At 35.0% G+C, this 128,739-nt stretch overlaps 16 protein-coding genes, 1 long non-coding RNA gene and 4 pseudogenes across 26 annotated transcripts; 8 read left to right on the top strand and 13 right to left on the bottom strand.

Moving 5' to 3' along the window:
• The first annotated feature begins 8,384 nt into the window (after positions 1 to 8,384).
• On the top strand, positions 8,385 to 13,832 carry GATA26 (GATA transcription factor 26). The gene is made up of 8 exons (XM_007039636.3): positions 8,385 to 8,962; positions 10,148 to 10,510; positions 11,077 to 11,506; positions 11,857 to 11,929; positions 12,181 to 12,284; positions 12,540 to 12,726; positions 12,833 to 12,947; positions 13,281 to 13,832. The coding sequence occupies exons 1-8, from the start codon at positions 8,923 to 8,925 to the stop codon at positions 13,583 to 13,585; spliced, it is 1,617 nt and encodes a 538-aa protein (XP_007039698.1). The 5' UTR covers positions 8,385 to 8,922; the 3' UTR covers positions 13,586 to 13,832.
• A 1,801-nt stretch (positions 13,833 to 15,633) lies between these two features.
• LOC18606172 (uncharacterized) lies at positions 15,634 to 17,251 on the bottom strand. The gene has a single exon (XM_007039634.3). It carries the CDS (start codon positions 17,215 to 17,217, stop codon positions 15,919 to 15,921), a length of 1,299 nt encoding a protein of 432 aa, XP_007039696.3. The 5' UTR covers positions 17,218 to 17,251; the 3' UTR covers positions 15,634 to 15,918.
• An 8,521-nt stretch (positions 17,252 to 25,772) lies between these two features.
• Positions 25,773 to 30,580, top strand: LOC18606171 (histone-lysine N-methyltransferase, H3 lysine-9 specific SUVH6-like). Its single transcript, XM_007039633.3, has 3 exons — positions 25,773 to 25,997; positions 26,681 to 29,558; positions 30,328 to 30,580. Exon 2 carries the CDS (start codon positions 26,717 to 26,719, stop codon positions 29,501 to 29,503), a length of 2,787 nt encoding a protein of 928 aa, XP_007039695.3. The 5' UTR covers positions 25,773 to 25,997; positions 26,681 to 26,716; the 3' UTR covers positions 29,504 to 29,558; positions 30,328 to 30,580.
• A 2,013-nt stretch (positions 30,581 to 32,593) lies between these two features.
• LOC18606170 (expansin-like B1) lies at positions 32,594 to 34,221 on the bottom strand. The gene is made up of 4 exons (XM_007039632.3): positions 33,970 to 34,221; positions 33,665 to 33,771; positions 33,066 to 33,377; positions 32,594 to 32,969 (listed from the first exon to the last, which is right to left on the bottom strand). The coding sequence occupies exons 1-4, from the start codon at positions 34,109 to 34,111 to the stop codon at positions 32,772 to 32,774; spliced, it is 759 nt and encodes a 252-aa protein (XP_007039694.3). The 5' UTR covers positions 34,112 to 34,221; the 3' UTR covers positions 32,594 to 32,771.
• Positions 34,222 to 37,413: 3,192 nt separating this feature from the next.
• Positions 37,414 to 39,508, top strand: COP9 (COP9 signalosome, subunit CSN8). 2 transcript variants are annotated; one of them, XM_007039631.3, is made up of 6 exons: positions 37,414 to 37,565; positions 37,727 to 37,806; positions 37,954 to 38,135; positions 38,463 to 38,570; positions 38,890 to 38,961; positions 39,256 to 39,508. In XM_007039631.3, the coding sequence occupies exons 1-6, from the start codon at positions 37,482 to 37,484 to the stop codon at positions 39,393 to 39,395; spliced, it is 666 nt and encodes a 221-aa protein (XP_007039693.3). In that variant the 5' UTR covers positions 37,414 to 37,481; the 3' UTR covers positions 39,396 to 39,508. The 2 variants fall into 2 exon arrangements, with proteins under 2 accessions (XP_007039693.3, XP_007039692.3); XM_007039630.3 differs by lacking the exon at positions 38,890 to 38,961.
• An 836-nt stretch (positions 39,509 to 40,344) lies between these two features.
• Positions 40,345 to 41,963, bottom strand: EXLB1 (expansin-like B1). Its single transcript, XM_007039629.3, has 4 exons — positions 41,709 to 41,963; positions 41,453 to 41,559; positions 40,820 to 41,131; positions 40,345 to 40,726 (listed from the first exon to the last, which is right to left on the bottom strand). Exons 1-4 carry the CDS (start codon positions 41,842 to 41,844, stop codon positions 40,529 to 40,531), a joined length of 753 nt encoding a protein of 250 aa, XP_007039691.2. The 5' UTR covers positions 41,845 to 41,963; the 3' UTR covers positions 40,345 to 40,528.
• A 1,661-nt stretch (positions 41,964 to 43,624) lies between these two features.
• On the bottom strand, positions 43,625 to 47,617 carry CLPR4 (CLP protease R subunit 4). 2 transcript variants are annotated; one of them, XM_007039627.3, is made up of 8 exons: positions 47,258 to 47,615; positions 46,797 to 47,000; positions 46,413 to 46,468; positions 45,902 to 46,028; positions 45,711 to 45,788; positions 45,347 to 45,460; positions 45,153 to 45,265; positions 43,625 to 43,847 (listed from the first exon to the last, which is right to left on the bottom strand). In XM_007039627.3, the coding sequence occupies exons 1-7, from the start codon at positions 47,525 to 47,527 to the stop codon at positions 45,194 to 45,196; spliced, it is 921 nt and encodes a 306-aa protein (XP_007039689.2). In that variant the 5' UTR covers positions 47,528 to 47,615; the 3' UTR covers positions 43,625 to 43,847; positions 45,153 to 45,193. The 2 variants fall into 2 exon arrangements, with proteins under 2 accessions (XP_007039689.2, XP_088660566.1); XM_088804440.1 differs by lacking the exon at positions 43,625 to 43,847 and adding an exon at positions 44,648 to 44,930 and having other exon boundaries at positions 47,258 to 47,617.
• A 496-nt stretch (positions 47,618 to 48,113) lies between these two features.
• Positions 48,114 to 49,674, top strand: LOC18606166 (ankyrin repeat-containing protein BDA1-like; annotated as a pseudogene).
• A 640-nt stretch (positions 49,675 to 50,314) lies between these two features.
• LOC18606165 (ankyrin repeat-containing protein BDA1-like) lies at positions 50,315 to 52,312 on the bottom strand. Its single transcript, XM_018117131.2, has 2 exons — positions 51,716 to 52,312; positions 50,315 to 51,139 (listed from the first exon to the last, which is right to left on the bottom strand). Exons 1-2 carry the CDS (start codon positions 52,310 to 52,312, stop codon positions 50,315 to 50,317), a joined length of 1,422 nt encoding a protein of 473 aa, XP_017972620.2.
• A 1,766-nt stretch (positions 52,313 to 54,078) lies between these two features.
• LOC18606164 (ankyrin repeat-containing protein BDA1-like) lies at positions 54,079 to 55,957 on the bottom strand (annotated as a pseudogene). Its single transcript, XR_016025423.1, has 2 exons — positions 55,256 to 55,957; positions 54,079 to 55,167 (listed from the first exon to the last, which is right to left on the bottom strand). The product of XR_016025423.1 is annotated as an ankyrin repeat-containing protein BDA1-like (transcript).
• A 2,302-nt stretch (positions 55,958 to 58,259) lies between these two features.
• On the bottom strand, positions 58,260 to 59,837 carry LOC18606163 (ankyrin repeat-containing protein BDA1-like). Its single transcript, XM_018117219.2, has 2 exons — positions 59,235 to 59,837; positions 58,260 to 59,033 (listed from the first exon to the last, which is right to left on the bottom strand). The coding sequence occupies exons 1-2, from the start codon at positions 59,835 to 59,837 to the stop codon at positions 58,260 to 58,262; spliced, it is 1,377 nt and encodes a 458-aa protein (XP_017972708.2).
• Positions 59,838 to 61,297: 1,460 nt separating this feature from the next.
• On the bottom strand, positions 61,298 to 63,347 carry LOC18606162 (ankyrin repeat-containing protein BDA1-like; annotated as a pseudogene).
• Positions 63,348 to 63,687: 340 nt separating this feature from the next.
• LOC148763844 (ankyrin repeat-containing protein BDA1-like) lies at positions 63,688 to 65,622 on the bottom strand. The gene is made up of 2 exons (XM_088804279.1): positions 64,808 to 65,622; positions 63,688 to 64,584 (listed from the first exon to the last, which is right to left on the bottom strand). Exons 1-2 carry the CDS (start codon positions 65,381 to 65,383, stop codon positions 63,799 to 63,801), a joined length of 1,362 nt encoding a protein of 453 aa, XP_088660405.1. The 5' UTR covers positions 65,384 to 65,622; the 3' UTR covers positions 63,688 to 63,798.
• Positions 65,623 to 67,485: 1,863 nt separating this feature from the next.
• Positions 67,486 to 69,743, bottom strand: LOC18606161 (ankyrin repeat-containing protein BDA1-like). The gene is made up of 2 exons (XM_007039621.3): positions 68,932 to 69,743; positions 67,486 to 68,699 (listed from the first exon to the last, which is right to left on the bottom strand). Exons 1-2 carry the CDS (start codon positions 69,505 to 69,507, stop codon positions 67,914 to 67,916), a joined length of 1,362 nt encoding a protein of 453 aa, XP_007039683.2. The 5' UTR covers positions 69,508 to 69,743; the 3' UTR covers positions 67,486 to 67,913.
• A 1,909-nt stretch (positions 69,744 to 71,652) lies between these two features.
• On the top strand, positions 71,653 to 74,097 carry LOC18606158 (light-harvesting complex-like protein 3 isotype 2, chloroplastic). The gene is made up of 3 exons (XM_007039618.3): positions 71,653 to 72,174; positions 73,403 to 73,540; positions 73,658 to 74,097. The coding sequence occupies exons 1-3, from the start codon at positions 71,802 to 71,804 to the stop codon at positions 73,900 to 73,902; spliced, it is 756 nt and encodes a 251-aa protein (XP_007039680.3). The 5' UTR covers positions 71,653 to 71,801; the 3' UTR covers positions 73,903 to 74,097.
• Positions 74,098 to 74,154: 57 nt separating this feature from the next.
• LOC18606157 (uncharacterized) lies at positions 74,155 to 77,382 on the bottom strand. 2 transcript variants are annotated; one of them, XR_016025297.1, is made up of 4 exons: positions 77,063 to 77,382; positions 76,847 to 76,963; positions 74,867 to 75,591; positions 74,155 to 74,770 (listed from the first exon to the last, which is right to left on the bottom strand). It is a non-coding gene; the product is annotated as an uncharacterized LOC18606157 (long non-coding RNA). The 2 variants fall into 2 exon arrangements; XR_016025296.1 differs by lacking the exon at positions 74,155 to 74,770 and having other exon boundaries at positions 75,079 to 75,591; positions 77,037 to 77,382.
• Positions 77,383 to 77,750: 368 nt separating this feature from the next.
• Positions 77,751 to 79,292, top strand: LOC18606156 (uncharacterized). Its single transcript, XM_007039616.3, has 4 exons — positions 77,751 to 78,084; positions 78,181 to 78,459; positions 78,783 to 78,974; positions 79,089 to 79,292. The coding sequence occupies exons 1-4, from the start codon at positions 78,019 to 78,021 to the stop codon at positions 79,146 to 79,148; spliced, it is 597 nt and encodes a 198-aa protein (XP_007039678.3). The 5' UTR covers positions 77,751 to 78,018; the 3' UTR covers positions 79,149 to 79,292.
• Positions 79,293 to 79,496: 204 nt separating this feature from the next.
• LOC108661189 (subtilisin-like protease SBT2.5) lies at positions 79,497 to 84,427 on the bottom strand (annotated as a pseudogene). The gene is made up of 11 exons (XR_016025312.1): positions 84,417 to 84,427; positions 84,146 to 84,311; positions 83,870 to 84,017; positions 83,275 to 83,672; positions 82,975 to 83,069; positions 82,771 to 82,862; positions 82,374 to 82,656; positions 81,886 to 82,210; positions 81,461 to 81,726; positions 80,918 to 81,285; positions 79,497 to 79,836 (listed from the first exon to the last, which is right to left on the bottom strand). The product of XR_016025312.1 is annotated as a subtilisin-like protease SBT2.5 (transcript).
• A 435-nt stretch (positions 84,428 to 84,862) lies between these two features.
• Positions 84,863 to 104,909, bottom strand: LOC18606155 (tRNA/rRNA methyltransferase (SpoU) family protein). 4 transcript variants are annotated; one of them, XM_018117851.2, is made up of 35 exons: positions 104,638 to 104,909; positions 104,393 to 104,483; positions 104,072 to 104,166; positions 103,449 to 103,969; positions 103,122 to 103,332; positions 102,689 to 103,000; positions 101,647 to 101,800; positions 101,400 to 101,537; positions 100,685 to 100,766; positions 99,530 to 99,816; positions 99,300 to 99,413; positions 98,245 to 98,489; positions 97,415 to 97,663; positions 97,163 to 97,318; positions 96,683 to 96,820; positions 96,324 to 96,566; positions 95,329 to 95,456; positions 94,998 to 95,121; positions 93,814 to 93,975; positions 93,505 to 93,652; positions 93,303 to 93,403; positions 92,727 to 92,888; positions 92,270 to 92,317; positions 91,824 to 91,931; positions 90,858 to 90,932; positions 90,480 to 90,530; positions 89,894 to 90,037; positions 89,671 to 89,801; positions 88,985 to 89,072; positions 88,435 to 88,494; positions 88,117 to 88,369; positions 87,355 to 87,506; positions 87,175 to 87,245; positions 85,743 to 85,899; positions 84,863 to 85,437 (listed from the first exon to the last, which is right to left on the bottom strand). In XM_018117851.2, the coding sequence occupies exons 1-35, from the start codon at positions 104,818 to 104,820 to the stop codon at positions 85,276 to 85,278; spliced, it is 5,544 nt and encodes a 1,847-aa protein (XP_017973340.2). In that variant the 5' UTR covers positions 104,821 to 104,909; the 3' UTR covers positions 84,863 to 85,275. The 4 variants fall into 4 exon arrangements, with proteins under 4 accessions (XP_017973340.2, XP_088660591.1, XP_088660590.1 ...); XM_088804465.1 differs by having other exon boundaries at positions 84,863 to 85,254; XM_088804464.1 differs by having other exon boundaries at positions 101,647 to 101,782.
• Positions 104,910 to 107,241: 2,332 nt separating this feature from the next.
• Positions 107,242 to 113,325, top strand: UGLYAH (ureidoglycine aminohydrolase). Of its 2 annotated transcripts, XR_016025076.1 has the most exons (14): positions 107,242 to 107,403; positions 107,494 to 107,625; positions 107,727 to 107,814; positions 107,897 to 107,973; positions 108,054 to 108,093; positions 108,229 to 108,295; positions 108,667 to 108,752; positions 109,030 to 109,111; positions 109,399 to 109,455; positions 110,062 to 110,100; positions 110,478 to 110,548; positions 111,157 to 111,326; positions 112,063 to 112,218; positions 112,974 to 113,325. XR_016025076.1 is itself a non-coding variant. In XM_007039611.3 (13 exons), the coding sequence occupies exons 1-13, from the start codon at positions 107,340 to 107,342 to the stop codon at positions 111,394 to 111,396; spliced, it is 927 nt and encodes a 308-aa protein (XP_007039673.3). In that variant the 5' UTR covers positions 107,248 to 107,339; the 3' UTR covers positions 111,397 to 111,555. The 2 variants fall into 2 exon arrangements, 1 of the variants encoding a protein (XP_007039673.3); XM_007039611.3 differs by lacking the exons at positions 112,063 to 112,218; positions 112,974 to 113,325 and adding an exon at positions 111,327 to 111,555 and having other exon boundaries at positions 107,248 to 107,403; positions 111,157 to 111,210.
• A 10,883-nt stretch (positions 113,326 to 124,208) lies between these two features.
• LOC18606152 (cationic amino acid transporter 6, chloroplastic-like) lies at positions 124,209 to 127,579 on the top strand. The gene is made up of 5 exons (XM_007039609.3): positions 124,209 to 124,643; positions 124,770 to 124,992; positions 125,406 to 125,736; positions 125,856 to 126,084; positions 126,989 to 127,579. Exons 1-5 carry the CDS (start codon positions 124,256 to 124,258, stop codon positions 127,540 to 127,542), a joined length of 1,725 nt encoding a protein of 574 aa, XP_007039671.3. The 5' UTR covers positions 124,209 to 124,255; the 3' UTR covers positions 127,543 to 127,579.
• The last annotated feature ends 1,160 nt before the right edge of the window (positions 127,580 to 128,739 follow it).

The raw sequence follows: 128,739 nt of genomic DNA, 5'->3' as shown, positions 1-128,739 counted from the left end.
AGCCCGACGGAAAAATTCAATGGTGGAATTGCTCATTCTACTTTCACATTTCGAGGGATTTTTAGGTAAAAAAGATTAAAAAAAAAAAAAGAGAAAAGAATAAACGTTTGGTTGGATGGACCGTCACCCAAATGAAACATCAGTCAACCATAAACCATATTTTATATGTATGTAAAAACATCATAATCGAAATTTTAGAACCCATTAAACCATATTGATTATATGGTTCAAAAAAGGATTTAAAAATGGTAAAAGATCCTTTCATGAAAACCAAAGTAACATTGACCCATGCATACCGCAATGATACATGACTCGTTTTCTAATTGATTCAAAGATTTTTATCTTTTGTCCATTTACCCATCATAGTTTTAGGTTACAAAAGATGAGTGGGTAAATGGCACACAATATTACTAAAGAGAAGTAGTCTAGCGAGAATGAATAAATTTACTACCAAGTGAAAGGGGAGCGAATAACGCTTAGATAAATTTGGGAGCAATGGGCATGAGAGTTTGATTAAAAGGGCAAACAATTATTAGAAAGAAAAAGCTGAGAGTTATTTATACATCCAATGCAAAGTGGCTTTGAAGAAAGCAAAGCTTAAAATGCGAGGTCTAGGCTGTCCCGAGGCAGCATACGGGTACATATATTACTTTCCAATTTCTGGTCCCTGAAAAGCTCATAGATACCATGATTTCCTGCCCTACGCTTTTTAATGGTTTTTTTCGTTGTACTATGGTAGCATTGTTTACAACTTTTACCTGTCTTCCATTGCACTTGAAAGGAAAAAATGAATTTTGTAATGAAAGCTTTTGGTGGGCATTGGTGATGGCCTCTAGGGTAGGTGTGGGAATGCCGTGAACCATGAACCATGATGCAACGACAAAGCCGCTGTCAAATGGGTGGTGGCTCTTTCGGTCAGCTGGGAGCTGGTGGGGTGCCATATGCTGCCTGGCCCAACACTAGCCACCCACAATGCTCAATATTGGGTGGTTTTTCTTTTCTTTTTTTAAACTTTTTGTACTGGTTTTTCATCAAAGATTTAATGACTTTGAAAAACTGTCAAGTACACGTAGATTGAATCCTGTTTTCCAGACCTGAGAGTGTGATTGAGGGATTTGTGAATCGTGGGTCTCCGGGCCTACCTGATTTTTCAACAGTAATTGGCAATGAAAGTTCATTGGATAATTTCAAATTTCGCATAAAGAATTCTTAAATTTTAGATGAGTATCTCACCTACACCTACGGTCTGTTGATAATAAGTAAAGTCAACAAAGGAGTCAAGATTTTATGTTTGAGAGGTGAAAAGTCGAAAATAATATAAAACACTTTAGATGAAAAAAATTTATATAAAAATTATTCAAAATATTCATTTTAATAATTTACTTAAAAAATTAACTAGTATAATCATAAATAATTAATGATAACAATAATGTCAATTTTTAGATAAACTTAACAACAAACAAAAACTAACAAATATAATAACAAATATATCAATAGAGAGTAATCTCTTAACTATCAGTAAATAATGCAATGGAAAGTAATTCTTTAAAATTAATCAAAAAATTAAAAATAATATCAATAAATAATTTAATAATAAAGCGATTCCGAATAAAAAACTTAATTGTTCACAATAATCTAAGCAAATAAAAAAACACAAATAATTTTTTAAGAAAATAATAAAAAAATCTCCAAATAAATAAGTAATAACTAATCCTGGTGCTTAATCAAATTCTTGTTTTGTTGCTTTCAATAAAAAATGACTGAGTGCTTGTTTGGCTTAATTTTTTTTCAACTTATTTACTTCTTAAAAGTAAAAGCCAGACCAAACATAAATTTTGAGAAGCTCTTAAAAAAATAACTTTTTTTTAAAAAATAAAATATTAAAAAAAAAAGCTTATAGAAAAGAGTCATGGCTACTCACAGCAATATATGGCAATCCATTAGAGAGGGAGCGAAAATTTTTGTGGGATTCTTTAAAAATGGCAAGCAATGAACAGAATCCACCTTAGATGGTTATAGGGGATTTTAATTAAGTAGTTTCTTTAGGATAAAAATAAGGGCGTAATGACGTTAATTTGGCTCAGTGTAAGCTGTTGCTAAATTGCATGAGTCATTGCAATTTATATGACCTAGAAGCTTCTGAATTCAAATACACATGGTGGAATAAAAAGAGGATTAGTTAGGGATGATAAAGGAAATTGGTTAATTGGATTTGCCTTTAAATTTGGGATTTCTTTTGCCCTTGAAATAGAACTTTGAGCAATCTTAAATGGTCAAAAGACTTATCAAATCCCTATACTCTTTAATTTTATTCAATTTAGTCCCTATACTTAAAACTGAAGCAATTTAGTCCATTGATTTTGAAAATTACGTCAATTTAGTCCATTTCTCTAATAGTATTTAATTTTATTGTTAAAATATGACATCATCGCTAACATCAGTGATGATGTCAGCACTAATGTGTCACTTTTGATGACGTGTCATTGAGATGACAACGTGGCATGCCATGTGACACCAAGTGATAATGTGGTGATGTTGCTTGGTAATATACGATGATGTGGTAGTGCTGACGTGGTATTGACATGTCAGCATGTCAGTGCCACGTGGCAAATAAAAAAATTTCAAAATAAATTCTGTCATATCATAGGATTAAAGTGAAAAAAAAATATATAGTACATGAACTAAATTAAATAAAACTGAGATGTTGAGGAATTAAATTGTAAAAAAATATTTAAAAAATACAAATATTTTAGTAGATTATTAATATACTTATTAACAAATTAAATATTTAAGTGTAAAAGATTTATGGTGTTAAAAAATATATAAATATTTTCTTACTTGATTATTTGATTCTAAAATATGTAAATTAAATTATATTTTTTCAAAAATTAAGTTTAAATTCTCCTTCTATAAAAAAATTTTAAAAAAATTTCATACAAAAAGTTAAATTTAAATGAATAACTTCTATTACGTTAAAATAAAATAATATAATATGACTAAATAAATTATGTTTTCTTCTATTTATAATAGTATAAAAATTTGAAATATATTTAACTTAGTTTTTAACTTGAGCTAAAGTCAAATAAGTAAAATACGTTAATTAAGTTTTTTCTTAAAAAAAAAATAAAGAACGAAGATATAAAGTTAGCGATGATTATAAAAGTAATTCTTCATTTTGACATACTTAATTTGAACATAAAAAACTTCTTATTACAATCATAAAATCTGAGCTCCACTCTTTCAATTATTTATTTATTTTTATTTTGTTTAATATTTTAAGTTATATTTTTTAAGTTCAAATTTTTTAAATTAAAGACTACATTTACGGTTAATAAAGTTAAATATAATTGTAAATATTTGTATCATTTTATTTTATTAATAATTTTTTTATAGATCCAAATTAATAATTTAAAATTAAATTTAGTAGAATTTGATTGTGGTATTTGAATTTAAATAAAATCATTTTATAAGAAATTTTGAGTAAATTTAAACAAAAGGTAAATTAGGTAAGAGTTGAATAATTTTAAAAGAATGTGTATTTGTAAATTGTGAAAATTGTAACTAAATTAACATATTTTGCTAATTTGAGTAAATTTAAATAAAAGGTAAATTGGATAAGAGTTGAATAATTTCAAAAGAATGTATATTTGTAAATTGTAAAAGTTGAAGCTAAGTCAACATATGTAGTCATTTTTATATTATTTTATTTTAACGTAATGCAAATTATTCATCTAAATTTGACTTGAGGTATGAAATTTTTTCAAACTTTTTTATAGAAGAAAAATTCAAACTTAATTTTGTTAAAAAAAGTAATTTACAGATTCTAGAACCAAATAATTAAGTAAGAAAATATTTATATATATTTTTTAACATCATAAATTTTTTACACTTAAATATTTGACTTATTAATAAGCATATCAATAATTTACTTAAAGATTTATATTTTTCAAATATTTTCAATTTAGTCCCTCAACATCTCAATTTTGTTCAATTTAATCCTTGTATTATATATTTTTATTCACTTTAATCCCTATAACGTAATAAAAAAAATTTTTAAAAAAACTTTTATTCTACCACATGGCATTGCTACGTCATTGTTGACGTAATCCTTTAACGTCAAAATTGAATGACGTTAGGAGAAATGACTAAATTGACGTAATTTTTAAAATTAAAGATTAAATTATTTCGATTTTAAATATATGAATTAAATTCAACAAAATTGAAGAATACAGAAACTAGACAAGTCTTTTGACCAATCGTAAATGGTCTTGAACCTTGCTGGGAAAGAGGCTTTCAAAAGGTATTGGTAGAAACTGACTCTAAACTTGCTATTAAGAGGATAACTCAGACAGGATCACTGTTGGAGCCAAATGCAAACATTGTGAAGAAAATACAAAATCTTCTTCAGTGAGATTGGTCTTGCTGACTCACTCACGTGTTACGTAAAGCCAATAGTTACGCAGATTGGATGGCAACCACCATCACAATCTCTCTTTGAGCCTACGTGTTTTTGAAGCCCCTCCACCAAATATTTTCTCTTTATTATTAGCTGATGTATTAGGAACATTATGACCTAGACTTATGTAATTTGCTTTAATTAAATAGATTTCCCCCTTTACCAAAAAAGGAGTTAGAAATTTTGACGGCATTTTTGTTAATTGTGAGATAAACCACTTTAATATTTAAATCTCTTCTCCTAGTAGACTTCTTCATATGTGCAAAAAAATAATAAGTTAGACTAAGATAAGTATTTAATTATGCTAATTACTTTTGCAAGAAAAATAAATTAAAAGTATGTTTGAAAGATGATAAGGTGAATTAAAAAATTACACCAATCCTCATGAGTCAACTTGAATTGCTCTATAACCTAATAAACTACATTTAATTTAATTTTTTATTTTAAATAAACTGAGACCGAGCTACCTAAGTGGACAATTATAGTAAACTCTTTAACAGTTTAGTATATAGATTTCCTTGTATCCCCACATAATAATATACCAGGTTAGGGATCCTGGGTATTCGCAAATTTTTCTTGGGGGCAATTAATGGCTAGTGATAGAGGCAGAGGAATTGTTGAATTGGAATTCAATGCTTTTCAGTCTATTGCTCCTGATAAAGTTTGTGCATGAATTCCACATAAAACCTATCAAGAGTTTGAAAAGATGGATTCATTACTATGATTAAAATTAAATAAATGTGAATTATTATTTATTTTATTTAGTGAAATTGGAGAATTATTTCGCATTTTTCCTGATTTAATTTCCTAATTTTACATGGAAAATGAAACTAAAGACTTTAATGAAATTGGTCCATCCCTAAAATATGGTATAGCATGAGCCTGGCATTAGCAGCTAGGTGGCTGCAACTTTCAACATTTAGAGCGATAGATACAGCAAAAACAAGCATTGTACATATATTTTACAAAGTGGAAATGTTTAAAACTTTAATTAAAAACAAGCAATTGGTCAAAAATAACATTATGTTTTGTTAGCAATTTATATCCAAATGTACTTATTTATCTGTAAAAAAAAAAACAAATAGTGGTTATCATATTGCAGAATTCTTGCCCCGTCACTATATATATATATATATTAATTATTAGGAATATAATAGTTCGAACATTGGGACAATCCCCATGTTCCATTGCCCACAAATCTAGGCCATTTTTTTACATTTAGTATAAAGACACCAAGATCTTATTGGGAAAAAACATAAAACAAAGATGAGGAAAGTGAGGGATATGATGTGAGGCCAAAACCCATATAGTATATTGCTAGGTACATCAAACCACCTAATGTATTAGACTTGTTTCTCACAATAATTTAGCTAAAAAAATCAGCACATTTAGAGATCCCATCAACTGGCCTCTCTCTACCCATGTCTCCTTTTTTGGTCTTATTATTCAAACATTTATTTTCTCCCAATGACTTTCTCACATAATAATTAATGTTGTTTAAATATATGAATCATCGACGTAACTCGAGTTTAATTGATGTAAGATTGTTTTTTTTATTACAAAAGCTCAACCCCAACATGATAAGAACAATTTTATGGTAAAAAATACATAACATGATTCGCTTTCAAACGAATCAATTAATAATCATAACGAGTAATAAATAAACCATAAAATTAACTATACATGGCTTGTGAATTTTTGTTTATACATGGAAGTTTAGAAAGGTACAAGAATTCGAAACTTAAACTTTAATTAGTTTAAAGATGGATAAAAATGTTAACTCGAATTTAAATTGTTAGTGACAAAAAGCTCTTAATCAACATACTTGGAAATTAAATCTCGTATCTTCAATTCGGATTAAGGGATCATGTGAACACAAAATTCCATTAAGGATAGCCTTAGAAAGGGATTTAGGTGATTAAACTGACTTTTCTAGTGCTAATGACAACATCATAAACACCACATTTTAGCACTTTTTTGATGTTCCACCATAATATTAGCACTGAAAACAGTGGAGTAGTTGGTGAAGGGATTATATGGGAATTTCAGTAAAAATAAATAAATAAATAAATTCATAAGAAAAATCCCAATAAGGTGGCCAATCTGTAAATTTAAGCATGCTTTTGCTTTGGGATATCTATTTCCATTAAAAACCAAAAAGAGAAATTAGTTCATTGGTTACACCGGAGATTAGGTCTTCCTGCCCTCTCAAAGACGGCTTCTGTTTTTCCTTTTCTTTTTCTTTTTCTTTCTTTTAAAATTAAGGATTGGTAACTTCCTGTGTTCCAGCGCATGGCTTCAATCATGCACCTTAGTACTACATTTTTACACGTGGCAGTTCATTTTATATCAAGTATTTGGACCCACAAAATGCATTAATTGGCCATACTATTAATAATCGAAGTTGATTTTATGCAATATATATACATATATATAAATTAAAATAAAGAAGATTTAACTATTACTTAAAAACAGAAAAATTCTGTTCTAAAATTTTATAAATAAATTAAATACTACCAGAAATAAATGTTATGGTATGAGCGGTTCACACATTATATTTGCCTAAAAAGGAGTCTATGAAGTAAGCTAGTATAATAAAAGGAGCGAAGGAGAAGAACCGGTCGATCAAGGACCAGCAGTTATGAGTTCTTCTTGGGACCCACCAATGAAAACATATTTTTCCAATTATTTTATTTTCTCCTTTTTTTTTTTAATTTTTATGCAAGGAAATATTTAACCTTCCTTTACCCATTTTATTCTCCTAGTTTAACCTTTCCGCATTGGTGGGCTGCTGAATGTCAAAATATGGCATAATTACGAGAAATTTTGCAAGTAAATATATTTTTATTGAAAAATTAATTGCAAATATTGAATTGAAAAAGAATTCTGTGATTGGACCCATCTGATAGATTAGGTGACTGAATCAAAGGTAGAGATTTGTCATGTACACTTAGAACATGATTATGACGCGTACTATACGGCATGTATAAATAAACAAAAATACAAGAATAAAATGAATAAAATATGAAGTAAATGAAAGTCATGGTACCTGGACATTAGGCATGACTTTTTTGGGCAAAATGGACCCACCCGATGAGTTAGTGCAGAAGGATTGATGATCTTCGGCCGTCGGATTTGGAACATGATTTCGTAATCTGTTGGTTGTGTCATAATCCTTTTGATCTAGTGGCTAGATTTCCCCTTGCTGCCTTTGTTTTCAATTTTATTTTATTTTTTCACGGAGTTTGTATTTGGACTTTTGCTTTATACAAAAGAGTCACAGCCTCTCCGCCCCCTTTGAATCATCCCTTAGATCTAAGTAAATCACAAAGCGAAAGCAAAAAAAATAGTAATAATAATAATAATAATAATAATTTCATCGAGTGGGACCCAATTTGACGATGCTTTTAATTAAATCTGACGGAGTATAAATGGGTTGTGACAGTGATCATCACGCGGGACGGTGGAGATTAGGTTCATTCTCTTTTAAGAAAAGACCCACTAAAAAAAATTATATTATCGACATCATGTATCACATACACAAACAGGAATATAAATAAGTAAATTTAAATTACCACATAAAAATATATTAAAAAAAAGAAAAAAAGGAAAGAAGCCAAACGAACTCTCTTTGTTTCTTTCTCCTTTATTTTTTTATTTAACAATCATTTAGTTTGCAAAATTCTATTTTTCTGGGAATTTTATAGACATAAAACAAAGCTGAAAAGTCTGTAGTCAACAGAACAAATGCAATAATATTCCCGTAACCTTCTTTGAATATTTTTTAAAAATTTTTTTACTAATTTTTTTAATGTTTTGAGATGAAATTGTAGGAAGAAATTAATTAAAGAGGAATAGAAAAGGAAAATATAAAGAAAGCTGAACTATTTTTACTTGATATAAAATACAAAGGGAAGGGGTCATATATACACAAAACACAAAACACACTACTATCTCTCTCTCTCTCTCTTTCTTTTCTTTCTCTTTCTTCCCATTTCACCTTCCTCTTTTCACAGCCATTTATTAGATTCCTCTCAAATAGTCTTCACCTTTTGTTCTCTCCATTGGATTGTACAGATTCCAAGCTGAAATACCCATCTCTAAAATCTTCCATTTCTTCCTGATTTTTTTGGGTGGGCTTAATTTTTATTGCTTTTTTTTAATTTATGTTTCTTGTACTGATAAACAAGACATAGAACTCTTCTGGGTTGTATTTTGCTTTGTTCTGCAAACTAAAACTAGCTTTCTGGGTTGTTGCAGAAAAAGCCTTTAATACCCAGTTGAATATGTCGTATAAAGCTTGAAGAAACCAATCAAATTTATACACAAGAAAACTTTTCAGTTTTTAGTCAAAGTTTTTGTCAATAATAAATTTTTCTTGTTTTTCTTAATTTTTTCCTCTTTGTTATTTTAAAAAATTTTCCTTTTTAATTTTATTTCTCTTCACTCGAGCAAAAGAGAAAGACATGGGCAAGCAAGGGCCTTGCTATCACTGTGGAGTTACAAGTGAGTTCTTGTTTCTCCAGTTAACTTTTTGAATATGAAGCTAAAGAAAAAGAAAAAAGGAATTTTGAGTTCTTGGATATGAGTAAACGTTCAACCTTTCTCTATAAATCAGTATTTTTGTTGTATGATCTCATATGCTTGGATAAATAATTTTATCATTGGAATTTGGAAGGGGAATAACTGTATGTTGAAAAGGAACAGATTACATGGACAAAGATAATAAATTTTAGAATATGTGCTGTTCTTTGTGTTATTCTGTTTGTATATGGATTTAGAACAACAGGTGTCCTTTTTCTCAATCCATGTAAAGCTTTGAACTTGAAGTTTGTTTTTGAATTCAATTGTTTCTTTCAACCTCATTCATTTTCTCAGTCTTATATCTCATGGGTTGGTCTTTGACTCTTGTTCAAAGTTCTAGCATATCTCACAAAAGGGAAGTCAGGTTGAATTCTATTGGATAATGGGGAATTGCAGAGTCTATGTTGTTGAATTCTGGGCAGTTTCAGATTCAACATTAAATTGGTATTGCTTTCCCATTCCCATAGATGTTTATAACCTCGGTATCAAGTCAAACCTCAGTCCTCTTTGATTCAATTGAAAGGGCTTTATTTTCTTGCAACGCCATTGTTTTTGAATCCTTCATTTGTACACTTGCCACTGAGTTTCTGCTCATTTTTCTCCTTTTGAATAAGCTCTTGTTTAAAATTCAATGCCAATGAACAAATACTCTCATGTTTGTTTGAAACGTTTTTTTGGTCTTTGTTGATAAGACTTGTCGATCTCCACTGGATTGGAATTCTATTGTGAACCACTTTTCAGGAACTGCACTTGAATTCGTTTTAAACCAATGTTTTGTTCTTTTTCAGTTCTGGAGAACATTCTATTTTATTTTGAAGTTCATTGTTTTGCCTCTTAAGCCTTGAAACAGTTCAACCTCATCAGTGTCATTTGCTTTCAAACTCTCTGAAAGACTCCTGAGTGTTAAACTCATTGCAACATTTTTCAAACATTTGAAGTGTTTATAATCTTAAAACTTAGTGTGTTTGTACCAATTACTGCAACTCAACTTATGTCAGCTTGTTTGATAAAAAAAACTTATTTTAGTGTACCATAAGTATATCAGAATTATGATATCTCTTTGTCCAAAATCAATCTATACTTACTAACAACAATGTATTGTGATAGGTACTCCTCTTTGGCGCAATGGACCTCCTGAGAAGCCAGTATTGTGCAATGCATGCGGTTCACGGTGGAGGACTAAAGGGACACTTGCGAACTATACTCCACTTCATGCTCGGGTTGAACCTGATGATTATGAGGATCATAGGGCGTCCAGAGTGAAGAGCATATCTATAAATAAGAATAAAGAAATAAAACTGCTGAAAAGAAAGCCAAATCATGATACAGCAGTAGTTGCCCCTGATTACAACCAGGGCTTCCGTAAGTTTGTGGATGAAGATACAAGTAATAGATCAAGTTCCGGATCAGCCATATCTAATTCTGAAAGCTGTGCTCAATTTGGCAGTGGAGATGCTAGTGACTTGACAGGTTGGACACAATGCCATCAGTGTTCCTCATTGCTGTTTTGACCGTACAAGAGTAAATTGCATTTTTTTTTGTCACGAAAGAAAAGAGTCCTAGTGGACCATATATTAAATTCAATGGAACATCTCAGTCCATCTTGCAAATTCATTGGAGATTCATGAGTTCCATCCTTGGTGTAATCCAAAATGATTCAGGGAAATGGTTGTATATCTGCCCAAAAATGTGATCATTATTCTCTGATGCACATGGTTTCCTAATGTTTTTCCCAATGAACAACTGAAGTGAAAAGGTTTTCATATCTTTGAGATCACTATACTGAAACTGTGGTTATAAGTGGAGAGTGGAGACAATGTTTTTGACAATGTTTTTCAGATTATACCTCTTGCTATTATATTGAATCTTCTCCTTCAGTGGTTCATCATGGCGTTTTAATCGGCATACTCAGATTTTATCTCCTTTGTCTACTTGATCTTGACTAATGCCAATGGCTTCATTCTAGCTTCATGTTTATACTTTTAAATGGTCTGAAATACTGATTTTAACTTGTCTTCTTTTTTACATTTCTGTAGGGCCTGCTCAATCAAACGTGTGGGACTCCATGGTACCTTCTAAGAAAAGAACCTGTGTAAATCGTCCAAAGCCATCTCCTGTTGAGAAGCTTACAAAAGATTTATATACTATTTTACATGAACAGTCTTCATACTTCTCTGGATCTTCAGAGGAGGATTTGCTTCTTGAGAGTGAAACACCCATGGTTTCTGTTGAGATTGGACATGGAAGCGTTCTAATTAGACATCCAAGCTCAATAGCTCGAGAAGAGGAATCGGAAGCTAGCTCACTCTCAGTTGAAAACAAACAATATTCAATGAACGAGGCTTATTCACATTCTTCAAGCTTCCCTACACATAATGATAGTGAGGGCATCAAATTTTCAGGACATGGATTTGAGAAGGCTAAGAACCCTGCTGGACAAGGGATGCAGCACGAGCAACTTAAGAGGTAAATCTTTTCACTACAATATGAAACAAGCATAGGTGTAGACCATGTGGTTCATTAACTCTGATATTTTGAAATTTTACCATGCCCACTCAAAAAGGTTAAGATAAATATATTTGTGGGAGTAGAGAAGTTACATTTCCTGCAATGATATGAGGCATGGAATTTATCTCAAAAGCTCCAAGTAGGAATGTCTTTGGCACTGCAGGATTTCAGAAAGATGTTTGAGTATCAAGTGTCATTCTGAGTGATGGGCCATAAGATAAGCTTATAGCTGCTGCGGAATGTGAGGAGAAATTGGAGATGGTGCTTTCATGTTGTTTAATAAATTTTTTCCTTTATAAATTTGGCAGGGACAAAGTTCAACATGAAAAATCATTAATCCTGGAAAGTCATAAGTCACCACTGTGTAACATAGATTTAAATGTAAGTCCTCTTCTTTCTTTTTTCTTTATTTGTTTTTCATAGGGGAAAATCTTTAGAACTAAATGTGCTATATTGTAAAAAAAATCTCAATCAAGCACTAGGAACCTGTAATTTTGTAGGGACTTGGATGTTTAACGAATCTTTCACATAGTTGCTCTGTCTTAAGTGAAGTGTTGAGTTCTCATGAACAATTCACATCATTACATGTATGTTCATTCTCCATTATGTGGTTATATTTTTGTGTGGTGCAGGATATTCTCAACTTTGAGGAGTTTGTGAAACACATAACAAATGAGGACCAGCAGCTGTTACTGAAGTATCTACCTCCACTTGACATTGTCAAACTCCCTGACAGGTATTTTTTTTACTCTTTTATCAAGGAGGGAAAATAACATCTTTCCTCTTCATGTTTTGTGCGAATGCATAGGCTGATAATAATCCTGCTTTTATTCAATATTATCTGATGCATGTATTCTGGAAATTAGATAACTGAGGAAAAGAAAAAGGGAAAAGGTTTTGAAAACCAGTAATGGTCTTTATATAACTAAAGAGATGACCTATAGTTGGAAACATGACCTGGAATCACTTATTGTTGTCCTTGCACCTGCAGCCTCAAGAGCATGTTTGATAGCCCTCAATTCAAGGAGAACTTATGTTACTTTCAGCAACTGCTTGAGGAAGGGGTCTTTAATATCTCCGTCCCAGGGGTGAAAGCTGAAGACTGTAAGACTTTGAAAAGACTTGCATTATTCAATTTGACAAAATCCCACTGGGTGGAACGCCATAATGTACTTAAGGTTTGAATTGGTTTCTTAAACCGGGATATCTTAGCATGAACTTATTGACAATTAACTTACTTTGCCTAGTAGATATCTTAGTTTATTAGCATTTCTTTGGCTGCAGAAATATAGAAGTGGTACTGGAGGGTCTGCCATTGCTAGAGGACCAAATGCCATTACATCAAATAATATGATAATTATGAAGAGATCACGTGACAGCCAAAGTCAAAATTTTCCAGGTTTGAAAATTTTCTCTGCTGATATTACTTTGTACGAAATAAATCATGTTAGACTATATTAAAGATTAGACGGCTTCATTGAATTTTAAATTGAAAATAACCCAACTCAGGTTCTATGACAAGAAAAAGTAATAAAACCAGAGTCAGAAAAATTATACAGATCAATCAATAAATAATGAAATTGGGTGGAAGCTAATAACATGAAGCCATATGAAGTAAGTTTCTCCGAAACTGAATAAATTTGACCTTTAAGTCGAGTGTTAATCATGCTATTGCTATTGTTACTAGTTACTCTGCCATTTAGCTCAAGAAAATATGTTTTTCATTTTTCAGAAGCGAGGACTTTAAAGAGCCCCAAAAGGGTGATCATGAAGACAACTTATGAAAACAAAGAGCTCATAGACAATGATGGTTCTTGCTTTAGTCCAAGAAGCCTATTCGCTTTGCCTCCTGATGGTAGCTCTCTCATGCTGGATTCTCTCCATTTTGTTGACGAAAGTTCTGACCATGATTTGCTGCTGGATGTGCCATCCAACGGCTCATTCCCACAGGCAGAACTGCTTCATCCTACTTTAAGTTTTGGCCAACAGGCAAGCACTAGCAGTAGCTCAGCACACCCACATCTTGTCCATCCTTAGCAATGGTTGTTAATTACTAGAACTATAAAGGTCTGCTCCTTCTGCAAGATCCCATGAGTGGGGTCGACATATTTTGCATGCCAAACACCGAAGTCTGTGAATGAGGTTTGATGGTTGCTGTTTTTTCCCCTTGACCTTTTAAAACTTGGAATGCTAAGGGATGAATTTAGGGTGGGTTTTTTTGTATAGGTTGACAACAGATTGTATAATATAGCTCAAAAAATGCAGAAGAGGTGGTATTTCCAGAGTTTTGTATGCAAATGTAGTTTTTGCATAGAAACATAATTTTATATACCCCTTGGTTAATTCCCCTTTGGTTTTGCTGAGTGGGGAAAGAAAAATAGAATAAAAGGGATATGAAAATAGCTTTACTGCATGCTAAGGAATCACCATCTAGCCTTTATTGGTGCCTTTTGAAGTATACTGGATACCTGCATATATCATTTGATTGTAGGGACCTTGTTGATAAGATCTTTGTCCTTTCAAGCAATCACCCTAGGATAAGAAAGGTGGGGGGAAGGGTCCGAAGGGATAAAGGATTGTGTCTTTGAGGTGGTCGCTTTCGAATGTGAATATGTGATGGAAAGCAGAATTTAAGTAGGCAAACCTCCGACTAGTTTTGCGTTAAGACTATTCCATTTGATGAGTAGTGTGCATGACTGGTCGTTCAAGGAAATCGATAGAAACCCACACTAACGGTTGTTTGAACTGCCCCAACGAGTGTGCTTGAAGTTGACAACCCGGGTCATCCTGTCTTGAAGTTAACTCATGCTTCTTTAGGTTGGGGAAAAATCCCTGCATTCAAAAGCAATGGAGGCCTTTTAAAGTATTGCACTGTTGCTCATAGGTGATTGCATTGTTTACGCTGAAATGAGTCGAGGAAAGAAGAGACGTCCATGAAGTAACTGAAAATACATGACATGAAACTGAATAGCTGAATCCAAGTGGTGTACGCAAGCTTGTTGAATCATACGTTAGCAATCTTTGATATTTCTAGCTAGGCAGAAAAATTACGTAAATAAGTTATGATGAGGAGAATTAAGAACGATGTCTAATCAATGATATTGACATCACCGTTAGTGCCTGATAATGGCCATAGACTCTCAAAGTCATGTCACATTGCCAACAAGCCATCGCTACTAAGGTCCAAATCTGAGACCAGGACCGTTTCCATCCGGCAGCACAGGATGTCAACTTCCTGTTTGTTTGGTTATAAAGACACTAAAGGCCTGAATTTAAAACCCTACTCAATCTCGTTTCCTATCCTTGGAAAACAAGCTCAATTGTTCTTTGTTTATGGCTTCAAAAACAAGTTAAACAATGCACCCAAATCAGATCAAACCTGCGATCAGACCACCATTCCTTTCTTTGTGGAAGGAGGGAAGGGCATTCGACTAAAAGTATGGTTTGGAAATTTTTAAATCCTTTGACGGTAGACATGAAATCAATAAAAGAAGAATGTGCAAGGCAAAAATCAGAAAGGGTAAATTATCCATCTCTGCACATACACCAGAAACTTTACTACTACTACATGTGCCATGGCCGACCATAGGGCTATTTTGTTGGCTAAGGGCAGGTGACATTTTGCTTTGCATATCCGGAATTACCTACTAAAGTGGGTATCTATTCTTTTAAAATGACATATGAGCTATAATGAAAAATGAGCAATAGAGTGCAACACACTATGCTTTGATGCAAATGTAAGTCCTTTAGTACTACACATCCCTTAATTGATGGGATAAAAGGAGAAAAAGAAGTACCTTTCACCTGTTTCCTTATTTGACAAATTTTAGCGCAAATCACTTTTCATCTCGGGTACTGAATTTTGATCCACAAGGCTTGACTTTAAACAACAAATAATTTCTAGATATTGCGTTAATGGTCCATTTCCATAGACCAACCAATTAAGGCATCAACAGGTGTGGAGAAGCTCACCCACAGAGAGACAGGGGATGCACACATGCGCACACACGAGCTACACAAAGAAAACAATCATAATCGAAGTTTTGCATAAAAGACTAAAATATCTTTTTACACAAACAAAAGTATTTTCATGGTGTAACATTCATTTGTATTTGTATACAAGCAAAGCCTCCATATAGTGCATGGACTTGAACTACAAAATCTAGCCTACAGTTTTAAAACTGCACATATTCCAATTTACCTGCGTTTGTAGCAGAAAAACAGCTTCATACAATCTCCTTATGGACCTTTTCCGTCCATCCATACCCAAAGGCCAAAACGCGCCCAAAAGAAGACCCGATACTCTTTCAGTTTCAGCTATCTCTTCCCTTTAGATCTCCTCTCCTGCGGCCTACCACTTGGTCAAAAAACTATATCCCTTTTCTCTCTGCAACCTCCAAAAGACTAAGACATTCGAGACTCCTATCCTCCTCACAAGCCTTTGCCAGTTCCATGAAAACATTCAAAAGCGTCATTTCCTCAAAATCCTCACTCAAACTCTCTGAATCCTCAACATCCTCACTCAGTGTCTCCGAATCCGTATCAGCCTGGACCGGCTCCCTTTCATTATCTTCGACTCTCTCATCAGCCCCCATTCTCCCATTAGCCCATGAGGGCAATGCCCTTTTTTTATCGGTTTTCCCCTTCATTTCACGCGAATTCGAACCATTCCCACCAGTGAATCTAAACTGATCGATATCCTCCACACTCTTATTATTTCTCCCCGAATTTCCTTCACCATTCTCATTTTCGCTCTCCGCATTTCCTTTTTCAGGATGAAAGTCGATATCCTCAGTCGAAAAGTCAAGCCTTGTCTCCCCATCGTTTCCTTCACTATCGTTTTTTTTACTATCCATAATTCTTTCTTCACTCTCAGTAACATCAGTCGGCATATCAAGCCTTCTTTCCCTAACACTTCCTTCACCAACTTCATTAGCTTCATAATTTTGCTGATTTTCACGCTCTAATTCTGAACTAGCTCTTGGAGACAGACTAACTGTCTTGAAGTTCCATTTCTCCAACGATTTCAAAATTTCGTCTGTGTTTCCCCCTTTTGAAGTCCCCAAACGTACACTTGGCGATTCAAAATCCAAACTTTTCAACTTTTTCGATGGAGATTCAGTTGATAATTGCCCGTTTGGGGAAAATCCTCTTCTTGAAACCCTAATTTCTTCCGATTTCCTTCCAAACGCGCCGTCTGGTTTCGAATTAGCTTCAATTCGCTGCGTCGAATCCACTTCCACTTCCGAAAACCCTAGATCCGTATCACTCCCCAAATCAACGGCCCTCCTGCTGGCCGCACTATCAGCATCAACGACCACGGTTTCTCCGTCGTGATCAAGATCATCGCCGATCATTCGAACATCGTTGCAGTTACCGACAGAGGTGGAGATGGAGGTGGCCCTGGACTCGGGAGGCGTGTGGAAGATTTCCTGGTCTTCGGGAAGGGTATTTGTGTCATTTTCCGGTTCGTCTTGCTGTGATTCCGGAGGAGTCACTATTGTGATGCCGACGGCAGCGACCAGGATGTCGAGCGGATTTTGCTGCTCCGAGTCGGAATCATCAGAATCCGACTGTCCAAAATAAGAACAGCGTCGTAAGCGGGACTCCTCAGAGGATGACACCTGGCAGAGCTCCGTTATCCAACCAAAAGGATCGTCTGGTTCCATCCGAGGTTCTTTTTTCTTTTTTCACAAACCGACCTAAATATAACTTGAACAGAAGCTTGTATTTTAGATTCCTTTTATATTACCTTTTTTTTTTCATTTTCCTCTTTTTTTTTTTTTAAGAATTTCTTCAAATTTTTATTTGTTGAAGATATTTCCCGCCTTTTTTTTGGTGAAGTGGGAAACTAACGGTCGGATGACGCACCTCATATATTTTTGCTTCGGGAAATCAGGACCGTTGATGTAGACGACTTCCTTTTCTTTTCCAAGTATTTTTAAATATTTAAAGTGGATTAAAATTTTAAAAATAATACTTAAGCTTATAGTAATTCCTAATTTTCCTCTAAAAATTTTGTTTTCTATTTGATTTCATTACAAATCTAATTACTAATTTGTCTATGAGTTGTCCTTCTAATTAAAAAAAATTGAATCAAGTTATACACATCATTTACCTTTTGAATTTAGATTTTGATCCATTTACTGTATGATTGGAAAAAAATGAAATTCTGTATTAAAAAAAAAAGAAATTATGTGATAAGAGTAAGTAGTATTTTTTTTAGATAAAAGACATGTTTTATTAAAAATTAAGTTATAATACTTTAGAATAATTTTAAATTATCCAAGAAAATTTAAATAAAATTTTATTTTTATTATATTCAATCAAATACATGTATTTTTTATTAAATAAATATTTATAATTAATAACTGTCTAACTATCATTAATCAAAACGTTACTTGTCATTTTACAACATAAAATGTTATTGTGCTATATGAGCATATCACACTATTAACATATTATGTTAATATTACGTTAATAAATGATATTTTGATTAACAATAGTTAGTAAATGGTTTGTTATAAAAACCTATTTAGTTCAAAATAAATATATAAATTTTTGATTGAACGTAATAATAAATAAATATTTAAATAATTCATAAATTTTTGTAAATATTATATCAAAATAAAAAGATATAAACACCTCCAACTTATTATTATTACTATTTTATTTTAGTTTTTAAATAATTTCTTTAACTACGTTTAATGTTACTTAACTCATGATGCCAAATTCAGTCAAATCAATTATATACAAGATATATGCCTTTTTTATTTTTTGAATCTAGAGACTTTGTTTGATATTAGTAATTTAAGAAAAAATTATATATCTAATATAAGAGACTGTTATATATAATAATATTTTTAAAGGTAAACACATATCTATTTTCCAAAGTATCATATCACCTTCTAATACCTAAATTATCTAAGCCTTTGTCCAAACGGACCAAGCCTGACTAAACCTCGAAGAGTATGAGGTTTTGGGCTGGGCTTGCAACTATACTCGGCCTCAATAGCTTGAAAATTAAGTACTACTACTTTTTGTACAAATTTATTTAATAAAATAACATGTATAAATAAAATAAAATAAACAATGTATAATTTGAAAATAACTGAGCTGATTTATGCTTAAAATCTTAACTTAAAATTTTCATAAAAATAATACAATTTAACATATAATATCAGCAAATGATGTCTACTAAATGTATTTTGTCCATATATATTTTAACATCTATTAAATATGTATAAAGATAAATATTATGATAAAAATAAGAATATAAAGCATACCTTAAGAAAAATAAAAATAAAGCATCATATTTAATTAGTTTATGGTAAGTAACAAAATTAGATTAAGGAATCCCTTAAATGATGGGTAAATTAAGTATAAACAGAGTCCGGATTTCAAATTTGATGAGATAAAAATAAAAAATTCAATATTTGACAATGCAAAATTATAAAATTTTTAAAAATAAAGAATGAAATTATAATTATTTAAAACAAATTAAGAAAAAATTTATAGATTTTTGAAACTTTTGAAAGGAGGGATGAGGGCCTTTACTAGCCCCCCTCCCTCCGCTTTTGATTGACACCATTATTTGTATAAAAATAGTGAGAGAGTAATTGCAAATGAGACATTTGTTATATGGGTAAAATACAAAAATCTCTCAATGCACTTTTAAAGTATGTTTTAGCTTATCTTGTTTTAAAAAGCACTTTGGTCCTTTTGATTTTTCATTATCATTAGTTAACAGTTATTTACAAATATAAAAAGTCATAATTATTCTAAAATAATTAAAAATAATAACAAGGAATATTGTAGACACTCATTTTATTTGGGTGTTTATTGAATTTTAAAAATATAAAAAAAATTAAAATTAAAAAAAGGAGATAAAGATGAAAAAGTGAAGAATAAGTTCACATCAATCTTAATCCTAGATGAATTGAAAAAAATCTAGAAGAGATTAAGTTAGATTGAATCAAAACTCATTAAATCGATTCAAGAAAAAATAAAACATATTGAGTATAAATATACCCAGCACCAGTGCCACAAATGAGAAAAAAAAAATCTAGCAAAAGTATTTAGCAGAAGAGATAAAATAGTTTTTGAGTTATTGAGTTTTGATTTTTTATTTTTTTCCTAAATCTAAGAGAATCGATTTAGTTTTTAAAAAAACTATTCCAATTAAAGGAAGAAATAAGATAAAAAAATATTATAATGAGATATATAATAATTTCAATATGACATCATTTTGCATAAGCTAAAAAGTAGATTTATGGGCTGGATCTAATCAATTTGACCCGTGCTTGGTATCTGGCTTTGCAGAATCCACGTGGGTAGTCTTAGCCCTTTAGTTTGGTTTTTTTTTTGGATTTTCAGCTCAATTAGGTGAGTTTTTTTTTATTTTCTTATATTGAAATTAGTTTAATTTGTATTTTTCAACATTTTGATTAAAGTGCTTTCTTAATTTAATGACTTTTGAATTTTTTTTAGGATTTTGATTTTTGTTTTTATTCTTATTTTTTCAGGCCATTTAAAAATTAAGAGTATTCATAAATTTATAGAGATTATTCAATGATGAAATTTTAAGAATGTTGTGGCTTTTAAAGAATTTTTAAGTGAGAAAATCTTTGAAAATTATAAAAATAGAAAATGGATAAAGGAAATAAAATTAAATATTAAACTAGATTTTATTCAATAAAGTTTAAAAGACACCTAATTAATTAGGTATTACTTAAATGGATGTTATGAGTGTGCTAATACATTTTCATACGTAAATAAACTCTTGAACCTAAATTGCTTGGTCTACTAAAGTCTATTTGTGAAGAACCTAATTCAAAGTCTAAGATCTTATTAGGTAAAATAAATTTTGTCAAACCCTATTCTATAAAATAATTACAACGTCATTTACATGCTCAATAGAATGTTTGCATATTTAGGAAGTTCAAGAAATTGTTAAAAGACGATATTGCCCCTAATGGTACCATTAAGTCAATTAAGCATCGAACTAGTTCAAATAAGAATTTTAAGTTGAAATTAAGAGTTTCACAGTCCAAGAATGATTTAAAATGGTGATTTGGAGTTTGATGATCAATTTGAAGTCAAACCAAAATTTTCACTATCTAGGGGTAAAATGGTCATTTGCCACTTGGAGACAAAATGAGAATTTAAGAAAAGATTTTTGGCCCCCATTTTACTAATTGGAGTATGATTTGAGGTTTAGAAGTGAAAAAAAATTTAATTTCAATATAAATTGGAGTACATGGGTAAAATGGTAATTTTGCCATTCAAGGGGCAAATCGGTAATTTTGCACCCCCATAGCATTTTTTCAGCATAAGGTCTTCACCTATCATCATTTTTGACCCTTGAATAATGTGTGGTGGAGAGAGAAAGCTTAATAGTTAAGAAATGACACATGGACCAATAATAAGGTGACATGTGTCAAGTTTATTTCCATTGTTTATTTAGCTTTAAAATAAACATAAAATCAGCCAATTTTGTTTCATATGGCCGGCCAAACGAAGAAAAAAAAAAAGAACAAAGGGAGAAAAGAAAAACAAAAACCCTAGGTGAAGAATTTCAAGAGAAAAGTGTGGGAAATTCAAGGAAACAAGTGACAAAAGGTAAATTTTTTTTATTTTGACTTGTGATCTACCTTTCCCATGCATTTCTCCTTATTTTTCATGCTTAAATTACATGTTTTCATGATAAATTCATGGCTGATCAAAATGGGTAAGGAGAGAGAAAGATGTTGGATTGAATTGATTTTAAGATATGTTAGTGTTTTTAGTTAGTTTAGCATATTTATAAGCAAAACAACAAGAGAAGAATCCATTTTCCTTATGAATCTTCATGGCCAAATCTTTCTTGATGTGTGTGGGTGATGGATTGTTATTATTTTAAGAGAAATGGCTTAGAAAATGATGAATAATGGTGAGAAAATTTAATAGGAAAAATCATGGTGTTAGTGCACTATGATGGTCGAATTTTTTCATGAAGAAATGGGAGGGTTTTGATGCTAAAATTGGTGTTATTTGAATAATGTTTGGTAAATTGAGGTATTAGAAATGAAATGGAACAATTTGGAGCCAAATCAGACACAATTGTCATTTAATCGGGTAATAGGCCAAATTAGATCAGCACCGCATTTAAGTGGTAGTCGGATAAGTTGCATATCATATCATGCATATACACCGAGCCTGAATTGATTTATAATGGTCAAACATTAATGTGGTGAATTATGTATTGTATATTGTGGATATGTGGTGAGCATATTAAACTGGTAAAAGTACAAAGATTGTGCTCGAAGATTGGGATTAGGAGTACATTGACTTCTAGAACTGTGAGTAAATTTATTATCGTCTTAATTATCTAGAGTAGTTTTATTCAATTGTGTAATTTTATAAAAAATGGATTTAAATGGTAAATAGTTATGTTTCAAGAAAAATTGTGATTTTATAAAATGATTTTATAAATTTTCTGAAAAATTGAATACTGATTTTGAAAGTAGAGTAATTAGAGACTGCCCGCTTGTGTTATAAATTGTGTTTTAAATTATATGGCTTATAGCAATATGTGAGCATGAATGACAAAGTCTGTGTTTGTATCAAAATTATATATACTATGTATTTAGCCTTGAGAGGCTAGATTTCGATAAATTGCCATGTCATGTAGAAAATGATTTTATAAATCATGTGGTAGATAAAATAATTCATAATCCCTGCAGTGGAGGTTTTGTGGATCAGCCTAAAAGAAGGGGCACAGAATCAGATATACCTTACCTCGATTAGAGAGTCGTGTGTAGGGTTTCTCTAGAGGTAAAGATTTGAGTGCACTTCACGTGGATCATCGCGTGAGAGTGAGACTTAGCCAACGCAAAGGCATGGCTAGAATTTTGGATGTAAAGACATTCAACAGCCTTGGTGGTCTCAGTCAGATGCCTAGGCCAAGGCATCCCTGGGAATGATTTTGGCAGGAGCCAAGTTTTGTGAATTACATAAGCCAAGTTGATTATTTGAGTAAATTGATTATTGATGTTATGAAAAATATACTGAAATAGAATATCTTACTTGTCTTTATTTACTTGATTTTAGATGGTTTATATGGTATTTGTTTACTCACTGGGATTTTATAATCTCACGACTCTCAATTTCTCACATTTCAAGCTCGGGATAGCCTGTAGATAGCCGATCGCATCAAGGACTTTAGTTAGCCTTGCATCGACAAAATTGTAGGTTCACAGACTCGCACCTTATTGGTTAGTTAGGGGCCCACGTGTCACTGTAAAAATAATTTTATATTTCAGTTATCTGCTTTAAAGTACGTATGAATATATTTAGCTTTTACACTACAGAAATTAAATTACGAATTTCTCTATAAATATTGTTTTGTATTTAGAAAATAGAATATTTCATTGAATATTATTATTTTATTCAAATAATTATAATTTCATTTCAAATAATTATTTTAGACATCTAAATTTACTTTTAATTATGAAACATGTGTTTTTCACCCACACACAATGTTTTTGACGGGTTTCGGTATTTTCAAAGAAAAATGACAAAAATGCCCCTATGAGCAAAAAAATAATATTTTATTATCTTGATTTGGAAATGACTTATGATTTTTTTTGAAATGCGGGATTTAATAATTGTCGCTCACTAGGGATATGCGAAAGCTGATGCTAAGCCTTGTGGGGTTCCAATTGATATTTGGGGTAATGAGTGCCTATCGGGACGTCGCGACGGTTGTCAATGGTTCGATGAGAGTTCCGGATTGTGACAAATTTACTTTGGTGATCAATCGTATCTAAAAAAAAAAGATTGATGGCCACTCGTCTTAAGTTGAATTGTTGAGTTATAGGGCTTAGACAAATATCATAATCTAATTTAATTAAATGATAATAAAAATATTTTTTATTCAACATTTATCAACTTAAAAATTTAAAAGTCTATGAAAATGGGTTTTATATTTGGGTAAAACACTTTTATTTTTTTAAGTTTTGCTCATAATTTCACGCATCTCTATTAGTATTCGAAATAGACATTTTACTCCAAAAGAATTTTTTTTGTTAGACGCATAAGTTTTGTTGTAGGGGCAGCTCAATAAGTTCAAAAGCCTAAAGCGAAATATTTAATGAGGTATTTTTTTATTGAAATTAAAAAAAATTATTAAAATTTTATTATTCTAACTTTTTGAGTTGCAAACTTTGTATATATTTTAAATGGCTAATACAAAATAAAAAATCAAAATTTTTAATTCAAATAAATCAACTATTACATAAAGTAAAGATAATATAACAATATAATATAAATTCTAAGTTAAAGTAAAAAAAAAATTGTAAATATTAAAATAATAGTGCCTAATTGTTGAATGCTTATTGCAAACCACAAACGAGGCTGATAGTTTTATGAAGATAATAACATAGTAGATTTCTTGTGTATTCTTTGGAAGAAAACTAAAGTTAAAGGAAGAAGGAAAAAAGAGCAAATGAGACAAGAAAAATTCAAAAGTAGGTATTATACATTGAAAAAATAATAATTGGTTTTATATATAAGAAAAAATTTGTTAAAAATCATTAAATATGTTGATTGGAAATAACAGAAAAAAGTGAGAAAAAAATAGTTGTTAGAGATGATTAAATATATATGACCGTTAGTTGATTGGAAATAATATAGTATTATAAAAATTAGAAAGTAATAGAAAATTGAGATTTATTAAACACATAATTAAGAAAATGAGAAAATAGGTAATTTTATTATTTATTATTTTTATATATTTTTAATATAATTAATTATATTATAAATTTATAAGACCTCTTCAAATTGGAACCCTAAAGCCCTTGCTTGGGTGGCTTAACTCAAGGGGTGACCCTATTTTGTCGTTAGTTAACTGTTAGTGTTTCCATTAAGGGTAAAATACCTTAATTCTTAAGTTGTGACCATAATTTCACATGAGTCAATTAGTATCCAAAATAAACAGTTCGTCTCAAATGCGTAAACGGCATTAACAGGCAAATGTGAAATGTCTCATATACTTTTATTCTTTCTCCACTATTTTCACTCTTTTCTTTTCTTGCAAAGCGGTAAACAGTGCCTCTTTACGCTAATCGCTAGAGCACCAAGTTGCGCCCTTCTAATGCGATCTTGTGCTCATTGATGTTGTGGGAATGCTAAATCTAGTGGTCTCGCGATCAAATCTAGTAAGGAAGTGACAGATCTGATGTTCCCGCAGGTTTGATTTGGTTGGGTAGCATCTAATCTGATGTTCTCGTGGTCAGATTTGGTTGGGAAACGTTCACTCAAAGCTTGTCATGTTGTTTGTCGTTGTTGTTTACAGTGGAGAAATTTTAGTGAGAGAAGGAAAGAGGATGCTTGGACACAGAGGCAAATAAATTGTAAAAATTAAGAAATTGTATTTTATGTAATGGTAATTTGAAAAATTAATAAAAGATAAAATTATCTAAAAAATATTACCACGTCATCAAACTAATGAAAATATTAACAATTGACAAATGATAGGACTTATGTATCTAGTAAAAATATTCTTTTAAGATAGACCGTCCATTTCAAATTCTAATAGACTCGTATAAAGTTATAATCAAAACTTAAAAGGTTATGGTAATGATGTGGCAAAGGATAATTTTACCCTTTTTTTCATCCTTAAACCTATTAGAAGCTAAAACTCTTTCAAAATCCTGATTTTATTGTTGAAATGCACTAGATTTATTGTTGATTTTTGGCACTTCAACTCATAAATCACTTGTGAAGAGAAACTATGAACCCATGTTTGATTTTTGCTAGGTGATTCAAAGTGAAGTCGAAAGGTGGAAGAGAAAATGAAAGTTGAGTCGTTGAGTTGATTTATTTATTTATTTATATATGGGTTTAGAAACCATAAATCTATGTTTGATCTAAGTTTTGAATTTCAAAGTTTGTTATGAGAACTTGACATTTTTTCTGTTGGATAAAATTTTTCAAATAGGTATTGACACACTATTGTATTTATTTTTTTGTGCAATAGACAATTTAGATATTTCATATTTACCATTGATGCTATTCAAATTGTCAATTTTGAATACTAATGAGTTTACGTGTAATTATTAATAAAAATTAGAAAAAATGTATTTTACCCTTATATTTTACCACCTGTCATTTGGCATAACGACGCCGTTTCTACTGCGGCACTCGAAGCGTCGGGTTTTTCTTCACTCCGGCAATCATCTCGTAAAGGAGACAAATCGAAACGGTAAAGTGCACACATTTCCTTCTCCACTACGAGCTAAAAATTATCAATTTTTACGATCCAGCTTCCTATCGAAAACTTTAGACGATCTTCACCGTTGATTTCAGTCTAATGCCGCTCATTCTTCATTAGTAACCGTCGTTTTCTTTCCTCATTTCGATGCTCTTCCGCCTTCTCGTGCATGTTCTACTCCTCGAAGATTTTCGGGTGAATTTTTATTCTTGTTGAAATCTCGTCTGTTTAATTAGCTTTTGATCACTTCAAATCCATAATAGATGGTCAACATTTCTTCGATCACTTATTTTTCCGCCTTTATTTTAGCAATTTTCTGTGCATGGTAACGCAACCATTTTTCTCTTTCCCCTCTTAATTTTGAATTATTCTTCCCGTTTTGGTGGATATCGAGTTTGTGTTTCTAGTCCTGTTTGGTTTCGAAGAAAAGTTCAGCAGAAAATTCGATATATTTTAAAGAAAACTTGATTATTGTCATTAGGTGCTTTAGAGTTTACGGGAAACTACATATATGAATCGCATTATTTTTTTAATCCACTGATTCATTTTTCCTTCTTTTTTTGTTGCTATTTGATTGAAAAGGGAGTTTGATTTTTTCATCCATTTGAGATATACTATTTGCTTATCTTTTAATCCCCTCGTTTTCAACTGGCTTGTTCTTCAATATTGGGGCATAGTTTTAGGTTATTTCATGGCTTGATTTGATTGTTGATACAGTCTTTTGCTGTTGTTAGAAACTAAAGTCTCATGACCACGGGATTCGTTTTAATTGTTTTCTGTTTTTACTTTTATTCATGGTTAGAGATAGAGAATGAGGTTAATTATTGTTTAATCTTTGAGCTAATTGCAGTCTAATAATATTTTATGTTGGTTTTTAGGTTGCTTTTCGTGCAACTTGTAATATATGAGTTGAAATGGGCGTTTCCGATAATATGCTGCATAAAGAGACATTAAAAGTGGCAAGTTGTAGTCATTCTGAGGGAAGGCTGGGAAGAGTGTCAACTGAAAATGGTCACTTTGCCCCTGCACCCAAGTATAAGCAGCGTAAAGTTTCTGTTGTTCGGAATTTTCCACCAGGGTGTGGAAGGTTGGCTGCACCAATCGATAGACCAAGTGAGCAAGCGGTGAAATCCCACCCTGGTGAGAGCAGTTTGGAGAAGACTTCGGCAAGAAATTATCGTCCTCGTAGAGGAGTCACTGTTGTGAGAAACTTCCCTCCATTTTGTGGAAGAAATGCTCCACCTCTTAGCGAGGAGGAGCGCATGAAATGGCTTACCTCTCTAAAGGACAAAGGTTTCAATCTAGAGAAGTTTGTAAATGAGGAAAAGCCCTCAGAGAAGACTATATGTACTGATGTGAAACAAGTGATAGAGGATGTTCAGGATGTCAATGCTTTAGAAGGTAAAATAGAAGGTAGTGCTCCTACACTCTCTGCAGAAGAAATTCGATCTAAACCTGAAGAGCTGGCTTCTGAAAAAATGAGGAAGCTATGTGCTTATGAAGCTTCATCCAGGAATGATATGGATGAGGACAAGGAAGATATGAGAGAAAAGAGCATCAAGTCTCCTTGCGAAACTTATCCAAATGAATTTGATAGCAAGTCCAAGCAAGTTAGTGAGACAAGTGATGGATATGTTAGAGGTTTGGAGGAAAATCCAATACATGATATTGTAATCTATGCTGAGGACAAGAGTTTTGAGACAAAGCTTTCTGATTCACCTGCCTTTGAGGATCAATTGCTGGAGGAGGACTGTGGGAGTCAAGAAGTTTTATTGGATGGGTCAATTGTGCAAGGCCTCATGGCTTCATCAACTTGTCCTCTGCCACAAGGGAAAGTGACCTGCAAACGTGACCTGGGGGGTGTTTCATTTAAAAGAAAAAGAAAGAACAATTTCATATTGCTACCAAGGGCAAACCATGCTTTAGTAGCAAATAAGAATGAAGCAGAGAGCCCTGAAGAAACATGTATTAAGAAGAATTCTTCTCCCACAAGGCCTTATAAAGGTCTTGGTCAAGTGGTTATCAGGGACAAGGAAGAATCATTCCAACAGGATGGACTATACACAGATGATAATTTTGCTCTGAGATCATACAGTTATGATGTGAGTCTTCCTCCTTCTTGTCCAAGTAGTGTGTGTCATGATAATGATGCAATTACTACTCGGAACAAAGTGAGAGAGACATTACGCCTATTCCAAGCCATTTGTCGGAAGCTTTTACAGGAAGAAGAATCAAAGTTGAATGGAGAAGGAAAGACCTTTAAGAGGGTGGATATCCAAGCTGCAAAGATTCTCAAAGAGAAAGGGAAATACATTAACACAGGCAAACAGATCATTGGACCTGTACCAGGTGTTGAAGTTGGTGATGAGTTTCATTATTTTGTGGAGCTCAATATTGTTGGCCTTCATCGCCAAAGTCAGGGTGGTATAGATTACGTAAAGCAAGGTGATAGGATCATTGCTACTAGTGTTATAGCATCAGGGGGCTATGACAATGACTTGGATAACTCAGATATCTTGACTTACATGGGTCAGGGAGGGAATGTTATGCAGAAAGGTAAGCAACCGGAAGACCAGAAACTTGAAAGAGGAAACCTTGCTTTGGCAAATAGCATATTTGTTAAGAATCCAGTGAGGGTTATTCGCGGTGAGACAAGGTCTTCTGATTTGTTAGAAGGTAGGGGTAAAACATATGTTTATGATGGCCTCTATTTGGTGGAGGAGTGTAAGCAAGAATCAGGACCACATGGTAAGCTTGTCTACAAATTTAAGCTGGTCAGAATTCCTGGTCAACCAGAGCTTGCTTGGAAAGTTGTAAAAAAATCTAATAAATCTAAAGTGTGGGAAGGGCTGTGTGCACATGATATCTCACAAGGGAAGGAGGTAATCCCCATTTGTGCTATAAACACCATAGATAGTGAAAAACCTCCACCATTTGTGTATGTACCTCACATGATCTATCCTGACTGGTGCCACCCTATTCCTCCCAAAGGTTGTGATTGTATTGATGGATGTTCAGAATCTGGGAAATGTTCCTGTGCAATGAAGAATGGAGGAGAGATCCCATATAACCATAATGGGGCCATTGTTGAAGCAAAGCGCCTTGTCTATGAATGTGGTCCTACTTGCAAGTGTCCTGCTTCTTGCTATAATAGAGTGAGCCAGCGTGGCATAAAATTTCAGCTTGAAATCTTTAAAACAGAATCGAGAGGCTGGGGTGTTAGATCCCTAAATTCTATCCCTTCCGGAAGTTTCATCTGTGAGTATGCTGGAGAGCTCCTCGAAGATAGAGAAGCTGAAGAAAGAACAGGGAATGATGAGTATCTGTTTGATATTGGAAACAACTACAGTGAAAGTTCTCTGTGGGATGGTCTTTCAACCCTAATGCCTGATGTGCATTCAAGTGTTTGCCAAGTTGTGCAAGACAGTGGTTTTACCATCGATGCAGCACAGCATGGCAATGTAGGGAGATTCATAAACCATAGTTGTTCACCTAATTTGTATGCACAAAATGTCCTTTATGATCACGATGACAGGAGAATCCCACATATAATGCTCTTTGCTGCTGAAAATATTCCTCCCTTGCAGGAGTTGACATACCATTACAATTATATGATAGATCAGGTTCGTGATGAGAATGGTAACATAAAGAAGAAATTTTGCTATTGTGGTTCTTCAGAGTGCACTGGTAGGCTGTATTGAAGCATGACACCAAAAACTCTTTTGGATTCCTGAAGAAGCACTGACTTTTTGCACTGTAAGTGTTTTTCCCCTCACATATCCTTAACCTTTATTAGGTATTAATGCACATAGACATAGTTATGCATATATAAATATGCAAAGGCTATGTATTTGTGTATATGAATTTAATTTTGTTTTTGGTTTTCATTTATTACTCCTGATCTTTTTCTCTAAACATATATGTGCTTATGGATGCTCACATTGTATGTTTACAAACTGATCAATATACAAATCACAGATGTTCAAATCCATGGCAAATCCTAGTTGCTTGTGGGAATTACACTCATATGACTTGTGTGGATTCAAAACTTTAATATGCACAGACTATTTTTGCCTGTGTCATTTGTGGATTTGGTTTGCGACAATTTAGTGCACATTTCTACTCACTTTTGATCCCACATGTAAAGGTCATAATCTGGCAGTCATTTCTGCATATGATGCTGCTATAATATCTGTGCTCATTTTAGCAGCTGCTAATGCGATGGGGAAAATTTCTTGTTCTGGGTTGTGCTATGGAAAGGGAAAGAGCACCAACTTTAGAGATTTTACCCCTCTAAAGTATCAAGTCTAACATTATATTTGTCTCGTCTATGATGCGAAGTTTCTTCCCAATTCTAAATCATACACAAATATGTACATAGTGTATAAATATAAAAAATCATAATACTATAAATAGATGCCGTTGAAATTTCCTATGGTTAATGCAGAAAGAAACAATATCCGCCATGCAAAAAATGGTGGTTTGTAATGAAGTTCTGCTAAGGTTGCTGCTTAAATTTTTGCAGGCATTACAATATCCAGATGCTGCACTATCGTATGCTTCATTCATGTAACTGTTCAAATTTCATGCTTGCCAAGACTAGCTGCCCGCCGCAGAATGTTTATGATGCCCTCCTTGTTTGCTTGTATCAATGTTTTGGAGACCTCTGTATGGTTATATTCTTCACAGCTGTTCCTAGAATATAATTTTTGGGCAAAAATGTACTTCTAAGACGCATGTGAGGAAGCTAATTGCAGAGTTAATATTACAGACTTGCATGTGCAGTGTAATCATTTTGACAAACTACTCTACTTTACAGGGAAAATCTAGAAAAATAGTCAAATATAGAAATTTCCCCACCAACTGGAATGTTATCTTTTTTTGTATATATGCTAGGGAATTTTGACCTTCGCATTGGAGGGCTAGTAACTATTAAGTTAAGTTTGGAGTAAAATTTGTAATCAATCAAAATTCAAAATGTTATTTGTAGAGGGTTTTTTTGGTAAGGGGAGAGTACGTTTTGAATAAGTAAAATGAAATTCACTAGAAGTGGCAGAAAAGAAGATTGGAGTAGTTTTTGAAATTTAAGTGTTTTGGGCGACGGAACGCAGTAGATAAAAAGAATTGAGTAAAGGGGATATTGGAAAGAGTAATCATTGATATTTTTCTGATCTTTTATTTAATTGTTAAAATCTCATATTTATATTAAATAGTAGTGTTTTCTTAGGAGAAAATAGAGTAATTTTAGAAGAACATGTTTTGTACGGAAGAATGTTCTTGTTATGGAAAAAGCATGTCCACTATGTGAAGGATGACCTATGGGAAGAGCACTTTAAATAACGGTTTATCGATCATTAACATTATAAAAAGAGCACGTAATTGGATAATATTTTTAAGAAAACAAGTTTTGCATGGAAAAACGAATTTATTATGGGAAGAGTATATTCACTATGAGAAGAATAGTTTATAAGAAGAGCACGTTAAAGGACAACTTATTAGATGATATGGAAAGAATACGTAATTGGATAATGGACATAAGTTTTGAGTAGTAAAGTAGTGATACTAAACAATGTGACACTTATACATTAAGAAAGAAGGAAAAGATAAAGCATGGTTAAGAAAACGTCTTCTTAATAACTTCCATTTCTAAGCCACTAGATCAAACTTTTTAAAACATTTAAGTATGAAAATAACTCGTGAACTTATCACTCGTTTTGAATTATTTTTATTTTTTCATGTGACACAATTATTTTATATTTGTTCTCGTTATGTAAAATAATACTTAAAAAAATAGTTAATTAAAATTAGACATCTATAGTATGCTTTTTTTTATTGTTAATTTTAATTATCCAAACAAATTATGGATTGTTATTTTTAATTATCAAAACAAATTAAGGGTATTTGTAATAATTTCTAAACTTGGGCACGGGAAAGTTTGGGCAACAGACTACAATAGAAATTTGGGTCGTGTCAATTAGAAGTAGGAAATTCCTCATATAGTTTTAAAATAGAAATTTGGATCGGTTCGAATTAGGCAAAACGTGAATTTTATGTCACAATTGGACATTCAATTCAGATTGTTTCGAACTAAGTTTGAAATTAGACAAAAACATGGATGTCATGTCTCGAGTGCACAAAGAATGGGCTTATAAAGAATTAAGGTTGGATCCTTATGTTAAATGAAAACTTAAAATCGTAGAAGTTGTTTTTTAAGACGCCGCCCATTTAAATGGGCTTTAATTTTTCGGTCCATGAAATTGGGCTAGACAAGGGAAAAAAAGCAAAAAAAAAAAAAAAACGGTCTCCCAAAGAAAACGATTTAACAGAGTAATAGTAGGAGAGAGGAAAATCGAAAGAGTAAAAGCAGAAGAGAAGAAGAGATGGATCTTAGTGTTCTGAATGAAGCATTGGCTTCCAAGTCCTTCGATAAGATTGCTGATATATGCGACAATCTCATGCTTCGGGTACCTTTTGATGTTCTGTATCAGGTCTGATGGTCATAGTGTGATGGGTAGACTGGTATGAATGGATTTTGTGAACAGCAAGAATAGGGAACAGTGTCTTTGGTCCTGTTTCCTGATCTTACTGATGCCTTTTGCTAGTTCTTTCTTGGTTAGGATGAAAATTGATTGGGGCTGGGTGCAATTCTTTGTTGCTTGTATAGTGTAACTTGGTTCTCTTTTAACTCTTGACCGTTCTGTTCCTTTTTTTACTAGGTTCATCCCAGTTTGAATGAAAGTCTATGATGATTAATGTTAAAAAAAAGAAAAAAAAAAAATACATGAAGCAAAGGTACACATAACCAACTCTTTATTTTATCGAGCGCAAGGCGAAGTTTTAAGCACTTTGCTGTCTTACTAGTGACATCATAAAGCAACCATGTAATTAAGGACTTAATACAAGTAGTCTGATTTTTGCGTTTTAAAATTTCTTACTTATTTGTTTCTAGTAGTGCAAGCCTGACGCAATTTACTCAAGCTGAATATCTGATTCATACGCAACTCCAGCTTTCCAATCGCTGGGGATAACGTTTGGTGCCTGCACCCATGTCAAGCCCGCGCTGCCACTCACTTGCAACCTCAAGCTGACAGCCCCCTGTGGCGGACTAGCCATGTCGAAAACTGCCCCATACGCCCTCCTCATTCCTATCCATTGCTTAGAATCCTCCTGCTCACACACCAAACGCATAATAATGTAACAATATGTACGATTCGGTACTTCAAGAAGGAGTAAAAAGTTTGTGATAAATAAGTAAAAATTTACCCGCCAAATATCAACGGCTTGGATATCGTTTTTGCCAGTTTGGTACAAGATTACAATGGCCAAGTAGCTTGGGTATCTGCTTTGTTCTTGAACCTTGAACTGGAGCTTGTGACCACCGTAGCGGCAGGGGATTCTCTGGAATTCCACGTCAACTACGCCATAAGCAAACAGCTGCGCGGCGGTGTTTGATCGTGCCATCCTTGTGTAGGCACGGGGACTCAGGATGAAATCTGTGTGGTCTCCTTCGCCATAGTCAGTCACCACAACGTTCACCCCATTACCATCACACAGTTGAGGGTTCGTGCACCTAACCTGAGTTTGTTTAATTAAGCAAAAGCAAGCGTCAAGGATTAGCTAGCAACATAAAATAAGAAGCAACTTGTGTTTATAGATCAGTGCCAAAGCAACTAATGATAATGAAAACTTTTAATTAGTTTTAAGCGGTAGGGGCACATGTTTAACGCTAGAAACACTATACTATTCTAAAGGTTGAGTGGAAAGTAGTTTGATTTTGCGGAAGTTTCTGCCGAACCCATAACTCCTTGCTTTACCTGTGATCGCTTTCAGAGTTGAAATAATTAAGGGGCTTGAAGTTCTACCTGATAGCAAGCACCGCAGCCAGCTCCATTCTTGTAGAGCCTGGAAACCCCAGCCACGTTCGCATCATTGACAGTCCTGCCGTATTCTCCAAACCCGCAAGCTCCACCTAAATTCACATGATTGTTAGCTCATGTATGACATATGAGCATTGCATAGGCAGTAAGATTTAAAATCACAGTCACGGACCTCAAGAATAAGTATATCCACTTGCTAATTTTAAAAATCGTGACGATGACACTTAATATTACTACTAAATACTACTAAATAAATAAACATGCACGTATCATAGGAGAAATGTACATACTTGGAGTCCCTAAGCAGTCAGGACTGCCATAGTAAGTTGCTCTGGACCGGACGAAATAGTCCTGAGAGTAACACAGACACAGTGCAGGCAAGAGCACCATGACAGACACAAGGCAACAACGAAATCTTACTGAGAACCCCATGTTTCTGCTACCAAGCTTTTAGCAGTACCAAAGAGAATAATGTAACCAAGAAAAGAGAAAGATAACCTAGCAAATGGAGAGGGGAGAAGTTGGATGAGCTTGTGAGAGATGGGAAGCTAAGAAATCAGTATCCCATATTTATAGCAGAAGGCAAGAGGCTGCTGTTGAGCAAATTGCTACACCTTTTTTTTCTTATCTTCCACTAATTAGGAGTAGACAGTCCGAAAAAGGGTGCCAAGGCGGTAGGATTAAGATGAATGGTGTGTATACGTATGCGTAGACCCCGTTCTTGACCCCCTTAAGACCCTTCTTTGAATCTGGATACGTATTCTATTGACAAATGTTCTGCCTAACTTTTGTCAACATTCCCTTCACTTTTTGGTAGCTTCGTGTATCTCCAGGGTCGATTCTGAAAGTTTACGCGTGAATTATTACTCTACTTTTGGTACTAACTTGATTTTGTTTATGCTATTGTGTTTGAAGCATTAAAGAATTGAGACTAGAGAAGCAGATTTTTTGTATTCTCTTTTCTAGATATCTCCTCATCCTTCACCTATCAAGACAAAGCAGTTTTCATTTTCTATTCCTCTTGAGAGCTTGAGGCGTCAGAGTCTTAGATATTGCATCAAATGAAGAAGATCTCAGCATGAAGAATTTGCTATAAAGAATCAGCTGGATGGAGAACAGATGACAAACAAAGTTAAACTGAACTTAAAACAATAAAAAGCAGGCACCAAATTGAACAGAAATCGAGCACTTGTTAAAAAGTAGGCTTCTTATTTCTTCCGTCATAAAAAAGTAGGCTTTTGAGAGTTTTTGATTGATAAAGTTCTGTTTTTCTTGCCTTATATTTCCTCTGTTCTTGCTATACAAAAATTCATCATAACATAAACATGGTTAAGTTGTTTCAAGCTATAGGAACTATTAGTCATATACACCTTCAAAACCTATAGTTCCAATGCACTGAATATCTTTTTTCTTTCCTTATTAATTATTAAAAAACAGTTTGCCATTTTTGAAAAACAAAAGTTATGGTTTTTTCATGTTTAAGTTTATATGTTTCCGGATGTTTGGCTGGATTTAAAATTCAAACCTTCAAGTCCCAGAATAAATTCGTTTGACAAACTTGAAACTTCCTCTTAATATGATTATTCATGTAACAGGTACTTGTGAAAGAATTGCTTGTTTTTAGTCAAAAACCAAAAGCTATTTGGAAAAATCCCATCAACACGACTAAATAGTACGAGCTGCATTAATCCACAAAATGCCATCACTTTGGTGGGTTGTAACGCACTATCACGACTGTCAAACCAGTAAGAACAAAACTAAGCTCTTCAGAACTGTCACTGGTGGTGGAAAATTTTAAGACTTGAGAGCACTCTTAAGTTTTCTGTTTTGCAGGTTTTATATAGCAAATTGGTCTTGAATTTCCCATTTTTTTCATTTGAAGTCTTGGCACGTTTGTATTGATGTCGACATATGTGGCAAACAAGAGTGCAAGTGTGATTTTTCTGTAGGATACGTGTGCATAAATTCCAGTAGTATTTTATTTCTGAAGTGGGTAGTGGCTTTTCTTCTTGGTCTTCCATTTGGTGATTGTACGGCACATTGGGTTGTAAATACCATGGAAAAAAGAATGGGGGAGAAACATAGTAGGTTAGTAGTAGCTGCTAATTATGGCTTTATAACTCTGGTCATCAATTAACTATTGAATCATGGCTTCAATGTGAAAAGACTTAAGTACTAAAGTAACTAGTAGGAAGCAAGCATAGGGAAAGAAGACAAGAAGAAAGGAAGAAAATGAAAAATAAAAAAAAAAAACAAAATTTTAATTGGAGTTTAAACAAATAAAACACTGGAATTTATTGATCCCAAGATACACTTTGTGCGCCAAATGAGACTGATACACGTGCTAAGAAAGCATATCCTTCAACTCATTCCCATGCCTTTGCTCCCCGAACAAAGTACACACTGTTCTCAGCTTCTCTAGTCATCCTTCAACTCGAGCTAATACTGTTACAGCAAACAACAAATCACAGAAGCTATAAAATAATTTTATAAATTAAAATAAAATTTGGACAAAAAATTGGATCTCTCTAAACACGTATCACTGCTGGGTTCAAATTAGATTGATACTTTCACATTTCAGAAAGACAGGCATAAAAAAATTGAGAGAAAGAGAGAGAGTGAGCACCAGCTTTATTGGCTTAAATAAGGAGATCACTCTCCATTAACCAGCCTTGCCACTTGGAACAAATAATGGAATGGAATAGACACTGTTGAGAATTGGGACCAAAATACATCAATGATCTATATCCAAAATACAGTTTCGACTTAGAATCTCCTTCTAACATTTGTTTTTTTTTTTTGAAAGGTGATTTCATTAATAGAAAGGGAAGCATAGCTCCCAAAACAATACATGGTTTGAGACTTCAATGCGTTAGCAAGAAACGCACATTAGTCTCAAACCACATAACCAATCAAAAAATACAAAAAAACTCCATCCATCTCCCAACGTTTACAGAAGAAAATCCCAATCCCTGTTTTTGTGATTAGCACTATTTACATTACCAAAAATCCCCTCAAGAAACCCCTGACTACCCCTACTCCTTCATAATGCTAATGAGATCTCTCTGGTGAATAGCTCCCTCCTTCGCGAGGTTATCAGCCATTTGATTGTTTTCCCTGAAGCCATAGATAACATCCCATTTTCCTAAATCTCCAAGGAGCTTCCGCTGGATTGTTCACCCATTTGACAGCATTCATTGAATGGCTCTCAATAACCAGCCTATGGCCCCATTTGGAAGCAATAAACCCAATAAAAACTTCTCTAATGGCCCTTATTTCCGCTGGGTTAGAGTCCTCCACCTTACACCTTTAGGTAGCATTTTGTAGCATATTTTTACAATGTGTTCAATTAAATTATATTTCAATATTTATTTTGTAATAGATCATTATAACGTAAGATTGTAATATAATCACATTATATTGTATTTTATAATATTTTTAAAAACATTTTTACTTTTTAATTTTATTACTTTATTAAAAATATTTTTTAATATTTTAATTAAAATAAAAAATATTAAAATAAAATGAGCAAGAAAAAGATTTTGACGTCCCTGTATCATCCCTCAAGAGTCATGGCGCTCTCAATACCGGCACTACCGGGACACTTTGGGCAGGCTCATCCAAGTTGAATTTCGTGTTGACAAAGAATGGGCTTTTCAATGTTGGATCTTTAGACGCCACGCATTTAAATGGGCTTTAATTTTTTGGCCCATGAAATAGAGCTCAGATCCCACAGAAAACGATCTGACAGAGTAATAGCAGAAAAGAAGAAAATCGAAAGAGTAAAAGCAGAAGAGAAGAGATGGATTTTAGTGTTCTGAATGGAGCATTGGCTTCCAAATCCTTCGGCAGGATCGCTGATATATGCGACAACCTCATGCTTCAGGTACTTTCTCTCTTTTCTCTCCTTTTGATATTTTATTTTCCTTTTTTTTTTTAATTTTTGTGTGTGATGTTTCATCTAATTTTTAGATAGTTCAAGTGTTTTCCTTTAGAATTCCCAAAACCCTATCGAAACCCTAATTCGAATTTATAAAAAAAAATCAGGTAGCAGCGGAAGGCGTTGCTTTTCAAGACGAGTGGCCTTTCGCAATTCATCTTCTCGGCCACATCTACGTCGATGATATGTAAGTCCCATTTATTCTTTTTAATTAATAAGTTATATATACGGGATTATATGTGATTATGGGAAATGCTTTTTTTGGGAGTAAATGTTGTTTTCGTTTACATTTGTTTAGTTTGGGATTTGATGTTTGAAGGGAATGGTTTTGCAGTAATAGTGCAAGGTTTCTTTGGAAATCAATACCTGCAGCAATCAAGGAGAGCCAACCGGAGTTGGTTGCAGCCTGGAAAATAGGTCAGAAGCTGTGGATAAGGGACTATGCTGGTGTCTATGACGCAATTCGTGGCTTTGATTGGAGTCAAGAAACACAAGTTCTTGTTGCTTCTTTCTCAGGCATGCTTTCTCTACCATAGCTTTTTACAATATTTTAAGTGTTATTAGATAGATAATAAAAAATATGTTAAAAAATGAAACCTGAATTAAATCAATAAAAGGAAAAAAAGGAGCTAATTATAAAAAGTAATATCTAATTGAAACATTATGGTTCAGTACAGAAACAATGATAGTTGAATTGCTTATTTTGACTGAGATGCATTGAAATTGAAGGAGTGAAAACATGTAAAAATTAAGTAACACTCAATATTATAGAATGTCCGTAAAAGATTTAGGCAATATACCAGTTGTGGTCATTATTTCATTTATTTGCTGTCCTTTTTGTAGAGCTTTACACTAAGAGGATGTTTGGACTGCTGCTATCTGCTTATTCAACGATAAGCATCCAAGATGCAGCTCAATTTCTTGGAATGAGTGAGGATGATGCCACAAATTGTAAGTACACACATTCCTTGTTATGTTTATACTGTGAATATTCTATTATTTTATTTGCTTTTAGATGTTTGTGATAAGCTTCTTTTGAGACCATATGAGTCTTTATAGTGTAAACATAAATATATGAAATCAGAAGGATATATCATATTCTGAATCAATGAAGTCTCCTTTATAGATGTTTAACTCCCTGATTGCAAGCTGGAGACATGTCTGGTTTATATCTATAATCAGTGAATCAATGTTGAAGCTTTTGCTTCTTATGGTTTGAGTAGAGTCTACATTTCTTGACTTTGAAACCTCTGGTCCTCTGCCTTTCCAGATATTCGAACATTTGTGCTCCCTGTACATGCAAAATGTATAAATCTCGAGACTCTCAACAAGTTTGGCAAAGGAAAGCTACTTTTTCAATTTCTTATATAGCTCTTGGTTTTATGGAACAAGATCGATGGCCATACAAAGCTAAATTCCCATTGAAAAACATGGAATTTTGCTGTTTATAGGCTTGCCAAACTGGCTTTTACTGTTAACCCTTTTTTGAGCTGAATGTTCCACTTTTTGTATTGTTAATAGAATTGTCTACTTAAATTAGTGTGTGCTATACTATTCACAATTTCTTTTGGGTTGTTGATACAACAATATTGGTTGTATTTATTAATGTTGTTGATTTTGGATGTTTCACATGCAGATGCACTACGGCAAGGTTGGACAGTCGATCCTGTTTCTCAAATGCTAACTGTGAAGAAGCAGGCTATTGTGAGAGAGCAAAAATTAGATCCTGGCAAATTGCAGTGCCTGACGGAATATGTTTTCCACCTTGAACATTAAATCATATTTGTAACTTCTGAGCTTTCGATTGCCTTGTTATATTGAATTCTTTAAGAAGTTGAAACAAGTTAATGCTTCTCATATTTTTCTAAATTTTGGGGAGCTTCTTCAAACCTTCACTTAGTTTATCTTCTATCATCTTACATGCCCATTTTATGTTTTGAAACAGTTTCAGTGAACATCCTGATCCGGTAAAGCATGTTTCATCCTATAAGTAGCTGATGAGAAGTAGGAATAATTACGCAGCTGGAAACACGTAATTTAATGACATAAACAATCAGTTTTATTACCAAAGAAAGTCATATATACTTGTAATTTTTTTTTAAAAAATTATTCAAGAGAATTTAAGTAAATGTTCATTTTTTATTGCTTTCAATAAAGTTTTATATTTTTATTTTAAATTAAATAAGTCGTTATGATTGATAATTGATTAATTGTCGTTAGTTACAATGTTATTTATTATTTTATGCTTATGTGGTGTGGACATGAAAAATAAAAAATGTTACATGTTTATATATCACATCATATCATATTAATATATTACGTCATCATCTATTATAATATGTCAATATATCATTAATATCATGTAAAATGTAACGATAACTGATATTTTGATTAATAACAATAAATTAATCATTAGGCATAGAATTTTGTTTGATTTAAAATAAAAAATAAGTAAAAATTTATTTGATTTAAAAATAAATATATAAAAATTCAATAGAATGAAATAAATAAATAATAATTTATTTAAGAAATTTTAAATAACTTAGAGATTAGTTGAAGTGATAAAGGTGAATGAGATTGAGACTTAGTTAAACACATGGAAGTAAAGATTTGGATTTGAAATGTAGTATTTTTTATTAATGATTACGAAAAGTAGTGAAAACAAAACACTATCAATTACTATAAGACGTCGTCATCATGATAACAAACTCAGTGGAAGGAAAAATACTCTTAAAGGTGTAACTTCATTGACTCATGAAGCAAAAGTACATATAACAACTTTTTATTTTATCGAGCACAGGGCAAAGTTCCGAGCACTTTGCTGTCTTACTAGTGACATCATAAAGCAACTACATACTTAAGGAATTAATACAAGTAGTCTGATTTTTTTCCTTCTAAAATTTGCTACTTTACTCAAGCTGAATATCTGATTCATATGCAACTCCAGCTTCCCAATTGCTGGGGATAGCGTTTGGTGCCTGCACCCATGTCAAACCGGCGCTGCCGCTCACTTGGAACCTCAAGCTGATAGACCCCTGTGGCGGATTAGCCATGTCGTAAACTGCCCCATACGCCCTCCTCATTCCTATCCATTGCTTACAATCCTCCTGCTCACACACCAAATGCATAATTATTGAACAATATGTACGATTTCCGTACTTCAAGGGGTCAGAAGTTTGTGATAAATAAGTAAAATTTACCCGATAAATTTCAATGGCTTGGATTTCGTTTTTGCCAGCTGGGTACAAGATTACGATGGCCAAGTAGCTTGGGTATCTGCTGTGTTCATGAACCTTGAACTGGAGCTTTTTACCACCGTAGCCGCAGGGGATTCTCTGGTATTCCACGTCAACTACGCCATAAGCAAACAGCTGCGCGGCAGTGTTTGATCGCGCCATCCTTGTGTAGGCACGGGGGCTCAGGATGAAATCGGTGTGGTCTCCTTCGCCATAGTCAGTCACCACAATGTTCACCCCATTATCATCACACAGTTGAGGGTTCGTGCACCTAACCTGAGTTTGTTTAATTAAGCAAAAAAGGAATTGTCATGGATTAGCTAGCAACATAAAATAAGAAGCCACTTGTGGTTTATAGATTAGTGCCAAATTAGCAATTAATAATAATTAAACTTTAATTAGTTTTAAGCAGTAGGGTCACATGTTGAACACTAGAAATGCTTTTAGCAAGTGAGAAATATATACTATTCTAAAGGTTATTGCGGAAATTAGTTTATTTTTGCGGAAATTTCTGCCGAGCTCATCACTTTGGTAGCTTCGTCCTTGCTTTACCTGTCGCTTTCAGAGCTGAAATGATTAGGGGGCCTGAAGTTTTACCTGATAGCAAGCACCGCAGCCAGTTCCATTCTTGTAGAGCCTGGAAACCCCAGCCACGTTCGCATCATTGACAGTCCTTCCGTATTCTCCGAACCCGCAAGCTCCACCTAAATTCACATAACTGTTAGCTCATGTATGACATGATGAACATCCTTAAGTGAATTTGAAGGTTTAAAATCACGGTCAATATCCACTTGTGAACTTTAATTGTAATAAATAAATAAACATGCATGTATCATAGGAGAAATGTACATACTAGGAGTCCCTAAGCAGTCAGGACTGCCATAGTATGTTGCTCTGGACCGGACGAAATAGTCCTGAGAGTAACACAATGCAGGCAAGAGCACCATGACAGACACAAGGCAGTAACGAAATTTTAATGAGAACCCCATCTTTCTGCTACAAAGTTTATAGCAGTACCAAAGAGAATAACGTAACCAAGAAAAGAGAAAGATAACTTAGAAGATAGAGAGGAGAGAAGTTAGATGAGCTTGTGAGAGATGGGAAGCTAAGAAATCAGAATCCGATATTTATAGCCGAAGGCAAGAGGCTGCGGTTGAGCAAATTGCTACACCTTTCGCTTCTTTTCTTCCACTAATTCGTAGTAGGCAGTCCGAAAAAGGGTCTTAAGGCGGTAGGATTGAGATGAATGATGTGTATACATGTGTAGACCCCGTTCTTGACCCCCGTAAGACCCTTCTTTGAATCTGGATATGTATTCTATTGACAAATGTTCTGCCTAACTTTTGTCAACATTCCCTTCACTTTTTGGTAGCTTCGTGTATCTTCAGGGTCGATTCTGAAAGTTTACGCGTGAATTATTACTCTACTTTTGGTACTAACTTTGATTTTTTTATGCTATTGGGTTTGAAGCATTAAAGAATTAAGACTGGAGAAGCAGATTTTTTGTATTCCTTTTTCTCAGTATCTCCTCATCCCTCACCTATCAAGTTTTCATTTTCTATTCCTATTAAGAGCTTGAGGCGTCAGAGTCTTAGATATTGCATCAAATGAAGAAGATCTCAGCTTGAAGAATTTGAGAAAAAGAATCATCTGGATGGAAAACAGATAACAAACAAAGTTAAACTGAACTTAAAACAATAAAAAGTATGAACAAAATTGAACAGGAATCGAGCCCTTGTTAAAAAAGTAGGCTTTTAATTTCTTTTCTCTCCAATCTTTCATCATAAAATAAACATGGTTAAGTTGTTTCAAACCATAGGAAGTATTACTCCTTTACACCTTCAAAACCTGAAGTTCCAATGCACTGGAGATCTTTTACTTACCTCATTAATTATTGAAAAACAGTTTGCCATTCTTGAAAAAACAAAAGTTTTGATTTTCCCATGTTTAAGTTCATATGTTTTCGGATATTTAGCTGGATTTAGAATTCAACTCTTTAAATTCTAAAATATATTCCTTTGACAAACTTGAAACTTCCTCTCATGATGATTATTCACGTAACAGTTACTTGTGAAAGAATTACTTGTTTTTTGTCAAATATCAAAAGCTTATTGGAAAAATCCCACCAACACGAACTCCGGTTTATCAAATTTAAACCAGCACGCATCATCTTTGATAAGCTGATAGGTTTTGTTGACTCGGAAGAAGGGAAAAGCCATGTACTAAATTTAGTAACAGCTGCGTTAACCAACAAAAAGCCATCACTTTAGTGGGTTGTAACGCACTATCACGACTGTCAAACCAGTACGAACAAAGCAAAGCTCTCCAGAACTGTCATTGGTGGTGGACAATTTTAAGATAATACTTCAAAAATTAGGGGTGAGAGCACTATTATTTTTTCTGTTTTGCCGGTTTTGTATAGCAAATTGGTCTTGAATTTCCCCTTTTTTTAAGTCTTGGCACGTTTGTATTGATGTCGGCATGTGTGGGAAACAAGAGTAGAAGTGTGATTTCTCTATAGGATAAGTGCGCATAAATTCCAGATGTATTTTATTTGTGAAGTGGGTAGGTGGCTCTTCTTCCTGGTCTTCCATTTGGTGATTGTAGGGCACGTTGGGTTGTCAATACCATGGAAAAAAGATTGAGGAAGAAACATAGTAGGTTAGCAGCAGCCGCTAATCATGGCTTCAATGTGAATACTCTTAGGTACTAAAGTAACAAGAACAAGAAGCAAACATGGGGAAAGAAGAGAAGAAGAAAGGATGAAAATGACAAAAAAAGAAAAAAAAAATTTAATTGCAATTAATTGGTGTTTAAACAAATAAAATACTCAAATTTATTGATCCCAAGATACACTTTGTGCTACAAATGACTGATACACGTGCTGAGACAGCATATCCTTGACTATGATTCTCAGTCCCATGCCTTTGCTCCCCGAACAAAGTACACACTGTTCTCAGCTTCTCTGGTCATCCTTCAACTCAAGCTAATACTGTAGCAGCTAACAACATATAAGAGAAGCTAGAAAATATTTTATAAATTAAAATAAAATTTGGACAAAAAATTGGATCTCTCTAAACACGTATTACTACTAGGTTCAAATTAGATTCATACTTTCACATTTCAGAAAGATAGGCGAGAGAGAGAGAGAGAGAGAGAGAGATAGTGACCACCACTTTTATTGGCTTCAATAATGAGATCACTCTCCATTAACAAGCCTTGCCACTTGGAGCAAATAATGGAATAGATATTGTTGAGAATTGGGACCAAAATACATCAATGATCTATATCCAAAATCCATTTTCGACTTAGAATCTCCTTCCCACATTTGTGATGATTAGGATGAAGGGAGTTGCAAAAGGTAATGTAATAAGGGAGCTAAACTGATAATTTTTTGCAACAACGAACACCACTATCTAAGATTCCTCTTTGGTCATTCTCAAACCCCAGAAAACTTAACAGAAGAACCAAAAGCAAATGCAAGGTGTAAAGCAAATGACCACAGAGTCAAACAAACAACAATAGCTTCCAAGTGTCTCGTTGCAGATTTTAGGGTGGACAGAAAGAGCAATGATGGCAAAGGTGGTGAGATCATAATACAAACAAGCAAATACTTTTCTATTCCAGAACACACTTGTAGAGAAATGTACTAGTTACAGGCAGAACCTAGAACCATTGTTGGTGTGGAAGTGGAAAGAGGGGCATATGATAGAGATTGAAGAGCTAATGTTCAATAAAGGCATAACACATCTATAAAGGTTTATTCCTCTTTCATCCTGCACAGTAGATCAATTACCAATAAAAGCCTTTATACGTCAAGAATCAGGATATTACTTTAATCATTTCATTCAATAGGCAGAGATTTCACACAAAATAACGAACACCCAGCTACATCATGGTACACTGCTTGATAACATATATAAAACACTAGTAAATCACGGTACATTGCTTGGTAACATAAATAAAACACTAGAAGCCACGTGAAGAGTCACAATGCATCAAAGTATCAATACTTTCTAAATAATCCACGCTTCAACAGATGAGATTAATTGGATCCTGCGGTAGCAAGTATACCCTACATCTAAGTTCCATCAAAATTGTGGAACAAAAAAACTATAGAGAAAATAATTATGAGTGACACAAAGGACTCAAAATGAAATACAGCTATCTTTTAAGCATACTGCCTTCTAAAAAAAAACATTTATTGTTACTGAAGAACTATTTAAAAAAAAATATCTACAATATATAAAATGCAATGTAATCAATCATACAATTCAAGAGAAAACACATGGTTTACATGAACAGTTTTAATAGTCACATAGTACAAGTCTCTTATGGTCAGATAAGTTGTGCCTTCTTCAGGTCAGAAACAACACCACGGTCTTCAGCGCCCCTTTCATTGTATAATACCTGCAGAATATATTGGAAAAATACAGTATAGTAATGCATGAAAGCTAGTAGAAAATATAAAACTCCTTCAAGTAAAAGAACCTTATCTATGATGCCATATTCAACTGCCTCACTGGGGCTAAAATATTTTGGGCGCCTGATATCCGCTTCAATCTGCTCAGTTGACTTTCCAATGTGTTTTGCATAGAGTTTAACCTTGAGCATAATTCATATGCAGTTACATTAGCCCAAATTTGGATGCACATCCAACAGAAAAGTTTGCAAAGTCAGCTTTAATGCTAATAAGTCAATTTATGAACAAATGCATACAGTCTGCAGTATGCAGTTTAGTCATAGAAGACCAAGCAAATACAAAGCCGTGTAAGTAGGATCATGGTGTTTTCAAATGTAAGCTTGGTGTATAATCAGAAATCAGAATCCTTAACTAAGCAGATCATTTTCTTACCAACTCTGTTTTCACATTCTTTACTTCCTTTCTTGCAAGGTCAACATCTGTTGCTTGACCTTGAAATCTTGCAATAGGCTGCAGATTGGTAGAGATAAAAATAATAAATATTAAACATGTCAAAGTTCAAGCAACATCGTAGAAGAATTTCATAGTTTAGAGCATCAGAGATCCACTGTCCAAGAACCAACCTGCCTCATCATTATTGTAGATGAAGGAAGAGCAGAACGATTTCCTGTTGCACCGGCAGCTAAAAGTAATGCAGCTTCTCCCCAAGCATTACCAACACAGAGAGTAAAAATAGGAGGCTTCACATACCTGCAGTGAAAGATAGTATTCAAAACAGAAAATAAAGCTTGGAAGCTCTTCTGGAAGGATAAGGATGTGCAGAGGCTCATAGAACATTATACATTCAGAAAATTTTCCAGGCAAGTAGTATCTAAGTGTCTAGGAAGTAGAAAAACTTCATGTAACTAGGCCTCATCATGACTCAAAGAACATATCATTCACAAAGAATGATGCATTCAACATTTAAGAGTAGTTGATACTGCTGGGTTTTGACATCTAGAGTGAAACTACCACCCTGAAGCCAGGAAGAGAATTCCGATATTTCAACGTTTAATAAATGCAAATTAAGTGCAGCTCATAAGACAAGTAAATTGTGAAATACAGCATGAGTTAAAAAGTGGAAAGAGTAATGACCCCATAACGTCATAGATTGCAAAAGCCTCAGTCTCGTAACCCAACTTCTCGCCACCCTGAAAAAAGTGAACAATCCTATTAACAGTATTGAAAAGGGAGCAAACTAACACAACATCTGATTTCCTCTTTTAAGTATCCTAATAATGCAAAAGAAAAGGTAAAAGAGAATAAATATTTTTACTTACTAAGCACACCTGCAATACATTTTAACTCTATCAAAAAGAAACTAAAATAAGACTGGTTCAAAATACTTTCTAATAAAAGTTTGCATTTTTATCTTTCATTTAGCATCCAATTCTAATTATGATGACAATAATCACAGCAAAAATCTACATTTATACTTCCAGAACATGGTTATCAACTTCTGTGATAAGAAAATCATACCTTGGTTGTTCCAGTGGAGTTTATGTATAAGTAAATAGGCTTCTCCGCATCTTCATACTGAAGGTAAAGAAACTCAGCCAGTATCAACTCTGTGACAGAAGGAACAAGCGACATTCCCAAGTAAACTATGCGGTTCTTGTACAAATACGATGCTAAGTCCGGTGGAGGTTGCTCCCATGCACTTCCCCTCGAAAACGGAATAACCTATCCACAAAATTCCGGGAAAACGCCGGCATAATGTATTTACTTTGCAATAAACTTGACCTAGATAGGGCAATTCAACTTTGTGATATGATACTCAAATTTGAATTAAGAATTAAGATTAGTATTAACGTTACTTGTTCAGCATTCTTATAAAATAAAATTGCCTACTTTCTAACCGTTAGCACTATTAATAAACATTTGAAAGTCCTAGAGAAGTAAAGAAATTTAGATTAAAAGTCAAATAATTTAACGTGTACCATGGTTACGACACCTCGTTTAGGCTTGGATCGGGAGAGGGAAGCCGGGTTGAGAGATTCAGGTCGTAGCTTGAGACCGGAGAAATCTCCGGCGACGCTTCCGGTGGCGGGGAAGGGAGAAAGGAAGTTGGTTGAGAGAGAAGCTCTGAGAGAAGTTGGCGGAGGAGAGGTTAGGGTTCGATAAGGGTTTACGGTTCGTGCAGAGGTTGGTGGTGATAACATGTGAGCATGGAGCGCGAGGCTTGATGCTGCTGCGGTTGCGACCTCCATTGATGGCTATGGTGCCTTCGAAGAAAAGCTGCGTTTCGGAAGGCAGTTAGCGAATAGTCGTAACAAAGAAGAAGAGGGAGAAGTGATATCCGGATCAAATCCGATTCGAAAATCTGGAAATGGTTCGGGTTAGCCCCGAAGTGAGGCGGTTTGGTTTGGTTGGCCTGGTGTTCAGGCCATATTTGGGCTCCTTTCCTGTAATGCTTATGACTTTCAGCCCATCTTGGTCTCCCGGCCTTTTCGTTAGCGTGGGCGCGGGCTTATAATTGTCTAGCCCAAAACATTGTCTCTTCGCTCTTTGGTCACCTTTTGGGTTTATGATTGTTTGCTCATCTTCTTCTAGGACCCTTCGTATCTGATTTGTCGGTCCTTTTTGTCAACTCCTTTCCGTAATTTTTTAAAATAATTTTTCCTGGAAAAAATTTTCGTCAGTATCCTAGGATGACGCTAACAAATTATTAGCGTTCTGTCATTTGTGCTCACCTCCTTCAACTTCACCCCAGTCAGCAGTCGCTTGCTTGGGGATATTTATTTGTTCATCGCTTGATCAAACTCTGCTGACATTTTATGCATTAGCCAACAAACAATGCATGAGATATCGCCACCGGCGCTGCCAATTCTCGTTATAAGAAGGTAATGATCCTCCTAGTTATATATCACCATTGCCCATATAGTCGCCTGCTCATTCTTGTGAACGTTCGCCTTATCACGCACTGCAGAATGGATGAGCAGTTACAGATTGCAGCAGAGAATGGAGATGTTGATGCATTGTATACTAGACTTGCCCAGGATCCATATCTTCCGGACCGTATCGATCGGATACCGATAGTTGATATTCCTTTGCCATTTTGCCATGGAAGTTGCGAACTTGAAGCCATCACTTGCTTGGAAGCTAAAACACATGGGACTTAGTCCCATTCATCTTGCTTTGCAGCATAAGTGCACTCCGATGGTGAGAGGATTAATCACTACCGACAGTCGACTTACCCGAGTCAAAGCAAAGGGGATGATTACACCTTTACACTATTAGCCCAAATAGACGATGCTGATCTATTAGCTGGACTTTTATCCGCTTGCCCATCATCTGTTGAAGACATCACAATTCACTGTGAGACTGCAGTGCATATTGCTGTGAAAAACTGCTCAATTAGAGATTTCGAAGTAATTCTGGGATGGCTGCGACGAGTCAACAAAGAAGACATTCTGAGCTGGAATAATGAGGATGGTAACACTGCCCTGCATATATATTGCCACATCTACTAATCTGACAGAGGTAAGCTTTATACATGCTCATTGTTTGCTGCAAATGATTTCAAAATATAATTATAGTTAACTGATCAAACTTTATTTGATTGTGAAGGTCGTGAAGTTGTTGATTAAGAATGACAGTGTCAATGTCAAGAACTTCAATGGTTTGACTGCTATGGACATATTTCACCTTCAAGGAACAATGCAGAACGTAGAGATTGGTACGATTCTACGTCGTTCTAAAGCAAAACAAGCATCTGATCTTCCCTCGAATGTGACTCTTGGAGATTACTTGAGCAGGGAATTAACTCTGATTGAAAAACGGGACAAATATTTTGGAATCAATTTCTAAAAAAAACGTAGTGATGTCCGTACTGTAGTTCTTGTGGTGGCTATACTGATTGCAACAGCCACCTACCAGGCTAGACTTAGCCTCCTGGCGGGTACTGGCAAGATGACTACAATCCACCAGCAAACAATGGAACCAACAACAGCAACACGAGCCTTGGGCAAGGGCGAAGACATCACCGTGCAGGGCAGATGATCATGGGGCCTCAGTGTCTGTTCAGTTGTGCTTTTTATTTGTCTGCGTGGACAAGTCTGATTGTTATAATTGGGCTCCCATATTCCATAACTATGTATACATCAACATGTCTTCTACATCTACATGTCTTCTTCCTTATGCTTTTACTTATTATTCTTCCCTGGATAGGACCTTTCCATCCCGGAATAGCTCTACGGCTTTCATCGTTGCGAGGGCCTTTTATATAGCTTCAATTTACATATCTGGAGTAGTGGCATATTCAATTCCTTCGGCAGCGTACTCTAAACATGAAAAGCTTAAACACCGGGTGGATACGATAAGAGGAAGAAGGGTACTTGCCTGTCCTGGAAAATGAAGAAGAGGAAATTATATTAACTGTCGTGTCACCTGAAATATGTATTCGTTTTTTTAATTATTTACTTTAGAGTTGACTTGAGTTTGGTATCAATTTAGGATTTTATCCACAAATAACATAGATACACTACGTATTTGGTTTTTAGTTGTCTATTTCGCAACAGTTCGGATCTCCTTCCAACTTTCATTGCTACTTGCTCTCTCTCTCCGTCTCTCATGATGGTTTATCAATCATTGCAACCAGTCTGATCTCTGAAGTTTGTTCATTGGGTGAAAGCATGTAGGACATGCCACTCCACAAGTATGCGAAAACCATAATTTAATACCACCGTGTTGGATATGTACGAAAATTGGGACGAATTGGATGCTGTTGTTTGACTATCTCAATGATTGCAACATCAAACACTGTACACACGCTTTAGTTCTCTGGAGTCCTGCCATAAATTCCTAATTTGAAAAAAAAATTGAATTATTCAGGCACAAAGTTATATTTTATCAAATTGACCTTGCAACAGGTAAATACAATTGGAAAGCGAGAAATAATTACTGTTTTTTCTGATTAAAATGGGATGATATCTGATGAAAATAAAAAGATAATTTTGAAAGCCACTGAAACCGGATTCTCCTTAAAGCATCCAATATCATGCGGATGTAATATTTTGCGCACTTGACTCGTCACTAGCAGTCCTAGCACCGCTCTCCTGAACTTCATCTGCCAGAGCTTCTTTAGGGCACTTGTTTGCATTGTAGTTAAGTTGCTGAAGCTTCCGCTTTCCTCGTGAATAAATTAGGAGAACGGTGTACAGAAGCACGATGAACAAGGACAACAATACCAGATCAGTAACTGCAATATTCATCTTTGGTGATATGACAAATATCGAAACAGCATAGCAGACTAACAAGTAAATTAGCATCAACATCATATTCACCCCGATCAAGCCGTCTGAGAGGAGAAGGCCAAGAATACCGATTACAGTGCAAAGGATAAAGGTGTTGAAAGTAGAGAAGACAATGAATTCTCCGTTATCCATGACACTCTTTCCTGCATCATTTGATGGTGATTCTCCACTGGCACTGGCGTCTGTAACAGGGCTGTAAGTTCCATCGATCATAATAGTTGGGTTGCCATTTTCCTGCCGAAAACTTCCAGGGGGACTAAATACAGCATGGAAAGTGGCTGCAACGATCACCCCAGCAACCACCAGCAATGCATTGCGCAGGTCCTCTGCAATTTTCATTCTCTGACGTGTGATGTATACCGCTACCCTTTCATCAAATGTTGTCTTTGACCTTAAGTAGTTCGCAAGAGTTTTAGTATTTTTAGGCGATGAAGGTTTTGAAACCCAAGTCTTGCGCAGCATTTGACGTACTACTCTTGTATCCATTTTGGTTTGGTGTTGCAGGGTGCCCAAAGCTGTTTTCCCTTTAGAATTCCTGGCATTTATTTCATATAATAACTGGATTGCCTGCATATTTGCATAAACCATGGCCAAAACTACGCCAATTCATCAAAGTAGAAGTTGTTGGAGATGAAAAAGAAAACGCAATTTCTTTGTTCTGCTATGATATCAAGTTAATGTTCAAAGCATTAAGAGTTAAAGAATAGTAATGCAAAGAACAAAACAAAGTTAAGAAGCAGATAAGCTTTGTAAATATCGAGCTTCTTCATTAACTGAAGAGAGAATACAACATTTATATCTTACATGTTTGACTACCACATGTACTTAAACTGACAAGTGTTAAACATATATTAAGTTCAACATGCACTACATGAACAAAGCAGCACTACATGAGCAGACTACCTTCTAGTTTATATAACCAGTACAACAAAGCAAAAGATGATAAATTTCCATTACTTAATTCAAAAAACAAACATGACTCAAGCGAGTTTTATCTCAACAGTCTTCCCACTATTTGATCAGAGTGCCAAATTATCATACTAACATACAAGTCTTCATGACAGTGGTATGTCTTCTTCTTATTAATTGATGTTTTAACGTTAGTTTGAAAATTAACATCTTGATAGAAGCATACGAACTTGCCTCAATTTGCATATTAGATACTGCAATGTCCAATACAGTGTCGCCTTGCTTGTCCCTCCAATTCAGAATGTCTGTCCTCCAACTGAAGGCATCTTCATGGCAGACTCTCTTAAGCCATCCCACCAAAACTTCAAGGGCCTCTAACATGTTGTTTTTCACAGCAATATGCAATACAGTCTCGCCCTGAACAGTTAGATCTTCAATAGACTTTGGACAAGCCGCAAGAAAATCAGCCAAGAGATCGATGCTTCCATTTTGAGTCGCATAATGCAAAGGGGTCATGCCTCCTCTTCCTTTGACACGAACAAGATCACGATCAGCACGTAGTAGTAACAGCACCAACTCAGAATGCCCCTTCAACAAAGCAAGATGCATAGGGCTAAGCCCATCTTTGTTTAGTTTCCGGGCAAATGATGGCATCAAATTCATCACCTCCACTGCGAAACAGGTTTCGCCATCTGAAGCTGCTAAGTGCAGTGGAGTAGCTTCAAACATTGTTTCATCAATTCGCTTTAAGAAACCTGCATCATTCTTGAATAACTGATACAAGGTATTAATTTTTTCTTCTTCAGAGGCCTCAATCAAGACATTATCCATTTTATTGTTAATTGAATTTTCTTAAGCATCAGATATATATAAACCTTTTGACATAAGAAATTTTGTTGTCTTTCCCGCTAGGCTACCCTTTCATTATTAGTTAATTGCTAATGATCATAATGGGACAGATGAGGAAACTACTTGGTAGTTTAACACAAAGAAACCTCAATAAAAAACTGGGATAATAGTCAAATTAAAGATTCTTCCATCTTGTCTTTCTAGCTGGCAAGAAGAACCTTGGAGAATACTAACCTGGTACGGTCAATGCCTCTTGTTGGCAAGGTTCAAGACCAATACTACAGATCACAGAGCAAAGGACTAAGCCGTTGTAAGTAGAGAAGACCGTGAATGCTCGGGCATCCATGACGCTCTTCCGTGTATCCTCTAATGGCGATCCTTCATTGGCACTGGTGTTTGTAATAGTGGTATTGATGTGTGTTCCATTGATCATAAATATTCATAATAGATGGGTTGCCATTTTCCTGGCGGCTCTCAAGAAACCAAGCTCTTATCCTACAAGAATAGTGAATAATTACTTTATTTTATTTTTCACTTAACATGCATTTTTTAATCTACATAGGCCTCACTTCAACGTCAATTATATACTAATTCAATGGTAACAAACAACATTATTGGATTCAATTAAAAATTTTGAAAGTCAACCCTACAACATTTAAAAAAAATGTAATACTATGAAACTGGTCTAATATCTTATTATAGGTTAAAATAATAGTTTTAAAAGTGATTTAATAATTGCTGACTAATTGATTAATTAAGAGAGAGAATATGAAATGAAATTAAAAATAAAAGGGTGAAAAAGAAATTTGAAAAGAGGGATAATTAATGGTAACCAACAAAGTAGAAAATATGTCAAGGGCACATAGGTTGGTGGAATCTTCTTGATGCTTGCCAACATCAGGCGTTGACCATACCAGGTTAGTATTCATATTTGTTTGCTCGGAGGTTCTTCCTGCCAACTATAAAGAGTACATGGAAGAATCTTGTTTTATGTACTACTAATTAGTTTCCTCATCTGCCCCGTTAGCAATAAACTAAAAATAAAAGGCTAGCCTAGCGGGAAAGACGACAAAATTTCTTATGTCCAAATGCTTATATACAAATGATACCTAAGAAAATTCAGTTTTCAATACGATGGATACCAACCTTTTCTGTGAGATATTATTTGTTTTGGTTCATTAGATTCACGGTTTTACTCTACTTGGTATTGTTCATTTTAACTAGTTGACCTCATAATTTAATCCTACAAAATATGCGTCATAAGTTAAAAGTAGTGTGAAACTTATATGTTCAGTATCACTTTAATATATAATTGATGTGAAATTCATGATTTCCTCTTTAAAATTATGACATCTTTCCTATAATGCAAACAAATAGTGCTAGAACTACTAACAACAAGACAGGTGCACAAAATATTACATCTGCGTTATATTGGATACTTTAAAAAAAATCCAGCTTAATTGACATTCAAAATTATCATTTTCTTTTAATTTTTTCAGCATATTAATACGCACAACGATGTGGAGAAATTATTATTATATTTCATGTAATTTTAATTAGAAATAACAGTAGTTCTCGCTTTCCAATTGTTTTGCCTGTTGCAAAGTTAATTTAATAACATATAATTTTGTGCTTGAGTAATTCAATTGTTTGCAAATTAGGAATTAATGACAGAACTCTACAGAACTAAGGCGCGTGTTGAGTATTTGATATTGAGATGGTTAAAATAGCATCCAATATATTCCAATTTTCTTACATATCGAACACGGTGGTGTTAAATTTTGGGTCTCACATACTTGTGGAGCGGTATCTCCTATATGCTCCCACCCAATGAACAAACTTCAGAGTTCAGACTAGTTGCGATGATTGATTAACCATCATGAGAGAGAGCAACTAGCAATGAAAGCTGAACGAGACTCAGCATCTGCCATCCGAACTCGTCATTTGTACAACTCCAAGCCAAATAAGTAGTGTATCTATGTTATTTTTTTGGACAAAATCCTAAATTGATACCAAACTCAAATCAACTCTAAGAAAACAACAAATACATGTAGTTTCCTCTTCTTCATGTTCCAGGACCGGCAAGTATCCTGCTTCCTCTTATTGCATCCAACCCGGCGTTTAAGCTTTTCATATTTACGATACGCTGCCAAAGGAATTGAATATACCAGTGCTGCAGATATGTAAATTAAAGATACGTATAAAGCCCTCGCAACGATGAAAGCCGTGGAGCTTTGCTGGGTTGGAAAGGTACTATCCAGCGCAGAATAATAAGCACAAAGGAGAAGAGATGTAGATGTAGAAAGAGTTATGGAATATGGGAGCCCAATTATAACAACGAGAATTGTCCACACAGAGAAATAAAAAGCACAGCTGTTGAGGGTGAAAAAATAGAACAGATTCCGAGGCCCCATGATTATCTGCCCCGCACGGTGCTGTCTTTGCCCCTGCCCAAGGCTCGTGTTGCTGTTGTTGCTTCCATTGTTTGCTGATGGATTGTAGTCATCTTGCCGGTACCCGCCAGGAGGGCTAAGTCCAGCCTGGTAGGTGGCTGTTGCAATCAGTATAGCTACTACAAGAACTACACTACGGACATCACTAGGACTTTTTTGGGAATTAATACCAAAATATTTGTCCCGTTTTTCAATCAGAGTTAATTCCCTGCTCAAGTAATCTCCAAGAGTCACATTTGAGGGAAGATCAGATGCTTTTTTTGCTTTAGCACGGCGTAGAATCTTACCAATCTCTATGTTCTGCAATGTTCCTTGAAGGTGGAATATGTCCATAGCGGTCAAACCATTGAAGTTCTTGACATTCTTAATCAACAACTTCACGACCTTCACAATCAAATAAAAGTTTTATCAGTTAACTATAATTATATTTTGAAATCATTTGTAGCAAAAAATGAGCATCTATAAAGCTTACCTCTGTCAGATTAGTAGAAGTGGCAATATGCAGGGCAGTGTTACCATCCTCATCCGTCCAGTTCAGAATGTCTTCTTTGTCGATTCGTCGAAGCCATCCCAGTAGGACTTTGAAAGCTCTAATTGAGCAGTTTTTCACAGCGATATGCACTGCAGTCTCACAGTGAATTGTGGTGTCCTCAACAGACGATGGACAAGCAGATAAAAATTCAGCTAATAGATCAGCATCGTCTGTTTGGGCTAACTAGTGTACAGGTGTAATCATCCCCTTTGCTTTGACACGGATTAGCTGACTGTCAGTAGTGATTAGTCCTCTCACCATATATGTGCACTTATGCTGCAAAGCAAGATGAAGAGGACTAAGTCCCACGTGGTTTAGTTTCCAAGCAAGTGATGGCCTCAAGTTTGCAACTTCCATGGCAAAGTGGGGCTTCCCTGCCCTGGCAGCCACGTTGAAAGGAGTATCAACTATCAGTATCCGATCAATACGGTCCAGAAGTTATGGATCCTCGGCAAGTCTAGTATACAATGCATCAACATCTCCATTCTCTGCGGCAATCAGCAACTGCTCATCCATTCTGCAGTGCGTGATGATGGGGGGAACTTTCACAAGAATGAAGCTGGCGATTATTTTAGCAATGTTGACGTCCACAACTACTAGTGTGCTTACCTTCTTATAACGAGAATTGGCAGCGCAGGTGGCGATATTTCATACATTGCTTGTAGGCCAATGCATAGAATGTCAGCAGAGTTCGGTCAAGAGATCAACAGAAGTAAACATCCCCAAACGACTACTGACTCAGGTGACATTGAAGGAGGTGAGCACGCATGACCCAACACTATGAATTTGTTAGTATTATCCTAATCTATTGACTAAAACTTTTTCCAGGAAAAATCATTTTAAAACATCTTGGCGTGAAACATGCTGTCACCAAGCGTCACATAAGCCAAAAAAAAAAAACAAAAGTCATTTCCACTTTTTCATTTGGCAAATCATTCTCTCTCCGAATCCGCTTTTATTGAGGGCCATTTAAGGATCAGCAACTAATAGAAGGGTTTTTATTATTATTATTTTAATGAATGCCGAGCAACTTCTAAGCCACAAGTACTGCTTATAAAAGTAGTTACCTCTACCTATTTTACTTTCATTTCAGAATGAAGCAGCTAATGTTATCTCCAAAATATTATATATATATAATGTTAGTAAAATTTGTTATTGACAAGAATGGCTATATTTATTTATTGTATTTTTAAGTTATCATTAAAAATATAATAACATCTATTGAATTTGTAAATATGAATTAGAATTGAAGGGCCTTCATTAAAAAATATTTTTCTTAATTTTATAATATTATTGAATAATTTATAGATTAATATTTTAAATTTTTAATTATTTATACTTTTAAAATATTTATATTTATATAAAATTATTATTAAAATTAAATAAAGAATATTGTAATTCATGTGATAATAAATATTGGTATTAGTGCTTGTTACATTACTAATTGCATTCATAAACTCGTGGAATTTCCCATGCATTACTATGGGTAAACATGTTTTGTTTATGAAAAAAAAAATTATGATACTAATACTAATAATATAAAAAATAATGAAAAATTGAAACATATTAAAACCCAATTATTACCAAATATATAAATAAGTACTAAAATAGAAAACTTAACATTAACATAAGCAAGTAGGCAACAATTTTAAACCCAAAAGGTGACCGCAGAGACAAATTTTGGGGGCTGGGCTGGAAGCATGAAGCCCTTGCGGAGGCTAACGAAAGAGGGAGGTAGCCCAAGATGGGCTGAAAGTCGTAAGCATGACGGGAAAGGAGCCCTAGAGAGAAATAACACCAGGCCTGCCAAACCCAACCACAGCAAGACCCGAAAAGACTAAAAAAAAAAAGTTCACCGACGATTCGCTTACTTCGTTGCTAGTGGTCGCTGCCTCGCTGGGCTAATTATACAGCCACCTTCCCTGCTGTGTGTGGTACCCCTGGTAGTATTCGTCGGGAAACGCAAACCCAACTATTGGGATTAATAGTACAGCCATCAACTTGAGTCCACCGTCAAAGAATATACGTTCAATTCTCATTGTGCAACAGCACAGTCCTTGATCTTACAACCTTTATGGTTGGTCTCCTTGTCCCAGATGGATATTTGGGTACAAGCTGTTTTATCTACTGTTTTACCTGTTAGCATGCTTGTTTTGCCTATTGAGACACGGCCCCGAGCTCTTACATAGATTGGGCAGCATAAACCCAGATAGACACCTAGAGTGCACTGTAATTCAGTGGTCAATTTTTCAGTGAATTGATAGGGTTAAAATGTACTATACGAATTGTTCATGTATTTTTCAAGATTTGAATGCAGTTTATTTGATTTTTATGACTTGAGGTCAAACTTTTAATGCACAAAAGATACATGTATATAGTCCTTGATACATATTTACCTATTTTGCAAAATCTCAGAAAAATCAAGAACAGGGAAAGTTAATTTTCTAAGAGAAAATTAAGGAGAAGAAACTGAGAGAGAGAGAAGTAACAGCTCAAAAAACACAAATTTCTCATTCTATTCTAAGCTTGTATACTTAGTTACAACAGATTAACTAAACCCACAAAAGTCGGATTTGGTAAAAGAACTGAAAGTTAACAAACAGACGCAGCAATCAAAGCTAGCAACAGCTAATACAACAGACACTTGAAGAAGACTACTAAAAACGACAAACAATTAAGCGTTTCAGCTTATACGCACAAACAACACATAAGCTGATCGTTTAGTTACACAGTGTCACTTTTAGAATCACAAAACGACTCAAAGACTGCCGTTTAACTAAACAAACATTCAAACATCTGATGAACCCGCCACTGTTCCTTAGCATCAAACCCAGATTTCAATCATTCTGCAACAACCTATTTAGATGACTGGAGACACATCAAGCTAAGAGATTAATCGCAAAGCCATTCATGTCCCACGTTGCACAATCATCCGAATCTACATTTATGGATCTGGGTCAGCGCTAGTAGCACTATTGGCTTGACCTTCAGCTGCTTCAGTTTTTCTTTTTCTATATGAACCAGCAAAGTTATTTGTATTGCTCTGAAGTTGCCGAAGTTTATTTTGTCCCCTTGAATAAGTAACAAAAGCAAGGAATACAAATACGTAGGCCAAAAGGAAAACTAGCAAATTATATATGACAAGTCCGTTTGGCAAGCTGCGTTGTATCCACAAAACATAGCAAAGTATCGAGACAGGCAGTAGCCGAATCAGGATCATCCCGAACAAGCCATCCGGAAGGAGAAGACCAATTACACCATTCACGATGCAAAAGGCGGTATTGTTGTACAACGAGGACAGCAAGAATACTGTCATTGCAGCCCTGTCTGAAAGGCGTGACTGTGATGGTACTGGTGTTCCTTCAGAATTGTTGTTGCCACTGTCCCCAACATCCCTCTGAAAACCACCCGGGTCATTGAGAACAATTTGCAAGGTTGATGCTATAATGAACCCGGCCACCACCAGCAATATATTGCGCACATCATCTGAGATTTTCATTTTATGACGAGTGATGTAGACTGCTAACCTTTCATCAATAGATAATTTTGACCTTAAATAACTTGCAAGAGTTGAAGCATTCTGCTCTGGATCAGTAATACCACATTGAATTCTAAGTACTCTGTTTCTTCCCAAGTTGGATTGGCGCCTTCGTAAGATGTCTGAGACTGTCAGACTATCAGATGTTTTAGCATTTATCTCGGCTAACAATTTAAGGACCTGCACATCAGTCAAAAACACCAATTCCTCAGAGAAAATATTGAGTCTCTGGCTTAAGGCACAGGGTTGGTTTTTAATTATTAGTTTAAATCTTGGTTTTCTACTTTCACTTGATTATTTATCATTATTGATTTACTAGTTTTATCTCTTGGACGGTTGCTTTAAGGTGAGATGAAAGAATACATACAAAAGAGAACTTGCCTCAAGTTGCATATTATTAGATACTGCAATATCCAATATAGTATGGCCGTGCTCATCTTTCCAATTAGGAATGTTTATTTCCCATTTGAAAGCCTCTTCATGGCAAACTCTTCGGAGCCATCCGACCAAAACTTCAAGAGCACCAAAATTGTTGCTTTTAACGGCGATATGCAAAGCAGTCTCGCCTTGAGCTGTCAAGTCTTCAATAGATTTTGGACAAGCAACAAGAAAATTTGCGAGGACATCATCATTTCCATGCTTCGTACATGCATAATGCAAAGGGGTCATGCCTCCTCTGCCTTTAACACGAACGAGATCACAATCTGCACGTAGAAACAAGAGCACCAACTTGGAATGCCCATTCAAAAGTGCAAGATGCATTGAGCTAAACCCAGATTTGTTCAACTTGCGGCTAAACGATGGCATCAAATTAATCATTTCCGTTGCAAAACAAGTCTGCCCATCAGAAGCTGCTATGTGCAGAGGCGTATGCACAAACATTATCTCCTCAACACGCCTTAAAACATCGGCATCCTCCTCGATTAATTCATACAAAGCAGTTACATTACCAGCTTTTGAAGCCGCAGTTAATCGGTCGCCCATTTTGGGATTACTTGAGACTCATCAAGGTTTAGAACAAGAAGAGTGAGGACCATGTCTTTAAGTACACATCTTTATTTCCTTTCTTAATCTCTTTCTTCCTTTTCCTTTTTCACAAGAAAGCAAACAATGTAATTTGAATTCAAATCTTCCACCAATACCGCTGCTGAATTTTGACTAAGTAGCCATTGATCATTTCATAGTTGAGCTAATTAAGTAGCTGAAAATCTGATAATTTTGGATACGACTCGTTAACACGACACGAAAAGACACGGATTAAACAAGTTTTGAGTTTAGTCTTAACATGTTTCGTGTCTAATCGTGTTTGACACGTTAAGATATGAAAATTTTCGTGTCTTAACGTGTTAGACAAGGCAAATACGTTTAAAGCACTTTTACTTAATCATGTTTAAACGTGTACACGTGACACGTTTATTAACATATTAAAAATTAATAGTTAAAAATTATTTTAACCTTATACAAATAATTTTAAAAAAATTATTTTAATAAGTTTTTTTAATTTTATAAAGATAATAATATAATTATTACGATTGAAAATTATAAATGATTTTTGATATTATTAGTATTTAAAGGTTAGGTGTTAATTTTGTATTTTATCATATTATATGATAATAAATTTTATATATGTTATTTATATTAAATTTTATTATATTTGATGTTATTATTATTTTTGTTTTATTATAATTAGTTTTATAATTATAGATTTTAAATTTAAATAATAAAATTATATTTAATAGTAAATATTTTTGTTTAATCGTATTAAACATGTTAATCGTGTTAGTAATCGTATCGTGTCGTATATTGACATGTTTAATAAACGTGTTAATCATGTCGTGTCGTGTTACACGTTTATTAAACGTATACATATACGTGTTTTAAATTTAAGACACGAATATTAAACGTATCGTGTTTGTGTTTAGTCTTAACGTATTTCGTGTCTAATCATATTTGACACGTTTACAACACGAAAACACGAATTGTCAGGTTTAACTGAAATCAATGAAACAAAATTTTAAATGTATTTACATGCATACTTTGGTCTTTGCCAACAATGGGAAGTTTCCTCAACTTTGCTACAAGCTCTTTGCGATCTTATTCAACAGAAATTTAGGTGATAAACAAACATGAAAATCAATTTTCCAGTTAATTAATACAAACAATTGTTTGACGAAAACCTTGGCATAAATTTAATAAATTAAGAAGTTTTCACCAACCCCCATATCGAAAAATAGTCCAAAAGCTTTAAGAGAGGTCAAGGAAGCCCTCATTATTAATTTCACTTTCAAAACTCAGTTATTCTTTATTTACAATGTCCGTCATGGAAAATTGGTATGACTTTACATGTTTCTGTGTAAAGTAATGAAAAAAATGATAATTTACAATGTCAAATACCGTTTTATATGTAATATAATTTAATATAACGCAATACTTTAAGATTTGATAAATTGATCAGGGTTGTTGAAGTTATATAGTATTTCATTTGGCTTTGAAATCGAGAGCGGGTAGGCTCATACCTGACTCATTCAACAACTACAATACACTAGAAATACCTCTCAAATTTCTTAGTTCTTACAGCATTCACATCATGCAGATATGTTTGTTTCTGGTTGGCACTAGTCTGTACTGTAGCAAAGTCGCCTAAGGTTTCGCTTTCCTCCCTCGTGCATCGCCAGGACGAAAACCACGGCCATGTACATGGAGGTCAAAAGAGCAAGGAATCAACCATTCTAACGACCCCATCATCTGGTGATATAATTTGTATTGATACATCGTAGCAGGATAACAAGACGAGAAGTAGGATCATCGAAATCGCCCCAAGAAAGCCATCTGGGAGGAGAAGATCAGTTAAACAGATTGCAGCATGGAGGACTCCGCTGTTATACATCGAAAAATAAAGGAACGTCCCTGAGTCCATGACAACCGTCCCTGCAAGCGGTGGTCTCCCTGAAGCGGTGCTGTTCGTAACAGCAACAGTACTAGGGTTCTCGTTGTCACCCTGCCGAACACTACCAGGGGGACTGAATATGGCCGGGAAAGTCGCTGCTACGAGCAGCCCAACAACCACTAGCAACGCACTGCGTGCATAATCGGAGATCTTCAGCTTGTGACGAGTAATGAAAACCGCAAACTTTTCATCAAATGATGTCTTTGACCTTAAGTAATTTGTGGGAGTTTTACGAGATGCAGGTGATGAAGCCTTCGAAAGATCTCTGTTTCTGCCGCAATTTTGCATTTTCTTAACTATCGTTCTCAAAAACAATTTTACTCTATGTTGGATTGTGCTCGAAGCTGATGGACGCCGGCCCTTAGAATTCTGGGCATTTATTTCAGACAACAACTTAATGAACTGCATCATGAGTATAACAGCGCCAATTCGTCAAAGGCAAGCCAGTTAAACCAACTCTAGAAATGAGGTCAGATTAATTCAAAACAATCCAAATTAGACAAACCCAATTAATTACATGCTTAATAATACACAAAGTAAATATTTACTACCATAGGAAGATTTACCTCGAGTTGATTATTGTATGCTGCAATGTCCAATACCGTTTTGCCTTGATCATCTTTCCTGTTTGGGATCTTGACCTTCCATTTTAAGGCATCTTCATGACAGACTCTTTGAAGCCATCCTACCAGAACTTCAAGAGCTTCCAACATATTGTATTTAACAGGAATATGCAAAGCAGTTTCACCGTGGACACTCAAATCTTCGATAGACCTGGGGCAAGCTACTAGAAAACTAGCCAAGAGATCGATGTTTCCGTACTTGACAGCCAAATGCAAAGGAGTTTAGCCTCCCCTTCCTTTGACACGAACAAGATCACAATCAAGTTCTAGAAATGAGAGTACTAACTCCAAATTCCCATTGAGCATAGCAAGGTGCATGGGGCTAAGGCCAGACTTATTTAGCTTCTGGGCAAATGATGGCATCAAGGTCATCATCTCCATCACGAAACTGGTATGCCCAGAGGAAGCTGCAATGTGTAAAGGCGTATCTACAAACATAATCTCATCGATGCGCCTTAAGACATGGGCGTCTACCCGGATTAATTCATACAAGACATCTATATCTCCTTGTTGAGAGGCCTCAATCAAGCGATCATCCATATATACAGACTTTTCTCCATAGATTAATGAAGACTTTGGTGCAAATTCTTCATATATAGAGGACTTTAAATATACTTATTTGACTTTTATATTTCAGGAAATATAGAGGTAAACTTCTCCCTTTGTTCATAGAAATTCAGTAAACTAATAAAATAATGACCTGCACCAATGAATGCAAGGGATCCATGCTAATCAATCAGTAGGACGATTCCACCAAATAAGATATGGTAGCCGTTAACGTGCATCTTTGGTCAGTATTGGTATATTTTTCCCAATAATTTTCAAACAAACAGTCACAATATACATGTATATCTATACACATAGACACACAATTGAAATGCCAAGTTCATTTATAAATTTTCAAACTTGTTATTAATCTTTGTAACGATCCTACAATTATTTTTCATGTTATATATAACAATAATTTAATTTATGTATATAATATATGTGGGTAAGAAACATATATAATTAGAAAATTATGAACTTAAATATCAAAATCATTGTCGTTGTCTTTGTAATTTAGAAAGCATTATGCAATAATGCCAGCTTGGAATAGAAAATGAATTCTTATTACATGCACACATATAGAGTTAAATATATCACACATGCAATCGTCTGGGTGTTGTTTGATAACCAGAAATATTGAATCTTTAAAAAAATAAAATGTTAAAATTGTTACTATTGAATTGTTTATATACTACTACTATATAGAGTCAACGCAAAATTATTGAAAGGTTCTAATCATAGCGGTGAAATCAAATTTTCTGTTGACTTCACTTGCAGCCTCATGGGGTAAAATCTATTAACGAAATTGGGCGCTCTGTTCACATCATCTTTATAAAGCATCACCCAGATTTCTTCTCAGAAAATCTACCCTCCATTTCAGCCTCTTATGCCGAAGAAATGCCACCAAAGTAATCAAAATAATCATTCCTGTGAACAAGTAAGTTGCATGCGCATATATAATACCAGCAACTGTGTTTGTCAAACTGTCCTGTGGCGGATAAGGGAAGTTGTTAGCCAATGAAGTCGAGTAAGCTAACAAGAAAAAACATGCAGAAACATATAATGTGGTTGAGTAAGGGAGCCCCATTATGATTATAAGAATTGTGGAAACGGATGCATAAAAGGCTATACTATTAAGAGTGAAGAAGAAAAAGATTTGCCGTGAGTCCATGATCATGTCTCCTGCTCGATGTGGTCGCCCTCCTTTCCCCAGGTAGGTGGCAGAGAGGTTGTTGCTGTTGTTGGCTGGAGGATCGTAGTCATCTTGCCAATATCCACCAGGAGGGCTGAGACCAGATTGGTAAGTTGCGGTTGCAATCAATATGGCCACCACAAGTATTAGATTTCCGATGTTGCTGCGGGATTTCCTTTGGTTTTGGCCTTTGAGTCCTAGGTGCTTGTCCCTTTTCTCAAGAAGCGATAGTTCCTGACTCAGGTAATCCGCAAGGGTTATAGTAAAGTTAGCGAGAGATGAAGCTCGTTTAGCTTTGGCATGGCGAAGAATATCCCCAACTTCATTCTGCTCTAATTCTTCTAGAAGGCAGATGTCCATAGCTGTCAACTCTTGGAGGTCCTTTGCATTTACATTCACATGTCTAATAATTGACTTCATGACCTTCATAAAGATGCAAACGTAGTTTGATTAAATATTTAAAATTTTTGAATTTTCTAGACGAACTAACATGAATGATCCAAAGACTTCTTCAAAGTGAGGTGATAAGTCAGGGGAGGTCTGTATCTGGAGCTAATAATGGTCTGAGTTGTTGATAAATGTTTAGCATGTTCCTAGATGAAATGCAATGCCAAATAGCATCTACTATGACTAGTAAATCACTGACCTTTGGTTGATTTGTGGAGGTTGCAATATGCAAGACAGTGTTACCATCCTCATCCTTCCAGTTTAGAATCTCTTCCTTGTTGACCCGCTGAAGCCAACCAACCAGGACTTTAACAGCTCTAGACTTGTGATTTTTTACAGCAACATGAACAGCAGTCTCACATCGAACCGTCAAATCCTCAACGGACCCTGGACAAACCGATAAAAATTCAGCCAAGAGATCGACTTGTTCTGTTTCAGCTACAGAATGCAAAGGAGTAATCCTCTCCCTTCCTTTTACCCGAATTAGCTCAGGGTCAACTGTTATAAGCCCTCTTGCCGTGTGGATATACCCGTTTCCTAGAGCCAGATGCATGGGGCTAAGGCCAATATGGTTCAGCTTCAGTGCAAGCGAAGGCTTCAAGGTAGCAATTTCCAAAGCAAAATGAGTCCTCCCAAAGCTTGCAGCAACATGTAATGGAGTCTCGACAATTGGAATCTGATCAATTCGATCCAAAAGGTATGGATCCTGAGCGAGTAAGGCATACAGCGTGTCGACATCTCCATCCTCAGCAGCCTTCTTCAATCTCTTATCCATTTCTAAGCTCACAAACGGCGATTTTTGCGCAACTTGTGACAATCTTGCAAACAATACGCAGAAGAACTCGTCGTGGACAACTTGAAGATGTTAAGAAATAAGCGTAGAAAACGTGAAAGAACCGTTCAACCTTAATCTATCCAACATGTTTCATAGAACAGTTTCGTAAAACTTTCTTGCACTAGCGCATTTGCAGGTAATATGATATTTGGATGCCAATAGAAAGTGAGGGATGGAGGTGGCGGTGTTGCTCTTCTTTTCTTTGTGGTCAACGATTAGGCAGGCTGTGTTTGACCGGAAGAAAAAATGTCCACATTCATTGTCAAATACCAACGTGACCAAAATGTTTGGAAAGGTTGTGTTTGGCTGACATCACTGTTGTTTGCATTTTCTTTTCTTTTTTCAATTCTGTTTAGTGATCGCATTGGTACGAAGCAATCCTGACATCAATGTTGGTACCGCTGGGGTACTTGGTCTTATAGTTTTTCAAGTTGTTCAGTTAAAACTACGTTTATGTTTCTTTTATGGTTGGAGGGCCTTTGAATATGGACCTAATCATTTAGAAGAGGTCAATTCAATCTTCCTCTTCTTATATTAAAAAAAAAGGGGTCATTTTAAAATCAAAACTCTTTGTTTTGAATTTCTATTAGCTTTCCATATATTAACTCCATTAATGATTTTAATCATTGCTTTTGAAATCATGGAAGGACCTAGTTGACTGAGCAGGTAACTGGCCCATTTTCCCATTGTGGATAGCAGGCCCAAACTATTTTTCAATCCCATTTTCTCATGTTTATCTTTATTTGTTTAATTATTTATTCTGCCCTTTTTTTCATGATAGTGTTTATATAGAGTAGATCTGGTAATTTTGAACACAACATGTTAACACGATACGAGAAGACACTGGTTAAATAGGTTTTGGGTTTACTCTTAACGTGTTTCGTGTCTAATCGTGTTTGACACAACAAACACGTTTAAACACGTTTACTTAATCGTGTTATCGTGTTTAAACGTGTATACGTGTTTAAACGTGTATACATGACACGTTTATTAACCTATTAAACATTAATAGTTAAAAACTATTTTAACTTTATATAAATAATTTTTAATAATTATTTAATGTGTATTTTAACCTTATGTATGATAATGAATTTTATGTATGTTATTTATATTAAATTTTATTATATTTGATGTTATTATTATTATTATTTTGTTATAATTATTTTTATAATTATAAATTTTAAATTTAAATAATAAAATTATATTTAATTATAAATATTTTTATTTAATCGTGTTAAACGTGTTAATCGTGTTAAACGTGTTATTAATCGTGTCATGTCGTATATTGACACGTTTAATAAACGTGTAAAACGTGTTAATCGTGTCGTATTGTGTTACACGTGTATTAAACGTATACGTGTACGTGTTTCAAATTTAAGATACGAATATTAAACATGTCGTGTTCGTGTTTAACCTTAACGTGTTTCGTGTCTAATCGTGTCTGACACGTTTAAGATACAAAAATACGAATTGTCAGGTCTAATATAGAGAGTACATATACTCTTGGATTCATAATATGATTTAATTATATATCTCACTTGTATTATCCTTTCTATTCAAAAGTAGAAAAAAAAAAAAAAACAAAAGGAGAATGATATAGTATACAAGATAGATGGAGAAAGAAGAAATCTACCTAGGGTTCATCATGGTTGTGTTGCACCTGTCAAAAATGTGGGAAGAAAATCAATTTCAAATTGCTCTTCAAAACTCACATGAAATTGCATTAATTTTTGCATTAAATCATTTCCTTGATTAGTCAAGCCACCTTTATTATTATCCCTTATCCAAGCCTACCTTCTATTATTTGCATGAATCTGACATTTATCTTAAACCTACTCAACTTGATATAATAGAGGGCAACAATAAAGAAGCATACAAATTTACTAGAATTATAATTATTCTCATCTTTATAAACTTGTGCCTTTGGTATATGAAAATATAAAAAATGGTTTCCAAGTTCATCATTCACTATTATTCAAATTAAAGAACAATTGTTTTTACTAATTATAACATAGGATATACTTTAAATCTATTACGTGAAGTTGCACCATATCAAGCTATATTTAAATTTACTTTGTACGTCCAAGTAAAAAATGCTACATAGTCAAATATATCACACTTGCAACTGTTTGGGTGTTGAAGTTCAAAGCAAGGTACCGCGGATTTTTCCACTCGCCACTGACAAAAATGCTACCATCGCTGAATTAGGACAATGGATCAACAACATGTGGAATTGCGTAATCACCATGCGAAGGCAACCTTTTAACTGGGAGCAGGAGCAGTAGACAGAATTCACAGTGTGGAACCGCACCCTACTGACCAAGACAGGTTATTTGGAAAAAAATTAAGTGGTCGCTACTCCTCTTCCTTCTGCTTAGTAGTAAAATAAAATTTCCTGTTGACTTCACTTGCAGCCCCATGGTAGGGGTAAAATGTATTGACGAAATTGTGTGCTCTTTTCACATCATCTTTATGTAGCATCCCCCAGATTTCTTCTCAGAAAATCTAACCTCCATTTCAGCCTCTTATGCCGAAGGAAAGCCACCAAAGTGACCAAAATAATCATTCCTGTGAACAAGTAAGTTACATGCACATATATAATGCCTGCAACTTTATTTGTCAAACTTTCCTGTGGCGTATAAGGGTAGTTGTTAGCCAAGGAAGTCGAGTAAGCTAACAAGAAAAAACATGCAGAAACATATAGCGTGATTGAGTAAGGGAGCCCCATTATGATTATAAGAATTGTGGAAACGGATGCATAAAAGGCTATACTATTAAGAGTGAAGAAGAAAAAGATATGCACTGGGTCCATGATCATGTCTCCTGCTCGATGTGGTCGCCCTTCTTTCCCCAGGTAGGTGGCAGAGAGGTTGTTGGTGTTGTTGGCTGGAGGATCGTAGTCATCTTGCCAATATCCACCAGGAGGGCTGGGACCAGATTGGTAAGTTGCTGTTGCAATCAATATGGCCACCACAAGTATTACATTTCCGATGTTGCTGCGGGATTTCCTTTGGTTTTGGCCTTTGAGTCCTAGGTGCTTGTCCCTTTTCTCAAGAAGCAATAGTTCCTGACTCAGGTGATCCGCAAGGGTTATAGTAAAGGTAGCAAGAGATGAGGCTCGTTTAGCTCTGGCATGGCGAAGAATATCCCCAACTTCATTCTGCTGTAATTCTTCTTGAAGGCAGATGTCCATAGCTGTCAAATCTTGGAGGTTCTTTGCATTTACATTCACATGTCTAATAATTGACTTCATGACCTTCATAAAGAAGCAAACATAGTTCGATTAAATATTTAAAATTTTTGAATTTTCTAGACGAACTAACATGAATGATCCAAAGACTTCTTCGAAGTGAGGTGATAGGGCAGGGGAGGCAGGGGAGCTCTGTATCTGGAGCTAATAATAGTCTGAGTTATTGATAAATGTTTAGCATGTTCCCAGCTGAAACGCAATGCCAAATAGCATCTACTATGACTAGTAAATCACTGACCTTAGGTTGATTTGTAGATGTTGCAATATGCAAGACAGTGTTACCATCTTCATCCTTCCAGTTTAGAATCTCTTCCTTGTTCACCCGCTGAAGCCAACCAACCAGGACTTTAACAGCTCTAGACTTAAGATTTTTCACAGCAACATGAACAGCAGTCTCACATCGAACGGTCAGATCCTCAATGGACCCTGGACAAACCGATAAAAATTCAGCCAAGAGATCGACTTGTTCTGTTTCAGCTACATAATGCAAAGGAGTAATCCGCTCCCTTCCTTTTACCCGAATTAGCGCAGGGTCAATTGTTATAAGCCCTCTTGCCGTGTGGATATACCCGTTTCGTAGAGCCAGATGCATTGGGCTAAGGCCAATATGGTTCAGCTTCAGTGCAAGTGAAGGCTTCAAGGTAGCTATTTCCAAAGCAAAATGAGTCCTCCCAAAGCATGCAGCAACATGTAATGGAGTCTCAACAATTGGAATCTGATCAATTCGATCCAAAAGGTATGGATCCTGAGCGAGTAAGGCATACAGCATGTCGATATCTCCTTCCTCAGCAGCCTTCTTCAATCTCTTATCCATTTCTAAGGTCACAAAAGGCAGTTTTTGCACAATTTATGATAAGGCCAATCTTGCAAACAAAAATATATTTGCAAGGCTAGCAGCTAGGAGTAGGAGAATGACTGGTCTTTTATGTACGAGGAGAACTCACAGGGCAGAGCAGAAGTACTCCTTGTGGACAAATTGAAGATGTTAACAAATAGGTATAGAAAACGTGAAAGAACCGTTCAACCTTTGACATGTCCAACATTTATATTTGGATGCCATAGAAAGTGAGGGATGGAGACGTAGCTCTTCTTTTCTTTGTGGTCAATGACTGGGCAGGGTGCGTTTGGACTGGAATAAAAAATGTTCACATTTATAGTCAAATACGAGCTCCTTGGCACAAGCTGCAACGCCAACATGTTCAGAAACTGCCAAAAGAACATCTTCTTTGCTTACTGTTAAAAACAATCTTTCTTGCGATGATGAAAAGTATTTCTCCTCACCAAAGCCAAGAATTCTTGTGCTTGTATTGAAATGTCAACAAGAGGGAACAGATTGACTTTAGTAATCACGCAGAGATTTTTTATTGGCGTTGGCTGACAGCTACCGGCAACAGGTTGATTGAGTTGAAAAATTGACGATTGCTCTAGACTTTAGCCTGTAATTAATTCAAGAAAGAAAACCATGGTACCCCCCAGCAATACCAATTTGATGTCAGGATTGCTTCATACCAATGCAATCACTAAACAGGATGGAAAAAGAAGAAGAACAGTGATGTCATGCCATGGCACTTATCAATGCCAAAACATGAATAATTGTCAGAAAAGCTTCTATTTTGAACTATAATACATGTCTGAACAGGATTTGGTTTTAACAAGGAAGAGAAAATAGCACAAAAAACCATGTCTTAGCTATTGGCTATTACTATAATTTATGTAGCAAACTTGGCTGCTTCTTTTTTATTATTCTTATAGCTTTTTCCAGTTGTCCACTTAAAATTACACATATACCTCTTTCATGGTTGTTGGATCTAATCTAATCATACACAGGCTTGGACTGTTCAACAAAGGTCAAATCAATCTTCTTCTCATTAAACAAAAGGATCATTTCAAAATCATGACTCTTTGCTTTCAACTAATTAAAAATTCACATTAATCATTTTAATTATTGGTTTTAAAAAATCACATGTGCATGACTCACGTTGAAAGAAAATCATGGACATTGATCCCCGACCTAATTAAATTTTAAGGTGATAATTAAGGTCATTGTTCGTAGAAAAAACAGCAAGAGCTAGTCGACTGAGCAGGTAACTGGCCCATTTTCTCATTATGGATAGCAGGCCCAAACTGCATTGTCAATTCTATTTCTATATTTTAATCATTTATTTAATTATTTGTTCTGCCCTTTTCCATACCAACAAAGGCATCATAAACCTACTTGAATCGATATAATAGACGGAAACAATAAAGAAGCATAAAAATTTGCAAGAATTATAATTATTCTCATCTTTATAAACAAGTGACTTTGGTATATGAAAATATAAAAAATGGTTTCCAAGTTCATCATTCACTATTATTCAAATTAAAGACAATTTTTTTTACTAATTATAGCATAGTGCATGCTTTAAATCTACTATGTGAAGTTGCACTATATCAAGCTAAATTTAAATTTACTTTGTATGTCCAAATAAAAAATTATTATTTTTTAAATAATTTTAATTTGGGTCAATATACGTGTCGATCGGTCCAATATATTTATTGGTCTAATTTGATTTCAATCAATTAAAATGATTATATATGGTCAAATGGAGCAGGTTAACTACACCTTCAAAAAAAATGAAACAAGAAATGGGGAAATCTTGAAAGTTGATGGTGACCCAATTAAAGTTTGAATGTGAAATCAAATTAAATTTAATGGGTTTAATATATGTCAAAAAAAAGGAAAAATATATGATACGATCTTGATGAGCCCTTTCTATTCATTTTTAGTTTGATCTCCCCCCACCCCTCTTGAATCTTTAATTACTAAAATAAATTAAAAACCAAGAGCAGTGATTATTTATGAATAAAGAGTAAATGTTGGAATAAATGTAAGGCTAAGATGTTATCTTTGAATATAAGAAGTGGATTGTGATGTGAGCCCAAACGGCCCAACCTCATTTAATTTTTTAAGTCAAAAAGTAGGATAGCTGACAACCCCAAACACCCCACCCACCGAGGGACAAACTGAACTCAGCCATGAACTGAAGGGAAAAAAACTCATCACTTCCTCATCATCCAAAAACCCAAACCTCAAAAAACAAAACAAAACATAACTGAGAAAACAAATCCATGTCCATATCCATGGCCTCGTTTTCTCCTCCTACTACATCCCTGTCTGTCAAACCCCATTTCACCCATAAATCAACTTTTTTTCTCCCTCTCAGAAGACCCATTCGTTTCCTTTCCACTCCCAAGTCTTTACCAGACAATGGAGCGGGAGTTTCAGCTTCAGTTGCTGCTGTTGACGACGCAAAACCCAAGCAGAAAGACCCTGTACTTGAAGAGGCTGTGGCGGAGTCTGCTGGGACGAACGGGGCGGCCACGAGCCCAGGAATTGACGTTTTGAGCAAGTTTGAGGATCCTAGGTGGATTGGAGGAACATGGGACTTGAAACTGTTTCAGAAGAATGGGAGCACTGACTGGGATGCTGTTATTGATGCTGGCAAGATTTTTCTTTTAATTTTCAGTTGGTGATTTCAAATTTAGTTGCTTCCTGACAATTTAATAATTCCATTTTCATGGACGAAGTAACCAATTCTTGGATTTTGCTTCACAATAAAGTGACAATTTCTGTGAATTTTCTTGTTTCACTTTTCTGCATGCGAAACCTGAATTTTTGCATGGATTAAGATCCAAATTTTTTATTATAATTGTGATGTTTTCTTGGTTGCTTGTAAAGGGTTAATGCAGCTACTTTGAGATGCATTACGAAACTTAAAACATTTGTTCTCTTCTTGTTCTTTGATAAGGGAGAAGGACAAAATGGTAGTTCAAATTGTTGCTGAAGAAAAGCTTACTCTCTGAGCGGCAGTTGCCCATCTTGGGTGTGCTGCAACTAGGTTGTTTAGGTGAAATGGGAATGTGGTGGCACAAAGAATAGAATTACTATTACGGTAGTGAAGGTCCCAAATAATTGATTGGATCGCAGATGCATGTAGTGGTTGATTCTTGATTTAAAGTTCTGAAAGGTTAGACATGGGTATTTGTTAGTTGTTATGAGTATTCGTTGGTACAAGAGCTTCAGTGCAAGCTTGACTGTCCCCTTGAAACTGAATTGAATGAAAAGTTTCACTTCGATATCTCTTTGTTTTCATTAAAAACCCTGAGTGGGCTTGTTCTTTGATAACATTTAAATAGGAAAGGATATTAATCAAAGAACCCTACTTAGAGTCCAACAACAGGAAAGGAGGGACGAGGGTTACTGGCTAGGCCTGAAGATGCAACAGGAATCCTTTTCTGATTAGATACAGTCAAGGCCAAGGTGTTCCTTTCCTTCCATAGAGTTATTCTTATGTATATTCTCCTTAAGATGGGGGTTGAGTGTCAAACTCTTAAAGAAAGTGTAATTGCCACATGATTCTTTTGGTATGTCCCACCTCTGGATTCTTTTGTTCTGCAGAATTGAAATAAGAAGAACCCTTTTCCAGTGTAAAATCCTGTTGTTCACTAAATTCATATTAGCCTTATGAGTATAAGGAAAAAACAGGTGTAGGCCTGTCTTTTTACTTAAAACCAAAATTTTTGTTTGCATATTATATTTTTGTTTGATTTCAAAGAGGGTGGATCAATTGAGGCATATATATGTTATATTTGACTTTCTAGTCTAATATTTCCTGTTGATTCTGTGATTCCTTCATTTCTAACAGACTTCCTTGAATAATCATTCTCAGAGGTCAAGAGGAGAAAATGGCTCCAGGACAATCCAGAAACAACCAGTAATGATGACCCTGTAGTGTTTGACACTTCCACCATACCTTGGTGGGCATGGATGAAGAGGTTTCATCTACCTGAAGCTGAATTGCTTAACGGTTTGCAAATTTATATTATTCTCTTTCTTGATAAAGATCAATCTTTCGATACTGTGGATCAGGTAGCAGTGCTACTGGTTTGTTTGATCTTAATTTATTATTATGAGTTTTATGCAGGCCGTGCAGCAATGATAGGTTTCTTCATGGCTTATCTGGTTGATAGCTTGACTGGAGTAGGTCTGGTTGATCAAATGAGCAACTTCTTCTGCAAGACTCTATTGTTTGTAGCTGTTGTGGGAGTACTTTTAATCAGGAAGAATGAGGATTTAGATAACATCAAGAAGCTGATTGAAGAGACAACCTTTTACGACAAGCAATGGCAAGCAACTTGGCAGGATGATACCAGTTCAGAGAATAACTAGTTGAATTTGCAGTTTATTGTCCTTTAACAGTTCATGTATTTTTTCACCACTGCTATAGTTGTAGTTTCCCCCTGTTTGTGAGGAAGCAGGGTTTGAAGTTTGAATAGTTTCTGTGTGCCTAGCTATGTTGCGTTCTTGAACTATTGTGAGTATGATTTTAGCGTTAATGAAATGTCAAAGTTTGTGAAGATTTCAGTTAAAGCTTTCACATCTGAATGATATGCAGCTCTATCCTCATATTTTACCCTTTTTAATTACTTTTCCTTAGCTAAATTCTTTGCCAAGCAGGTTTGCTAAGACCTGAATAACAAAAACTTCAGCAGTCAGTTTATGCATCAATCTAAAGCTTTAACTTTCGTTCAAACCGACAGCATTCCATGATCAAGAAAAACAGATGATTGGACAAAAGCCAGGTATAAATTAAAGTCTAAATATTTTGTCAAAGACAGCAGATTCAAATACAAGATCGGGTATTATGCTTCCCAGCCCCTCAAAAGCATAGCACGAGCAAACCCTATTCAATCCTAGGTTGAAGGCTCCTATTCTGGGGTTGCAGTTATGAGTATGGGACATTGCTTCAATGTCAGGGAAAGCTCTCTTCATGTACCTCTTTAGCTCATAGTTGACCTTTTCTTCTTCCCACATAAATCCTAATACCTAACGAACCTATGTTACTGTGCTAGACTAGGGAAAAAGAGGTTTAAGCTGCGATGCCTAATAAAGCATGTTATTAATGCACAACTAGCCATTATGCTAGAGAGTTGGGTGGGAAAGTTAATTGGTTGTTGTTACCTGAACCCATTCAAAGAAACTAACAGCCCCACCATCAGAATTTGCCTAAATGCCAGGAAGTGTAACCACTCCTTTCCTGAAATACCACAAAACAAAAATTTTGTAATTAATTATGTTCCAAATAGAAAATTACTTCCTGAAAATTTAGTGGAAGGCACAGCTGCCACAGTACTTCATCTGCTTCTGGATCAGTTGGATGGTTTCCGGCTTCTATGATAAACTTTGCCTTCACATCAGCAACATTTTCCCTTTAAAAGAAATTGAAAGTGCACAAATTGGATACTTAAATAGAAAAAAAAAAATTTTTAGTGTTCATCCAGAACCCATGCCATCGTCTGTCCAATATGTGAGAGTACAAGAGCTGTACGTAAAATTGAAATACGATTGCTAACAGAATATAAGGTGATAACTTTTTCTTTGGAAGGCAGGAATTTAATCGCTGTATGAGTCTCAAGGAAGGAGACCAGCTTACAAAAAGCAGAGCCTTTGGAGGCTTGCATGAAAACGAGAGAGCCATGCTACAGAGACAAAAAATGGTCCTCTCACAGGAGATCTAGGGGACAAATAACAAAAACACAGCATTCGTAGCCTTAAATAGAAAATACAAGTGGTCAAAAATATAAGGTGATAACTGATAAGCAATTCATTAGACAAGAAACAGAATACCTGTGAATTAGTTCCCATGTCAGGTGCAGGAACATCTCTATGAATTCCAATAAGATCATGGGTCTTTCTGGGTGAAAACACGTGTAAGACGTTCGAAATCCCTTACACTCAACTCTCTAGGATTGCAGCCAAATCCACCGTTTGCTCCGCCATAAGGAATATCTGCTACATCTCTCTTCCATGTCATTAGCTGAGCCAGAGTGCATTCACCTCATCTAGATCAACCTAGAACTAGAAAAAATAAAAGTGTTCATAAACAGCACAAACTGAGAACAATTGGAGTATAATCTTCAGCAGCTGTGATGAATGACAGGAGTATGTTATCATCACTAATCTTGCTTTCAGTATTTACTACTGAAACAGTGCAGGTGCAATGCCTGATTCAGAAAGTTCAATTGCAAACCACGCATAAAAGATATATGCAAAAAGATTTAAAAAAAAAAAAAAAAACATTGTAAGTTTGTTCACACAGGTCAATATGAGAAACCCATAGATCTAGCTTCTTCAATTCAGCTGCACAAACCATTGTATTCAATCATGTACTATATTCTCTACTCAAATCATGCTCTTCAAAACCAAATAAAAGCCAGTATTATGCTCTAAACCTTCCATTATAGAAGTAGCAAGGCAATTTTAAATGGATTTCAACTAGAGGCTAAACTAGTGATCAAACCAAATGTTTACATTTATGTTCAGAGGTGAAGTTCTAATAGTTTTCTTCCTTTTTCAGATCAAAAATGTAGAAATTTATTCGACAAAATAAGACATCGTCAGCCAAATCTTACATATGTTCAAACTTCCAAAGAAGCAAGAACATTGCAACTTATAGATACCATTTATGCAGCTATGTAATTAGTTAATAATTGTAACTTGTCTCATATCATTGTTGTATATACTGCTTAATTCATTAGGAAATAATTACAAAGAGGAAGAACTTTCAAAGCAGAGAAAATCCCTGCCTTTAAGTCTTGTTATGCCAAAAGTTAATGCAACATATATGTTATCCAATCCCCACAAGAGTGTTTCGAAGTCAAACTTCAGATATATGTTCTTCCCCTGTCAATGCCCCAGCGATGAAACAGAGGGCATACATGAACATTTGAAAAATATAAAGCTTTTTTCTTTTTCATCAAACAGAACTGAATTTGTATATCTTCACATAACGGTGAATCAAATTTTGAACTAATGTAGGGCAATTCACAAACAAAACCTCGAATACAACCTCATAATCTGTCTAAAGTTAATTGAATCACCCTAAAATTGCATAAATTCAAACTGATAAATCCACTTTAATTCATTCAAAATGAAGTCCAATGCCCCAAGGAAAAAACCAGCAAAAACTTGACCATGCATCTTTTTTATTTTTTTTGTCCAATGAACCGAAATACGAAACCCATGAATCTGCAATTAGGGCATCAAATGATGAAATCCATGAATGTGGAGAGGCAGGGGGAAAGAAAAAGAGAATATCTATGTATATGATCACCTCAGGGTGGTGACGAACTCCGCCTTTCATGGGTCCCCGAGCATTGCCATGTTGGATTCTAAATCCACTATAAAAGTCTTAACAGAACCATCGTCTTTTAGAACCTGAGCGTTCAACCTGAAAGATCAAATTCCATAAAAAATAAGAACAAGGGCAGAAGAAAAGATCAGAGACAATGAAAGAACTTAACCTATATCGACGCAAAGCAAAAGTTACTTTGATTTCCCTAAAGGGTATCAACAGGCTCTTCTCAAAGATTAGAGTCCAACCCAAGTATCCTTGCTGCATGTTGAAAGTTGCGGATAGTGGCTGCCTAAACTCATAGAATTGAACAGTGAAACACACGGAAAACAATAACAAGAAATGCATTTATAATAGCTGGAGTGGATTTTCTAGAACAGTAGTACAACAAATTCAATGGCAGCACGAAAGCTTGAGCTGCAGGGTTCCCTTACGCTTCCATGGCTCCTGGCCTGGACGAAGGAGCGAGGCAGTTTACGGGGTCTAAACTCTATACTCTTAAACGACTAGTTACTTAAATTACTTACGTTGGTGTTGCTGGGTAAGAAATGAAACAATTAATAGGGTTTACGTTCAATCAGAATGCAATGCATCAGGCATTACTTTTTCTTGCATTCAGCACCTAATAAACAATTAATAGAGAAGTTTAAGTTAGGTGCAATCTTTTCGTCAAGGTTTGAAATCGCAATTGTCAAGTGGAAAGCAATGGAACAAAAGAATGGTGATTCATCAACCACTTGATTGATATGATAACGATGTTTTCCCCTCCCGAATGAATTCTTTTTCTCGCTCTTTATCCTGAAACTTGTTTTCTAATGAATTACGCTTTATATATAAACAAATCAGGAAAATAAGTTTTGTTGGTTGTTGTACCATTTTCTTTAACAAATTAATTGGCAAAGATAGTTATATAGCATTATCCAATCAGGATTTTCTTGCATGGGATTCACTGTTTCTTTCGGGTACCCTGTTCTTTGTCACAATGGCCCTGGTTAATTTATATAAGTTGCATCAAATGGTTCTAATATTTGGAAAGCTTTCGGCATGTAACAATGAGGTCGGTTGACCGATCCGACCAATCATTCCAAAAGTCGGCTTTCTCTGTCTGGCTTTTACATATTTAACGCATCTTGCCTTTGAAAACATCAGATATGTTGTCTTCTGACGATTTCTCCAACTCAAATTCTATCCCTGTCGACACCATGGCAACCAAAATGGTAAGCCGCCCTCTCTTTTCATCCCCACCTACATACAGATATATTTACGTATGAAGCTAAAACGACTTGAGATGATATTTCTGGAATGAGTTTCAGGCGACACGCTGTCAAGACATGGCGGTGTTGGTAACCGTTTACGCAGAGAAGCCCCGGAGGAGTGTTTCATCAAACCACCAACACAACCGTCAACACCATTATCTTCATCACACCATCAAGCAAGAGCTGATTAAGCATGGAGGCGCAGGTAAAGGGTACAACAGAAGAGCTGAGCTTCTTCATTACTCTCAGCGCCTTAGGGAGTCAGCTCGATCAGCGGCGTCCACAGCCTTGCAGTCAAAACCAGTTTCTTCCAATGATCAGCAAGCTTCAAACAAGGTATCCCACTAATGCTTAACTTACATATTACATGCACAGGATCCCTTTTCTTTCACCTTTTTTTTTCCCATCCACTGTTAAAGTCTAGTCATTATTAGTTCACCTGAAAGCATTTGTGAATGATATCATGCCACAACTTTGATTTGACTGAACTTTAAGTTTGGTGAGATTTTCCAGTCTTTGAATAGACTAATTCATATAGCAACTTCTCCTTTATAAGTTGGAGGAAAGTGGAAGCAATGTGGTTTAAACAGAAGAAGAAAAAAATTGGGTCCATTGGGTTTTGTGCAGTTATGATTCCTTATGGCTTTTTGCTTTGGTAGATTGTCGCTGTCCAAAGAAAGCCAAAATGTTCCAGGACTCCCGCTTGTTTTGACAACTGGGGAATCTTGATCCCAAGGTTTCTTAGATCTTTGACGACCCTCCAAGCCAAGAAAACTGGGAAGAAAAAGCAGCATTGTAGATCCACAGCAAAAAATAGTAGTATGATGAGAGCTGCAATGAAAAGCTTACAGGTGATGTGTAGTGGAATTTCACGAAGTGCAATTCACATTATCTTTATCCGTATGAGTAATTCCCTGGTTTATTATTACAAACGCAATGACTCCTCCTCTCTTCTCTACTCACAGATGCAAAAGACGTGGAGATTCTTCTCAAAACCGATCTCGATGTTGCATAAGCATCGATAAAACTCCAATTTTGCTTGCGTCTTGATTGTAATTTTTGATAGAGGTGACGTTTTGGTTTGAAATGCATCGAATAATACAAGATTATGTATTAAAGATGAAAATCTATATACAAATCAAGATGCACTCACTTGTAACTTGTAGAAATGGTGATTTCTCTTTATTGAAGAAGTATGTGATGACAATTATTTGATGAACAAATTCTTACCTTCATAGAGGGTATAGACCACCTGATTTTGGGGAAATGCAATGCTGCAATGCATGGCAATCATGTTTCTTGAACAGAGAGTTGATCCCTTCAGGGGCATGTCAAACATGTCGCATTTGTTTCTTTGGTTGAGAGAGTGAGGGTTTGATTGTTTGTAGACAAATTTCAAGACCTTACGGTAGAACCTACAAAAACGGCTAAAGGAACTCTTACAGTGTGCATCATACTCTGCAATACCATTTCCCCAAATGTGTAAGCATTTGTTGTCCCAGTTGCTTGGAATATGAGCTTCAGGCGCGTTGAAGCATAGCCTCTGATTTTGTACACAGGTAGCAAGACAGTAACATTCACACCAAATGGCTCCCTCACAAGTACACTATATGTTTCGTTCATATGACCCACATTTGTTACTTGTCGGATGACCTCCCTTGATCCAACTAAATTAGAAATTGTTACACTTGCTGTGTTCAAATCTGAGCACCATGGAATGAAGATCAAGTTTGGGAGCTTTGCAAGCTTAGAATTGCAGTCTGGGCAAAGGCTAAATGGCCAAACAAGTACGGGGTTGCATTGGATACTTACTGAAATCCATCTGTTGGTGTGGGAATGAAACAGGATAAAAAACTTAGAGAAGTAGAGGGTTGGATTAAACCAGTGGCAGGAATGATGAAATTTAATGTTGATGGTGCTGCGCAGGGTTGTCCGGCTGAGGCTGGGATTGGGGATGCTTTGAGAGATGAAAGAGGGCATGTTAAAATCTTATTTTCCAAGTCAATAGGAACGGGGGATGCTAATCTAGCCGAAATAAGAACAATAAGGGAGGCATTCATCCATTTTATTGCTTCTAAATGGAACCCCAGTCATTCTTTATCTATTGAAAGTGATTCGAGAAATGCGATCGAGTGAGTAAATCAACTATCAAAAGGACCATGGAGTTTAAGGAAATGGCTACCGCACATTGAGAGATTAAAGAGAGATGTGAAAAGTTTGGAGGTAAAGCACACGTTTAGAGAGAACAATCAGTTGGCTGATAGACTTGCTAAAGCTGGTGTTCAACGTGCTCAAGACCTCATCAGAGTGCTGGATTAACAAACGATGATAATCGGATCATCTCTATCTCACAGTAAGAATAAAGAGAATAAGGGATATCATCAGAGTTCTGGAACTAGCTAGAAAGCATATTCAGGGGACAAAAGTCTGTCAAGGGGCTTAATTAGCTGGTGGCACCTTTTAGAGGAAGGAGGGTTCCTGGCGTGGCAGCTGATGCTTGAAAAGTAATTGAGCTGTGTGAATTTATCCTTTTGTAAATGGGTTATGGGAGGTATGGGGATACCTCATGTTGTAGGGGAGCCCTTGGGAGCTTTTTATCTTGTACAGAAGCCCTAGAGTTCCCTGGTTTTTGCATAGTATTTTAGGTGAACTTTTGAAGGAGATTCTGGGTTGTTATTCTCATGATCAGAGAGTGACAGTCATGAATTTTCCTTTTCACTTCCAGAAGTGAGGATTTTTATCTCTCTGGCTTCAATATATATTTAAATTTCAAAAAAAGAAAATCTGAGCACCAGAACTTCCTATTAGTTGGGCACTCAACTCCTACTGCTTGTCTCACAGACTTACCATCAACACCTGGAACAGCACAAAGAAATTGAACATAGTGTTTGAAATTAGCATTAAATATGAGTCCTGGTTCAATGGCTTGAGACACATTGATGGATCCTGCCCCAAAATCAAATGGAGTAGCTGGAGCAAGTTGGTTTGTTGATTGAGCTAGAATGGGAGCACCCGAACTATCAGTTCTATCAGCAGTTGTCATCATCGCTGATTTGATAGCAGCAGGACCCCATTTAGGATGTTTTCGCTTGATCAAAGCAGCAATGCCAGCAATGTGAGGGGTCGCCATGCTCGTACCGGACATAAGTGCAAAACTTTGCCCTGCATGAAAGAATGTATTGATGTTCCAAATTTCTCACGAGTAATCATCAAAATTTTCAAACAGTGGAGGTGAATTGAGGGAGTTTAAACTAATCTTCTGCTTAAGTTCAGTGCTGATATCCAAACAAACTAGAGATATTAATTTTATATCAATTAAATCAAGAGGTGGTCATACCATTGATGTATTGATCTCCTTCACCGGTAGGACTCCATGCAGCCCAAATACAGGACCCTGGGGCCAAGACATTTGGTTTAAGGACATCAGCTGTCTGCAGAAGTGCACTGTTCACATCAGGACCTCTGGAAGAGGAGAATGCCACAACCGGGGCCTGCCCAGTATAAGTTGCTCGCCTTCCATCTAATATTCTTGCACTTGCAGCAAATACTACTGCCTGTCCCCTCTTGCCCGACAGTACGGGAATTGTAGTACTCCCATAAAGCCTGTAAGGATGCTAATAAGGAATGATCAATTAATCCAGAAAAATCTGTTATCAGTTAGAATATGTAAAAAATTCAAACAGATAAATCGTATTTAGGTCTCAAAAAAATTAGAAAGCTAGAATGTTAATGATAATTTTCTCAGTAGAAAAACCAGCCTACCAAAGATGCATGCATGTTGTTCAGGATAATGGCAGGGATCTGCAGTGTCAGCATGGTACCTTTGACTTGCTCAGAACCAATATTAGGATCCAGTGTGATTATCCTGCAGCTCCTATTTGCTTCATAGTGTCTGCAACAGTTGCAATGCTTGCAGACTCATACTCATATTCAAATATATATGTGCAGATAATAAGCTTTCCCCGGACCAAGGCTGGGATGAAAGGTTCTGAATGTTGACAGCTATCAACTGTGATTGTGGTTGCATTCCTCACACATACATCAGCTGCTGCAGCTATGGGGTAATGTATTTCTCCTGCCGTGGGAGCTGCAAAGTTGATAGTCAACTTGAATATTAACTCCAGAAACTTTGAAAAGAAGTCTAAAAGGAATTGCTTATACTAAGGAGATGAAGGATGGAAATTTTAAATATGTTAAAGATATATGTCTAAGGGACCAAATCATAATCTGGAATTTTGAAAATAAAATACGTGCAAGGCCCACGCCAGAGAAGCTCTGTCCATTGCCCAGTAAGATGGTATTCTTATATTTGCGATCAGTGATAGATGTAGGAACACTAGTGATCCCAGGGCTAAAGGAAATGATTGAACTGGACGAAGGGCCACCATTTCCAGCAGCTTGAACAACCAAAACACCAGCTTTAGTTGCAAACAAGAGTTCCAATTCTAGCATATTGAGGAAAGCAGAAAGACCAGGAGGGACACTAGATGGTCCCAAAGAGAGGCTTAGTATATCAACTCCATCTTGAACCGCCTACAAGAAGAAAACATGTTAATGATCATTTGAAGATGATGTTTTGTACATTCCTAAGCTACAATGGATTTAATCTTGTAGAGCAATTTCTGAAGTTTTCCATATTCATCAAACCTGATCAACTGCAGCCACAACATCTGACATATACCCTCCAAAAGTATAAAGAGCTTTATACACAGCAATCCTATGGAAAAAGATACTTAGATCTTGATGGTCTTATTCAGCAAAAATCACAAGCTGTTATGTGGATACCGATAACAATAAGAAGCTGAACATCAAGTACTATCTATAACACAGAGATTCCATCTGTCAGTTAACTAGCTCCTGGAGCCATTCCACTTGCATGACCGTAGTTAAAGCCATTGGCAATCACTGGAATATGGTTGTTCCCAGCAGCTATTGACGCTGTGTGGCTGTTAAACACTTTTTTTACATGCATAATAATGAATTTGAAATGAGTTTGGGTAGTTAACAATGATTTCAAAACTTAGCTATTATAAATTGCCAGCTAGAACTGGAACAGCAGTATTTGTAAGTTGGCTAACAGTTGGAAATGAAAAGTAAACCATCAGCAAAACCAATTGCCTCTAAATTTATCAACGTATGGGCATAACCTGCCTTCCATGTCCATCTGCATCATAAGGAGATGCAACATCACGAGCAGCATTAAAATCACCATTAGCGATTGCTGCATGTGCAAAATATTGAGCACCTACTACCTTTCCATTGCATGCTGTTGAAGGGAATTGCTCCCCAGAAGTGCATTTCCCCTTATAATTTGTGCTATTTAGAAACCCTAAAGCCGAATGTCTCATAAAACTAGGATGGTAAGGATTTATCCCAGTGTCAATGAAACCTATTACAACCCCCTCACCAGAAGTCTCTGCACCACCTAATCTTCGCCACACACCAGCTGGAATTCGTAGAAAATCAGGTGAATGTGTTGTAAGCTTCTCCACTTTGACGTCTTCATGGATGAACCTAACCCCAGTTGCGTTTTGCAGGATGCTGAGAACCTGCAAAAGTTCAGCATCTCACATCCAATTCAGTTCTTTTGCCAGTGATAACGTTGAACATGAAAGCTAATGCACATAACCCGATGCTCCAATGATGGCATTAAACTTAAACTGTTTTTAAGGTTTTCATGACTGAATCAAAGATCTTATTATTGTCACAATGCTAGACTAAAGCCAAATAACCCACTTAAATGTACCTTTTCCAAAGTAACATGGACTGCAAACCCATTGAGCAAATGAGTATAGCTGTAGAGTTTGGTGTAGGATCCTTTCTGCAAGTGAGACTCCAAGAAAATGGTGTGGCTACTACTTATTTTCTCTTTGTACGCAACTGTGTTTTTGTCACTCCTACACATTGACATGTAATCTTTAAAATCTTGCATAAGGATTGGGTCCTAAATAGGAAGAAAAGACCCTTCCAAAAAAGGTAGAAAATAGGAAGAAAAGAAAAGGAAAGAAGTTTGCAGTCACACCTGTGGTGTTTTTGTTTTGTTGTGAGAGACAGAGTAGGCTCTTCCTTCCTCCATTAAAACCATGAAGACCTTAGCCTCTGCAAATAGAAGGGTAGTAATAATGAAATATATGAGAAATGCAGTACAAAGCAAGGCAATTAACAATGTGTTACTGTTTTTGCACAACCTGTTCGTTTCTAAGACTCAAGGAAGAAATATCCCTTCAATGTCTACAAATTATAAGGAAGATGGTTGAAGAGATGCAAACTACTTTCATGCAATGCAACCCAACCACACATGCATTTGTCATTTTCAAACCAACTTGATCATGCAAGTGGACATATTCTCTCTGGCATTAAGTGTAAACTGTATAGACAGGTAGGGAAAAAATCTATAAATCATGGTGAAATTGCATTAGTCCTAATAAAACAGGCAAAGAACAACTCTGCTAGGGAAAAAGAACCCAATGGCAATTCAAGCTCACAATCTAAAGAGAAAAAGTTGAGGTTTAAAATCGTGCCAATATAAAGTTAAGCATCCTCAGTTTAATCAAGAAGATCAACAATTTATTGTTCCCAAATCAGATAATGTCATGCAAGTTTTGGTACAAACAACTGTGTCTGATCTCTCCAAATGGCAGCTAATGTTCACCATCCATTAATTTGTCCCATACTCAAGAAACATGAGCCCATATTAGATGTAGTGAAACAGGTTAAAAAAGCAAACATTCACTCAAACATGACAATCAAAAATTACTGAATCCTTCAGAATATCTGAGCTGTTTCAATCAGTGTTAATCAAGAGTATGCATCCTGATCTAGACTTGATTCAAAAACAAAAGCATGAACTTTGATGATTTCACCAACATCACCTGCTTTTCTTCAGCTTAATCACTAAAAATGGAGAAGAATGTGAGTTTCTAGGGCATATCGCCCAAAAATAGTACATAAACAAATTACAATCAGATACAACAAATAAATTACAATGGGCCTGACTGATAGAAACTGAAGATATTACAATATGGTCTTTAGTAAAAAAGACCTATCCAATGGAGAGGATAAAGATATTAAGACTGCTGCTGTCAAGTACACAATGACGAGTAGAATTTCAAGTTAGCTCCAACGTATATCCTGTCAAGAAGTAATGAACTATTATAATCGTTGCTGTCGAGTATACTCCCAGAGTGCAATGGCTCCACTGACATGTACATTAAGTGATCTAACAACCCCCAACTGAGGAATCTCGATACAAGCATCCAATATATGAATTATATCCACAGGTATACCCTCCTTTTCACGCCCAAGCACCAAGACCTAGAAAAAGAATGAAATAAAAAACTGTCTAAATTCCTTCATAGCAATTATTGCAACTAGTAAATTTTAAAGACAAGCACCTTCCGCTGATTTTTAATTGAAACTGAAAATGCAAAGGTAAAGAAAGGTCCAAATGGAGAATAAGATAAAAAAACATCTGGACTATCGTAAAAATGCTAGCATCAAAGCCAAGTAACTTTCTAAATACTTATTACTCTAAAGAAACATAATTCAAGCATTAAGAAAGGGGAAAATAAATTACTAGCAAAATGTTAAATTGATTTGTGCTTTAAAGCATGACTTACAGTCTTTTTGGGATAAATGTACTGATCAAGAGGTACACTGTTTGCAGTTTGCTCTAACCCCAAGATCGAGTAACCTTCTCGCTTCTTTTTCTCCAAGAATTGTTTCACACTATTTACAGGGACTTCTATGATAGGAACCCACTTCTCTGCTGTCACACTGCAGAGCACAATATATGTGAGTGATTTTTGTCATAAACTTAAAATCATTAAACTTAGAAAAATACACTACTGTCATATGGTCTGATGGTCTTTAAACACCAAATAGCACAATGGAATCAAATGATAGAAAACAAAAAGCCAAACAGAAGACAAGCTGATCTGTCTGACTTCCATAATAAAGCTGACAGACAAAAAGTCGTTCTAACATTAAGGTCAGATATTTGAATCTTACTCATACTTCAAAATCATGGAACCACACTTTTATTCAAGCTCTTACAGGATAAACTGGAGCTCTCAATTAAAGGTTGAAGGTAGAGAAAAACTATGTATTATGTGCGCTCTAAAACTTTGAATCTAGTCTCATGGTTTTACCCTCCCTACATCCCACATATGCTCCTGCTTTATATTCATGCTTTCTAAAATTATGATAAAGTAAAATCTATATTCTTTTACAGAGGACATAAATCTAGAAACTTGAATGAGCACAAAATGAACTATGAATATCTCCACATGCAAGTTGAACGGCTGCTTTTTTGCAGGCTCTTTAAATGTTGCTCTTTCATGCCAGATTATAAAGTATTGTATATTATAGCAGCCATATACATTACTACCCTGGTAATGGAAATAGACATATCAACCCTTGATTGGATCAAGTTCTCATCTGTCATTTTAACTGCTACAAACAATCAATACAGTTATTAGGATAGTAAATTATTTATACCTTTTGATGTCATTGCTATGTCTAAATGATAGATGAAAAAATAGTATAAATAGTTAGTTCTAATGCCTACAACATTTCATCAAAAAGAAGCTATTTACAAAGCTACCTTCTACCAACAACAAATTACAGGAATCTTTTTTCTCCAACCCCTCTTATTTGATCGTTGTTCACCCATCCACACCCTTGATTATAAAAAATATGCAGGAAATCAGCATACAAGAGGGGAGGTCATTTAGCAGCTTACAGTTGATTTGTATATTTTATTGGCTGTTGTTTCATATCAGTTCAAATAATTTTCAAATTCACCATAGCAAGGCTTTAGGAGCCCTGAAAACAAACAATATTCAGTCTCAGACAGCATTATTATTTCTATTGTGAGTTCTTAAAATCCCTTTCTAGGTTCATAAAAGAGCAGATCATAACTCGAGTGCCTGAAGAACCAAACTTCACCTAAAGTGAAGCAGCCTCTTTTAGTCTTACATGATATAAGCCAAGCAAGTATAGGTTATACAAAGAGTTACAGATTAAATGACAGTAAGCTATCATCAAAACCTGATGAGTTGAAATTGTTTGTCATGTACTATTTTTGCATCTGCAACAGCTAATCCTGACGCTTTAAAAACCTGAAAGGGATGTCAATGGATGTGTTTTCATGAGCAGAAAAACATACTAGTTATAAAAAGCAAGCCATTAAGCACTAAGAAGTATAACGTAATAACCAGCACAGCATACCTCACTGGTACGTGCCAATCCAGCAAGGTTGGGTATGCGATCAAGCAATGATGCTACTAGGATAATATGCTGCCGGTTTCCTCTTATCCTTTCCATAGCCATGCTTCTAGACTTCAACAACTGATCAAGAAGACCATCTTCCTTCTCCATTTCTGCTTTTGCACATATTAATGCAATAGAGCAATTACACACTTTGGTTATAAAAAGAAGGGGGGAGGGGGGGCGCAGTAAAAAGAACCTCAGACAACGAGTGAGTTTAATTGTTAATTATACATGAGGTAATTTGGTTAATAATCAGGAATACTTTTTGTTTGTATGATTTCTCTGCTAGCAGGGCATTATTGAACTTGGAATACACTTTTCTTAACAGACAACTTTTCTTTCTTTAGTGGCAAGTACCTATTAGAACTCCTCTTAGTGAAACTCTTACAATGCTTTAATTACACTAAAATTTCAATTTTTTTCTATCTTCCCATTTCTATCTCTTTTCTTCCCCTTTCTTTTTTTTTTTTTTGTGCTTTGGGTGCACCCTTCAACCCTAATGAACCCTCAAAATCAACCTGTGTAATCCAAGTCATCCAAAACCAAACTAAAAAACGCTTAATCACATGAACATTACCAGCTCTATTGTCTAAAAATGCAATTGAAAGTATCAAAATAGCCCCCAATCCAGCAAAACATGCAATTTCACAAATATGGTGTCATCAAACTGTTAAAAGAGCTTTATCTTCAAATTATTTACTTCTCAAAGTTAATACCTACCTAGAAGTTGCTTGTACACTTCTTCTTTGCCCAATAAGGAACTGGAATTCATGTCCTGCTTCTCATGATTAGAGAAAGTAATCTTTTTCTGGAAGTCCAAATGTGCATCTTTAGACAACTCAGTAAACAATCTCTCTTTACAAGCAGTAGACAGTTTCTCGATTGATTCAGGATCTTCACTGATATTTAGACTCTCATTCTTGATTGTCACTGTATCCTTTGCCATCGAACATCTCAGATCTTCCCTCACATCCTGCAGTAACTGAAAATTAGATATCAACCAAGCATGACAAGCAATAGAAGTTTACAACTGCTTACATTTAAAAAATTAAGCACTTGCTCCATGAGGGATGTTGGAACACATTCAAACTCGATTTCCTGCAATTTTTACCATACAAGGAACAGGGGAGTTAAAACAGAGAGAGTAAAAGATAAAGCATTCTCAGAAGCATAAAATATAAGTGAAGAATAAATGCTACTTCATATTAAGTTTCTGAGCTCACAGCTCGCATATCAATATGCAACAATTAATTTTTGCAACCTGATCGTTCCCATAAAAACTTGTAATTTCAGCAAGAAATGGTGTCAACAGGTTACTTAATTGCAAAGCCACAGTATTAAGCCAATTCTCACCAAGGGAAGCAATCTTTCCCACCGATAGTATTTATCCAATGGTGATTTCTATCAATCATGATTTACTTTATCAATTAGATCAAAAGAAAAAAGGCATTATCAGTTGAATATTTCATTCATTAATGTTAATTCATTAGGGAAAAAAATTTGCTGAAAGGCATTAACTTGGAATTGAGAAACTAACTCTTGGTAAACATTTCAAAAGTTAGCCAACTACATTTAAGAAATCCCATACCTCTACGCGACTAACAAAAATTCCAGCAGGAGTAGCAGAGGTTTTTGGATTATAAGCATCAAGATAGCCTTCCATTGAAGCTCGCAAGCTGAAAGGCAATCAAATCAGCATGTCAAGGGCAGTTTAAACATTCAAATGTATAAAGCAACATCCAACTCAGACATCTAATTTGTATTGCACTCAAATCTCATTCATCCAATATTGTTGCAATTTCTAATTACTTAACTTTGTCAGAGGCCACCATCTCTCTACGTATCCAGTTCAGCTCCCAGAAATGAATCTTATTGAATTTTAGACTGATGAAAGGATTATTTTTCAAGTTAATAGTTTATAACCCAGCACCATAATTTTTAATTGTTTATAAGATTTGGGGTGCACCCTTCTCTATTCTTTCTCATGCCCTTCTCTTATCTTATTCCTCTCTTACCCTTAAAAGACATTTCCAGTTTTCTTTTTCATTCATATATATCTCCTAAAATAGTTGAATTGCTTGGAAAACAGATTAACTTTCTATCCTAATGCCATCCATCTATTTACCCTTGTCACATGCCCAGAGAAATGACAACAATTAAAGATGCTTACTAACTTAAGAAAATATGCATTAACATCAGAAATGAAATTTAATTGAAGTAACTTTTGGAAGTTGCTAAATGTACGATACTGAAAATTTAAGATAAATACCATACCGCATGCAATCAGAATTCTTTGCCAGGTATAATTTCAAATCCTCAAAGCACCTTTTTTCCAAAGGTATGAATTCAGAGCTTCTAGGATCCATGGGAGGAAAAAGTTTGCAAAGTACTTGATGTACCAAAACCTGCAAGAAAATGTCAAAATGAAAAATGCTTTAACAAAGTAAAGACATTCAAAATTTAGAATGAGGCACTCATCACCTTTCATGAAACTGACCTGAGTAAAGCCACGTAAACTATGATGATGTGAGGTTAACAATGGAAGTATGGGAGGAAGTAATTCATCCAAATGCCTGAATTGAGTCTCTTTAGAAGCATGGATGATCACATTTGCTGCCACGAACACATAGGAAGAAAGGGCCTGCATTTGATGCATAATGCTCAATACAGTAGCATACAGCATTGGTAATAAATTTGTATACACCACAAAAATCCAGAATATAAATAAGAGAAATAATTGTTAAAATTTTCCACCTAAAATGACTATCAATTCATCCAACTAGACAGACTAGGAAATTGGTTAAAGGCTTAGCTGTGTGCACGTGCATGCGTCTGAGAGAGAAGTAGATGCTTCTCTATCTATATACAGTACAGAAAATGCCGCATATAATCTGTAGTCACTCAACTTTGCATGAAACCCATATACATCATTCTTCATAGATGCTAAGCTATTTCATGAATGTATTAAAAATTTCACAAGATTCTAAGAAACAATGGCTAAATGGGGCTTCTGAAAAAAGGATGAAAGTTGTTGCAACTCCCAACAATGAAAATTTGTGAAATCTACACTCTGCAATATTTACCTGGGGCCTCATGTCATAATCTCGTAATGTGGGAACCAATTGCTCTGCAACCTGTGATATAATTACAAGAATCAATAAGAGCAGCTGAATGACTGATCAACCTAAGGATTAAGTTAATAAAAACTAGAAACAATTTGTCTACAAACATGATTTGGAAAAATGTTGCTATTCGTTCTATACGGCAATAGCCTCATTCAAGTGTCATACAAAAATAAGGATAAAATTCTAAAGAGGCCTCTTTGTGTGCATGTGGGTGTTGCTCCCACTTGAAATACATATTTTACATCCAAGGCATATAGATTGCTCAATGTGTGTGTTCTGCACACATCCCATGCATGAAGATTAAGCTTCTCTTTGTAACTAAAGAAAATGCCTTACCAAAGATGGAAACTTCAAGTAAATATTAATTGCAAATGTTTCCAAGTACTGTCGAACAGAAGGTAAGTTGTTCCTCTGCAAAAGAGACATAAGAAGCAGATTCCCAGGGATCAACAAAAAGGCAAATAAAAACCATTGCATTATGTAGATCTACAAATATAGATGCATGAGCATATATATGCAATCCAAAGTCAAACTGTTAATTAAAGACCATTCAGCATTATCAGTTACAGCCTTCTAACCAGTAATGAGAATGGCAACCCCATGAACTAATTCACAAATTTCACCACATATTCAGGCATATCAAGGTAAACCTGTCACTAAACTGCACAAAACTCTAATAATGGCAGATATCAGTCAGCATGTAGCAAGCTCTACCTACAGACTACTAATTCTAGCTAGTTATGAAAATCATATATATGTGTTCACATGGTTGTGCGTAAAACAGTAAAAGCCTGTTGCTTAACAGAGTAGCATCGAAAAATATATATAAATCTACCATATAAAGCAGACAGTTATTAATATAACATTTCTCATTAATTCCTCAGGGATGAACTACCTAAATCACATCATCAGATCTGTAGTAATATAACAAGTCTCATATATTAGACACCAAGTACACATACTAGTGATATGATGCAAAACAAGAAGCATTCATGTGTAAACATGGCTTGATTTAAGGAACAACCTAACAGCAACCTCTGTCAGCACCAAACAGAAGCATTCTGCCTTTTGAAAGTAGCCAAAACTAAAAATTGTGAGTGCAATGCACATGGAGCAGACATTCCGAAACAAGTATTTGAGAAAAAGCTTTCATGAAATTTCTATAAAAAGGAGAAAATTTACAAGGTATTCTCTCCAAAATAACTTACCAAACTTAATCACATTATGAAACTTCAGATCACGTTGAAATCAACCTAGAAGAGAACTACCAGATTTTTTCTAAAAAATGCAGCAGTCACTTACATAAAGGGCTATGTGCAAGCAATGAGCAACTTCTCCAACTATATCATCATCAACAAATTGTGACAGAACACATATCATCTGCCAAGCACGTATTTTTCGTCTATGGATCTGTTGACAAATGGCAGGACAGATAGTAACAATTGTTATTAATCTGAAAAGATGGAAACATGAACAACACTTAAAAGGTTTGACAAACTTTTAAAATATTACAACATTTAATCATTTATAACTTTCATTATTTACATGTTAACTCATATATCCTCATTCTTCATGCATCATCAACAGAAAAATCCTAGAATGACAGAGAACCAAACTACAGTTCAAATTCCTTCATATGATGTTTTACATTTTGTTGCACTAGGTTACTTCACTTATCATTCTCAACTTCAGTTGGTGAAAAAACCCAAAAAAAATACAGGGCAAATGAACCGAAAAGTATCAGTTACCGCACTATACTTCTTATACAACTCTTTTGCAAGATCCTTATCATTTACCTGCATCAGAAATGAATGCCATCAAAACTAGAACCCAAACATTTGATGCGGAAAGTTTGCTCTTATCAACAAATAAATAACAGCACAATGTTGAAACTCTCGTTTCATGCAAGTTGGATGTAAAAAAGTAAATAATTAAGGCAGCTACAGTCACCAACAATGTTGATGTGCTACCCAAGTCACAAGACTTCTGCAAGCATAAATTCAAAAACATAATCTTACTTCCTCCTTTGCTGGTTTCACATAGTCAACAAACTCAGTTTACCCTAACAAGACATATTAATTATCTAATAGGAGGTTACAGACTTATGTTTACTAGCTAGTTGAACATATTAACTTCATTAGGTATATCATCTTCATTGAAAATGGCGAATAACAATCAATTCATGTTGATCAGAAAGAACAATACCACAGAATCCAGAAGCTCTAGCAGAAACAATTTTCCAGATTCAAGGGCTGCCTGGTAATCTTTGTTTCCACTTGATGATCCCACCATATTAGTCAAGTCAGCCAGCTTGTAAAAGAGAACAGCAACAGACACACGTGCATACAACTCTGTGTTGATAAACAACTGAAAAGAGAAGTTGATATGGTCAGTAACTCCAAGAAAGCAATTTATTTACAATATGAATGCAACAGAAATGCAGAACATCAACACAAGAAAACAATTACTAAATGCCCAGTAACGTGCAATCCATATATGCCCAACACACCTATGGAAAAGTCTATACACAAAATTCTTCCTAGATGATCAAACAATTTAGAGAAACTTGGAATAATTTCAGAGCATAATCTATAGAAACAGCATAGAAATTTTTGCAAAACCAAATGTGCTTACTTTAAAGTAGAAACTTATTGAGAAACTCTAACTTGTATGATAAGATAAAATAATAAGTAATAACATTGCAAAATTACAGGTAACATTTGGGCCACACACACCACATATACAAAGATGAGACAACAAATTGATAATTGAAGAGCTTACTTCAGTCAACTCAGGGTCTGGATTTTTAGCCAATAATGTAACTTCAGTTCTTGCATCATGATTTTCAGTTAACTCAGCTTCAAAATCCTCATCAAAAGCAACTGGTGGTGAAAATTCAGATTCTCAGTGATTTTATGCATAATGGAACTGAAAATAAATGAACATGAATAGAACCAGAAAGTGGATAAGCACAAGACAACACCAGAACCGTAGAGTGTTAGCAGCTTCAGTTCTTTTATGTAGTATTTTATGGTCCTTGGATTTGAGAGCCAGAGCCCTGTCAAATGTAAAGCTGCAAGACGAATTGTCCGAGGACTTTTTGTGCCTTCCTCCAGAAGCTTTTCAACAAACTGCACCATTGATGTTAAAACAAGAAATGACATAGTCCTATTCATACAGAATCACCACATACAAAGAGAAAGCATGTGCACAATAAACACACCCTTAACACTCACACCAACACCCACACATGCATGCACACATGCACACACAAAAGAAAGGAACCACACACCCATTTCAGGGGCCCAGGTTCATTATCAGTTTCATGCATGTCCCCATCACTAAACAAGGAAGGATGCAAGACAGAAGATAAAAGTGCAGCAATAGGTGCAACTCTCCGCTTGTTGCAGCTGACATGCAATATCCAAGAGGATCGAACCAAATGCCAAATCATCTGCATTAAGTCATGAGACGATATGTAAATATAGCTTCTTTCATCAAACAAATATATTTCAAGACTGAGAAAGTAAAAGGCAAATTTATGGATGAATTGAGACTCCACAGTATCCCCATACATTTTTAGTTTATCTTTTCAGCATTTCCCGTAAGATGTGTAAATTTATGAGTATAAAACATACAAAAACAACAATAGCATATCAAAACTTAGTTCATGGCAATAACAGAAAAGAGTAGTGAAGATTTAAAAGACAGATACCAATGATACAAGACAATCATTGAAATTAACTTCAGAAATTAAAATAAAAAATTATAATACTTAAGCATAAGCATTTGATTATGAGCATGAGATACTAGTTCCGTAGGCTAAATAATTGGAAGAAAATTTCATTGATATATGTTTAATTTTTATTCCAAAAGGCGTACACCCTAACACAAAATTACACCCCCCCTAACAACTGACAATAAAAATTAACACTGGCAAGCAAGAGAACTGAAGAAAAGAATACAGTAGGCATAGCAAGAGTCTGTCTACTTGTCAGACTCTGACACATTACTAAAAATATGAACTTCCTCGCCAAATATCAAATTGATTTTAAGGTCACCAATGCTAACGAAAGAAATATTTTAGTGTTTATAAAATTCAAGGCAGGGAATTCAGTATAGATTTCATAACATTCTCATCTATAATCACTACAAGACTAAACCACACCCTGCCTCCCTGGCATATAGAAATATCTCATTCCTAAATATCTATGTTCCATGATTGTGTAACTGGGTATTCAACCTGCCTGACTTAAGGCCATACATATAAATAGTTGTACATCCCGAAAAAAGTGCAGAAATGATAATCAAATATTGAAATCTCAACACTGTTCCAAAATAGTGTGGACATAGCACCATCCGATCCATTGCTTCCCTTGCATCACACATAAACTATGGTGTGCACAAGGTCACCTCAAAAAGCATAGACAAAAATTCAGATAAGCATAAGCTCAAAAAGGGAAAAATGATTTGCACCTGAAAATCTATACCACTGCAGTGGGAAACAACCGCAGACAACCTTCCTGGAGTAAATAGCTCCAAGGCCAGTCTGATGGATCTCAACATGGGTAAAACAGAACCCTCCCCAGCATTCTCAAGACTGCAAGGTTATTTAGGAAGAAATCCAACAATAAGGCCTCTTAGTCAGCATATTATCTAAAGGGAAAAAAATGAAGTGAAGAGAGCCAGAAAATAGCCAACAAAAAACAAGTATTGCTAAATGACTCACCTTCAGATTGAACAAAAATTTGAAACATTTAATGCATCATATAAGTAATGACAGAAGTAAGCTCAATCAGTTCCCTACCTTTCAAGAATATCAGTAACAATGTGTCTGACAGCAGCATCTGAGAAAAAAAATCTACCATCCTCTACATGAAGCTTACTCTCAAAAGCATAGTAAGGAATCAAGAGCAGAGACTCTAAGCAAACCCACTGAATTAATCACAAAAATCAATTAATATTTTGATTTATGAATTGATACTACTAATAAGGAACATGAATACGTATTAGTAAAAAGACAAACAGAAAACACCGTTTAAGACAAACTTCACATCTCAAGAACCTATCTAAAAATTTTATATCAAAAAAACTCATTGCAAGAAACCTTTATATGTGAGTAGCAAATTTTATCTCTCAAAACCTTAAAATCACCAAGTTTGTAATCTTTTAGAAAGAAAAATTTTACCAAACTTGTTTCCCAATAATATTTTGATTAGAAATTTTTATCTTCTAGAAAGTTTCAAAGTGGAAAAAAAATTGAATAGTTCATTCATAGACAAATAAAATTTCAAACAAAAATCTTAAAAGTATGGCAAATTTTTTTAATCATAATTTTGTTATGGTGACAATAGTAAACCATTGAGTACTACATTATTCATAAGCAAGGATGATTAATTGTGGAGAACTTCAAAATTCATCTGGACTGGAATTTATTAATTGGCTCACATCAGAATTCAAAACTTCATACTAATGCAATTTGAACTCTCCATTAAGATATGAAAAGTAATTGCATTAAGAAGCAAATTTCTTTTATCAATTTCATCATTAAATTTTCATGCAATTACTTTTTTATGTTTAAGGAAAAATTATTACTTTTTTATGTTTAAGGAAAAATTAAAAGGGAAAAAAAGAAAATGAATTAGAAAAATATTATAGATACACACAAAAATTTTAAGTTATAATCTATGTCATCTAATTTCTGGATTCCATCAGAAACAACATTATGATTGTGAATTAGTTCAAATGCCAAACTAAAGGAAAAGAATAGGGGAGACTATAGTTAAATCAAACAGGCATCACCTTCCAATTAAGCAAAACTGCCCGCCTAGTGCGTGCCATGAATCTGACGGTCAGAAGATCATTGATATTCTGAAGAAAAGAAAGAACTACTGAACCTAACCAAGGTTCACCTTCTACTGCAGGTACTAATGACTTGCAATTTTCCCTGAAAAGGTCCAAAGTTTGAGGAGAGAATGTAGAGACAAGTGCTTTCAGAGCAGGAGCTAATGCTTCATATGCAGCAAGACAAACTTCAGCTTCAGACTGATTTGAGGTAATCATATCAATCAGCAGTATGTTATCACAAATTGTTAAAAGAGAAAATAAAATGTCAAACAAAAAGGTGGAAATATTTTGCAATAGAATGCCCAAAAACTTACCTCAGAGTTACAAGTCAGAGAAGCAATAGTGTTACAGAAGAATTTCCAAACAAAAGTAAAGGCAGAATTTAACAGAATGCCAAATCCCATTTGTGCACACCAGGCAGATATGCATGCAACAGCTTTGACAGACATTATCTGCTCACAAATATGAAATTGAGACAAGTTAGGCCTTCTCCTTCGATAAAAGAAATAAGAATACATGAGAACAATAGAAGAAAATGCTTATAAATGAAAAATAGAGAGAGGAAGCAACTAGTGAGCACCTAAAGATGCAATCATTGCGAGAGGGTTGCATGAAAAGTCTAAGGAGTGTATGAAAAGTTTAAGAAGGAGTATGCATTTAATGAATATTCAAGTGGTATTTTCAGAGTGCAAAGGGGTGAGGCATACTAATGAGCATGAAAACACAAGTTACTAAAATAGTTCTAAAGAAGAAATCAACTAATGAAACTAAGAAAGAACAGAATGATATCGTACAGCTTGTAACACAGCAGTTGTCAAAGAATTTGATAATCGTCGCTGACTAGGACCTCCAAGTTTTCCTCTCACAGAACTAGGCAGAACCTTGTCGTCGATCTCAGAACTGGACAAGAATATGGAACAAGACAAGTTGGCAAAGGACACAAGTTCCTCCTGCATGCCAGACAAAATACCTATGTACAGCTCTCTCATAACAAGTTATATGCAATTCTCATCATATGATAAAATAGCTTAAGAAGGCACAAATACCAATATAAAAAGTAAAGGGTCGGTGAACATCTTGTAAACGATTGAAGCTTCTACATTATTTGGTCGCTCCTCTGTCTCCAGCAGGCCCATTTCAGATTTGATTTGAATTCTTACACCAAGTTTAGCAACTCTGCTCTGCATCACCTGGATCTCTTGAATCAAGCCCAAGATAAGTGTGAGAAACTTCACAGGTATCCACTCTGAATTGTTTTTCTGTTTACAGATATTTGTTCCATGATTTTGAATAAACTGCACAAACAAACATAAACAAAATGTTGGACTCCTTGTAGGCAAAATGAGAAAATAATATTTGAAAAGGAATGCAAGCAGCTACACATAAACTAAAAACAAAATAGATATCCATGCAAACAATTTTTCATGCAGTCAACCTGCAGAACATTTTGCATGGCAAGATTAAAGCCTATGAAGCTCTTCAATTGACAAAATGCAGCAACTAAGATTCTGATGGTCAACAATGCATAGACATTATGAAAGAGAATAACAACATCTTAACAGGATAACATTTATGAAAACATGAGAACCAAGGAAGGGCAAAGATGAAGGGGTAAAGATTATTAAACAAGACTATTAGACCTTTTTTTTTTTCAGAATATTCATATTACATTCAATAAATGGCATGTCATATTAGAGAACATGAGTATTTGTGCTTGCATGTAAAACTTTGATATGAACGAGTATCACCAATAATATGATTTAAATTTCTTTTCAGGTGCATTCTACAAATTAAAATTTATACCAATCAACAAAGAAAGAAGAATATAAAGTTAAACAAAAAAATTAAGCATATAAAGGAAGAGTTGAAGGCAAACCATCAGTAAAGGTACTAATTGATGTTCTTCCTTGATTACAAGAAAGAGTACTCTTGCCCATCTTCTCACTTCAAGATCCCATGCATCCAAGTCTTCATCATTAAAACTTTCAACCAGATAATTATGAGTAATGAACCTTTTTGGAAAGCCATAAAGACTATCCAAAAGCTGCATCCAGGTACCACCACAATGAGGAGTGCAATGATTCTGCAAAAGCCAGTCTTGTACTCTTACACGTAGAGAACCTGACGAGATGGAGAGGTGTTACACATGTACAAAAGCTCCTCCTTGAAGACAGTAGAGAAGCAAATGTAAGTTACAAAATAGATTCATAGAATGAGGGATTGAGAAAGATTCATTCAAATGTATAAGAAATGAGGAAACATCCAGATCCTAAGTTAACAAGTAATATGAGCAATAAAATTTTCACCTAAATTCAATAGTTCAGGGATAACTCTGACTCAGAATATTTTAAGCATCTCCTCCCCCATCAGCTATCATGCCAAAATAAGAAATTTTGAGAATGAATCTCATCCACCTCTGATGCCTTTTCACAAAACTGAACCAAAAGAGTCCCCATCAGGCCTAAAAGTCTTCTGAACCCAGTTGTCTCCATACTAAAAGCTTGCTACACAACACCAAAAGTGTTCACTTAATAATGTGAGAGCCATTTCCTAAATAAAGCCCTTGAGAAAGTAGTACACTTGCAACCTCCAACCTCTCAACTCCAATGGAGAAATAGCATATTTGCAGTCAGCTAAGTGAAAGAGCCACAAACTAACTGGGTACTTACAAAGTTCAATAACAAAATGGAGCTTTCAGCTCCTTTTACCATATAAAAATCAATCGACTCAACTTAATCTTACCCAATGATCTAAAATAAACAAATTTGAGAAACAAATGCAAACAAAAAGCATACCTAATTCATGCATGGTAATTCATAAATGTCATAAAGGAGAAATGCACCAGCAACAAGAAGAGATAGGCATAAGGAACCAAATGAAGAGGCGAGCAAATAGCAGAGTCTATAAAAAAAGCCATAATGTTTTTCCTACCACCATAATCAGTAAATTCCCGTGGCAATGTTGAAATGAAGTGCAAAAGTGTCTCAAGAGGAACATCACTTGCAGGCACCAATAAAGCAGCAGCGTCCACTACTTTTTCACAGACTGACAATTATAGAAGAAGGTGTCACAAGGATTCCGTTATAGCATTCAATGGTTGCACAGTACATATGCAACTCTAATAAATTTATCAAAATCTAACCAGAGTGGTAATTAGTAACCTCGAAAACGGTAATTAGGATTGAAATGTTGCTTGCTGCTCTCGAGAACATATCTGAAAACATCCAGCAACTCTGTCCCATCATCATGCAGAAAGTTCTGCAAAGAATTTTCCTGTTGGACTTTATCAACAAAACCATCTTTGGAAAACTTCACTTCATTGTCGATGTATTTGCAAGCCCCCAAAGCAGATGCAGCGATACATTCTGCAAGACCCATCAATCCAGCTCTACTGAAAGACTTCCTTTTAGCGAGGGATACTAAGCTACTTAAAAAGACAATCCTTTCCCTGTAACAATAACATATGATAATCAAAAACTTCCCGACAGAACAGTAATTGTTGCATCTCTCAATTCAGACATTTCTACATGCTCCAGAGGTTAAGTACTTTCTCTTTTATTCATGTATACCTGCAATGACGGGTATGCACATGCAGTTTTGGTGCCCCACCAACAAACATTGTTATAGAGCTTATTCACACAGAGAAAATGTAGATTCATTGAAGCCCAAAGCTTGAAGAAAGGGAAATAACTTGTTAAAAAATATGATCATCAAACCTTCCCAACATAACAGTAATTCTCCAATCTATCAGTTTAGAAGTTTCTACTTATCTTCATCTGTGCATACATGCAATCACAGGTACGCATGTGAAGCCAAACATTGTCATAGAGTATTTAAAAGAGAAGATGTAGACTCATTGAAGCCCAAAGCTTGATTGAAAAGGGAAATAACTTGTTAAAGGATAAAAATTAATGAATTGTAAGGTAACCAACTCGTCACTGGAAAGTCTAATCAGTTTCAGTAAGAAGCTAAGTCATCTAAATCATCTAAAACTTTTACCAATTTCAACCAAAACCATTATTTACAGTATACAAAAAGGACCTGAATTTGACCAGACAGAACATAAAACTAGTAAGAAAAAGGAGACAGGAAGAAGAATGATTATTTAAAAAGCTGCAATAAGGAGTTTTTATAGTTTTGACACAACTTCTCTTCAGAGCCTATTCCCCACTAAATGCATGTAACTGACAACATTACTGAGAATGAAAAAAGAATAAATATACATAAAGCTTTCTTGCAAAGTCAACTAAGTTTGTAGTTTTCAACAAGTTGCATTCTACTATGTAAACAATATTCATCAGACAAATAATGCATACCTTGAATCCAGGTAACTTGAATAATGATGCAAAAATTGAGCTGCACCCTCAATTGTTTTTGAAGAGTAAACTCCTTTAACACCTAAACGGTTGATTGAAAGATCAATTAGGTGAAAAATGAAATTCTAAGTTATTCATCTTAGCTCACAACATTCAAAGCAGTATAAACCATTCAAAATAGATGTAGTAAACCAAAAACTGCGCAAAATCTTAGCAAGACTACAAGGGCTAAAGCATGAAACAAACTCCAACATTATTACATAAAAATTTTATATAAAAGCATCTTACTTAGGTGGCTAACTAGAAGGTCAGCAAAATAAAAAAAAAAAAAAAAAAAAAAGAGAGAGAGAGAGGAAAGGGGAGACACCACAATGCAGATGCTCAACCTAAGTAGTCAGTTACTGCGACTGGAGGCTTTAGAAACTTAGATGAAAACACATAACGAACTTAGAACAAAATGTATTTTGGATTGGATTCCACAGCCAATGACTTGTGCTTGAACATAAATAGAAAAGAGGATAAATATCGGTGCTTGCTTTGTACTGAAGTTGCATATCAAATGAGAAAAAGAAAAAGGGGAAAGTCTCAAAAAGTTACAGCATTGTAAGGTTTTATCTCCAATAATCTACTAGTTTAACTCCAATTGGTGATATGATAGCATAAAACATTCTTTACTAGCAAATTCAGTAATGAAGCAATCAGATTCAGGACAAACCAAAATCATTATGGTGTACTGGATCATTCAAAGCTTCCATCAAAGGACCAAGAATAAAAATTTCAGGTACCGACTTCACACAGCTTCCATATTTTGTCCATTCAATCCCCAAAAATGACTGCATGATCATGCATCTAACTGCATTATGCAGAAAAGAAAGAGAGCAGGAATACATTATCACAAAGTTTACAATAAATCGTAAATTAACTTATCCCCAATTAAGGTCATGCTAGCAAGACATCAATACCTTGAGGATTATCATGACAAAAGCCTCGCTTCCACAAAATTGTTAACCAGCTAAAGACTTCACCCCAAGTTTCTGACTGATTTTGATGGACACCTCTGCTAATAGCACTCACAAAGTTATCATCTGAGGCAGAAAACTGAAGCAACAAAGTTATCTGCAAGAAACCATAACAATTAAGCAGGTAGGCGGGGTAGAACTGAGGTTCGAATAAATTTTTACAAACTACAGAGAGACAACAACAAATAAATAAAGACAATATATAAGATACAATAAGGTATCTTCTTAAGCATCAGCCAATAAAGGTTGTTTCCAATTTGACAGCAAGGAACTGGAAGATAACACGTTAAACAACTGAGTAATAGACATGCCATTCAAGTGACCATAACTACAAACCACAGAGTAATAGACATGCCATTCAAGTGACCAAACCTACAAACAAAAAAAAAAACAAAGAAAAGAAGTTGATGACCATGTAGATAAACCCTCCAAAGAATAACAAGTCGACTAAGGCATATAAACATGTCAACATTTTTCATCATATATTCTGAGCAAAGAAATTCTGAGCCATTTCAGAGAAAGAGACTGACGGAAACCTTATAGAAACGCTTCAAGTAATTAAAGAATCCTAAAAATACCACGAAAGTATTCCCTTTTTTTATAATATAACATTTTTCTTCAAACATTTGCTACACATCCAGGAAGCCAAAAGATTCTCATTCAAGCATCATGCACAATAGTTCACATTATGTTGTCCTTGATAAAAGTACCTCAGAAAAGCTTAAATTGAGGCCTGCAACTAGTTTCTTCATCTTTTCATTAGAGGATATTACCATGCCGTATTACTTATCTACTTCTAAAGTTATTAATCTAATCCAATAAACTAGCTTTGCTAATTAGTCCAAATAAAATTCCCTAACAGCATCCTTCTGTCATTATCATCATAGGTTACTCCTCTATCAATGTATAAACGAATGAACGAAGGCCTATCTAATTTAACCAACTCAAATCATATGTTATCACAAGAGCAGATTTTATCTGGTACCTGATGATTCCAAGCAGCTTCTACAAGGTGAGTACCATACTCTTCAAGCATTTCAAATAGGAGAAAGAATGCCTCCCACTGCTTCTGACTGTTCAAGCCTGAATCAACTAAGCTGCAGACTTTTCCTACCCCCAGTGACTTCGCTTCATTATAAGCCCACAGCTCTCTCTTTGTCACACCATGAGGAACTGAATGTTTCCCTTGGGATTTTTTCTCTGAAATACCAGAATGGCATTGGCTTCCACTACTCATACATAACACTGTCTTCAATATATGCAATGACTGCTTCCTCACTAGGCCCTCCTCATCAACCTGACATACCACCAAATAAATAAATAATAATAAAAGTAAAATCAGTTAATCTATACTCTCTAGTCATTATTGAATAAAACTTAAATCAACAAGAAGAGGGAGGGGGGAATGGGTAAATTACCAGTCCTGCTTTGATTTCATTCCACAGTTCTTTTTCACTACTTACATCAAATTCTTCTGCCCCATCACTAATGTCAGAGTTTTCAGAAGTTTCAGTACAAGAGAAATAAGACAAATACAGGGAGAGTATACTGTATGCATCTCTCCTCTCTAAAGATCCAAGAGAGAACAATCTTCCACAGCATCTCCACATTCTCATAAAGAAACGATTCCTGGAAGCCAACCAGATATAGTCAGTAAAAAGAAAGATGTGTACAGGAGTCAGATTCATGTTAAATAAAGTAAAAAGAATATTAATACCAAACACAATTTGCAAGCAACCATCAACCTGGAAAGTATATGCGTCTGCCCATGAACTGAGACTTTAAAAGAGCTGTGAGAAACAAATGCTTTGAAAATGACAGGTAGCAAAAAGCCAACTGTACAAGACCGATTTTCCGAACATTGTAAAAGTAATCTTTCGGTAACATTACACAAATTCCAAAGTAAATTAGCAATGAACTTTGGAGCATAACAGCACCCATTTTCCAAAACTGAGTCTGTAACTGGAGCAGCTTGAAAAGTTCGTAGTGCAGCATCCAAAATTATGCTTAAAACATGGCATGATAGTGGTAACGGAAAAGATCCGGATACAGCAAGCATATAATCCTTGTCCATATCCAAATTTTCTATCAGGTCATTTGAGACCAGGAAAACTGAGCTTCTATACCATCCAGTACCATCCAATTCTTCATTTTGAATTATACTAGAAGAAACACCAACCGATCTTAGGAAAAAAGGCACCAAAGTTGCTTCCAGAACTGCCCAAGCATTAGTCTTTTGCACAACATCAAAGAATGAATCTGCAATCTAATATCAAACATCATGCATGGAACCAAACAAGAGATAAAGCAAGAGTAGATGAATGTTATTAGATGTCAAAAACAAGTAGAAAGCACCCAACAATTCTACCTGGTTAAGAAGCTCACGGTCAAATTTGTGTCCCATTTTCATCAGCGGGATAAAACCTTTTCTTAAAAAAGACTGCAGGCCTTCATGATTAGTCTCTGCATGGAAATTCCTATTAGCAATGAACTCCATGAATAAATTATTATTCATCAAGGAAGCAAGAATACAAAGTCTATTTAGATTCAACTTAACAGATCAAACCAGGAAAATATTAAATTACTATTCTTCAAAATTGTCCGAGGTGGCAATTATTTTAGCCACTTTTAACCATATCAAAAAGATGAAAACTATAAATGAAAAAAAAAAAGAGGAAAGAAAACTCACTCGCTTCAGTAAGAAGATGGCATAATGCTCCAACCATTGACGCAATATTGGTACGATGATCGGAATCCAACTTCCCATCCCTGTTAGCACGCTATTCAAAACAAAATTGTATAAAATCGCTGTAAAATTTAATGGAAAATGAAAGAATTCAACATTTCCAATATACTATACTTTCATTTCTTTTACACGAATAAAAGGCAATTTCGCATTTGACCAACTAGGGTTTTGTAGAGTAGAAGAAGTACCTCGATGAGATTGTGGAGATCGTCGAGAAGAGAAGAGAAAATGGACATAGGAGGTAAAGGAGTGGAGGCTAGGACGCAATCCAACATAGGCGGAATGGCGGATAAAGGAACTTGTCGAAAGCTGTTGGAGAGTGAAGTGATAAGGGCAGCGGCGGCCATCGGATTGGGCTCCGTTGCACTCATCTTTGGTGGGAAAATCAGCGAAAGTGAAAAGGGAAAACTCTTTTTCGTTCTCCAATTCTCCGCTGAATTTCAATGGAATGTTCGTTTCAAACGGCTATAATAAACCGCCTTAACTTATAAACCCTAGTTACGTTGTCCGTTCTGTTTCTTTGTATAGGGTTTATTATAATTTATTAATTAAATGATAATTTTTTTTGCCATTATTAAATTTTTTTTGGAATGCCATTATTAATATCTAAGTCTTCAAAAGAACAAAAAAAGGCATAATTTATTACATGCATATAGTAGCATTTTTATGTTGTATATATATTTTTTTTTTATTTCATGATTTTTTTCATATATACTTTTAATTTTCTGATTTATATTATCCGTAATTTATATCTTTGATGGTCCATATATTTATTTGAATCCTTTTAATATGGTTTTTTTTCCAAACCCTTGTAATGTACAAATATATTACTAATTTTTTGTGAGTAACATTTTAATTAATTTTCTTGTTATAGTAATAATTATTCAAATTGCATTAAGTTGCTTAAGATAAGACTTGAATCATGTAAAATTTATAAATTAAAAAAATATTATTTTTCTGTTTTGCTTTCAAATATTATAAGTTTGGATTTTAAGTAAAAAGAAATAACATCTAAGACTCAATAATTAATGCATGAATTTATTTATGCAAAAAATAAAATAAAAAATCCCCTTATCCCCTAATATAAAATAAAAAAATTACTTGTGTTGCACTGATTAAATTTGATTATGCTATTTAACATTTCTTTTTATAATCATTTTAGACAAGCGATAGAACTTCGATTACGCTTCTCTCAATTATCTGAACAAACAACACTTTTTTAGATTTTTTTTTTGGTGAATTAAATCAATAAATTGTGAATAATACATAAACATGCACATATTATATATTTATATATATATTGGTTTGTTTGACTATATCTAGTTACTATAATAAATTAAAAAACGTAATGCATGCATGCATGAATAGATGTTGCCGTTGCCTTGTACGATGCCTCTACATATTGCGTTTTAGACTTTCAACTCATCATAACATGTCATTGATTTCGTTGTGTTCAAACAACTTACTCAATCACTATCAGTACATTTATAAGGTGCAATATGGATGTAAATGACAACAAAATACTATGATTTAGCACATTTTTAGGTATTTTAACACTTTATATGTTACTTATAAATATGAATTAGCAGACTTTGTTAATAAACTGAAATAAAACTTGCATTGCATATATTATGTCAAGGTCGATAAATATCAAATATACAAGTTTCCTAACAATTGTTTATGACTAAAAACAATGGTCAATGGATCATCATCACTGACACTTGATAATTTGTTATTGTAATCAATAAGCGTGGACATTGGCTCAGGCTCTCAAAAGTTCATACTCTTCTAACATTTCTCATGTATACTTTATTTGACACAATGAGATACCTTATTTGATATAACAAATTTTAATACCAATGAAAATACTTTCAAGTCTACCAAGATTTTTCAGTTTAAACTTTAATCTCATATACAATATTACTTCATTTAGAGCATCCACAAATGAGCTTATAATTATCATTAACGTACACTAACAAATCAACAAAATCACTATCTATTGTCAATTTGGTAAATACAAAATAATCTAATTTTGGATCGAATGAATTTATAATGCATCAAAGAGTCTTTAAATTAAGCATTCAACGGCTAAACTCTTTGTGACAGAGAGAAGATGCTCCATTTCAGGGAGGGAATAATTTAGAATCTGTTTGGTAACTGTAAAATAAATTGCTAAGGGAAATTTTTTTCGCGTAAAATATATTATAAGAAAATTTAATATTTTCTATTATTTAAATAAATTCTGAAAAATATTTTTTATTATTTGGATCATCTTTTAAAAAATGTTTTCCCAAACATGTAAGTACCTTATTATTTTGAAGAAAATAAAAAAATACCGTTTTGAGAGTTTATTATTTTGAAAGAAATAAAAGGTGGATATTCAAATCATGTTAGAAGTTAGGGATGATAGAGTTAATAACTCAAAACTTTAGGGCATAACTTTTTTTTTTAACAGGATTATTTTTTTAGCATGGTGAAAATTGTCTTAGGTACCTCAAAGGCATTAAAACTTTTTTTTAAAAGATTTTATTTTTAATTATCCAAATACCATTATATCCCAAAAATATTTTCCAAAAAACTTTTATTTCATAGCAAAATCAGCCTTCAACCCTTGCTTACGTTTAGACGTTCCGTAAATGGGTCTGGGTAACTTTTCTGTTGGGCAAAGAGGCATGAAACTAAATGGGCTTCCCTTTCCAATTTTATCGAAGAAAGGGGAATAAACAAAGAAAAATCCTAGTGGTAGTGGCCAGTGGAAGTCCAACCGGTCCAGCTTGTACATTTTCGTCAGTTTCCAACTTTCCTCTCAAAAATTAACGTTATTAGTTATACTGCACAGTCCACTCTCCCTTCCCCAGGGTCCAGGCAACAACAAAAGGGTCGTGAAGAAATGCAGAATCCCTCTCTTCCTCAACTCCACCCTTTCCTCCTTTTTCCCTCATTCATTCTAATAAGTACTTCATTTCTTTCTTTATTTTCTTCTATACCATGAACTTTAAATTTCAATCATCCACATCTTTATTGGGTTCTTTTTGTTTTCTCAGGTTTGTTTGTTATAGTGTTGGGTGATGGAGGTTTCTGTTCTGCGCCTTCCATATTGGACCAAACTGATGCTTCCTCTAAACCATTATACTGGAAATTCACTAACCCAACTCTCTCTCCTTCTCATCTCCAAGGTCAGTTTATTTTATTTTTAGTTTTTACTAATAACATCTGGAGTCTGGACAGCTACAGGGTAAATTTATTTACTCTAAAGTTAAATTTGGTTTCTCTGCAGACTTACCCGGTTTCACTCGTAGTGTTTACAAAAGGGACCATGCATTAATAACACCGGAGAGCCATGTTTTCAGTCCTTTGCCTGATTGGTATTTACAATTTTTACATTTAATATTTGTTAGAATATCAAGACTTTATTGTCTGAAAAATTGATTTTGAGTTTTTTTATAGGACAAATACATTGGGTGCTTATCTAATCACTCCAGCGATGGGTTCGTACTTTGTGATGTATCTAGCAAAAATGCAAGGTCTGATCCTGTTTGAGTTTGAGTAGTCAATATTATTGCAACAAAATGCATGGTTAATTGCTGTTGTTTGTCCTTTGTAGAAAACTCGAGGTCAGGGCTGCCTCCTTATGATGTGGAGAGGTGTGAAATTATTTGTTTGTCCATCTGTTTTGTTTTCTAATTTTATTAGAAGTTGAAATGACTCATATATAACTATCACAAGGTCCATTTATGTCTTGCTCTGAGTTTTAACGCCTGTTTTATGTTTATTTTTAGGTTCATATTTGTGATTCAGGGCACTATCACTCTCACCAATACATCTGGCCTTAGCAACAAATTGATGGTAAAGGGTGCTCCATTTACATTTATTAACCAATATGTCTGATATGTAGTAGTACTAATAAAGGCAGCTTATTATGTTCAAATAGAGGAATCAAAATTTGTGCCCATGATAGTGGCATTAACTTTCTCCCACAATCTTTGGAAAGCTAATAACTTGTTCCCAAGCCTCTTATTTCAATTTTTATTTCCAAGTTTTGATAGCTTCTTATTTGTATTTTAAAGACCTTTCAACTTTTGTGTACAAAAATAAACAAATGTATGTCCATTTCAGTTTTCTTTAGTACCAAAAATTAAAAAAATGAAGAAGAAGAAGGAGAGAACACATGGATTCTTTTAATTCAAAATTTCTTGTACATTCTTTTTGTCATGCAGGTGGATTCATATGCTTATCTACCTCCTAATTTTGAACATTCTCTGAAGTGTGATGAATCCGCTACTCTTGCAGTATTTGAACGAAGGTACATTATTACACACCAACTGGTAACCATGTTAACTAGTTACCTTCCTAGTTTTGTTTAATTTTGATGGAGTGCTTGATGAGTTACCTGCAGAGCTTTTTATGCTATTGTGTTCACTTCTTAAGTTGCTTATTTGTTAAAGTTCTCTTATTATTTTATTGTGAAGACCAAGGTAATTGGGTGTAGAACTAATCCTATTAGGATGATGTAATAGTTCTATGTTGTATATTATTAAGATCCATAATTATCTTCTTATGTGTGACTCGGCCTCCTGTAGATATGCCTTTTTGGACAATCATATTACTGGGCATATTGTTGGTTCGACAGATAAGCGGCCACTTCTTGAAACTCCCGGTGAGGTAATCTTGATCTCCCTCTTCTTCTTTGCTTTTCTACTGTCAGTAGTAAATTCTAGGTTCCCGATTTTGATATTTGGAGACTGGAGACAAAACTATTTCTCCTTTAAGAAAAGTGTTCGAATTGCATTGCATTGTTTTGATGTTAAAAATGTTTATCAAGAAGTTGTTTTTCCATAAAAAAGTGAAAAGGATCCCTATGCTGAACTTATATATATGGTGGTCTCTGGGTTTGTTTATGATATTGTTACTTGACTGTGTTGACGTTTACTCTAATGTGATGTTAACAGGTGTTTGAACTTAGGAAGCTTCTTCCAGCATCAATTCCTTATGACTTTAATATCCATGTAAGCAATAATCACTGTCCCCAAGTCTACTCTTTGTCCTTATTTAGTCTATGATTATTGTCTATATTATCTGCAAATGCCAATTTAATGTAATTTGCATTATCTGCTGTAAATCAAAATCCAAGTTGTTTGGGTTGATACTGAAGCATATGTGCTACATTTAAGTTTGGTCAATTTTGTTGGGGACCTTTGGATGATAAATTGGGATAAAACAATTTCATGTTGGCTAAATTCGACAATTGATCTTCATGGTAATAAACTTAAAGGATAAGGTAATGCATTTTACTGCATGAGTGATGGTTGTGAATTATATGTTAGGCTTAACTGGCAGTGGCTCACTAGAGTGAGTACGGGACTGGCTTTTGAGTATTTTTATTATTCAAATTCTTGCTGTGATGCACCACTTGAAGGTTGTTTCCAACTTGTTAGAAATCCCATTTTGTTATAATTTCCGTACTTAATAAATGTAAACCTTAAAATTTATTTCCTTTTGTTTACTCAAGTATGATATGTCTCAGTAAACCTTCTTTGACTGAAATGAAGATGATACTCTTGTAACTTTTTGTCTGTATGGCTGATGTTTGGACTTTGTACCCTTAACTGCAGATTATGGATTTTCAGCCAGGAGAATTCCTTAATGTGAAGGTAAGCTTTTTGTTTCTGGCTGATATACTATTATGTTAGTATTTGACAATAGTTAGGTATTAAATCTAACTTGGTTATATGTGTCATCATTGGCTGATAGTAATCAAAGGCAGAGTGCGGAAATATATTGCAACTTCTAAAAAATAGAAGGAAAAAGTGAAAATAATTTTACCTGCACATCTTACGTGTAGACTCTAAGTTAGGCTAAATTCCAATAATTCTTCTTAATGATACAATTTGAGGCTTAAATACATGTGGTCAGTCAATATTATGATCCACTTACGATCTGTTCTATACTTCAATTACCATGACTAACCCAGTGCTCCGTTACTTTGAGCATCTTTTGAGATAAGTTTTCCAATTATTTCTTTCTGCAGGAGGTCCATTATAACCAACATGGTTTGTTGCTTTTAGAAGGACAAGGCATTTATCGGTTGGGTGATAGCTGGTAAGAGTCGTAACTGAATATTGAAACCTTGGTAAAGTGTACTACACAATTGTCTAGCTATTGTCTCAGTTCTCCATGCGCCATTGTGCCAAGATTTTCTAGGAAGGATCCTGATAATTTTGACTATCATCACACTTTACATACCAGCTATGCATAACTTGAATGGAAACTTAAATTTTCCAAATAGCTTTTCACAACCTTTTGGAGTATCTGCAGCTCTACATGGAGAAGATGTGAAAATTTTTCTCCTTTTATAGTTTTATATTTCTTTGCCAGCAATTTTGTATGCTGGAGTGTTGATGGAGGATGCAGTTATGCTAGTTGAGGGATTGAGTTATCTAGGAGTTTACATTAGTATTTATGGATTTGTTTGTATTCTTTACACCTTCCTACTTGTTCTACATCACTTGTGTTCTTTTTGATGTCATGTCAGTTCTTTCAAGGCATGTGCTTGCCTACAGGCACATGCTTTAACAAGTAATAAGACATCTAAGAAACATACTAGTGCTTTTCCAAGGCAATATGTCTAGTGTTCTGACCATATTTTCCCACAAGCATCTGCCACAAAACACATTTTATACCCTTACTCCTTTTTCTATTGTTAATAGGTATCCAGTCCAAGCAGGTGATGCAATTTGGATGGCACCATTTGTGCCGCAATGGTGAGGAATATATAACCTCTCAATTTTTCTTGCTAGGATGTCAGAATGTTCTCTTCCTTTAATATCTGCAGATTGATTCTGGGTTTGCGGACTGATACATTTTGCTGCCATTTCAGGTACGCTGCACTTGGTAAAACTCGGTCACGTTATTTGCTGTATAAAGATGTAAATAGGAATCCACTGTAGTCACATACAGCATGATGTATGAGCTGGTTTGAATAACAATTGATCCACTTACAGTGAATTAGAGTACGAATTTCATGGCCTGTAAACATTAAATTGAATGGGTTGCATTTATCCTTATGTATTTATGCACACAAATTAGATAACCAAACTTCTGGAGCATATTTGCTTGTGAGATAGCCAGTTTTGTCTAACCTTGTCTGCCAAAATTGAATTCACTTGTGAGACTGCTACAGTTTGTGAATTTACAATAAACAATTAGTGAAAACTATGCTTCTGTTGATTGGAAGTTAGTTGGCCAACTGTTTTTGAAAGAATGCTGTTCATGACAAAAAGTTGTGTCTGAAACTTGAGCAGCTTGTTAGTGCTCAACTCCCTGTTTCCCATATAGGGTGAAGAATTGATTCGGTCGAGTGCTTAATAATGTTGAGACTTTCCTTCTCCGTATCTGTAATGAAGCATAGGGTCTAATATTCATTTTTTTTTTAAAGTTTAAGTTTCATTGAATATCAATGGAAACAGGGAGAGGATCCCAGCTTTACAAAAGGAGGCTTTAATATCTTTGCACCAAGGGTCTAACATTCTTGTTGACAGAAATCTATCATACACATTTTCTTGATAATATAGGAGAGAAAAATGAAGTTCAAGCTTAAATTTTTGTTTGTCTAGGAGCACTCTCAGTGATGAGAACTCCAAGATCCTGGCTCTCCCTCGCATGGGTCAACACGGGTCTCACCAGTGGAGCCCACATTGATGGAGGGCTTTGATCTCGAGAGCACCCTGCATCGTATGAACATGTTCAGACAGGAACAGAGAAAATCCATGGTAATTCATTCAAACCCCTTCAATTGAGCTTAAATTTACTACTCAACATTGGCAAGAATGTTTCAATGACCTTATAGGCTTTGGGTTCTGAGCACAGGGTTTGGGGTAGCTAAAAGATGCAAAACTTAGCTAATTAATTCAGGATCATTGGAAAAGAATGTAACCGTGATTAGTGATACATTTGGTAGGAGCTCTTAATCTAAATTCAGTTAAACTGCCAGCACTATGTTATCCTGTTTGCAGTTTACTTCCAATTTCAACCTGCTTTGAACTTTCAAGTCAATAAAAACTTTAAAACATAGCAATACTAGTATTAGATCTAATTTAGAGATTGACCCTACAAACATAATTAAATCGTGTGGTCAAATTCCATAGGGATCCAGTTCTTGTTTGATGTAATGTGGCATGTCCTGTAAATTATCAAGAAAATTTAATTAGCTATCCAACTTTATCTCCACTAATATATAAAATGTTGAAAAACTTATTCCCTTCAAACTACTTCAACTCCAAAGTCTGTCGGTTAACAAGCCAATCAGATACACAATTACATGTACCTTTGTGAAGCATAACATATTCTTTCTGATTAAAAAACTAGTTTAATCCCAAACCTATGCTTAGATAGCCAATCAAATATAAACTTAACTTATTTAAATACAGCTTAATTTTTTTAAGCAGGGTAGAGAATTTTGGAATCATTTGTACAAAATCTTTGGATTAAGTTAACAAGATTATCATGTGTGTTTTATCTTTGAAAGGCCAACACCCTTGCTGCCCAACAATTCCATGGAGAGTACCGAAGATCTGGTTCAAGAACTTCCACATGGCTCTTGACAGATAACCATGGGAGTGAAAGTATTGTGGCCCCACATATAAAAAGCACCATCACCTCCACCACCAGCACCACCGGCCCATTCCCTTCACCATTCCTTTCTCCCATTTCCCTCAACTCTTTGGTGGGATGCTTCAAATCAGGCTTTACCAAATGAGGAATATTATGATATACATTATCTACTTTTGTGGAAGAAAAAGTTCATTATCTTTTTCTTACATTAAAAACTTATTTTTCCCTAAAGTTATCATTAGTGGCATTAATGAATGTGTCACAAATTCCCCTTTCTAATGGCTTTTTCTTGGTCATGAAAATTCCCTTCCAACAGCCTCCTTTTGATTATCTCTCTTGCTAATATAATAGCTATTAACACTTTATTTCTAAAACAATATTCTCACTAATGTTTAATTTTAAACACAAGATTTAATATAAAGAGTTGCTAATAACAGCTCAGTTTGGACTTTGGTCTTATTTCTTTCATTGAGAAAGATTAGGATTTTGTCTTCAAGTCTAAAATGTGATTGGTGTAAGGAAAGGGATTGGAGGGACTATCTCTTGTGGCATAAACTCCTGTTAGCCAGCAGCTCCACTGAGTATTGACTATGTTAGTCAACTTATGCATAAAAATTAAACACGCAAGTGGAAAAGAGTTAGAAATAAATGTTCTATTCAGCATATATAGGTTATTTGATGTTTATAGTTTTATATTTTTATTTTTCATATACTAAGAGAGGACTTGAACCGAAGATCTTTACTCCAATCTTGCTGTTCCTTTGCCACCTCAGCTAAGCTTAGGTGGCATTACCACCAATTTCAGTCTTTGGTTCTTACTTCTACTCTCCTTCACTGATCAACTAGTACTGCTTTGCCTTGAATATATAAATCCATTGGCATTCTGTCAGAAATAATTCAGCCTTTATGTGGGAAGAACTGTGATAACTCCATATTCACTTTTTTCTTCACTTTGATTTTTGGAAGCTTGATAGATATCTCAGCCTTAACACTTTCCAAGACGGTATTATTTATCTTGATTCTCAACTGAATGCGCCTTTAACAAGTTGTTAACTATCTATGTCGTTCTTATTTGAGTTGAATTTCCTTGTCTTGAGAAAACAAAACATGAACAAACATGATGCTCAAATATCTATATATTTATTTTGCTCATCATGGTTCAAATATTCCAAACAGATTTCTCATATGTGATGTAAAATGATATACAATATGTTGACAGGTTATGAGCTGTGACAGCTGGATTAAAAAAAAGGTGGAGAATCTGTTCAAATGCAACAACAAGCTTTCTTAATCATTTCTATAAAATGGTTTTCCTATTGAAGAAGCAAAGCTCAAACTCATATACAAATTTAACATTTGTCAGATCAGAGTTTTCAAGTATATTGCAAGATTATAGGAAAATGAAAATTTTGACTAAAACAGAAAAAAGGATGCATTTTTCATTTGGTTTGGCAAATAACCATTAATAGAGAGCAAAGGCATGCAGAATGCATGTGATTTTTGAAATAATGAAATTTTTTATGCAGAGTCATCTATGTTACCACAGAACATAAAGAAATTTTCACAAAAATTCCAGCTGACATCGGCTCTCCAGGCCAAAAATAAAAGAAAGATATCTCCCAAAGCAATGCAGAATATATCATATGCGATTCTTTTCATATTCAAATGCATGTTGCTTGTGACTTACTGCTATCCTTGATAATGTCCTGTTCGTGGGAAGTTCAATATCAAATCCCATTGAGGCTCTTTTGACTTGTAAACAAATGATTGTTGTGTTGCACCATTTTCTGTTAGTTGAAATTTTGCAGGTTAATCTTTGCAAAGTGTGAAGTGTATTAGATGAGAAAACCAAATAGTAGCTTTGCACCCTTGCTTTGCAATCCCACCCCATCGCTGGGATGAAGAGGCACCATCTGTATATTGAGTGTCTTCAATAAGGTTAGAACAACATTCTGACCCAAAGAGCAAACCTCTTGCTCTACATTGATACTTAAGCTAGCCATTTTAAATTGATGTTTTTCCTTTATCTATTTTGCTTCCATCCGTTTATATTCTATCCTTTTTGCTCTTTAAAAGACTTTATCTACCGAAAACTTGTGTAACAATACCTAGAAAGAGATAGGCAGAGAAGCATGTAAACTCAGATTTTGAATTGAAGAAAGGAAATTAATGATTCTTGAGAGATGAAACCAATAGATTTTTTAAAAAATTGTGAAAAGTGACCTTTATAGAAAAGTGACTTAAAAAATGGCCGTCTCTATAACTTTAATTGTTTTTAACCAGTTTTTGATATGATTTGATAATAATACCTTTTAAATAATTTCAGATAAATTAAAATGGTTTCAATTTTCTCTCTCCTACAATCTAGATAAAAATTTTAAAATTAAATCTCGATTTCTCTCTCTACGCAAATATGTTTATTTTGCCATCCAATTCGCAGATATGACATCAAGTTCTTTCTTATTTTGTTTTATTTTTTTGGATGGTGGATATTGGAGTTCTTAAGGGTGATGAACAACGATTTTGCTCTTTGCAGGCAACGATTTTGCTCAGGGAGAAAGAACAACTAAAGTATGTTTAATAGGTTTTATGGTGGTTCACGGTTTTGTTGTATTTGAGATTGAGATGATTGTGAAACAAGTTTGCTAGGGATTTTGATTTTTTTTTTAAGATTTTAAGTTGAAATTATTCAGAGAATATTTTGTAAAGAGGGTATATTTTGTTTTTGTATAAAGGGAGTGAGCAAGACCTTCCCGATAGAGATATATTTTCTCTTACTTTGGAGGGTTATGGAGTTTTGTAACTTATTTTTTATGAAATACACAATTTCATGGCTTAGCAGAAAAAAAAATATGTATTTTAGGTTCTTAAGTTTGTTGGTTTATTCATAAAACCTAAAAATTGAGTTTATTGGTTTTTAGGTATTGCGTGACTTAATCCACTGTGTGGCTAGTTTTTAGTCATTATGTAATTGGTTTTAGGCATTATGTGACTAGTTTTTATACATTGCATGATTGATTTTTAAGCAATGCTTAAGTCACACAATGCCTTACGAATTAGTCACGTAATGCCTATCAACTAGTCATGCAATGCTTTATCAGAAACAAGTCACGCAATGCCTTATCAAAAACTAGTCACGCAATACCTTATCAAAAACTAGGCACGCAATGCTCAAAGTTAATCACGCAATACCTTATCAGAAACTAGTCACGCAATGTCTTATAAAAAACTAGTCACGTAATGCCCAAAGTCAGTCACGCAATGCCTTATCAGAAACTAGTCACGCAATGCCTTATCAAAAATCAGTCACGTAATATCCAAAGTCAGTTACGCAATTCTTAAAAACTAGTCACATAATTCTAAAAAATCACCAAAACTACTGAATTTCATTTAATAAGATCAACAACTTCAAGCGATATACTATATTCTATTTAACAATATAATTAACAAATATGAATGTTCAAAATGTTCGAAAGTTTTTCTTCATATATCAAAAATCACTCTAAAATATTTAAAAATATTCAAAACGCTTACAGGTTTTCTTCGTGTATCAAAAACTACTCCAAAATGCTCAAAATGTTTAAATGTTTTTCTTTCTGATAAGGAATACTCCAAAGATAAAGAGTCTGATGACAAAAGCTCAGAAAATATAAGTCAGTTTGAGATGCAAACCTAAACATACTTGACTCGTTAATAGGTTTCGGGTTTAGACGCGGAACTTAGTGAATGGGTCGATTTCATTAAAGATAATTTTATCTAATTTTTTTTCTCTTGACTAAAAATAGATAAAATTATAGAGAAGACTATTCTTAAAAACGTCTTTTATCTCAAGCCCATTTATATCAAGTACTCTAAATTTTTTGCTATCGCTATCAGTCAAACAGATTTCTTTACATATATGTGTAGCAAGTAGCACCAAAGAATTACACTAACAACTTGTAAAGATTCATCATATCTTCTTGCAAAACAAGTGCACTAATTAAGGCTTGCAACTTGGTGCAAATTTTCCAAATGAACTTGATTTTGTGAAGTTGTAAAAATCGAAGTCATCTAAAATCATGTTGTCTGCAGACCTTGACTTTCAACTCCACTTATCCAAGAAAAGAGAAGATAATGAAGCGTAATGATTTTTATCTTTCTTGTCAATGTCCTGATATTTTTGTTTTTTGAAGAACGAGAAGATAAAAAAGATGGCATATTTAGAAAAGCAGAATAGTTCGCTTTGTGAAGCCCAATTACCAACGAAAACCATTAAACCGACTGTAAAAATCAAAGTTATTCAAAATCACCTATGATATCGATTTGTTTGGATAGGTCATTTATATCAGTCAGTATGCTTTCAATATGAACATATGGATCTCTGAGTATACCAGTTTGTATATTTGTGTGTGTGCGCGCACATTGTGGGGGACGGGGGGAGGAGCTTCTATGTCTGCTCTATACTAAAGCAGTCAACTTCAGCAGAAAGTTTTTTTGCTAAAACTTTATGCTAGGTGGCATTGGACCCGGCCTTTTGATGTTGATTCAATGAAAGTTGGGAGAATGTTCAGATGTCAATTCTTTTTTGGTATGAATAATGATAAATGTCAATTCGTGACAGCTGCATTCACCTAAAAGAGATTCCTGGAACATTGATATCCACAGTGACGGATTTGATCATCAAAAAGTTGGCAGCCGTACATGACATTTTTACATTTTATCTTCATCCTTTTCCTGTATAATAGTGGAGATGAACTCTAATTCCCAACCCACTTCAGACAAATCCATCTGGTAGTGCTTATTTTGGAGAGTTTACAAACTACATAGGATACCTGGAGTTCTGTCAAAAATGCCGCCGACACCTATACAAATTTTTAGCTTAAAGTCATTTATATATATAAACACTCACTTGGAATTGGGTTGAAGTCTGAATTGCATTGATAGTTGAGTGCATTGTACTTACCATTTTGTTGACCAGTGGGGTAGAAATATTCGATTTTAGTGGTGTCCATGGAAAGGACACATGCAAGAAGAAAACATAGGAAGATTTAGCCCCCATGGTTGTTGATTTTAGTGGTGTCCATGGAAAGGACACATGCAAGAAGAAAACATAGGAAGATTTAGCCCCATGTTTGTTGAATTAGTTAAAGTGGCAATTACATTGATGGCTCTAAAAAGTTGAGACTTTATCTGCAGTGAATGGATGCTGAAAGCACTGCTTGCAGACACAGAATAAAAGTGATGTTCAAGCCTTATGGTGTCCAGCCTCAAAAGTGATGTCTTATGTGAACTTTGTAGAGACCTTTTTTTTTCTTGGCTTTTTACACTTTCTTGTTGCTTTTGCCTCCTTCTCCTTAGCATATTGTTTGGCTTTAAATCTTGTGAAAGGGAGAAACCAATGGCTCATCCAAGGCATGAAACATCAGTCTAACACCTCCCCTTTAAATTTAATGTAGGTTTTCCATGCAAATAAGGCATATACATCACTTTCCATTGGCGAGACTGCGCATGTGAGATAGAAATTATAAAAAATTAGCAGCATGCGGGCCATGGAAGAGTTCTTTAATCCATTTTCTTTTGTTCAGCATGTAGAAATAAATAGGTTTCTTTTCAGTGATGGCAGACCGTGTACATTAACTAGATTAAATTCTCAAGATCTTAACCTTGTTATAATTGTACGAAATCAATATACTATATGAAAGATAGTTGTTAGATTATTACATTTGTTATGTTCTCTTTTTGTCCTGACTGTTTTTTCAAGCATCCGTATTCACTGTATTTGTACTTTTCCTTTCACTTTTATTTGGTTTCGTACACATTTCTGCTCTTACCAATTTCATTTCATGACAACATAGCTATTGTGTGTATATATATATATATATTCTTCTCCCTTGTGGTGCAGAACCAATCGAAACCCTGATAGCTGAGAAAGCACAACAAGAAACAGAAAAAAGTAGGTTTTTATGTGGTATGTTATGCAGGTGATTACATAAAGAGCTTCCATTACGTAAAGTTGATATAAAATACAGATCTCTGCTGATTGTTGGATCTCAAAAATCCACTATATATAATGTTTTTAACCCAAATAGGAAATTATGTAGATTCTACGTGACGTAATTATTCCATTAATTAGATCGGCAGTTGGGGCAATGATAGCCATTTAAGGCCTCAGATTATATAATCAATTGGTCCGTATGGATTGTGAAAGAGGTTCGTTCGAGCCACAAACAGCATAAATTTCTTTTAGTCTCACATGAAGGTAATCTAGTCCATGATCTTCATAGTCATGGCAAGTTTTTGATTGGTTAGGGAAAGGATTGGTTTTGGAATTGGTTCTTTCAGCCCTCTGATTTTCAACTTTCTATCCATTCCCACCCTTGAATTTTGGCTTTTGCTAATAAAATATGGGAATGGGGCAATGAACTTATAATCATTTCCCAACATATTGCCGTCATTTTGCTTTATAATATATAACAACATGAGTCATGTGAAGGGCAGGTGTCTTCTTCATGCTTCATTGCACACTGATCACTGGATGCCATAATGGATCTAAAATGAATGCATTTGGCCCTGAAATGATGTCGGATAGATACCCACAGAAAGTTCTGTGTCTAGCTTAGTAGCTCTTAATCAATCCTGATAGTATAATGATCATAAGCATGGATGGAGGATAGGTTGCTATAATACATCCATGCCAACCTCTTGATTAGTGGGGGCCTTGCATGGATTGCTTGCACAAATTTAGCTTAATCAAAGTGCAGGTGGCTGATCATGTTAGAGTCATGCTTTACCAATTGAGTTGATAGTGGGGCTTGATTAAATTAGCTCTTCCTCTCCTTTTCTCCTAGGTATCATCCCCTTTTCCAGTCCTTTCTCCCTAATTATAAATCAATTAGAGGAATACCTCCACCAGCATTTTTGAACAATGCATTCCTTTGGTAAGATAAAGATTCATCTTTCAAAATCATAATCATTTTGTATTATAAGCATCTGCAATCTAAGTAAGATAAATTTTTTATTATCCATTGATTGATGACATAATGGAACAATCTTCTCTTAAACCCTAAGCTGCATACTAGAGATTGGAAATCTTCAAATAATTTCCTCAAAGAAGGAGATACCAATAAGATACATGATCATTGGCTAGTTAGAAGTTAGTTTGTAGAAAAACATTAATAGGCTATAACCTAGCTACTAAATCCCTGCAGAGCTAGTTGCACAAGGAAAAGTTTTAAAAGGCACCTTGTAATTTAACGATTATCCGTGCTGATTCCTTCCACAAAAAAGGGCACTTGGTTTCTATGGAAACGACTCTCACTATTCTTTTTTTTACCTTTTCCATTAGTAAATTGTCTCTTCTGATAATAAAAACAGAACACTTTTTCACTCATGACCTGACCTTATGTAGGTTCCATTGGCATAAGAAACACTAATGTTAAAAGGTACTTTGACAACACTCAATATAAGGAGGGAGAGGTGAGGAGTGAGGTCAATGGAAATTTAGATGACCCACTTACTTAACAAAATTAAAAGCAAAAGGATCCAAGAGCTTCCTACTACCTTCCTGAGTGCAACTTAACCACCAATCACTTTGAAAAGCGCAGAAAAAAAAAATTCCACTCCCCCTAATGCTCTACTTATTTTAGTTGTGTGAATATGCTTACTACTGTTTAACAGGTTTTAAAATTGCAGTACCCATATCTCAATTATCTGATTAGTTTGCATCTTATACAAAACATGCCTGAAATGCTTTAGCTTAAAGCTAAATGGTTAACTGTTACTTGGACTTTTTAGAAAGACAGGGATGAGTAATGCCAAGACTAAGAGCTTTTTGTCATAAGTGAGGAGCAAGTATAATTGTCACTAAGATTATCAAGTTGCAGAGACAATTTTATGTTCGAAGTCAGACATGTGCTCATTATGTTCTCAATTGAGATCATTAATTAAGGAACTTACAAGATAAAGGACAGTAGAAAACGATTTAATCTCCTGTTTTTTATACCAAGTTCTTAAATATCCAATTTTTCTTAAAATTATAACCACGAACTCTCAATAAAAAGCAGCCTCTACAAGATTGGCTGCTGATGAAGCAGCAATTGTTTCTTGAAGTCAACCTTCTTTTTGCCTTTGGTACTCAAAAAATGTTTATTAATGGATCAAATGCAAACAAGGATTGTGATGGATTGATTTTTACCAAAGATTGAGATAAAGATTTTTTTTTTCTTCCTTTTCTTGAAGTCAACTTCAGTGATATATAGTTCTTTATGCAACTTGCTGTTTTAAGAATGATCATGAAAGTCTATAATATATATATATATATATATATATATTTTTTTTTTGTACAAATTTCAAAATAAACGTTTCTTTCCTTCACTAGGGTTTCACTTTGAAGATTGAGATTTGAGAGGGGTAAGTTATCTTATTCTTTTCTCTTTGATATTCTAAAGCTTTCTTCTAGAGGAAATGTGAGACTACTAACTATGTTATTTATACATTGGTTGCAGGAAATCTTATTATAGTATTATTCAGTGTTCAGTAGAAGTCTTTGTGTAAGTTTCTATAATTTATGAAGCAATTTATGACAGGAAGCATATCGATTGAGTAGGATTAGTTAAGAGAATCAGTACACATACTAGTCTCAATGTGCATCTGGAATTTAATTGGTTTCTAATTGCATTGTTCATCATTTTGATTCATATCAAACAATATCCACTTCACTTCATGACTCATGATTTCACTTTGAATCCTAATCAGTATTTAGATAACATTTCAAGCCAAGCAATATACTCTGGACACTTCCAAGTGGGGTGCACTGATTGCTTTCTCCTCCACAAGTATTGAAATCCAAGTAGATGTTGACATATGAACAGTCCAATACAGGCAAGCATATGTGTCCCGTTGCGACATGTGTGAGACATAGAGGGCCACGGACTGCTCAATCTCAACATGGAACTTTTTTTCAGCGATGGATGCTTTTAGAATCACCATCAAGAAAAGGATTTCATAAGTTATGTTGTTATCAACAAGTGTGCATATGCAGGAGCTATGATGATTGGATTCAAGCTTTGTAACTTTATCAAGAACTCTTCTCTTTTATTTCTTTGGTTTTGCCAGAATATTGGCTTTTGGTCATGACAAAGATGATTCGATAATGATTCTTAAGGATAGAAAAGAAAACCCAGAAAAAAAAAAGGCAAATAGAGCATTAGATAAGCTTGCTTGAGGATGGCGGTAAATAATGGTGTGTCACCACCTCCCCACTTGTGTTTTAGTACAAAATTTTAGTTTTTGTATCTCAACTGTAAACTGTCACAACCGATTTCCATCCATTTTCTAGCTTTTTTTACTAAAAGTTACATAAAGCTGTTCTAGGATGCTTATGAAGTTCCTTGAGTCTTATCTATATCATGTAATGACCTTAAGTTAGTTCCCACAAATTTGAGATGGGGAGAGGCTTTGGGTTATTCCAAAGGCTTATCGACTGATCGAGTTGTGAAATGGAGATAGGCTGAAACCAGGTTATTTTAGATTGTGGTAAAGAATATAGGAAGAAAAAAACCTAGGGTATATACTCTATATAGAGCTATATGAATTCACTAGATGGAAAAAAAGGTACATTCAGGAAGATCAAACCAAATCTTGATAACTCAGAGGGTTGGCATATTATATATTCGAGATGCTTAGAATATTAATTCCTTATTGCATTGTCCAACTGATTTGATTCTCGAGCCAATTGTCAAAACCATGCACTTTACCAAAAGGGTAGCTAGAGAATCATGAAATTTTCAATATATTTCGGTGGAAACAGGACCTCTTCAACTCAGAAGCATCATGTACGGACAGTTGATCTTTTTTATCTGTTCTGTTGTTGTGTGGAAAGCTATATCTTCATATCTTCTCCCTTTCGGTATTGATCATTTCATTTCTTTTTGTTTCTATGTGGACAACGAAATTAACACGAGCTTTTTCTGTTTCATATTTCCTGCTCATTTTATGCTTTTTCTGTGCTTCACAGCTCAGAATTAGTTGCGAAAGCACACGTAATGATGAACTATGAGGACTTGTGACTGAATTCTACTTTTTAACAGGGCACTGTGGGGGAGATTTGAAGGCTTAATAAGGAAAAGGGAAGGATTTGCAATCTGTTTAAAACTGTTTTTGTAGCCTAGCGACTGGATTAAAAGAAGCTTGCAGACTGAATGATAATACAAGTCCAATAACATGAAGCGCCGAAAGCTTGTTCCTCAGTGAGAAAAGATGAAAGAAAAGGAAGAAAAAGCTTTAAATAAAACTGATGCGCATCTTCAAATTGGCACGGCAGAAGATTTAGAAATTGTAATGCATATTCCTAGCCACATGATACTCAAACTCTCTGAAATTAACCTAGCCATATATGATGTTAGAGAGGCTTTTTACCTGCTAGCTACTCAATCTCAAAAAGTGATCACAAGCATAGAAGTTTCGACATAATTCACCATTTGTGAAGAGTATTCCAAGACCATGCCAACTGGTAGTTTACTTTTAAGCAGAACTTTATATATATAGACACTCTCTCATGATGAACTTGAATCTCATCCTTGAACACAACAGACCAAATGGTTACAGCTTTGGTAAGATAATTTAGAGAAAACATCAACCCATTTTAAACTTTAAAATATTTCATGGTTTTCTGGAAGAAAAGGCATTTTTTTTTGTCACACTGTATCTGCTGCAAGTGTGATGTTCTGTTGAGGAATCAAGTCCAATTATTCTTGAGACTTATGGTGAAGCCAATCTTTAGTTGCTTTAACAAAGGTTTATGGGGATGCTTGTCACATCTTTTCAATGTTTATGAGGAAATTCCAAAAGATTAGGTCAAAGTCTCTCCTCAACATATGGTTTTTCCTCTTACAGACTTGTTTTCAAAATGGCTAGGCCTTTTTCTATCTTTTTCTTTGCATGCTTCTATAACAGAAGAACCCCTTTAGAGTCTTGGGTCTATAAAAAGCTGTCTGCATAGGAGAGCGATTAAAGGGTATAATTGTCAGTTTGCATACACCCAAGGACAACTAGGTATTTTCAATAAATCCAAGGGACATCAATTTGGTTCTCCATCAACCTTTAGAAAAAGAATCTAGCAAATAGCAATGTATGTCTTTCTCTCTCCTAAATGCATATTTAAACCCTCACCTCAGGCTTCTCATAGAAAGCCACAAAACACTCATTTCCTTCACAAACATGGCAACCATTCAACCCACACACAACAAAGTTTTCTTCTTCAACTATCTGCAATCTCTTTCCCAAACCCCTCGTAGGCTTAGAAAGAGAATGCTAGCAACATGGACCCCAGACCAAGAGCTTAACCATGTGAGGCTGAGGTCTGGTGCTGATATGAAGAGGAAACTTAGGTGGTATGAATTAGTAGCTCTTGGTGTAGGTGGAATGCTTGGTGCTGGTGTTTTTGTCACCACTGGCCATGTAGCCCGCAATAACTCTGGCCCTTCAGTCTTCATATCCTATATCATTGCTGGTATATCAGCACTTCTCTCTTCTTTGTGTTACACTGAATTTTCAGTCCAGATTCCTGTTGCTGGCGGTGCCTTCAGTTACCTGAGAGTGACTTTTGGTACATATCATTACATTATAACTCTTCTTTTCTCCATTTCTTGGTAGAAATGATTTATCACTTGTAATTATAATATAGCAATACAATATAACTTCTCCATTTCCATTCTTTTTTGGAATGGTGTAGGAGAATTTGTGGGCTATTTTGCTGGAGCAAACATACTATTGGAGTACGTATTGTCAAACGCCGCGGTCGCAAGAAGTTTTACGGAGTACTTAGCCGCAGCCCTTGGAGTAAGTGATCCCGACTCCTGGAGAGTGGGAGTTCCTGGATTGCTAGAAGGTTGGAACAAGTTGGATTTCACAGCTGTTGCTCTTGTTCTTCTTCTCACTCTCTGCCTATGCCATAGGTTTGATCTCTTTCTACCTTTGTGTTGTATCCTTCAAAATTCTTAAATATTTTTTGCTAGTATTTCTATCAATCTTATGGCAGGCAGGTTTTTGTAGCAAGATATTACTTTAACAAGAGAGCGAGTGAAGTGGGGCATTTATTTTAGTTATCTATTTATTAGCGGCTTGGGTAATTGGGTTTGGTTGTTAGACAGGAAGTGATTTAGTGTCATTGGATCTATGTTCATGACAGGTTTTCTAATTTATTATTGTTGTTATAGTTTTGTTTTTATTATGATCAAGCTAACAATTACTCTTCACTATGCTTTTATTATTTTTTAATTCATTGTTGTTGAAGACAAAGAAAGAAAAACAGTTATTGTTTGTTTCAGTGGATTTTGAAAGTGATGGATGTTCCTTTTTGGGATTGCAGTACAAAGGAAAGCTCAATCCTGAACCTTATTATGACAATCTTTCATGTTGTTTTCTTTGGATTTATCATAATCGTCGGTTTCTGCAATGGGAGTGTGGATAACTTGGTGAAGCCAGGAGGGCTAGCTCCTAATGGTGTCAGAGGTATTCTTGATGGAGCAGCTATAGTTTACTTTAGCTACATAGGCTATGACTCAGTTTCAACCTTGGCTGAAGAGATCCAAAACCCTCCTGTAAGCCTTCCAGTGGGGATCGTCGGTTCTGTTCTCATTGTCTCAGCACTTTACTGCCTCATGGCCTTGGCTTTGTGCGTGATGGTTCCTTACAATCAGGTCAATCATCTAAACTTGATCAAAAACAAACTCAAGTCCTGAAAATAGATGTCAAGTTTTCTTAGTGGAACAATCCTTATATATAATCACATAAGGCATTTCTTTCACCTGATGTGTAGATAGATGATAAGGCATCATATTCAATCGCTTTCCAAAAAATTGGTTGGAAGTGGGCGGGGAATGTTGTTGGGGCAGGAGCAAGCTTGGGGATAGTAGCTTCTCTCTTGGTTGCCATGTTAGGCCAAGCCAGGTACCTCTGTGTTATAGGAAGGGCGAGGCTAGTACCATCCTGGTTATCTAAGGTGCATCCTTCAACAGGAACCCCATTGAATGCCACACTCTTTTTGGGTATGTGTTTTTTTTCCTAATTTTTTTAACTTCTTCATGAACCTTGTATGTTGTAACTTCTTCACACTTCACAATGAGTACATGACACAGGAATGACAAAGTAAATGGGAAGTACTAGTTTCTAGTTCTCCTTTATAGCCATCCCCTTCTTAATTCCCCTTTTCCACTTCCCGTCACCTTTCTCTTTCCCCTTATCTCCTCCTTACAAGCTTTTAAGGAGAGGGGTTGGTATGGGATTTGACAGGGTTAGTAGTTATACCCCAAAGAAGTTATAAGCTACCTAATATGATTAAACATTTTGATCTATATGTCTTTACATTTTAATCACCACAAAATCTTGATTTAGTATCTCTTAAATCATGTTTACGAATATAAAAAAAATTGTTTTGCGTTTTAAAATCATATTGTGGTTTTGTTATTAAACATCTCATGTATATCATCATGAATTCATGACCATATATATGGGAGAACAACTATTCCTTTTTTCTTTTTCTTATTTCATGTAGGGATTGATCATCCGTCTGGTACAATTAATTTTCAGCCTAAATTTTTTCTCTTGTAATTAAGCTCCCTCTTTCAATTCCCTAAAAAGGTGATGCATATTCTATTATATATAGTGACCAAACTTTTTTAATATCACTCCACCATCAAGTCTGATATAAATACTTCATTTTCTCCTTTCCTCAAATTAATGAAGACACTTGCAATAATAAAGTAATTTATTTCTCAGTCAAAGAAACAATGTTGATTGTGGATATTACTGTGTTCTCTTAGCCTACCACATCAAATTGAAGAAAGAAAAAATCAGATGGAAATAGGCACTGTGCATAGACCATAGTAATTGAGTAATTGTAAGAATAAAAGAAAAGAAAGAAGTAAAGAGAATTTTGTCTCCATGATGTAGGGCTTTGCACAGCATCAATAGCACTCTTCACAGACCTGAAAATAGTGCTTGAAATGATCAACATCGGCACACTGTTGGTGTTCTACCTGGTGGCCAATGCTCTCATCTATCGAAAATATGTGATAAGAAGCAAAAACCCACCTTTCCGTACACTGTCCTTCCTCTTCCTCCTCACAGCAAGTGCAATTGCCTTCTCAATATCATGGAAACTGAAACAGCAAAGGTGGGGTTTGCCTCTGTTTGGTGGAATCATGATCACCATCACAGCTTTCTTCCAGTACATGGTCCCTTGCCTTCGTCAGCCTAGTGAGTGGTCGGTGCCATTCATGCCTTGGCCGGCTGCCATTTCCATTTTCCTTAATGTCTTCCTCATGACCACCCTAAAGATGCTCGCATTCCAAAGGTTTGCTATATGGGCATGTTTGATAACTGTATTCTATGTGTTATATGGAGTTCACTCAACTTATGAAGCAGAAGAGATGGAGATGACGGACATGCTTGTCAATGATGTGCCAAACCCATCTTTCCAACTAGCTAAGCTAGATGTAATTTAACAAGTTCAATCTAAGGAAAATCAAGCTTTTCTTCTCATTCCCTTCCTATACTATACATTTCTTCTTCTCTTGGATTAACGATTCCATAAACCTTTACGCTTTAAAGCTAAGTCAGACAGTCTCTAAGATATATCTGTTTCGGAGAAATCATATTGAGCATGGTAACCAACGATTATCAAACGACTATGCCAATATGATAAAAGCACGTCCAATTCCAAATACAAGAAATTAGAAAAAACAACAAAGAGGGAGCAAGGTTCTTTTGTTATACATCTTTTTCTTTTGGTTTTTTCCCTTTCTTCTGTGTCATGGTACTGATTCCATCATCAGATGTGTGAGAGAGAGGTCAATACCCATACTCGTTTTAGGAGAAGATCGCAAGGATGATTGAATTGGGCCATTACCCTACAATCATCAACGCAAAAGAATAATAAAAAAAAAAAAGTATAAGCAAAGTAGCCAACTCGTTTTTATTTTTTGTCATTTACTAGCTCATCCAAAAAAAAAAAAAATGGGTAAGTCATCATCAGATATAAACATTTTTTCCTTTATATAATAAACCTGTCATTTTCCCATACAATAGAAAGCAAAAGCTTGGAAAAGGAGCAACACGATTCGCACTGCCAAGTGCCAATGGCCTTTACTTCCTGTACGATAATTAAATTCATTCATTCTTTGACTATTTATGAATATAAATCATGCAAACATATCAATCTTCTAAGCTAGCCAGCTAGCTGCTTCCATGGAAACCAAACAAGGAGCGATGTATTCCTGATCAAACAGCAACAGCCGTCATACCCCATTAATTTAACCACGATACTAGGTTGTACTGAGACCTATACAAATTTTTTCAACGACAAGAAAAGTATTCATACGAAGATTATTAAAGTGGATCGCATAAAGTTGTTATCCGTTGATGTTGTTCAAGATACTGATGATTTGAGTTGGAAGCATCTCACACATTTTAGTGGGATCTGATGTTGAATACATATTTTTTCAGGTACTTTGATTGGTGAAAAGAAATCTTTGGTTGGCCTAATGCTTTCACACGCCTTTCGTTTCCGTTTCTTCTCATGGGCTCACAGTCCCTTGTTTGCTTTCCATTTTCTTCTCCGCTCTCATTTACACCGAGAATCAAAAGCTGATTTTGCACTCCCTCGTCTTCCCTGGCATCCTTGCATTGGCTAACGTTGGAAA

Source organism: Theobroma cacao, chromosome 3 (genome assembly GCF_053813885.1).
Source record: "Theobroma cacao isolate CCN51 chromosome 3, ASM5381388v1, whole genome shotgun sequence".
In the NCBI taxonomy this organism is placed as follows: domain Eukaryota; kingdom Viridiplantae; phylum Streptophyta; class Magnoliopsida; order Malvales; family Malvaceae; genus Theobroma; species Theobroma cacao.
The sequence above is the reverse complement of the archived record's forward strand: the minus strand, read 5'-3'. Positions and strand labels throughout refer to the sequence as shown.

Excerpts from the sequence above, each read along its gene's own strand:
- LOC18606152 (XM_007039609.3), top strand. The coding sequence starts at position 124,256 with ATGGCAACCATTCAACCCACACACAACAAAGTTTTCTTCTTCAACTAT. Across the intron at positions 124,644-124,769 it reads TTACCTGAGAGTGACTTTTG|GAGAATTTGTGGGCTATTTT; the intron begins GTACATATCATT and ends GGAATGGTGTAG. Across the intron at positions 124,993-125,405 it reads ACTCTCTGCCTATGCCATAG|TACAAAGGAAAGCTCAATCC; the intron begins GTTTGATCTCTT and ends TTGGGATTGCAG.
- LOC18606171 (XM_007039633.3), top strand. The coding sequence starts at position 26,717 with ATGGGCGTTTCCGATAATATGCTGCATAAAGAGACATTAAAAGTGGCA.
- GATA26 (XM_007039636.3), top strand. The coding sequence starts at position 8,923 with ATGGGCAAGCAAGGGCCTTGCTATCACTGTGGAGTTACAA. Across the intron at positions 8,963-10,147 it reads CTATCACTGTGGAGTTACAA|GTACTCCTCTTTGGCGCAAT; the intron begins GTGAGTTCTTGT and ends GTATTGTGATAG. Across the intron at positions 10,511-11,076 it reads AGATGCTAGTGACTTGACAG|GGCCTGCTCAATCAAACGTG; the intron begins GTTGGACACAAT and ends ACATTTCTGTAG.
- LOC18606155 (XM_018117851.2), bottom strand. The coding sequence starts at position 104,820 with ATGAGTGCAACGGAGCCCAATCCGATGGCCGCCGCTGCCCTTATCACT. Across the intron at positions 99,414-99,529 it reads TCCTAATTACCGTTTTCGAG|TCTGTGAAAAAGTAGTGGAC; the intron begins GTTACTAATTAC and ends TATAATTGTCAG. Across the intron at positions 95,122-95,328 it reads GTTACTGATATTCTTGAAAG|TCTTGAGAATGCTGGGGAGG; the intron begins GTAGGGAACTGA and ends ATAACCTTGCAG.
- LOC18606165 (XM_018117131.2), bottom strand. The coding sequence starts at position 52,312 with ATGGATAATGTCTTGATTGAGGCCTCTGAAGAAGAAAAAATTAATACC. Across the intron at positions 51,140-51,715 it reads TATCTAATATGCAAATTGAG|GCAATCCAGTTATTATATGA; the intron begins GCAAGTTCGTAT and ends GCAAATATGCAG.
- LOC18606163 (XM_018117219.2), bottom strand. The coding sequence starts at position 59,837 with ATGGGCGACCGATTAACTGCGGCTTCAAAAGCTGGTAATGTAACTGCT. Across the intron at positions 59,034-59,234 it reads CTAATAATATGCAACTTGAG|GTCCTTAAATTGTTAGCCGA; the intron begins GCAAGTTCTCTT and ends ACTGATGTGCAG.
- COP9 (XM_007039631.3), top strand. The coding sequence starts at position 37,482 with ATGGATTTTAGTGTTCTGAATGGAGCATTGGCTTCCAAATCCTTCGGC. Across the intron at positions 37,566-37,726 it reads GCGACAACCTCATGCTTCAG|GTAGCAGCGGAAGGCGTTGC; the intron begins GTACTTTCTCTC and ends AAAAAAAATCAG. Across the intron at positions 38,571-38,889 it reads TGAGGATGATGCCACAAATT|ATATTCGAACATTTGTGCTC; the intron begins GTAAGTACACAC and ends CTGCCTTTCCAG.
- EXLB1 (XM_007039629.3), bottom strand. The coding sequence starts at position 41,844 with ATGGGGTTCTCATTAAAATTTCGTTACTGCCTTGTGTCTGTCATGGTG. Across the intron at positions 41,132-41,452 it reads GCTGCGGTGCTTGCTATCAG|GTTAGGTGCACGAACCCTCA; the intron begins GTAAAACTTCAG and ends AAACAAACTCAG. Across the intron at positions 40,727-40,819 it reads AAGCCATTGAAATTTATCGG|GAGGATTGTAAGCAATGGAT; the intron begins GTAAATTTTACT and ends GTGTGTGAGCAG.
- LOC18606170 (XM_007039632.3), bottom strand. The coding sequence starts at position 34,111 with ATGGGGTTCTCAGTAAGATTTCGTTGTTGCCTTGTGTCTGTCATGGTG. Across the intron at positions 33,772-33,969 it reads TGACTGCTTAGGGACTCCAA|GTGGAGCTTGCGGGTTTGGA; the intron begins GTATGTACATTT and ends ATGTGAATTTAG. Across the intron at positions 33,378-33,664 it reads GCTGCGGTGCTTGCTATCAG|GTTAGGTGCACGAACCCTCA; the intron begins GTAGAACTTCAA and ends AAACAAACTCAG.
- LOC18606172 (XM_007039634.3), bottom strand. The coding sequence starts at position 17,217 with ATGGAACCAGACGATCCTTTTGGTTGGATAACGGAGCTCTGCCAGGTG.
- LOC18606156 (XM_007039616.3), top strand. The coding sequence starts at position 78,019 with ATGTTGTCTTCTGACGATTTCTCCAACTCAAATTCTATCCCTGTCGAC. Across the intron at positions 78,085-78,180 it reads ACACCATGGCAACCAAAATG|GCGACACGCTGTCAAGACAT; the intron begins GTAAGCCGCCCT and ends AATGAGTTTCAG. Across the intron at positions 78,975-79,088 it reads CTGCAATGAAAAGCTTACAG|ATGCAAAAGACGTGGAGATT; the intron begins GTGATGTGTAGT and ends CTCTACTCACAG.
- CLPR4 (XM_088804440.1), bottom strand. The coding sequence starts at position 47,527 with ATGGAGGTCGCAACCGCAGCAGCATCAAGCCTCGCGCTCCATGCTCAC. Across the intron at positions 46,469-46,796 it reads ACTCCACTGGAACAACCAAG|GGTGGCGAGAAGTTGGGTTA; the intron begins GTATGATTTTCT and ends CACTTTTTTCAG. Across the intron at positions 45,266-45,346 it reads AATATGGCATCATAGATAAG|GTATTATACAATGAAAGGGG; the intron begins GTTCTTTTACTT and ends TATATTCTGCAG.
- LOC18606158 (XM_007039618.3), top strand. The coding sequence starts at position 71,802 with ATGTCCATATCCATGGCCTCGTTTTCTCCTCCTACTACATCCCTGTCT. Across the intron at positions 72,175-73,402 it reads GGATGCTGTTATTGATGCTG|AGGTCAAGAGGAGAAAATGG; the intron begins GCAAGATTTTTC and ends AATCATTCTCAG. Across the intron at positions 73,541-73,657 it reads TGAAGCTGAATTGCTTAACG|GCCGTGCAGCAATGATAGGT; the intron begins GTTTGCAAATTT and ends AGTTTTATGCAG.
- UGLYAH (XM_007039611.3), top strand. The coding sequence starts at position 107,340 with ATGCAGAATCCCTCTCTTCCTCAACTCCACCCTTTCCTCCTTTTTCCC. Across the intron at positions 108,094-108,228 it reads CCTCCTTATGATGTGGAGAG|GTTCATATTTGTGATTCAGG; the intron begins GTGTGAAATTAT and ends GTTTATTTTTAG. Across the intron at positions 108,296-108,666 it reads GCCTTAGCAACAAATTGATG|GTGGATTCATATGCTTATCT; the intron begins GTAAAGGGTGCT and ends TTTGTCATGCAG.
- LOC18606161 (XM_007039621.3), bottom strand. The coding sequence starts at position 69,507 with ATGGATAAGAGATTGAAGAAGGCTGCTGAGGAAGGAGATATCGACATG. Across the intron at positions 68,700-68,931 it reads CATCTACAAATCAACCTAAG|GTCATGAAGTCAATTATTAG; the intron begins GTCAGTGATTTA and ends TTCTTTATGAAG.
- LOC148763844 (XM_088804279.1), bottom strand. The coding sequence starts at position 65,383 with ATGGATAAGAGATTGAAGAAGGCTGCTGAGGATGGAGATGTCGACACG. Across the intron at positions 64,585-64,807 it reads CCTCCACAAATCAACCAAAG|GTCATGAAGTCAATTATTAG; the intron begins GTCAGTGATTTA and ends ATCTTTATGAAG.